This window comes from Thalia democratica, chromosome 8 (assembly GCF_965202585.1).
Source record: "Thalia democratica chromosome 8, ktThaDemo2.hap1.1, whole genome shotgun sequence".
In the NCBI taxonomy this organism is placed as follows: domain Eukaryota; kingdom Metazoa; phylum Chordata; class Thaliacea; order Salpida; family Salpidae; genus Thalia; species Thalia democratica.
In genome coordinates, this window is record NC_139172.1 from 13,901,388 (window position 1) to 14,023,283 (window position 121,896).

Sequence of the window (121,896 nt, forward strand, 5' to 3'; positions counted from 1 at the left end):
AGTTACATTTGTTTTCATATAAGCCCAAAAAAGTGTATTAAAATACTTAATTATTACAAAGCCTTGTATAATCTGTGATCAATCCTGTTTAGATATGAATTATTTTGAAACTAATGAAACTTTTAGGGTAGTGGTGGACAACTTTTGTAGTCAGCAATTCATATAAACAAAAAAATATTTTCTAGTTTCAACTAGTTAAAAAATGTATTATCGGGCTGCATAATTTAATAACACAACATATATGAAAATAAAAAAAACTCAAGCAAAATTGTAATAAAATGTTTTAGTATTATTGTGATCTAGGAAATACTATTGTGAACTGAAAACCAATTTGAAAGTGTATTTCAAAATACCAAGTTTCAAAAGACTAAATTTTATCTATTTGGCACAAGTAGTTTTCAAGTTACTTAGCGGGTCGAAATTTGACTGGATCATAACCGTACGTTACCAATCTGAAATCTTAACTTAAACCTGACAATATAATAATCTCTCATATAACGAACTTCGGACATCTAGAACTTATTATTTAAGCCGCACAAAATACTTAAATAATTTTATAGATAGGCATATTCTAAAATTAGTATACCAGAGATTAATAATCTATAAAACAAAGAACAGTTTATTTTACACATAATAAAATACATATTAAACATAATTTTTGATCTAGTTTGAGGAAGTTTGACCGACCTGTTAATTATCTCACATGAAAAGTGGATTCATCAACAGCTTCAGTTAATGCAGTAAAATTATTAATTTCAATGCTAAGATATTTTATAAGCAAGTTAGTTGTAAAGTTAAAAACTTAATTTTAAACTTTTTAAACTATATGTTTTGTAGTAGAATACCAATAAACAGTATTTGACTTGGAATAACCTTTAGGAAACTAAACCTTAATATTAACATTTTCTTTTTCTTAATTTAAATTTTTTTTAAATCAAAAGTTTTACAGTTAATTCTGTGAACAGAAAGTAATCGATAAAAAATTCTTTTAATTAGGTTAAAATTTTGTTTTGTAACTGTAGCAGTCTTTTTGATGGCTTATGTAATACTGTTTAAATTTATTTTTTCTCCAGTTATTAGCCTATAATAATTTACCAGAAGAAAATAGTGAAAAACTAAAAGCTAGTGTTAAGCTATTAAAATAAACAACACATTCTAATTGCTGATATATTAAAAATTAAGATTAAACAAAAAACAGTTGTATTAATAGTCTGAAATTCCTTAACATATAGATTTTTTAACAATAATAAATCAGATTAGAAAATAAAATTGAGTTTAAGAATCTTTTAAATGAAAAATTTGAAGTCATTTCAAATAGAGACCTCAAATCTATACTCTTTTAAAACCAAAAAAAAAAAATTGAAATAAAAACTTTAATGGTTATCAAGATTTTTTATTTAAACAGATTAAATAAGTAATAACAAAAGTATCTCAAATAAATTTTTTTCAAACAATACTTTAATCACTATGCTATAAAAACTTTTAGTGTAATGTAAAACGACAAATATAAGCTACAAAATTAACCAGGTCAAAATAAAACTATTAAAAGATTTAAAACATAAACCATTCAATAAATACAGTAGACTTCCCCTTGAGTTCGCACTTTGAACAAAATCAAAAAGTGCAAACTCAAAAATTATTATCATTTTTTTTAAAAATGATAAATTTAAACATGTTATGTGCAATAACGTTATGCATAATCATGAAATCAACTAAAACATAAAACAAACATTCATTAAAAAAATAAATCTATATAAGCTACCAAATACATATTATGAATTTTTTGTTTTATTATACTTAGTTAGTAATAGACTTAATTTGAGTTAAATTTTAGAAAATGAAAATTAGCACTTTTTTTCGAGTAAAAAGTGCGAACTCAAGAGGAAGTCTACCGTAATTAATATTTATTAGGCATTATGCAAACCTGTTGTAGAATAAATAACTTAATAAAAATTTTATTATAAAAAGACTACTTAAAAACAATACAAACCAGGTTAAATAAGAAGTATTTTAAAAGATCAAATAGAATTAAAAAACTTTCATAAAATAATATCTGCTACTGAAGTCTAATAAAATGTGAAGGATGAGGTTCATGACTGCTTGCAAGTTTTTCTAATCTGATTCTTAATCAGTAAAATAAAGCCTCCTTTACAAATATCTAAATTAGATCTTTTGCTCAAGATGTTGATAACTGAACTGAAAGCTTTCTTAACAACATAGCTAGAAGGAAAAACTATAAACAACAATGTAAATTCCTCTCAAATGATTGGATACTTTGCCCTTAGTTTTTGTTGAGTCCAAAAGCTTTCATATCGTTGTTTGGAAAAATTTACTTTAAGTTCAAGGTCAGTTTGTAAGTCTGTTTCCTGTAAGTAGTTTACGTCAAAAAGATCTGCGTCGAAGGGATCCATATTTTTATCTATATGATAGCTTTTTTGCGTCAGATCGAAATTTTACTACTTAATATGTTGAAATTGTTAAAAATTCCAGACTTTTTAAGTTTTTTTTTGCCTAAATTGATAAATTCCAGGTTTTTCGAGGTTTTAGGTAAATTGGCAACCCTGTATAGTTTTATTACTTAGGCTAACTTAGTGACTTTTCAAAAAACAATTGGAAATATCATGAGGTGATTTAACTATCACCTCATGATATTTCTAATAAAAATAAAAGTATACAGGGTTGCCAGTTAACCTAGAAATCTAATAATATATAACATATAAAACTCATTTATGATCCTAAATAACATGTATGTCAGGTTAGAAAATGGTGAGAGGGAATCCGATCGTCTATGATCTATGTAATTAAATAAGAAAATATATGAATGCAAATATGTAATTTACTTGAAAGTAGGAGTCATAAGTACTAGATTTTTTTCTCTGTATTTTACATAAAGAAAATAAACTTTTTTAGTTTAAGTTTTATCTCAGGGTCAAATAATTAATAGCAAGCTAAAATTAGTAAAATAGCTGTAAAAGATGTGAAAATTTTATGCCAGCCTAAAATTTTAAAATCGCCCCCTTTTCGCCCCCTTACTAGTTATCGCCCACCCTTTCGCCCCCCGATTTACTAAAATCGCCCCCAGGGGGGCGATATCGCCCACTTTGGGAAACCCTGATCTAGATTCTTGATGAAAACTCAAAACTGGTACGTTACTTCCGTATATTTTTTAAGTAAGGTGACATGAAATCTTGAAGTTTTGAACCTCTTCTGAGAAAATTGCTAAACAATCAAAAAAAAAAAAAAACGCTGCATACTTTGGTCGATAAGTTCAGAGAAAGATTTATACTCCTAACCATTGGCGACGCGTGGTATTTTTTAGGGGGTGCGGAAAATTTGCAAGTATTTAAAAAATCCAATATTTTGATACTTTTTAGAAATAATTTATTAAGATAAAAATACTACGATTACAACAAATCGTTTATTAACAAATGTCCAGAAAATAATAGTTTTAACACTTTTAAATTAAATAACTATTTACGTTTCAAAACTAATTAAAATAAATTGAAATCAAATTTTCACACAGTAAAAATAACATCATAAAAATTAAATGGTTATCACAAACATATGACTGTCTTATAGTGATACTTCATATAAGTATGACTGACCCGCGATAGAAGTGTCCGGCCCGCAATGTTCAATAATACAAAACTTTTATAAAAATTTGTACCATATTTTTACAAAACAAAACTGTAAGATTTCGACATGAAAACATGTTTGAAAATGGCTTTTAAAATTAATATCTACTGATAAAGAAAAACATTTTGTAATAACGTTTTGTGCTGTTCTAACTTAGTTAAAATTTATTTTTGTCAATTACCCAAATCAAATAGTTTGTTTAAATCTGATATTTTACATACCAACCTTTGTCAATTACCGTGGCAATTCTATTCGTAGACATTACATAAAAATCTGACATGTCTCAATCTACATCTTAAGTTCTCACGTTTGAGAAATTTTGTGAGTTACAGGACTCAGAAAAGTGATCAACCGTATCTATAAATTAAATTCTGACCAAATCCAAAACTTTTATTAAAGTTAGAATACCTTTTCAAGTTAGAATCCGGCCGGATCTGGATTTAAAAAGGCGAATACCGGATCTTGTAAATCACTAATTCGAAATGCTCCAGCCTGCCAAAGACAAAATTTTTCCGGATTCGTCCCGACTAAAAACGTTGCCCACCAGTATAAAACCTTCTTTCGCAAACCTCTCCTTTATTTTTGGCTAAAGTTTTACAAACACTTGGTAGTTCTTCTAAATTTTCATTGGTGTTAACAAACTTCGTCAGTGATATTGCATGCGGGATCACGCTTAAGAGCAATGCATTGTTTTTATTACACTCCTTTGTTACAAAAAAAAAAGGTTCGAGTAGTAGAATAATGTGATTAACCAGTTGTCATTCTTTAGCTATAATTATAGAATTTTGATCATTTTATAGTTAGCCACATAGTACTGTATACCTGATTTTAGCTTTTTCAGTCTCTCTTACATAAGATATGTTGAGTTCCACCTTGTATCCACATCTTGAACAAGAAGCAAAGCTTTTTTTTGTTAGTACTTTTTAATGTTTTTTGCATTGTCTCGCAAAAAAAAAAAACGTGAACATGATCCAAGGTAATATTCAAATTACTAAGCATATCATGAATGTAATTACAAATGTTTTGGCCAATGTGATCATCCCCCATTTCTCAGCAATAACAAACACGATGTGTAAACTCAAAATTTTTAATCAACTAATGAGCGATTAAAGATGTATATGATTTAAAGGTAAATAACAATTAAAAGTCTCCACTTATTGCTAAAGAGAATGATATATCTTCAGTTATTTTAAGATTTAGTTTTCATATCAATTTTACACTCCAAAAATTAGAACATCAAATATAAATATATATAAAAAATAATTAAGTTTTTGCTGTTAACATTTTCTTTAGAACATTGTTTTGAAAATGAAATATTAAAATGTTTGAAGTTATAACTTATATGCCATAAACAAAAATTATCAATTAAGTATGTAAAAAATATTAATATAAAAGTATACTGCTAAAAGTATGCAAGCATCTGCTCTAATGTTACATATTTAAGTTGTATTTTTTTCTTTATATAAATAATTGACCTTTATATGAAAAAAAAAACAACCTCATTATAACTGATATATTTAAACTAACAGGCTCTCCAAAAAAGATACAATAACATGATACAACTAAATAAATAATTAATAATATATAAATGGAGACTGAAAACCATAATAACTAAACAAAAGATACTTTAAATAATTACATGGTCTTCGTAAGCTAGACCTCTCTACTAAAAATTCTATTAATTTATCCACAAAATAAATGTTATAAGTTTTCAAAATAACTGTAAAAAAGATGTTTAAAAAATCTTGGTAAGGCCTGAGCTATGTAGATAAGATTTCAATGAACTGAGATGATCTGAGGAAAACCTTACTAAAATGAAATAAACTAAATCACCGACCAGTATATTTGTTTTTATATATTCTCGTAAGAGAAAAGCCAAAATGTTATTTGAACCGAAATAGGTTCACAAGCAAACACAAAAAACTAAATATATGATGAATAAGTGAGAGTGGTTATCTAAAAATCTGAGATTAAACGCCTTTACTATGTACATAATTTTATTTGAGAGTCTAACAAAAAAAAAATATTATAGTTTTTCAACTGTGTGCAAAACTCTAAATCAAAGTTTAGCAGACTTTAAAAGGGCGAACTGTTTTATCAACTCAAGCGTAAATCATTAATTAGCTTTACATTTCATTTGACAAAAGATTGAGTAAAATTCAAAAAGTTTAAAGTGGTCTACCGAATCCGAAATTTCGGATTCGGCCGACTATTATTTTGAAATTAGGATTCGGCCGAATCCGAATCTTAGATTAGGTAGATCACTACTATAAAATAAATTAGGATTTCGAGGAAAAAGTCCAGGTAGACGAAAAATGCTTGGTTATAGAAATAAATATATTTTAAATTTGCTTAGATAACGTTTGTGCACTTTAGAAACTTTTAACTTTGTTAGTTTTACTTAAAATCGCTTATTATTTTTATTAATTTTCTAATTATAACTTTTTAAATTTTTTCTAGTCATTTCCTAAGAAAGAAATTTTTAATACACCTGGCTAATAGTTTTTTATCATTTCTAGTAACTTTGCATAGCTTAAAAAGCTATAAAAGTTTTTTTTAGAAGTTTTTAAACAGCTTAGCAGTTTTTATCTATTTATAATAAACTTAAAAATTTCTGAATGCAATCCGCTAAAAAGAATTCAAGTAAAGGTTAATTTACTAAGTATAAATTATCTTAGTCTAATATTTACTAACAAATACCAGTACATCATTAACAGTTTTCTGTTTTAATTAGTTTGAATTGTTACTCATAAACTTATACCACGTAGTTTTCTTGCCGGATTTATATTTTTTTAAATTGACTATTGTTAACTAGAAGCAATAAAGATTAAATTATCATAATGTATATCTGTACCACTTTAATTTAAAGTTCATAAGTAAAAATTTTAGTAACCAAAAAATCTTAATAGTACACTTTTTTTATGATTTATTCTGTTTTTAGCAGATAAACTTGCATATAAATTTGTTTATTTTATTTTGTAGAAATGAATAGAAACTAAATATATGAGTTGGAAAAAGTTGTTAATTTTAAATAAGAAAATTGACAGAAATATTTAAATAAAAACGTTAAACTTAAAAAAAATTACTACAAAAATTTTAATGTAGTTTATAAAATCTTTAGAGGAAAAACAAACATAAAAATATATTGTACAAAACTTCATTTACATATTTAAAACAATTAAAACAAATGATTTAATGTTGTGTATCTCTACGAAAATGATTTAGTAGTACGGTTTTACAACAATAATAAATTTAGCTAAATTTAAACATACTGACTAAATAATTTAAAAAATGTCCTATATTAAGTGAAAAAAAAAGAAAATAAAGCTCATTTCAAATAAGTAAATGACAATAAAAAGTAAAATACTGCTGTGGTGACATTTAAAGTTTGATTTATTTTTAACAATAATTTATATTAGTTTTACTAATGGAACTTTTACATTTTGAACCTTATCTTCTACGTTGTAAAGCTTAGTACCAAATTTTCTAATTTTAAGAAAAAAATCTTAAGTAATTATAAACAGGACACAAATATTAAAAAATTGATAGCAAATTTTAGTTTTTAGTTACATGATATTAAAAAAGTTATGCAATAAAAGCTCATCAATGTAACTAAATCAAAATTAATAGCTTTAAGTGACAAAAAATAAATAAATTTGTTAGTACACCTAGAAAAATACATTGTAATGTTTTGCCTAAAAACTAAGAGTATATATCTACCTGATTTTTAACTGTTGATAAGCAATAGCCCTTTTAGTGACTCTACCTAACATACATCCAAATAATAAAATTGAAAGAAAAATTCCAGTTAGAACAACTATTATTTGAGTCGAATTTTTACTATTTTTTACATTTTCAAGTATATCTTTTAGTCCATCAAAATTCTGTAGGTTAAATTAGAATTAATTTACTGTAACATAAAGGTAAAACTTAAAAAATTAAAATAAATAAAAAAAAAGTTAATCATTTTAACCATATTTCAAGAAAAATTAATTTAATTATTCAAGTACTTGTAAAAACCATCGTAATTGTATCAATAATAAAAAAAGAAAGTTTTGACAAGAGCTTAGTACTAAAAAACTGTTGTATATTAAATTACTGTTAATAATATAGTTTTAATTTAAGATTTAAAGCTATAATTTGTTTTACTTTTAATTGAAAGTGTCATTTCAAGGTATTTATTAACAAATAAAAACAAAAGTTGGTGTGCACTCTTGGCTTAAAAATAGTATAACTATTGCATAAATTTTGAATTAGTTTTACTTAAATTTTAATACGATTTAGTTAAACAAAAATCGAACCGATGCAGCTTTCCACATATTTTGTCTCCTCAACAACTCATCTTTACATTGTGGCATAAGTAAGTCTGGAAATTTGTAATCCGCATCCAACAAGCACTTAATTTCTGTCAGTATATTTTTGATAAGGAACTAACAGTCAAACTTTAAAACATGCATTACAAACTATTCTAAAATATTAAAAGGAGAGAGTGAATGAAAATACTTAATTATTAGATCAAAGACGATTTAAAAACATTTATTAACGACTATTTTTTAAAAACTTTTAAAGTAATCAGTTTATTTTATTAATTGACAACAGCTTAATGCTTCAAATAGTATATTTAAAAGTTAAATTTCAAAAAAAAAAAAAACTAAACAACATTTACAATTAACTATTGATTTGCTAGTAAAAGTAAAGTACATAAGTGATCACATGGGAATTTAGACGTTTTACTTCAATAAAGTAATTATTTTGTTTGCTAATAATAAATTATATTATTGTTTATATTAATTATTGTCATTAAGAAAATTATTATTTATATTAATAATTTTATAAAATTAGAGCAGAAAATTGAGATCTTTTAAACGAATGAAGATGTTTTTCAATTTTAGTATATTAATAAACTTAGGTTACCGTATAAATTATGTGAAAATAGCAAAAAAATCTGATTATCCAGTATAGCTGAGCAGCTTTAAACATATAATTTGAAATTTTAATTAGAATAAAATATACTAAACTTCAATTCGAATCGTGTGTAAAGATTTTCAGGTAGTACCTGAATTTAAACTTTTCAAATTGATAAATACAGTTCTTTTAAAAGTTTAAAATTTTATATTTGATTTAATTATCGGTATTGAATTTCAAACTATTTTGTTAAACCAAGAAAATCTATTATGTTGCGTAAATAAGGCTAGATGAACAGATTCAGGTAAAAAGATCTCACTAAGAAACAATTTAAAATCTAAAAACGACATACTCCAAGAAAATATGATACTAAAATTCTTGCACTAGAAGATTGGTGAAATACAACTGCTTTATTAAGAATACACAATAGAAGTCTAATTTTGTAACTAACTTTTTCCTCCTCCTTGTGGAACACCACGGCAATAAATTTCAACATCAGCGGCACATTTCGCCAATAAAACAGGATCCGCATTGATGTCCGACTTACTTTCCATTATCAACTCGGCAACCTCCTGCATAGTTTGTTATATTGGAGACATTTAAAATCATTTTTAACTACAAGGTTAGCAAACAGCGATTAAATTTTTTTACTTATTCTAGTACTGTGGAAAATTGTATGAACTAAACAACTTTTACTTAAACTACTGACCAACTTCACTGAAAACTATATCGTAAATTTATAAACAGCAGAGTTCAAAAACTCAAAATTTAAAAGTTATTAATTGTAGCACATAAAAAAAAACCTTCATACAGTTTTTGTAGAACTTCAGCTTATCATCATAAAACAGCTTTTTTAAACATTCAACTTCATCTTGATCATTACAGTACATTTTGATCTGCGGAGCAAAATTTTTAATAGTAAAACTAAGTATTTTTAAGTTAAGTTATAGAAATAAATTAAATAAGAAATTCTAATTATTCTTTTTAAAAGTTCAAAAGAATATTTTAGAAAAAGAGATAAAACTAAGTTAATTTGATTTGCTAAAATTTTTTAAGACATAACAATAGTTAATTCAAGCAGAAGAACTATTATTGTATTAAATTTTGTAAATTACCTCTAAATTTATAATATATGATTTAGTTAAACTTAGTATAGTAAAAGCTTATATAACTAATCTTTAACAACATTTATCAAAACTAAAAGTATAAATAAAGGTTGTTAAAATTTTAATTTTAGTTATAGAAGATCTTATATATATCATACAACTGTAAAAATTCTTTTGAAAAATGTCTAAATACTTTTAATTTCTTCACTATCCGTTTATTAATAACACTAAGCTAAAAAAAACATTATGTCAGCTTACATAAAAGAAGTTTTGGCTTATAAATAAAAAAAATAAATAAATAACTGGCTACTTTATGTATGCCAGCCAGTTTTGTTACAGTACTGTAGCTTTATAACAGCTTAAAGTAATAAAACTATTCTGAAGCTATGTGATATATCAATTGTAACATAAAAACTATCATATAAACTAAATCAAAGTATACAATAAAAGTTTACAGCTAATTATCACTTTCTATAATATTATTAATCCTAATTTAAATGCTATGAAGTTATCACTTTATTTTCTATTTGTTATCAACACATCTAAACCGACCTGACACAGAATTTAATTTAAAATAGCAAAAACTAGCAACAATATATATATATTAATAATTTTATGTACTTCAGTGTTAAAGTTGTTAAAATTAGGTGATTTAGTAAAAACGTATTTACTAAAACTCAAAATCATAACAAAAAATTTTTAAAGAAAAAGTAGTGAACATGTTTGTCTAAAATGTGTAATTTTGTTGCTTAATAGTAGAAAAATTACAGGTGTTATGCAATAAAGCATAAGCTGGGGATCCATTTCATAGTTCTTTTCTTGTTCTTTAATTACGAATAAAACGTGCTTCTTACATTTATCTGACATGAGGTTTTTCTCCACCTTTAAAAGTAAAAATTTATATAATTGTTTTGAAACTAGTAGACTACTTAAATAGAAATTACATTAATAAATGAAATATAAACAATTATTTTAAACTTAAAAACACAATTACAAAACAACTTTGTTTTGCCTGGCAAACAGTTTTTTCAAGCAAGAATAGACAACGCCATGCGGGTCATTGCCATCTTCATGACTGTTTCTCAGCAGGATCAGTTCATCTGAACATTGCTTGTAAACTTCATCGTGACATGACTCCATCAACTGCCCATTTAAACTGACGTCATCAAACATTTCTACTTCTCGTTCAATGACAACTTTTCTGCAACTACACGAAAATAAACTCAATTTTGTTTTTAATTTTTTGATTTTAACAAATTTCAAAATTTATAATCATTTATTATTAGTGTATTCTAGATTTGTTTAGCTGAGTTTTTCTGAAATCTTAGTTTAATATGATATAACAAATCACATACTGTATATTTTAAGTACTTTTAAAATTTCCGTTTAAATTCAATTCTAATTTATGAAAATTCTGTTACTTATTATTAACTAACTTAATTGGACAATTAAAAAAAAAAGTTCTTAAATTGATTTATTTGTAACATTTTAAGAAACAAAGAAAGTTGCACGAAGATAAAATTGCACGAAGACACTTTTGCACGAAGGGTCACGAGGGGAAATTTTTTCACGAGCAGACAATTTTGCACGGAGATATTTTTATACGGGTTTATTTTTTTTAATTAACTTAAATTTCTTTTTTTTTTAATTTAATTTTTTTATTTTTTATTTTAATTTTTAATATCAATGTTGCCTCTAATCTTCAGTCAGTTACTTATTTTTTTCCCTTTTTTTATCAATTTATCATTAAGCTTTTTTTTTGTTTTTATTTTTTATACTTTTTTTTTACTCTCGTGCAGAAATGACCCTCTGTGCAAAATTGACCCTTGGTGCAAAATTGTCTTCGTGCAACTTAGTCCACTCCTGCAATTTAGTAACCTCATGCAATTTTGTCTTCGTGAAATTTTTACCCGCTCCCCCTTAAAGCATATTAAGGCTGTTCGCTGATTTATTTAAAGGGATAGTTTTGCAATTGATTAATTTATTATTTATGGGCTCTCTTTTTGTTTTATTGTTGGCAAACTGGTGTCTTAATGATGAGGGAAAATAATTACTAGGTGTAGATTGTAGCTCAATATATCGATTTTTTTTCAACAGTAATTATTTTTACAAGCTGTTCATTACATAAAACTAAATAAAAATATATTCTTCATGAACAATCGCAAATAGCTGAGTAACATGGTTATCATTAACTGCCCAATTTATGGTGGTTATTACTAAACATCGGACGAATCAAATGAAATTGTAAGTAGTCTTCTTAAAACAAAAAGCAATGTGCGTAATTGATCACCCGTTTCATTCAACCATTCAAGTGTTACAAATACAACACCGCTAATTCGATCAAGAGTTGAATAAGGGAATAAGTCAGGAGACTTGGTTGGAGTTTACCAGAAAGTGATAAGCGTTTAAGTTTGGGTCAAATGTACGCACTAATCGAAAAGTATTCAGCTATTCAAATGTTCGCAAGACAAGTTTAGTAATCTTGTGCTTACCATTGATTGTCGACTATTGACAAAATCTGAACTGCGTAGCTGAATTGATTAAACCAGTTGATGTACTCCAAGATCCAATCTTCAATATAGTAGGTCCGATTATTAACAAGTAAAATTCCAAATTTAGAAGATTTAATTGTCGATAAAAAAGATCAAACGTGCAATGTAAAATTTCTGAAGGCCAATAAAAAATATGACAGCAGCTTGTTATAAGAATACATTTAAATTCCCAATATTGGTCCTTAAACTGGTTATGTTGAAGGAGGTAAAAAGCAAATATATTTTCTATCTTATTGTATATGCGTTAAAGACTACATTTATTGTTAATTAAATCACGTCAAAAGTTATTAAAATTTTATGAAATCGGTCCGCATAAGAAAATGAATGGTTATCAACATTATGGACAGAAAGTAACTTTTGGACGTATAGGAGCGCAAAGAGGGCACGTCCTACTTATAAGGACCGGGTCTAGATGTATTATAATCTGGTATTCAATAAGAATCACAATAAAGTGACACACTTAAAAGAGTAACACGGAAAACTAAAGTTTCAGTGCAAAAACTGTAATAAATATATTCCTATAAATACTGCATTTATGTAGCAAGAACAAAGATGAATCAAAGAGCAACTTTTTAAATGCAAAACTTGCATTAGGTTGTTTGCAAAAAAGAAGTTGCTAGAAGACTAAAAGAGAAGGCACACCGAAGAAAGGCATTCAGAATAATTTAGATATTGCAGCGTCTAAACAACTAAAACCGTAGTTTCATCCCAAACTTGAACATATCAGAATTGCTGAAGATGCCATGGGCATAATGGATCAAAAAATTATTTATGACAAGAAATTACAGGTTCGATTAGTTTCTGGTGACAAAAAAAATAACTCATCAAATGAGAATAGATGAAAGGTCTATAAGCCGATGATACAGATAATTGCGTTAATTGCAATAAGACTGCAGATAATACATAGTTAAGTCACTACTAGTCCTCATCAAAGTCATTAAAGCAGGATTCGCAGATAACTTAACATTTATAAAATGATTCTAACAGCAGAATCCCAAGTTTATTCAAAATTTTGAAGGAAAGGGTACAATTACTCTCGGGCGTTCCATGGTAGCTATAGAAATATATCTAGCAATCAAAATCATGTTATTTTAAACGATGTTGGTGACCACTCCATTGGCACCATTATCGGTCAACCAATTAAAAGACTATTTGAATAAGAGCATATTCCTGTAGTGCTGATTCCAAGATTAAATTGTATGCAACTAGCCTAAGGTCCAAATGTACCAGGCATGCCTGAACGTAAAATAAACGGTGAGATATACAGGTGATGAATATTTCCGATTAAACTGGTTTGACTAAGCATGGACTTTATAATAACTTAATTTCTTTATGTGTGAATTTTATTGGTTTTCTAATATTGACTTGCTTTAAACTATTTAAGTTTAGCCTTCAATTACTCTAGTGTAGGGTTTTCCAAAGTGGGCAACATCGCATTAAACAGTATCTGTCAATATCCCATGTTAAGACAATCTTAGCAGAAACGTAGTAAAAATATTCAATGAGAAGGGAATAAAACTAAACACGACAATCTCACAACAAAATTTGGTAACTATTTCTCATTAAATATTCTATAAGTCAAAACTGCATAATCGGCATAGACTATAAGTTTACGTGTCCATGATATCTGGACAACAAATAAGTTGGTAAACCAAGCGGCAACTATTTTCTAGAATAAGATAACTAACTACTACTAAAATAGTACAGGTTTTCACCATGATAAAAACTAAAGTCTTTGTAAAAATTACAAAAAAATTTATAAATACTTAGAAATACTTAGAATAACTAAATTATATAACTAAATAAGGATACAGTTTGTCAATTAATTAGTTTGTCGAAACATTTTCAAAGCTGAAAAATGTTTTAATTGAAAACGGACTCTTAAGGTACAATAGCTTTAATTCATTTTGAAAATGTTTATAGTTCAACGTTGTACATTTATAAACACATACTCGCTCAAATTGCCTAAATTTATAACTGTTTTAATTTCTTCAAACAATATTTTAATGGCAATATTTTGAAATAAAAACGATATAGACTGAGTTAATAGGAAGAGTTAAAGTTAAACTATGTTGTAATAGACAAAAAACTAAAATATTTAGTGGTAATTGTGCATTAATAAAGCTAACATAGTTAAAATAAAACCTTAATTCGTAAAAAAAACTTAATTTTTGAAATAATATTAATTCTACGTTGTTATAAAAAAACCAAAGGTAAAAATTTGGTTAGTCTTAGTTTTAGTAATTAAAGTACAAACTAGCCTTAGCTAACTTGTGTATTCTTAAACTTAACTACTCTAAGTAAAGGAAAATTCTGTAGCTTTTGTTATTTTTAAAGACCAGTCACTTTGTGTTTTTCTGATACACATTTTCCTCTCATTAAAGAAAAAAGGTCTGCATGAGTAACATCAAACTAGCCTAGTTTGACAAGCGAAAAGTAAGTAAAAGCTAAAAACTGAAAAAGTTACTATTAAGTAAGCTTAGTAGTTGAATATTGATATCAATAAATAAACGACTAAATATTTAGAGAAGAAGTATAATTTGAAAAATGTTAAATCAAAAAAATAAACCTTAAAAAAACTATTTAGTCTTAGTTTTAAAAAAATGCAAACAGGCCTAAACCAGTCTGATTTTTTCAAACACCAGAAACATTTGAAATTAGCTTGAGCAAGCCTAAGTGTGTGGCAACACTATTATTATGTATTTTTCAGATTAACTTTAATTGCACACGAATCAATCTTCTATAGCTAAAAGAGAACATATAACAATTATGCATAATGAGAAACACGATTAGTACTTTATAGCATATTAATAACCATTTTATTTAAAATTTGATTAGGATATGTCTTTTACTACATTTGAAATACTGTTACAAGTGTAGTTTGAAATAATTAACAAGTTTTATTGAACGCTTACTTTCCGTGCAAGTTATCTTTGTTAAGTATAAGACATTCCATAGTTTCTACCTTGTTGTTTCTACGTAACTGATCCATGCATTTTTCTTTCAAGTCTTCTTTGCAAGTTCGCATTAACTGAAAGTCTAATTTTGGAACTTTGACTTCGTCCAACTAAAAAAGTTTTAAATGATAACTTTTTAGATCCTAAAGAATAATGTTTATAAAAATAAAAATTAATAAACAAACTTGTATTTTAAAAACATGTTTTCTGCATTTTTGAGTAAGTTTAGTCTTGCGCTTGCGTAAACATTCAAGAACTTCATCTTTTGACTTATCTTTACAGTAATATTGCACATCTTGCTCACAGTTGTGTTTCAGTTCAGGATTCAAATCAATATTTTCCAACTGTTGTTTTTAATTTACATAAGTTTAGTAGTATACTATCCATTTCTTTCCAAACGGTTTCATTCAAATTATACCTCAACCAAAAAAAATAAAATAAACAACATTGAATCACACATAAGTTACTTTATTTTACTAACGGTTTTAGTGTTATTTAAATAATTATTTTTTCAGATTTAATTAACAACTGACAATCTCTAGAGAACCTAGAATGAAGCATTTTTTGTTGTGATAACATGTTGAACAAAATGTTGGTACTTTTTTCCTTTGTATGTAGATAAACTGAAATCTTTTTATTGTGTAATTTATCAAACTAAGGATAAAAAATAATTTCGTTAGTGCATCAGTTAAACAAACGCTAACGAGTTTAAGGTTCTACTTTGTTTTTAAATTAAAAATATTGCTTGTTTCTCAGTAAAAACTCAGATTGAAATTAGTTGATAGAAACTAATTTGGTATTAAACTAATAGGATTGGAAACAATTTAAATTGGAGCTGAACGGATGAGAAATAAGTTAAGTTGGAAAGTTTTTCGACGATCGTTAATGGGAAGGGGTTAAAACTGGAGTGGGAATTGATGAGTAGAATTTCGCGTATTGGAAATGAATAGCTGTAAAATAAAATCAGCAGCTTAAAAATATACCTACCAAAAAAAAGCATTACTCCCTAGGATAGTTTTACTTAAAGCCAAAGTGATAGTGTAGTTTTGAGAATAGTTGGTGTTGTGGTAGGGGTGTTGTGTTAAGATTAAGATTGTAGAAACAATACTGCGGCCTGACTTGATTCTGCAACCGCTTTTTGGTGCGTAGAGATTTTGCTCGTTTTATGAGAAACATTTAAAAGTTTTCTCATTTCTTTTCACATACTGCTTTATTAACACTATCTCAAATATGCGCTTAAGTTAATATTTTTGCAAACATTACAAGCAAAAAGCTAAACAGCTTATAGTTGCGATAAAAGACGCAAAAATAATAACAAAAGTGTTTTAATAATTAAGAAAAGTTGTAATGTAATTATCTTTTTTTACATATTTCAAATCACTCTACATAAAACTCCTACAGACTTAAATAAAAACAAAAACAAATTCTATAAAATGCTAAAAATTAAAATTTATGTGAGATTGTTTTTGAGTTAATATTTATACAGGCTCGTACAAAAAATTACAACTATTTGCAAAACTCAAATGAAGAGGTTGCAAATTTAGTTTATTTATTTTTTCAGCCTATTTAGTAGCTGTAGAGTAGTTATAAATAGTTTTTACTTAATAAGACAGAACAAAGCTACTTAAAAAAAAAGTAATAACAATTCCTTTAAATATTTTCTAATTATAAATTGGAAGAAATATATACAAAGTTTGGTGCTTGTTTTTGAAAAAGTGATTTAAAAAAACTATATAATAAGCTAACAATTTCAAGTTTTTCAAAAGTTAGCTGTTCACGGCAATCAGAAGATATTTGTGACTCTTTTTCGGCAAGAATTGCATCTCTTATATTCTTGCTTAGACATTCTACTACATCTCCTCTAAAAATATTATTATTAATTGGCTTAGAAGTATCACGCAGTAAAAACCATAGGTATTTTTAATATAAAAATAAATAACGCATTCTAAATAAAAAATTGATTATAAGATAACTGTTGCAGATTATTTGTAAAAATAATGATTAGTTAAAATAGTAATAGTATTTTCGTAGAACCCTTTAAAGTTTAAAATGTTTTTACAATAGTATTAAGTTTTAATCTAAATTTACAACATAAAAAATACTTCAATAGTAGTTGGCAAAAAAAGACAACTACAATTAAACTACCCATTAAATGAAAGAAAATTTAAACGTAAAATTAAAAATTAATTTACATCAAAGTATTTATAACTAATACACGTTTTGATTAAACTTAATTAAATTTTCCAAAATGGAAAAGTCAAATACTTTCTTATCTTTTTTCCGAATAGAAAACCAACATTTTGCTTATTATGAGCTTTTGATAAATCATCTTCAGATAAATTATAGCAGTTAGTTCATCAAGTTAAATAAGCAAAAAACACTGTTGAACTTGTTTATATATTTTTAAACGGTAATTAACATTAAATTTGGAATTTATATAAGTGGTATCAAGTGTACGCAAAAATTTGTAAGATTATAAGAGACAAAAGTAATTACCTATTAAGCATTAAAATACCAAGTAACTTGATTTACTTTGCTTACATTAAAACAGCTTTTGTGAAAAAGTTTTTTAATAATATTACTATGACAATATTAATCTTATAACACACAAAAAAATAAAAAAATTGTAATTAGTAAATTTATATGAGCGTGCTATTACTTTGTTACAACTTTTTTCGATTGAAGATTGCAAAAACTTTCAACATCGTCTTTACACTTTTCTATAAACTTTTTATCAAAGTTGTAATCTTTCATTTCTATCTGTAAAATTAAACTTTTAAAGTGAAAGATGTTATAAATTCTTGATTATGAAATTAATATTGTTCTAATGTTTAATATACTAAAACGTAATTTATTAGTTTAACTTAAAACACGCTACAGTTTTAAGTTTATTGAGGTTTTAAGTGAAATTGAACAAGTTTGAAGTAAAATTAAGCACTTGTATTTTTATAAAATATATATTTTGACACTAGAAAATAAATTCAAGGTAAAAAAAAACATGTAATTAATTTAGAAATGTTTAGCACTATATTTGTAATAAATAGCAATTCATTAAAAGTATAAGCAACACGTTTACATTAGTTTGCTTGAGGCTAAACCACACATTTAATACGATGACCTTAAGTTTGATATGTACATATTTTTTTAGAAAATATTACAAATTTAAAGTTCTAAATTAACTAAAACTAACGACGTTTTTATATATTTAATTCTTAATATTTTTTTTGCATTCATTTTTTACTAAGCAACTTTTCGAAAATTTTGATTGACCCCGTTTAGTAACAAAATTCCCGTCTGTTCATTCTATGTATGTGATTTAACATGTACGCACAATCGAGTTGTTATATAAAAACAATTTGTGATGCTTATTTTGATATATAAGTTTTTTGTGTACATAAAAGCTCATTCGTGGGAAGTGTGAATATGGATGATTTATTATATTTATTTTTCATTTTATCCCAATATAACTTGTAGAAAACTGTGATTTAAAATTTCGAACAAATAAGAAAAATATCTCGCTTGATTTAAAAGCTTCGGTTAAAGTAAACTTGTTTCTTGCAAATAAGATAGGTTGTTAGAAATAAAGCAATACTGGACATAATAAACGTCTGTTTGTTTTAACTTCAAGTTCCATGCATGAATAGTTTTTATTAATCAAATGGATTACAGACAGTTACTCTTATGGGAAGGAGAGAGATATTGTTACTAAACAAAATCAATCAATATTCGCCAAAATTTTTGTAAGATTTGGATTACAAAAAAAATGATTAATGTAATTTGAACAAAAATTGACAATTCTAAATTTTTTTGAAAGTTATGACATAAATATTTTAATAATGTCAAACAGCACAATAATTAAAATTTAAGAAAATTAAAACCATTTTTTATCTTAAGTCTAAAACCTGATTTGTGTAAACAGAAAAAAAACACTAAACCTTTTTTTAAATTTAAATCTATGATTATTTTACTATTTTTCTTAATCGTACATAATTGTAATTCTAACCAAATCGTTCAAGTTTTTGCTGTTAAACATTAGTAGAGTTTTAGCTAAATTTTTGCATAGGTTCTTTTTTTTATCTTTGTTTAATATTAATACACATACAAATATAATGACAATCACTTAGCATAATACTTATATAAAACTTCCATCTAAATAAACTGAAAAACTGTATCATGTTATTGTCCTATACTCAAATGAATTAAGTATAACGTTTAACTAAGATACAACAAAATAAATAATTATTTTATGGTAGAGTTTTTATATACAAAATAGTGCAATAAAAGAAAAATCATTTAACTTTTTCAAAAAAAAAAACGTAAGTCTAACTTTTACAGAACATACCCGAAAAAAACTGTTTTAAAATAAAATGAGTTATGCTAAAAGTTAAAGAATAAACATTAAAATTAACTAACTAGCTGGAAATGCTCAATACCAGCAACACACTTGTGGCTTTCAGACTTCATCAAATGTTTGTTTCTAACAAGGCACTCCATCACTGTTTTCTCATTTCCATTATTTTCGAGTTCATCCTTAAAAACGATGAGATTCTTTAATTATTGTAAGCAAGCAAACCTTATGTTGTAAAAAAATATGTTTAACTCTTACAACTTTTAGAGCTTTTATACTATTATTAAACAAACTATTTAAAAAATTATATGTAACATTTAAATCGGGGTTTACCAAACTTTTTTTTTCTTAGAAGAAATTTAGAAAGCTATAGCCCCGCTTGATAAGGTTTCTCAAAAAACTACCCTTAAAAACACCTGAACATTTTTTAATGCTCTTCATCATGAAATCCAGAATATCTAGTGTGAGTTTCAATTTGTTGCGTTGTGGCCTTGTGGCTCCCCTCTTTTACAGCTTATAGCCCCTTAACTTTTGAAATTTTTCTATTACATTTTTTAAAAGTTTTAAAACTACCCTTATTACGCCTTAACCTTTTATTGTTTTTCATCTTCAACTCAAGAAAGTAAAAGTTTTAAATTAAGGCCTCATGGCCCCTTTGCAGCTTATGGCCCCCTAAACTTCTAAACATGGCCCGATTTCAGAAACCCTGATTTAGATAGTTGTCTATTATCTGCAATGAAAAAATTCTCGCGGGCCCCAGTTTGCCGATCACTGATATAAAACTGAACTAGAAACTATCCTTTATTAGGAGTTTTAATAGTGAATTAAGAAATGTCAAATTAAAAAAAAACAAATAAAGTAAAAGCTGCTTATTCATTTAAAAGCTACAACCTAAATGTGACACATTTATGTTTAAGTAAGTTATAGTAAAACTATTAAGTATAAAAACTCTAAAAGTTGTAGAAATAAAACCTTATTTAAATAAGAGAGCTTGCATTTGTCATTTAAAAGTAAAATATAGCAACAGAAAAAAGAACTTTGAGTCATCTATGTTTATAAAATTGATAATTAGGCTTAGTTTGATAAGACATGTGAACACGTCTAAACGTAACAAAATTATATAATTGACGTTTGTCATTGATAAGATTATAAAAGTATATTAATACACATCTATTATAACTAATTTGTATATATTAAAACATGTAAATTTAAGCCTAAGCTAAGACCTAACGTGATTAGTTTCTTCTAAAGAAATTTGATTTGTTTATCCTACCTTAGCTGTCCAAAAATTTATATATACATCACTAAAACATTTAAAGAATTTTTTTAGAAATTAAGAGTACGGGTAGGTGTCAAATGTGCACGAGGATACTTTTGCACGGTTTGAAATATTTTATACTTTATTATTTTTTATTTTTACGACTACTGTTACCCCTAACCCTTACCATTGGTCGGTAATTTTATTATTACCTTTTTTATTTTCTTACTTTCGTCAAAATTGACCTTTCGTGCAAAAGTGACTTTTCGTGCACACATTTAAGTAAATTATAAATTTTATGTGTGTTAATAATATTACAATTAATGTAATTCTTTAATATATACTTTTTAAAGTTAAAACTTCTGTCAATAAAATAAAAAATATATACTATGTAACATTCACAAAATAAATATACCAAACAACTGACTTGACAGTAAATAGACAGCATTCGTTCACATTCTTGTACTAGTATTTTATCAACATCCATGACATCCTCCCCCTGCATGCCTGTTAGCTTGCGTATTTCCAACTGACAAGGGCTTCCCACATCCAGCTTGTCGTAATTGCTTTGAAGGCATTTGAACTCCTACGTATAATTGACTCTATATTACTAATAGAAAATAATGAACAGCTTTTATATGAGAAAAAAATTAAGTGTTAAGTAATATAACATACGAAATAGTTCAAATAATTTAAGTTTGAATGTAAACAAAATACAAGTATAATTAACGATATAGATCAAAAAAGCTGTAAATTACCTAACATATTTCAAAGTTGATTATTAAAAGAGTTTTTAATAGTAAATTAATTTAAAATAATATCATTCACGTATTTACTAATTTAAGTAATATACTATGAAAGTTTGGGTAGAATTATAAGTTTGGGTTTATACATTTTAGTTAAGTTTGGGTAGAATCATTATTATTAGTCACTGTTTAAACATTATAGGTAATAAACTTAAGAATGACTTATTAAAAATTAAATAACCGTTTTAAAAGCTCTACAAATTATACACTTTACCACTATTGAAAACTAGTATAAAAAAGTTAATAAAATAACTGTCTGTATATATGTATATATACGGGTAGCTGGAAAAATTGCACGAGCGTAAAAATTGAACGAGGAGACAAAATTGCACGAGTGCACAAAATTGCACGAAGATACTTTTGAACGAAGACACTTTTTCACGAAGGGATAAAATTGCACGAAGATACTTTTGCACGAGCAGACAGTTTTGCACGGGTTAATTTTTTTTTTGTTGATTTTTATATTTTTTTATTAGTTTTATTATTTTTTTAGTTTATTTTATTTTTCTTTTATTTCTTACCATCACTGTTATTTCTAACCCTTAACCTCGGTTGGTAAGTTATTATTATTACCATTATTTTGTAACATACTAATTTGATTTTTTAATTTATTAATTATTATTATAAACTTTTTTACTATTACTGTTACCCCTAACCCTTACCCTTGCAATCGGTAGCTTTCTATTTTAATTATTTTTATTTTTACTATCACTGTTACTCCTAACCCTTACCCACGGTCAGTAACTTTTTTTTAAAACTATATTTTAGTTTTTTTTTCTTTTTATATTTTTTATTCATTTTCTTTCTGTACTTTTCTACTCTCGTGCAAAATTTAAGTTGTGCAAAGTTGACCCTTGGTACAAAATTTTGTGCCCTTGTGCAAATTTGGCTTCGAGGAAATTAGTGCACTCGTGCAACTTTGTTCTCGTGCAATTTAGACCTATTCCCATATATACATATATATGTAATAACTTACATCTCCCTTGCCTATAAGATCAAAATCAGAACAGTAAAGACCAAGTTGGCTTCTGCAAGCTGATTCAAGTTCTGGGTTTAGTTTGTATTCTAATGCTCTCACACGCAGTATGGAATGCACTTGCTGCTCACATTTCGGCTTTAGCTTTCTTCCCTTAAAAAAATAAAATAATTTTTACCGAACACTAAGAAGATTATAAAGCTACAGTAAGAATTATTTTTTTTACAAATAATAGTCAAATTAAAAGGTTTATATGGGAATTAAAAACTCATAAATCGGTAAAAGTATCAAAAAAATTATATACTTTAATAAATAAGGTACAATACACATTCAAGGTATTTATAAACTATACCAAAAAGTAGTTTGAACTTAAATTTATTAATTTGTAGAACAAGTTTAACATAAGGGCTAATCAAACCAATTCGATCATCAGACCACAAGCCATCGGTAGACTGATAACGGTTTCGTCCAGATTAGGACTCACCAGTCAGTTACAAGCGAAATATTTAAGTTGTCAATCTACAAACGATTTATATATGCAAGTATGAAGAAACCGTTTGCTGGTAATGATAAGTGACGTCAGCATTGTCTTTTGCCGTGCAATGTTCAATACATGGTTTGAGTCTACCGAAAGCCTGTGGTTTGAGGATCGAATTGGTATGATCAACTCTTTTGTTAAACTTAAGCTTGTTTCACGGCATACGAAAGTCCAGGCTTCTGCTCTGCAAACTTTCGCAGACATTTTTGTTTGACTTTGTAATACATGTATTAGTTGAAAGTAAGGTAAAATATGGAAAAATATAAAAATACAACTTTTTTTTACAAAACTATACTTTTAATTACAAATTTATTTTTAATCCTACTTTTAAATAAAAGTTTAGTACATTTAATTAGGCCAAATTTTAATTATTATTTTTATATAAAAAAAGTAATTAATTTAAATAGGTAAAGTTTGTTCAAAAAATATTTGTTGGAAATACCTTAGATTAGAGGTATTACTATTATGTACTAAGTATGAATTTATTTTTCTCAGACGAACATTTTTCAGCTAGCTGTGGTTTTGATACTAAACAAAGATCATGACACAACTAAGCAAAATTATAGCCTACCAAAAGATTAAACTACTTTATTAAAGCATTATTATTTATCTATTATTGCATAATAAGAATTAAACAAATCCAAACCTCGTTATGAACAGTAAACGCAGATACGTAACGGTACAAACAGCTTAGCACGAGTCCAAATGAAAAATTATTGTTTTCAGTTTGCTGCATGTTTTGTGAACTACCACAGAAAACATCAACATCTTCATTACAGCTATCACGAAAACTCTTATCAATCCTAAAATTTTTGATTTCTAATTTAAACCTTAACAAAAGTAAAAAATATGTTATGTAAAAAAAATGTGTCAAGACCTTGTATTGAAATGAAAAAATAAAATCTAATTACGCAGGGTACTTTAATTTAGAGGTGGGTAATTTTGACCAGATTTCCTAGAAAATTTTCTTACCGTCCCCAAAACTTTAAAAATATTATATTATAAAAACTTAAAAAACCTCTTTAAAAGCAAAAATCTAATAAAAAAATATATAAACAAAAAAAATATCTCGAAAAACTAGTTTAAGATCAAGTTAAAAATTAAGTATTACTAAAAGCACAAGTAGTATACATAAGTTGTTTTCAATCTAAAAATACGTTGCGGGACAGAGGTGTCTGCCCAATTTTACCAAAGTTTAAATAAATTCTTTCCACAACATTATACATCAACAAGCTCTAATCAGATCACTTCGTTTAATCCGTTCAAAGCTCTTGGTAGATTAAAACTATACAATCACTCGTTACCGAATAAAGATGAGTCGTCATTCTAAAAATAGTTATCTTAATTTAACACGAAGCCACTCATTAGCTGATACAATAAGTGAGGTTAGGTGGGCTAATTGCAGTGTCCACAAGTGAGAAAGCTGGTACGCTTGCTTGTGATAAAATCAAAATTAAGCATAGGCAAAAGTCATCACAGCTATAGTCTGGACTTGCCTGTCCCTTGAGACAAGTTAAAATGTTGTTAAACACAAATTAAAAGTTTGTTAACAACAAGTTTTAATCACATCACTTTTTACATCAGACCAAAGCTTTCGGAAGACCCAGGTTTGTTCTCTTTAAAACTTGTCAGTCAATCGTAAGCGAAGAAAGCTGTGTACGTAAATCTACAAATATATATCGTGTTTAACCAAAAAGCTATTATTTGTTGGTATGGTCAGTGACATCAGGTGGTCTAATTGCAGTGCAAAGTAAAACAAAAAATAGTATTAAATTTTGTGTTTGTTTTAGGATCATGACATTCCGATATTTGGCTCTAATGTTTATCTTCTATGTTTTCTTTTTAATCTTTTATTACTTCAAGATTATGTCGAATATAGCACATTACATTATCTTAAATAATCAATTAAAAGTTGAATTTAATTTTTGTTTTTGTAAATAAGATAGTTTAAAACTATTTGAAATTGTCAATCAATAATAAACCATTTAAAAAAATTTCAAAGTTTTATATTTTAAATGGTTACTTGATAAGTAAAAACTACTACTAGTATAAAAATGAAATCATTAGATAACATATCATCTTTTGGATGAGAGCAATCAATAATATCTAGCATATCATTAGAAATAACTCACAAGTTATTTAATAATATTTTAACAAACCTATCTTAAATAATAACTTTAAAAATATTTATCAAAAGTCAAAATTTAAACTTTTACCTACCTAATTAACTTTTAACATTAAAAACTGTAATAAATTTTAAACTGTATTAGTTTTCAAAAAGAGCATAATTTTAATTTCTGAACGTTTTGCTACCCTGTTAAAAGGATAACATAAAAATTTGAAAAAAAAAGTAAACTAACATAAAATCTCTCGAAAGGAAGTATTGTAAGTCAGTCATTTTGTTTTTACATTCATCATCCATTAGATTAGAGTTAAAGTTGTCCAAGAGACAGGACAATATACTGAATATATAACATTTTGTTACGATAATAATGATAGACAAAATTTTGTATGATTTATATAACAGGTATTTGTTTTTTTATTATTAATCAATATATACAACCGTAACTACTTGACTGTTTGTTTGTACAAACAACTTTTTTATAATACCTTATAAGAAAAAAGTTATACTCTGAAGAAGCATTTTAAAAACTTACCCTGCATCAGAAAAAGCGAACTTAGAACAAATTGTTTCGATAGATTTCTGGCAGCTTTTTGTCAAGGAATGGTCAATTTTAAAGTCATTAGCTACGTCTGAACCTCGTACTAAGTCCATCACCTGATTAAAAATAGGAACTTTAAAATGAAAAACTTTATATTGCACTCAAACTTAACAAAAATGCAGAATTTAAATTAATTAAAACTATTTAAAAGAATGAAATTCAATAAAAGTGCATTAGGTTGATATGGAGAGGCTTATAGAAATTTCACCTATTGTTTTTAAGATAAAGCACATTTAATTACTATTTCAAATATGAAAAAAAGAAGTTTAGAAAATTTAACCTATAAAAAAACTTTAGTGTTAAAAAAATACAACCTACCGCTTCTTGACACTCTTGGTGTTTGTCTGGATTTTGATGTACTGCGCTCATAATGCAGTGAATTGTAGTTCCTTCTTTATTTAACCCACCTTCACAATCATTTTGTATTATTGAAGCGCAGTTATGAACTATTTCACTAGAAATCTCATAATCCTCCATCAATTGTTTTCTAAAATTCTTAAGTGCTCCTTCACATTGATGGTTTAGTTCCTCTGTAATGTCAAAAATATTGCGTTTATTACAGATAAATATTCAAAATTTAAAGTTATATGTTTGCAGATAAAGATCTTAGCGTAACAAGTTGACTGGAATATATAATATTAACAAATTTAAACAGTATTCTTTCTTTTTTTAACTAACACCCATTCTACTTATTATGCGTTTAAAGTAATTGTAAAAAAAATTTTAACAAAAAAGCTCTTTTGCTTCTTTCTTAACATAGAGAATAAAATATCTATTTTGCAAATGAATGGTAAATGACTTTTTTTAACGTAATGTAGTAGAACATAACATTGTGACGTAATTAATAAACGTTTTTTCGTATGTTTAACGACGTTTTAATGTTATGAATCAATATTTCGATAACTTTCATGTGTGTGCTTTATATTTTGATTTGTTATTTTATTTAGTTTTTACTTTACTTTATCATAATTTAGATTTAATAATAACAAATACTATACAGTTTTATAACAGTCGTATTTAACATTATGTATCGTATCTATTAATATTCATTAATCTACAATAATCTATAGTACCTATTCTTATTTTTAACAAACAAATATACACACCTAGTTTAGCTTCTATTCTTCCTTACAGTTTTTATATTTTTATAGGGCTCCGTTGAAGTGTGTTAACTTGTTAACACACAGAAACATGTGTTAGTTATATAAAGAAAGAGTACTGTTTAAATTTGCTATTATAATGTTTATTACAGATATTTATAAAAACAGAAAGCAAATGAGATTTTCTAATGAAAGAAACAAATTCAAATAGAAATTTAACTCTATGTTTAAAAAACTGTCTACACTCAGTGTTTTATTTACAAAATTAAAATCAAATAATTTTACTCAAAGTTTATAAGTTGGTGTTATAAATGGAAAAATACAATGTTTGTCGCCGATTCAAACACCCTAAGATTTTCATTCGTAAAAAAAAGGAGGTGAATCTTTATTTACAAGTTTATTTTTATTGAATTGCTCATCTCACTAACTTCCATTTAATTTAACTTGCTCCAGACATAATGAAATAGAAGACAAGCCAATATGGTCGTTGTAATCATTGCTAGCTTTCTTAACTTTTTCAAGGCAATTGTTTTTTCTTATGTCATTCTCACACATTTCATTGACATAAAAATTAACCTATCAAATTTCATTAAACACTTTTAAATATGGAAATTATTTTATCTATTTTAACTTCAGTTTTTTTTTGTTATGTTTTTTATACTAAATAGTTGTACTTACTCTTTGTTCTTTATTAATAACTACTTATAATACTTTAATTAATAAAATATTTTTTTAAATAACTTTTTGATATATAGTATAAGTTTTTTTTAACTCGATGACAAAAAACTGTAATTTTTGTAAAAGCATAGTTTAGAATAAAATGTTTTATTTTTATTTTTAATCATCTTAAATTAGTTGTACATTTTACACATTCAAACCCTTATAACATGTAAAAGGAACAAATAAAATTAAATTATTTTTAAACATGTAGTATCATGCTTCTATTAGAAAGTATATATATTTGGAAATTCTTATAAAAAAACAAGAATCTTTACTTTGTAATCTTGGGAACTTATAACTTTTTGACGAAGAGTTATAGCCTTCCTACACTCAGAAGACATAGCAATGTCGAACTTATGCTTAAATAAGCATTCATAAACTGCCCCATTTTCAGCAACAACCTTTGAAAATATTGTTTTAAGTTTAGAAATAATAGTAATTGTAAAGCAAATATGTACAATATATGATATAATTAATCTACTTAATCAGTGATACTTAAAAGAAAAAAATTAAAAACTGAGTTTTAGGTTGAGAAACCAGTTCAAATTCATTAGGAATAAGCTTTTCATTAAAAAAAAATAGTGTGAGACTGTATTTAAAAAGAATGTACAATAAGTGTCTATTTTATTCAAAAATAAAACTAACTTTTATTTTTAACTCATAAATACTTTGCTACAAATTTATAGTTCCACAAATTTTAGTAAAAATAAAAATAAATTATTTTTTAAAGATTAAATAAAAATTCTACAACTTTTTTATTTAAAATTCTGTTTAACTTAACTATAAATAAAATAAATACATAGAAATAGTAAACAAAAATTACATTTTCACACAGAATTTCTTTGTCACGCTTACATTTATCGTACAGGTTTCTGTCCATGTTGTAAGCATCAGACTGTATTTCAGTTAACTTATAAATCTGTTCACTGCACTTTTCAGATATTTGAGATTGATTAGCAATCATTTTTTCTTCAAGGCAAGCGATTACTTTTCCTTGAAAATGAGCTCCTGGTGGTATAGACTGTTAAAAACAAGAGTGTTTACTTTTTTTTACATTTAGATTTCGTAGGTTGTATTAAATAAAATAAAAACTTTTAAATAACAACTGTTAGAAAATTTTTGTTTGAATTTATTACTTTTATACTAATCATATTTTACAAATAAAAAACTATGCTTATAATAGTTTTCAAAAAACATGATCTAAGTTTATCAGTAGTTTAGTGCAGTGCATTTTAATTAGAATGTTAAAAATCATTTAAATATAAATTGCTTTTTATAATATACCTGTTTAAAGATTTTTCAGAAAAATTAATAACTATATTTCGTATTTAAAAATAGACCTAAAAACTATTACTTTTGTTATTCTTTTAATACTGCTCTGTTACTATTTATTTCTATCAAAAAATTAAAACTAAAAATAATATTTCTATCAACACAACATAAAACTCTATACTTAACAAGTTATAGCTGATGGCTAAATCAAAACTATAAATAAGGTTCAAAATGTACTTTTCTATACAGTCATTACAACTAAAAAAGGCTATAAAGTATTTAAAATATTTACTCTACTTGTCTACAATTTTGGAGCTTAAGACTTTTGTTTTCTTCTTTTTATTAGCAAGATACAAAAATAAGACTTTTTATCACTTATTTTCCAAATACATATTTTTCTGTACAGCTATCAAAAATGATAAACCTATTAAGTAGAAATAAAAGTTACGAAAAAAAATCTTACATTTACAGACTTCAAAATGTTAGATATATTTATTCATTTATTTTGTTCAAGTATCTTTAAGCTCAAATTGGTAAACATAACAACCAACTATATTTGAAGCACTAAGCAGTCAAAATTATTTTGTATGACCTGAAAAACACCTGATTGAGTAGAAAATGAATCGTAACTTAAAAATTTTAATTATATAGTTATTTTATACACAATTTATACCTTACTTACTTTTTTAACTACGTAGTTAATTTATAAACAGCTGAAAATAACTAATATAACGATTGTAAAATTAGGACTAAAGGTTAGACCAACTTAGTTTCTAAGGCTTTGGTTAAACTTCCCAAATACAAGTTATAATTAAACTGCAAAAGCTGAACTGCATAAAAAATTGATATACAAAGGTAAAACAATGTTATCTGTTTTAGCAATACAGTGTCAGGTTTGCAACTCAAAGAAAAAAATCTAGCGAAATACCAAAAAGTAGCATATTTATCCGCGTGAATTAACAAAAAATAAAAATGATTATTACTATTATATTACAGAAGAAGTTGTATATTTATTTTAAAAAATACTTACTCCCCGTCTAAAAAATAAAAATTAAGAAATTTGGAAAAGATAAATACTTATGTGCGGAACTAATTTTGATAAAAAGCAACAACTTAAGAATGTTATATATTGAGATTTAAGCTCTAATATGTTATTATAATAGAATTTTTATTGGTCATGTTGTTTATGTTTTAATAATAATATAAGATATATTAACTCACATTTATTACTAAACTTTTAAATTTTTTTTAATGAGTAATATCCTAAGTCACAAAATTTTAAGTAAACTACGAGTTTGAAACAAAAAGCGAAACTTATATTTTAATAGTAATCAATAAAAAATTTTTTTACAAAACTTTAAATTACTCTGAAAGCTAGTGGCAACCCTCAAAGTGTCTATTTTATGGCAATATTTTATTATAAATACAAAAAATTAGAAAAGTTAACATTTAAAAAATAACAGCCGACTAGTTTATTTTAAATAAGAAAATGAAAATATTATTTAAGAGAATAGGGGGTAAAACACTATATTGAATTTAGTTTTATTTCTTACATAACAAATTAAATTACTTTTTACCGCTTGAGATATAAGCGTTCAAAGTCAGAGCATCGAATAGGTTCTTTAAGGGATGCCCAAACTAAAAGGGCAAAATAAGACTACTTCACTAAAAATCTATCTTTTCCTTTAGTTTTTGAGCGATTGTTTAAAATTTTTCTGAAAGTAATTTTAAACAAATTTTAAACAACTTGTAAGAAACAAATTTTTAAATTTCGCTAATATTTTTTTTTATTTAATCATTATTTTTTTTCATGTGTTAATTTTTTCAGATCTTCATACACCTTGTTTTTAAGTTAAAAAGTACATTTCATAAAAATTTGAACTAAACTGCTTTAAAAATGAAGGAAAGGGATAGATTTTTAGTTAGTTTTTAAAATTTCCAAGAAAATTGGCCTAAAAAAATTTTCAATTCCTATGTTGTATCGTTATTTTTTCTTACAAAACTGGTTATATTTCAAAAGTTAATTAATTTTGTTTTGTTCTATATAAATTATCTTATAGTTTTTACTCTAAACTTTGAAATAAGAGCCAACTTTAATATTTGTAAAAAAAAATGTTAGATCCCCATATGCCCTTAATAATTTTTTGACAGTTTTTAATACGAATACATAAATTTTAACTATATGTTTTATTTTAATTGTTTTAAATCTAATTAATAAAAATAATAAAAAAATAAAAAGACACATCCGTTTAAAAGGATGATTAAAATAGTTTAATTTTAATTAAAACAAAATCAAGAAAGAATATCACTTCAACATTCAATTATTTACCCTTATTACAGAAATATTCGTTCTGTCAATAGCTCCACAACTTTGGGCATTTATATCATCAACACAGTCTTCCAAAAAATTGCATACTAACCTGTCATCAAAAGAAAAAATTTTCTTAAAGTTTGTTCAATAATATAAAAAGCTATGTTTGAGTAAGGACTTGTATTTGCATCTTATAAGCTCCACTTCACATGTCAATTACAACTTAATTCAGTAAAATATTTTTTAAACTATCAAATAAATAATTCTTAATGCAAAGATACTAAAATGACAATTTTTATATAAAAGTAAAAACTAATAAGTTTCCAAACTTTAAAACTAATATGGCAAGTGGTCTAAATAATTTAAAACAATTGTTACCATTTCATTAGGCTAGGGATCGGCAAACTGCTGCCCGCGGGCCAAATGCAGCCCTTTAAGTCAAAATCTGCGGCCCGCGAGCTTATTTTTAGCCAAAAATATACAATTTAAAAACAGTTAAAATTAAAAATTTCGTAATAAAAACTTACTGTTAGGCTCTTAATTCAATAAACTATCTTTATTAGTGCCCTGATATTGCTTAAGGGCATAGGGGAGGGGGGTAAACACCCTTTTTTTGGTTTTTGATCTTATATTATATAGTTTTTACTAAGCTACAAGATGCTTTTTACAGATTTAAAAAGTTCACAATAATTTTTGAGATATAGCCGGTCAAAGTCGGAGCCAACAATAGGTTCCTTATGGGAGGCTTATACTAAAACGACAAAAATAGACTACTTTACTAAAAATCTATCTTCTCCTACGTTTTTTGAGATAACTACTTCAAACTTTCAGGAAATGTTCCTTGATATATTTAGAAAATTCTGTTGGAAGGAATTTTGCAAAAATAAAAAAATAAAAATTTTATATAAAAAATAAACAAAAATACAGTTTTTTTTTTGTTTTTTTGTTATAAAATTTTTATTTTTTAAAATTCTGTTCCGACAGAATTTTCTAAATACTGCAAGGAACATTTCCTGGAAATTTGAGGTAGTTATCTCAAAAAACGTAGGAGAAGATAGATTTTTAGTGATTTCTAGTTATTTGCCGTTTTAGTTTGCGCCTCCCATAAGGATCCTATTGTTGCCTTCGACTTTGACCGGCTATATCTCAAAAAATATTTTGAATTTTCAAATCTGTAAAGAGCATCTTGTAGCTTAGTAAAAACTATATAAAATAAGATCAAAAACAAAAAAAGGGTGTTTATCCCCCCCCCCCCCCTATGCCCTTAACTTATCGTATTTTTGGTCTTAAATAATATTTTTCTACCTATTATTAGAATTTTTGTTAAAAAAATGCGGCCCTCAAAGGTTTTTTTCTAAATAGTGCGGCCCGCGAGCTATTTTTTTCTAGGAAAATAGGCCCGCGAGTTACATAAGGCTGTCAACCCCTGCATTAGGCTATGTCAAATTCAAAATTTAATACTTTGAAGTGTGCTTTGAACTTTTAGATTAACCAAATTTTATAAATTATTACTGTTCAAGTTTAATCTACAGTTAGTTTAGCATAAAAAAAAACAAAAAACAAAACTGTTTCTTAGTTTAATGTTATCAATATATGTTTAATTTTTTAAAATTGTTTTTATAGACAAACCTGTAATCAGTAAAAATAATGCTTGCAAACTGTTTGATAAATTTAGAACACATAGTATCTTTCATCTCAGGTCTATCAAGTCGTTCTATCAAGCAGGGTATAATCTTACCACTCCCTTTAGCAGGCAAAAAGCATTCGTAGTTGTTTTCTTTCAGTTCTTTCTGTTCAGTTTATGAAGATAAAGCAAAGTATAAGTTCTGTATAATACTTATTTCACTCTTTCACTACCAGACAAAAATTAAAACCTTTTTTTAAATTTACACTCACAAATTCTAAACGAATCACAAGCTTGTGAAAAACGGATGTACGCTTTAAAAAAAACTTAACATAGTTAATAAACACCAAAACAAATTGACTATAGAACATAAAATAACTACCAACATAAGATCAAAACAATTAAAAGTAGTTTATTGTGCTTATATATGGTTTTTGTTAAAATAGTTTGTCTAGTAAACAAGTTTCAGGCTAAAAATATCTACGACAAAATAAAAAAATATAAGCAAAAAAAGTTATATACGTTTTGACTATATAAATAGTAAACTTATTAGTTTACAATTAACAACTAAAAAATATGTTACAACTGTAACTCATAAACTACTATAACAAATGTATTTATTCAAAAATGTAAACACCAATGACTAACATAAAAAGGTAGAGTAAGTTTTAGACGTGAACCAACCAAACGAACCTTTTTTTTTCAGGATTATGTGCATTTAAACACTTTTTTTAGAGGTCTTGACCTTGTAGTCAAGCAAGATAAACATACCCCTCAGTATAGGTGTATATTTTCTGATGAAACTCTTATTTTATTGCTTTAAAGCAGGGTTTTCTAAACTCATTTTCATAATCGCCCTCTTTTCAAAAAAATAATTGCCCTTTATTATTACAAACTCCATAAAACGTAGTTAGTGTGTTATTTGTTGCCGCCTTACTAGCTATCACCCCTGAGGGTTTGTATCGCCCCATCTTAAAACTCTTCATTACAAACCTCAGGTATATAGTTTCAATTCTCCTGTAAATTATCCCTAACATTTGTTTTCTATTCTTCATTACAAACCCCAAAACATCCAGTGTAAGCTTGAAAATTCAGCTTCAAGAATATCTAGGGTAAGTTTCAAATATCCATTAAATTTTACTTCAGTATTTTTATACTCTTCCTTACAAACTACATTATATCTAGTGTGAGTTAGTTGTTGCTACTTTATAAGTTTTCGCCCTGGGGTTTTTTCACACTTCCTTTTTTTACCCTTCATTACAAACCCCAGATGTCTATTTTTAGTTTCAATTCTCTTCTCAGTTATCCCTCAGACCTTTTTTTTACTCATTATAAACCAAATAATACCTAGTGCAAGTTAGTTGTAACTGCGTTACTAGTTATCGCTACCTTACTGCCCAAGATTTCAAAATTTTCCCTTTTTGCTTTCTTACTAGTTATTGCCTCGACTTACACTTTGTTCAAAACTTATTTATTGGTTCTTTTAGTTTTAATTTATTAAAATTTGATAAATTTTAGTTTTATTTCAAAATACAATAATTTTGTATTACTACTCCAAGGCTTTTTTTAATTTCAAAGTAAAACAAAACTTTGAACACAGCGTTTCTCAGCTAAAAATTGCGTACCTAGTTGGCAGGTTACTGTATTTCTTAAAAATTTTCTTCTAGGAGAAGTGTTTTTCTGATTTTTTTAAAACTTATCAAAATAAACTTTGTCTTCTAAGCTATTCCTGTTCTTGTTTTAGAGCAATATGTCAGGTTTGAATTTTCTTAGTAAACAATTTTATGTTGGTGAACTTTTATTCCTTGAGATGTTTTGAAAAGTTGATTTTGATTTTTAGAAACAGTTTACCTTAAGTTTGGAGTATATAAATTTATTTTGCTAGTTTTCTTATCTTACTTTATTTACTTCTGAAAGTATATAAAAATTTGTGATTAAACAACATCTGCAAAGTTTTGAAATAAATATTTAAGAAAATAGTAAAATAGAAAAACATTACAAGTCATTTTGGGATAATATAATATATTCAAAATCTGTGTAATAAGTAAAAAAAAAGAGATTGTAAAAAGTAGACCGTTTTCACTCTTTTGTACAAAAAAAGAAGATATAAATAAAATAAAAAATATCTGCTTTTATTTTGAAAAAACTAGCTAATTAAAGTATAAATATAAAAAACAACCTGGTTTAATTTGCATGACCAGGTAAAAAAACAAAAGCTTTTAACTGGGTCATGCAATTTAACCAGGTTGTTGTTTCTAAAAATCAAGTCAGTAGAATGAAGAATTGTTTTCAAGTTTAAAGATTCCTAATAATATAGAGTCTATCATAACTCAGATAAAAAAGAAGTTTCTTAAAAAAAAACGAATTTAATTAATAAATATAAGTTAAAAACCAAAGTAAATAGATGAACTATGGAGTATGCATCTATATTTTACTGATAATGATGAACTTTTCATTACAATCGTGATGATTAAAAAATTGTATTTGAAAAATGTTTAAATTAGAATATTACATAAACTTCTATAGACATTTTTTTGACATTTGCTTTACTTATTTGATTGCTTTTACCTAATTAAATTGTGTATGTGTTAAACAAATATTTAGTAAAATGTTTATGGTTTAAATTTTTTTCTGGCAAGAAGTTCATAAGTAAGAACTTATAATTTTTTTAACCTACTATTACGCAAATTTTGTAACCACGACTTTTTTCTAATTAAAAATTAAACGTGATATGTACACTTTTGAAACTTAGTTTTCTACAATCAGCAAACCAAAACATTAACTTTTCACTTACTGAAGTTGAGGAACAATACTCTTCTGCTTTTACATCAAATTTCACATGTTTTGTCAAATTTAATTTGAAATTCCACAATAACTGTTTAAAATATTAATTTAAATAATAATTAAAAAAATAATGAATTAAAACTCTTTTTTTTAAGTTAGATAATTTTTTTTTTATCAACAATTTGTATAAAAACTTTGTGCTTTCATTTTATAGTATCTATTTTACCATGTAGGTATATTTTAATAAGCTCGTGCTGTATCAATATGTATGTCAGTAAATACGCTGTACAACAAAAAAGATTTGTTCTAAAACATTAAGTTATAAAAATACAAGTATAGAACTATAGAACAACACACAGTTTGTTAATTTATTTTTCTTGAAAAGCGCTAAATTTAATAGAAATAGTTATTTAAATTAGAGCTGTATTTTTATTTCTTTGAAAATTATTCCCTAGTATAAACACACTTTGTAAAAGTTAAAACTTGATTTATGTATGATATTATTAAACTTGTTATTTTTAAGGAGTAAATACCTAGTATGAGAAACTATTTTCGTCTGCGTTTGGTTATGGATAACAGTTTTAAATGCCATAGAAAAATCTAAAACTAAAAATTAGGTTTTCTATACATACAGTACTATTTGTTCACAAAGCACAAATGGGCTGGCAAGCGCCCATTGACCATTTAGTGACTAAAAAGTTATACTAATAGCTTAATTCAACTGGATAGAGCTGGGCTTCTTTTTTTTAAAATTGGGTTTGGTTTTAATCTGCTTTAAGTATATAAAAAGTTATGTATGTCAAAACTATGACTTACAACAACTGCAAAAAATAGTTAAAAGCTTTTATACAAATATTATTTTAGGTTTTCTTTTTTTTTGATTTAGTCTCGATCAAAAAAGTCAAAATTTTTTGAACTAAAAAAAAAATTATATAATTTCTCATTTAACAAAAATGCTATCCTTTCCGAAAACACATTGAGGTATTTAGGGCAATATAGGATATTGTTAAACATAAATATCTCAATTGCCTATAGCAGAATTTTTTATTTATTTTAGAAAACATGACAACTTTACTATAAAATTTATCCATATGCTATTTGACTATTTTTGAGGTTTTTACAAGCCATATTTTGATCCCTTTTTACTTTTTTATTTTGAATTAAAGTATCAATAAAAATAACTCTTAAAACTTTTAGATTTTAATAACCTATCCTATTGTTTAATTTATATTATACCATTTTGAAGAAACAATGTAAAAAAAATTATTAATAAGTATTTTAGGTATTTTTCAGTAACTTTCTGCAAGCAAATTTCGAGAAGTTTTCACACCAAGTTTGTGACTAGACTTTTTTCAGTGGGTTTTTTTTTGTTCAATGATAAAATGTTTTGCGTAGTAAATTTTCATAACAACCTTTAGAAAATTATGCAACTTTCTACTACATAACTATCTAAATTTTCTTAGCTACATAAATATGTTTAAACTTTAAAAGATTTGAAAATACCAGTAAAACAGAATGCAAAATCTTATTAAGTAATCCAGTTCTTTAATTTTTCTTAAAATAATTTAAATATAAATCTAAGTCCTGCTTTTATTGTCCATGTGAAAATTTTGCTGTACATTGTGAAGCTAACATGAATAAATAATTATTTTAAACATAACAAACTAAAAACGAAGTACAGTCACCTCTCGCGAATCTACGCATATTGTGTTCACAGCAATAATGCATAACTAAACGAGAGAACGTAAATAAAGAGATATCAAATATACCTACTATATTTGGTGTTTTCCTATATTTTATTAACAAATATTATTTTGTATAATTGTAAATTGCTTTTCACTTTATTTTTTATGTTTTACTTGTTGTTTGCAATGTAAGGTCACGACTTGTTTTAGTTAAAAATAATTAAATCAAATGTTTATGTTATTCGAAAAGATAAATGAAAACATTTATTTTAATTTCTATAATTTGTTGCTAAGCTTACTTGCTTACTATAAAAAATAACGCAATGTAACATAGAATTTTTGCACTTAAATTATTATTATTGCAAGTTTATTGTCAATATGATGGACCTATGCATCAAAACCTGTGCCACTTAAACTTAAAGACACATAACAAAAAACATATTAAAAAAAACGCAAAAGGTTATTTTGTTTAAACAAAGAAAAAACATAATTTAATACAAAATTTATAGATCAACATAATTTAACCACAAACTTAAATTTGTTTACGCTTTGAACAAAAACATGAGTCAAAGTCTGCAGATAACTCAAGTTTACAAAAGGTTTGATCATATATATTCGATGTAAAAAAAAAACAGACCACAAGCTTCAGTAGAATGAAACCGGTTTCGTTGTCATGAGGACTCATCAGTTAGTCAAAACCGAAAAACTTGCAGTCTTCAAACTACAAACGGTTTATATAGCTTTTGCATGAAGCAACCGTTTGCTGGTATTGATCAGTGACGTCATTGTCAGTGATCGAATTGGTATGATCAACCCTTTTGTAAACTTGAGCTTGTCTCACGGCATACGAGAGTCCAAGCTTCTGCTCTGCAGACTTTCGCCGATGTTTTTGTTGATTGTATTTAATACGAGCGTACCAGATGTCTTGCCTAGTGGACAATGCATTGAACGTTGCACGGCAAAAGAGAATGCTGACGTCACTGATCAATACTAGCAAACGTTTGCTTCATGCGAAATCATGATAAACCGTTGGTAGGTTGTTAACAGCAAGTTTTTCGGTTGTGATTGACTGACGAATCCTCATGAGTCCGGAACCGGTCTCAGTCTACCAAAGCTTGTGGTCTGATGAACGAAGTGGTAAGATCAACCTTTTATTTGCGCTTAGATGTAGTCTTTTTGATCAACATCAAATATTTTAATGCATTGACTAACAACAAAAATAAAAACCTAAAGCCCCAAGCACATTAAAATAGACTGACCAGATAAATAACTTTTGAAAAAGGACTCATCATTAACAGAGGAAAGGCACTGTTGATAAAATTCAACTATGGACTAAGCCAAATATTAAAATTAAATCAACGGTTAATAAAAACTGACTATCAATTTAGCTAACAAACATTTTATTTATATAAAACTTTTTAACTTTAATCGAAATTCTTCAACTTTTTTGCAAGAAACTAGTTCATTTAAAAGTTTGTTCCATAGTTCAAATGATTGATAATTAAAAGAATTATGCCAAGCCTTATTAAGATGAGAGCTTTTATTTTATGTTAATACATAGTAAATATTTTTGTGCTTAGAAAAAATGAATAGTTCTTTTGAAATTATAAAATTGAACTACTTAATAAAGGATCAGTTTTATTAATAAATGCTTTGATTAAAACTCACTTTAGTAAATATTTGAAATATATAGCTTTATACACAAGCTAAAACTTTTCTAAATTAGGTATACTTTATAAGAAATACATATATTTTGCTTAATAGAGAAATTTTGCTGATTTTGCACCTATTTTAAAATACAAAATGTTTTTTTTTTTTTTTTAACTCTAAATTGCCTAACTAAAGGAGAGTGCATAAACAAATGAGTGCGTAGATTTGTGAGAGGTGTTTGTACTAATCAACTTGTCAAAAAAATAGAAAAACATATTCAAAAAATGTAATTAAATTACTTAGTCAAACAGTTAAAGTTAAAAAATTTTATCTAAAAATTTAATTTAAATAAAAACTAGATTATAATTTAAAAAACAAACTAATACCAGACAATAACTATTATTCAACAACTTGATGAAAAAAATTAATTATAAAACTGTGGTTTTTCTAATGTTGTAACACTAAAAACAATAGGTGACTTGGTCAAAAGTTTTCAAAATCAAAAATAAAATCCTTTGAGTTGTAAAATTATTCAAAAAAGTTTTTTAAATACTTCTGATTGTCTGAATTTCAAAAAAAAGTTTACTTTACTAAATTGTGAAACTATCGTAAATATAAAAATTTATATAGTTTATACATTTTATCTACAAAAAAACCATGCCATTTTTGAAGTAGTTCTTTAAAAAATATGAACTAAATTCTAGTATTTATAAAAGATAACATAAACATATGAATTTTTAGGAAAATATTAAAAAAAAAATCATTTCCAATCGCTTTTTTATAACATTTAATCTAGTTTATTTTTAGGGGTTGCACAGGAAACAAGAATCCAGTCAAAACACACCTTGTTTCACAATGTAAAGAGCAAAAATTGGTTTGATTTAAACTTAAACAACATCTTAAATACTTTAAGCAGAAAAGTAAGAATCTACTTTTGTAACAAAGAAATCAAGTTCTATCTAACTATGTTTAAGACTTAATTCAATTTCTATACAGCAAAATTACTTTTTTGTAGTCAATGGCCGCTTAAACCCTGATTTCAGCTCAACGTGGAAAGACTTTTTAATAGTTATAAAAGTGAAGAAACCTATTGGGTATAAGTATTAAATGTGTTCATAAAAATAGTTTTAGCTTTGATACTTAAAAAATTTTATATAGCTATAAGTTAAAAGAAACTAAAACTAAAATTTAAATGAGAAATTAATCTATAACAAGTTTCAACATACATATACAAATAAACTACTTTATTTTTTAAATAAACAAAATTTGTTTTACAAACACGCTTTACTACTACAGAATACTTGAAAACTTAAACAAAGTAACTTAAAACCATAATAATAAGTTGATAATTATAAATAAATCAAAAATTTTTTAAATGGTACAAAGAAAAATTTAAGTTAAAATAAGGATATAAAACCGATTTAAACAGGTTTAGTTATATAGAAAATATATATGAAACTTACATTGTGGCATTCATCTGATATAGAAGATGTCTGTAATAAATTATTTTTTTTACAATATTTATTGAATTTTTTTGTGTATCTTTGATAATTTTTTAAATATATTTATACTATAAATTTAAAAAGCATAGAAAGTTTTCATTATACTCTTCGTTTTTGGATTATAAGTTGGTCAAGTTAAAAGATTTAAATTTATTTATTTCGTAATAACTGTTTAGCTTAAAGATTTGTTTATCCTTCTAGGACAACTTAATTATCTATAACTTTAACTAAACAAAAAAACGTTATAAAATAAGTTACCAAAAATAAAATATATTATTGTTACTAAACTTAAAAAACGGTTATAATAAAAACTATTTTATATTTTCATTGATTAGTCTAACTAAAAATATACTTGAAAAATTGTATCAGTAAAAAACTAAAATTTACTATTAAAAAAAAAAAGTTTTTTACAAAAATTAAAGAGTCAATAACTTTTTTAAGCGATATAAATAAATGTTTTTACATATTGATGGAAAACTCTAAAATAATTTTGTTAATAAAACTATTAAATCTAAAAGATCAATTTTAGAAAACTAGAATAGATATATATTATAAACTTTATTATAAACTTTTTCTGAGAAATATTTTTAAATCATCTGAAACATAAGTTTTTTTATGGTAGCAAATTTAGTAATAAATTAAACAACATATAAAAAAAACCATACCTTTTCTCGTAAATTGATCAGAATTTTTTTAAACTACTTCAGACATGATTTGAAAATTATCTTTATACTAAATTATATTTTAAAAAAATATAGACTTAAGTGAGTGGTTTAAATATCTATAACAATGTAAGTTGTTTTAATTCATAGGTATGTTAATAGTATAGTTATAAGTATAATATTAAAAATGTTACAAAAAACAAACTTACAGAGACAGCATCATTTAAACAAGTGAGAACTTCAAGGTCATGCCTAGTTGATTGTGCAGAACACAATCTAGCAACATCTTGCGAGCATTGCTTTGAAGTTGCTAGCAGCTGATTAACTTGAACTAAAATAAATAAAAAATAATGATATATATTTAATTCAAGAATTTAACCCAAAATCTTTTTGTTGAGTTAATTGTATTTTGCTTTACATTTAAAACTTATAATGCAAACTACTTTACATAACAACAAACCAGTATTTTGATTATCCTCCTGCAAAACTTCAATTTGTTTATTTGTATGATTTGGAACTACATTTTTTCCAGCAAGCTTTACACTTTCATTCTGCAAAAAAATAACTGTTATAAAAATAAAATATTGTTTTAAAATAATATAATACTAATATAATAAGTAACCAAAGCATAACACTTTGTTCTAATTTTATTGTAACAAAAATATATAAAGTGTTAGATAAAAACCTGACTATGCTTGGCTAATATATATTTTTTTTGCATTGTTACCTTAGTTTGAAAAATAAACAAATTTTTTAAGTTATAACAAAGTGTTTTTACTAATTTTACTATTATGTATAAACAGATAGCTAAAAAACAAGCTTTGCTATAATATTTTCAACTGAAGTGAATATGAGTACAACTAGTAATAATATTAAACTACATGAAATCAACATGTTATTGCTAAAATAAGTAAGTACATACTTAATTTGAAACATATGAAGTTTTTTAATAATTTTTTAGTAAAAATTAATATATTTAAAAACAGCTAACTTTACAAAAATCACAGCAAAGTTTTAATAGTAAAAATTTCTGTAAATAGACTTACTTTCAGATTAGATAAGTGAGGTAAGGATTCAGAACAACTTAACTTTATTAAAAAGAAAAATATAAATAACTTATAAAAACTTATCATAGTAAAATCTAAAATAAATATAATAGTAAACAAATTTATACAAACACAGGTAAATAAGTATAATAGAGAAAGTTAAACATTTTAAATTAATAACTTCTTGATATTATAATAAATGGATATAAAAATAATTAACTCAATTTTTTTTTTAAAAGCTAATTGAGAAGGTTGATAAAAACTAAGTCAAATATTTAAGGATTTTTACTAATTTTTCAAAAAAATATGTTCAAAATTTCATGTTTAAAAAAAAATTGACAACTTCGAGGTTTTTTTTTACTATTCAAATTGCTACTCTGACTTAGTGCAGAAGCAGTAGTCTAGAAGATAAATATAATAGGTATCATACACCTTCCAAAATATCCCATGCTTTATAACTACATTTTTACAATAGTAAAATAACAACACTCTGAAAACATCAAAGCATGAAGTATTTACAAATGAAGTTAGTTAATTTTCTTTAATTTCTCTTTAAATTTTCTGTTATTTCAAATAAGACAAATAAGAATTTATTTAAAGCATGATTTTATATCTAATTCTAAATTAAATTTTATTATTACTCTAGCTTATAAATTACTTACAAAGTAACAATACATGTTTTAACTTTTTACACATTATGTACCATTTTTTTCATGCTTTATATTTATTAACCAATATTTATTTCAGACATCATAAACAAAGTTGAAATGTTTCCTGCATCAACAACAAATAATGAACCTCACCACAAGTCCAACAACAACAGCATCTAATACAACCTACACCAGTTTTGTCCTTATTAGGACTCGACTTAATTAAAACTGATCAAACGAGCACAGACTATAATTTCACACTAAGCTGACAATGTCTGAGGTGTTGGGATGTGAATGATTTAGCTGTGTCAATTTTTTCAATTTTGTCCACAAACCGTCGCTTCAGTACTTTGTACATAAGCCGTTTGGTATGATATCAACAGTTGTTTGTTTCTCACTACTTTGCATGCCTGATGAGTCCTAATAGGGACGAAACGGGTTGTAGGTTGTCTCGGATGCTGTTGTTGTCAGTCGTGTGGTAAAGTTCATTATTGTTATATTCTTTATATGTTATAAAATAAATACTTGTAAAATGTAATGAGAAAAGATCAAGTTTTAAAATATTATCTTTTTCATTTTTCAATTTTTAAGTTCAGTTTGAATTTCTACAAATGAAGAGTCCTAAATAAACTTGGTGTTATATTAAACTATTAAAAGAAACAAATCTTGTAAATTATCTCCTTGATTTTTTTTTTTTTTGATTTAAAAATTTTAACAGTTTTACTTTTAAACTTGTAATATTCTTATTAGTGTACTTCATTTAAACTAACTAAAAGAAATCATCTATTATAAAGCACAACTGTATATAAATTTAAAAATTGTTAAAACAGTAGGCAACAAATTAAATCAAGGAAAATCAAGTTTTTTTAAATATTTTTAATTTATTCAGTGTTTTTTCTCAAAGATTATTAAAGGTAATCCAATTAAGTAAGAGCTCAGTATTATTTAGTAAAAAAGTTTAATAAACTAATAAATTATTTTCATTGCACTTTTGTACATTAACATTAGTATATAAAAAAAAGTTACACTAGTTTAAACTAAACCAAAATATACATAAGTTTAAGGTTTAATGATTTTTATGTAAAAGCTAAAATACAAGTCTCATATATATGCTTTTTAATTTATGGGGGGAGGGGGATAAACCCTACACGTTGTGGTTTTATTGTTGAGATTTTAGTCTTGTGAGTCTTCTTATAAAAAAAACTGAAAAAGTTTAGTTTCTTTATTCAGTCATTACTCACAGTAAGAATATTTTAAGACTCTTTTTTAATCACTTCTTTTATGATACAACTGCTTTTCAGTCAAGTAACTTTTGATAAATGATTTTTTATACTTGGACACATTTCAAAACATCATTATTAGTTTTTAAGTCAGCTGTAGTTTTTTTCAAAATTTTGTCTAGCTTAGGTGCTTCCCAAAAATAAAAAGTTGTATTATGCGTTTTGAGTAAACGTTTCATAAATCAAATTAAAATATGGCAATTGTGAAAAAAAAATTTATTAACTTAATCATTATTTCAAAATAAAATCTTAATTTTTTTTAAATATAAAAAAGGTCAGTAAAAGCTACTATATACATAAAATATTTTATAACTCAAACAAAAACTTAGACTATAATTTAATTGTAAACTTATAATAATTGTTAATTAAGTTCTGATATGGCCATCTTATACAAGTAGTATTTTATATACATGTCATTAACTTAAAAATACATATTTTGTTTACTTAGTAAACTCTAATTACAGCAACTGTGTTGTGTAGTTAAGTTGCTGCAGTAAGTTGCTTTCTTAATTGTAATTTTAATTTTAGTCTTACATTATATTTTAAAAAGTTAAAAAGGATTTATAGTGTTACAAAAACTGTATTCAGTAAATCTGTAATCTGCAATATTTTTGTTTTAAACATTTCTCACTTATTTTAAGCAATATTCTATATATAATAGACTATGCGTATTATGCATAGAATAATAAGAATAAACTGTGTTTACAATTTAGTATTGGGATTAACAATTTATAAACACAGTAAACAAAACAAAAAAAAAACAAAAGTATAATGAAGTTTATTTGCTTGCTATTTTTTTGTCTTCTTCGGTTTCTCAAAGTATTGTTTCCTCTCTTTCAGTCATTTTAGAATAGTAGAAAGCCATTTGGCGCGGTCATTTCCAAGCAACTCTTACTCATCACTTCTCATGTTTAAGCTTGTTAGGTCGCGCTTGCATACGTCCTTAAACGTAGTTTTGGGCGACCTCGGTTGCGTTTGCCAACGACCAACTCGTTATAAAACAGAAACTTTGGGATTCGCTTGTTACCCATCCTTAAAAAATGACGAGTTTTCTTCGATTAGATGACGGCAAAATACAAGCCGCGAAACGGATTTAATCTATTAAGCAGAAATTTTTAACCTGCAACACATGGTTCGATTTGTAAAACTCATGCAAAATAATCTAGTTACTATTTATGAATAAAGTATTACTAGTGTGCTGTTAACTTAGCTGCTCGTAGAACATGGTTTACTATCATTTCTAACTCGCTATCATTTCTAACCCGATCATTTCTAACCCGATCACTTCTAACCCGATCATTTCTAACCCGATCATTTCTAACCCGATTATTTCTAACCCAATCACTTCTAACCCGATCATTTCTAACCCGATCACTTCTAACCCGATCACTTCTAACCCGATCATTTCTAACCCGATCACTTGTAACCCGATCACTTCTAACCCGATTACTTCTAACCTGATCATTTCTAACCCGATCACTTCTAACACGATCACTTCTAACCCGATCATTTCTAACCCGATCACTTCTAACCCGATCACTTCTAACACGATCACTTCTAACCCGATCAATTCTAACCCGATCACTTCTAACACGATCATTTCTAACCTGATCACTTCTAACCCGATTACTTCTAACCCGATTAAACACTATCATTTCTAACCTGATCATTTCTAACCCGATCATATCTAACCCGATCATTTCTAACCCGATCATTTCTAACTTGATCGTTTCTAACCCGACTATTATTTATTCGATCTGTATTAATATGTTTATGTATTATTGAAGTAAATTAAAGATTTGTTTTAAAAACAAAAAAATCTCAACAAAGTTGTTTTTTTTTTATCGAAATTTAGTATATTTTGTTTAAAGTAAAACTTAATGTTTAGATAGCTTTATAAAAATTCAATTTTTTGATATTTATTGTTATTGGAAGTTTATTTTTTCCTACGCTAGACCCACACACAATAATCTGGGCAGCTTAAACTAAATAGCACATAACAAAGAGACAAAAATTTATATATCTTAAAACCAAAAACTACAGTTTTTTTTTTAACAGTAAAAAATAAAATCAACACTTAGTATAAGACTAATTAAGTTACTTATGATTCGAAGAAAAAATTTTTTAACAAACTCAGTGTTTATTTTATAATAAGCAACTTAAATATCAACTCTTTCAACGATCAGTAAGTTGCAATAAAACAAAACACAGCTGCTTAACCTTTCTTTTTAGAATTAACTTTAATTTCTTTTCAACAGACAACCTTCTCTGCAAAATTCAGCAATACATATTGAGACAATTTAGCAAATTTCTTCTATGAATTTAGTTCAGAAATCAGCAAAATAGTCTTAATCAAGCACTTCTACATTGAAATAAGGTTCAGTATTACTTTTATGAAATTCATTTAGAATATACTATAGTGTCAGAATTTAAACAAACTACAAAAACTTATGAATAAAACTTCTTCTAGTTTATACATCTACCAGATTTTCACATCCTAACTTTTAGAGTTAGACTCTGCTCATTTGTGCAACCGTTTGGTATTTCATTGTTTTTTTATCATTTTTTGTAGCTTTGCCAAAGCTGAATCGAAAAATTTAAATACATTGACTAACCACTAAATTTAAAACCTTAAGTCCAAAGCACATTAATAATACAGTTTAAATAAACATTTATCGGAAACATTAGAAAATAATTTATTATTTACATAGGAAAGGCAATTACAATAAAATCAAACTATAGAATGAACAAAATCCTACATATTAAATCAATGGTTCATAAGTACAAAATTTGTTAAATTACTGATAGTTTCTAATGTAAATTATCTATTTTAATCAAATTTGTTCAACTTTATGTAAAGATTAGTTTTGTTTAAAAGCTAAGTCCACATTTAAACTGAAAAATATTTATGACTTTGTGGTAATTTTCGTGGTAATTAATTACTTTAATAGAGTTCAAAAATTGATTATAAATTAACTGTAGTTTTTAGTTTTAAAAGCATTAGAAAAAGTAGAAGTATTCTGAATTCTAAAGATTAAATATTAAGTTTTGATAGTCGTCAATGTAAGAAATATAATGAGCATTGCAGTGGTTAAAGACTATTCTTTACTTTTTCTTGAAGAGATTCTATATGGTTAGTATAAATTTTAAATATGGAGACCAGACTGGCAAGTTGCATTCAAATTTAGGGCAAATTTAAACGAAATACCATTTTTTAAGAGTATTAGTATGAGTATATATGAAACTTAAAATAATACAGTTAAAAAAATTTAGTAATAATAATTAGTATGGTAATTTAATTAAAAATTATTATCATTAAATCATAAGTTCTTAAAACGAAAGTGTATACTGTATAGCACAAAGTAAAAAGTAGAGGTAAACGTTTTTTTGTTTATAAATAGACCCTGTCATTTACTAGAACTTAAATTAGATTTTCTTTCTTTTAGCCAATGGTAAATTATATCTAAAGATTAAATAAGAAATATTATATAATAAACTTAAACATAAAAGTTAAGTGTCGAAAACTTAATATTTTGATTTTTTCATATTTCTTTAAAAATATGTTGTATATAGAGCAAAATAAATTTACATTTTTAATAAAAATTTAAAAGTTTTAGAAATTTAAAATTGCAAAAATAATTTTACACGATTAATAGTAAAAACTTCTTTAATATTTTTTTTGATATGTCTTAAAAAGTATTATTTTACAGATTTACAAAAACACAAAAACTTTATATTATTTAGCGATCATTATGTATGAATTATAAATATAAGTTAATAGATTCGTTTATACAACTCAAAAGATGAGGTAAACAAAATAAATTAATATTATGTTAATATACGTTAAGTTAATACTAAAATAAAAAATTATACAAAAATTATTTTTTACATAACAAATTAAATCATTATATTATAAAAATATAAAAATTGAATATTTTTTCATTGGTTTAATTACTTTATTAAGATTTGTTGGTTTTTGCATTAAATCCTTAATACAAAGAAATGTAAATAAACAAGTAAAATAGGTTAGAAACGATCGGACTAGAAACGATAAGGCTAGAAGTTATCAGGTTAGAAGTGATCGGGTTAGAAGTGATCGGGTTAGAAATGATCGGGTTAGAAGTGATCGGGTTAGAAATGATCGGGTTAGAAGTGATCGTGTTAGTAGTGATCGGGTTAGAAATGATCGGGTTAGAAGTGATCGGGTTAGAAATGATCGGGTTAGAAATGATCGGGTTAGAAATGATCGGGTTAGAAGTGATCGGGTTAGAAATGATAGCGGGTTAGAAATGATCGGCTCCCGTAGAACATAGTTATTTCTTCAAAACTTTCTTCTAATTTCATAAATTAAATTTAGTCTAATGACTTACAAAAAATTTGTTTACTAAATCCTATCCGTCATTTAAAAAAAAACCCAAACTTTGGTACAGATAAACTTTGAAAAATAGTTCACATTTATTTAGAAAAGAACAAACATAATTCTACAGTTTGCTAAAAAAGTTTCATGTTTTTAACATGCGTTATAAAGTGACAGAATATTAGTCTAGCACTATAATAGTTATTTTACACGGATGACATGTTTTTAAGTTTTTGAAGGTTATATTTTAAATCTAAAATATTATTGGTTCGAAGACAAAAAGTATACGTCTCACAAAAATATTTTGAGAAAAATAAGTTTAGTCAATCACGAATTAAATTGTTACATCCTCATTAAAAAATAAGTTAGATGATTACGAAAATATTTATTTAATATTCTTATAATGAAGCACAAAATTACAAAAAATTGTTACTTTTACATAAGTATTTATGCCGTTTAAGTTTTTCGATGACTTAAATTTATATATCTTAGTTCATGACGACGACTATAAGTTGAAAGGTATATTTAGTTAGTAAGTTAGTATCCTTTTATACAAGCAAAATTTAGAAATTTTTTTTTAGAAAAACAGTCTGTAATCAAGCTTAAAAAACATTATTGTTTTATAAGTGCTTGCTAACCTTTAACCAAAGTTTTCAAATAAAGAAAAAGTCAATTTGTATCAAACTAATAAATAAAATAGGCACTACTTAAGGTATTATTTATTTAAGAGACATTTTATTTATTTAAAACCTGCCAACAACAAGGTGTTTTTCTACCTTAAAATTAGTTAAAATAAAGTTGTTGAGACTTAGTTATTAAGTTTTAAAAACTACCAGTATTAAACTTGTGATGAAGCTTTGAGCACCTTTTTAACAGTTTTTTTTTTTCTTATAGAGGTGTTTATAACACGACAAACTTTGTTAAGTACACCAGTAAAAGGAAATATTAATTAAGTAGTTAGGATCTAACTTAAAAAAGAAACCAAACTTATAAAATAAACAACTTAATTCTATTCTACAACAGTTTATATTACTAATATTTTTTGTTTCAAATCTATACTTTGGTAATAATATTTTAACCACTAATCAATAATATAAATATTAAATGCTAATAAATAAAGTCACCGATTAGAAGTAGTCATAAATAACTCTTAAATTTAGTAAAGATTTATCTATTATATCACCGCTCTTTCAATTTTTTATTTATCAATTATTTAATATAATCTAAATTTAAAGTCATTTTATACAAAACTGAGCTATTCTATTATAAAGAACTTTAAAATTTATTTTGTAAGCCTGTTTAAAATACGCTAAAACTTTGATCAGAATAGTTAAAAAGTAAAAAAATAAGGCTAGTTGTTACTGTAGTGAACTTGAACATTTTTTAAACCTGTTTTTTTTTATAAAAGCGACAGTTTTTGTTATGCTTAATATAGTGTTAACGTTTTTTTAGTGGTTTGATAAGTTTTAAATTAACAAACAGTTTAACACACATTTTTAAATGTACTTACACAAATTATTATCGTGATTAGAAATTCAAAATTACAATCAAAGTAGTTTTATAAAGTTTGCTGGTAGAATAAAATACTTTATATAGGAAGTTTTCTTTCAAAACTAAACTAACGTTGTGAAACGTGTTTTTGTAGATATTTTGAAATTTCTACATAATTTGTGCTTTTTTAACACCAGAAAAAGTAAAATCCAGTGTGTATTGTTATCTTTTTATTTTATTTACAAATTTAAGTTAAAAAATTCTAGCAAAATAAAATACATATAAGCTCGATGCGTAAAAATGTACTGTGAACTTCACAGTGTGAAGTATATGTCTCGGATGATTTATTTTCTTAAATATGTACAAATCGCCTGCGTAAAATAAATTATTGATAAAAATTTTAATGTTTTAGTTTAACAAAATTGTCTACAAAAATGTATAAAAAAAACAATAAGCTTACATTTAAGCAGAGCCATAATTTTATTTGGAAATTTGAAACTTTTATTGTGTTTAAAAGATGTATACAGTCATACAAAAATTATAAGATTATTTATTTACACTATTTTAAGCTGCTTTTCTAAGTATTAAGCTAGTAATTATAGAAAACTTGAATAACAAACAGTAAATCAACTTAAAGAATGATAAAAATCTTTAAAATCTTAAATAATCTTAATTTCGTAAAAAGTAAAGTTTTAAATATCAGAAAAAAAAACTTAAAATGTAAAAGAACTAAATTTAAAAAAAAATTGTGAAGAAAATTACACACTTGTAATCTTTCTTAAGAAGCCAAGTTGTGAAGTTGAAGAACTCTTTTTTAAATTTAACTACTATTTAAAACCTGTCTGCATAGCTTAGCTTCTAGCAAAAATACTGTTAACTTTTCACTAAAAAAGTTTATTTATCGATTTAAGTTGTCTTCAAAAGTCAACCTCAAGAAAAAATATTTTTTAATAACACGTAAGTCTTAGTTTTGTAAAATTAAAAACGCAGAAGCCATGTTTAACAAATTAAGAGTTCTTATTTATAAGTACAAAATCAATAGAATGAACGAGAGAAGAGATTTGTAGTATTTAAGCCTTGTTCTATTCTTTATGCTTTAACGCATTTCTAGATACATCTTAAAAACCTTTTACATTTTTAATAAACATTTAAATAACCAATTTTTTTTTAGGAATGTATTTTGATTATCTGTTTAACAGTTGTCAAAATCAAAACAGCTATAGCTACCAACTGTATGTATAAATAGAAAATACAAATATTTTTTAAGAGAAGTATAAGAACTGTGCAAAATTACTGTTATAGTTGTTAATCATTAGAAAATATTAAAGTTACAGCAAATCAGTTTTTTTTTTCTAATAACACAAATTCTATAAAAAAATTAAACATATATAATAATAAAATCAAACCATTTATAAAATAGATTACAAGTCAAAAATTAAACTTATTTAAAAAGCTTTTTTATCTTAGTTAAATTAGTTTTACGATCGTCTTATAAAGTTCTAGAAAATAGTTTCTTGAAGTTTAATTAATAAGTTCTTCTAAAAACAAACAAGCAAAGGAAATAAAAATTGGTACTGACTATTTATTTAGTTTAAAACGCTAGTCGTCATTGCTAAATAAGTTCAGAGTATCTAAAAGTACAATATTTATTAGACAGAGTATTTCAAGTATATTAGTTTTACAAAGCTTATAGATATAAATATTGAAGTATTATTTTATTTTTTTACAATAATTTAAAAAATTATATGAAAATTTTTTGTTATTAAAACAATCAGTTTTATTTTAGTGGTATAAAAAGGTTATTAGTTTTTTATAAAACAACAATATAATTTTTCATTTAAAAGCAACATTTGTCATAACTATTTGCTGACTTAGTTATTAGGACTTACTATTTAAATTTTACTGATAAAAATTAAGAAAATAAGTAAGTTGGGTTTTGTCGTGTGTCTTTTATATTTCTAGACAGTTTACAATAGTTTGAAAAAAGAGCAGTAAGGTAGAGGTACTTTAAAGTTGTTTAGTTGCATAACTATTACGACTATTAAACAAGCTAAGTTATTGAAAAAAAAAATTGTTTTTAACGTTCGTTTTTAACAACAACCTGAAAAATGTATTAAGCTTTTGAAAATTAGTAAATATTTGAAAATTTAGCTAAATATTAATTTCAAAAGAATGTATAATTATGTATAATATTTTAAGTATCGTAACAGTATTTTTTAAATATCAAACATTTTCAAATAAATTCTTGTTATAAATATCTTAAATTTATAAATGGCTACCTTAACTATATATAATACTTAGTGATTCTATTATTAGGCTTAAAATAAATAAAAATAATAAAAAAATTGTTGAAAAGTACAAGTTATAGGCATAACATGTTAAGTGTTAACCAATAATAAACCGAAAATTGTAACATCACGATAAAAAGCATCAAAATTACTCAGAACTATTTTTGAAAATAGGTCAGTAAGGTAAAAATAATAACAATTGTAAAGTAAGTTAAAGCAATTTTTGTTTTTAGAATAAAAAAGATCATTAATCATGCAAAGAAAAAAAAATTCTAGTCTAGAACTAGAAACGTTCAGTTTTTTTAATTTTAAACGTTACAAATTAGTTGTCGAAATGAAATCGAAATTAATAAAGTTTAAATTGTTTAAAGCATTAAAATTGAGTTTTATTTGGTCTTGCTGTTCGAAACTAATTTTGTATACCCATTAAACATTTTTTATTTACTACTAAATTTATAACATTAAAAATTTTCATTACTAAACAAAAACTCTTACAAATTGAAACATATTTTTTATCTTTGTTTGTGGTTAAATTTTTATATCATTTTTAGTCACTTTTTTCCATTGGGTTATCTAGTTTTTCTTTTACTTTTTGAGGTTTCATTTTGAATTAACATATATTAAACTGAGCTTTAATTGTCATTAAACATAAGCTTAATTTTTAAAAAGAGAAACGTCTGCCTTTTTCTGTTCAACCTGTAAGATTTTGTAAACATCTTCTAAATAATATATATGTGTTTTAAATCATAAACAACTATTTAGTTACAGAAACTTGTAAAAAATATGGTATTGTTCTACTTCAATTGTAGGTTCACTGGTGAATAAAAATAAGTTTGTTTTATCGTAAAGATTTACATAGTTCTATACAGTTGTGTTATTTTTTCTTCATGATAACATATGATTATATTTTAACATGTTTTAATTTTTTAACTCTTATTTAAGTTATTAAAGGTAACTATTTAACATTTGTTATACAGTTATGTGATTTATTTATAAACTAAAATAGTTTTTAAAAAAACTTAAAATATTTACTATATATGCATAAAGTTTATGTTTAAATAATCTAAAATCTAGATATTTAGTAGTAGTTGTTTACTAAAGCTACAAAGCTTGTTTACTTTGTTTTTATTTATTAATTTCTGAATCTATATTGTAAATTATAAATAATCTTTTAATATATATATTTAAAATATTGGTTTACTGACAAACTTAAAGGTTAAATTAGATTTTATGTTTTCTTATACTCTAATAAAATTTAGTTTTATCAAGAGTTATATAAAACAAGATAACCACAAGTAAGAGTTATCTTTTGTGTCAAAAATATAGTTTTCTAAAAAACGAGCAATAATAAAATTTTCTAAAGCTATCAAAAAAACTAAATAGTGAAGGTTTTTAGTTTTTGCTAACAATAACGACATAAAGTGTAATTCTTTAAAAAATACTTACAACGTAACATTTTTCGCAACAGAAAAAAAAAAGTATTAAACGAAATCGAATAAAGTAACACTCTCTTCTTTTTTAGACAGTTTGTTTTTAATGAAATCACAAGATTTTGAAAATTTTGATCGGGGCTACTTCACTGGAGGGCGCCCTTCGACATGCACTCCACCTCTGTCTCAAAAAAGTGAAATTTATACCACTGGTACCTCCACATCGAGTCTTCCATCGTTGAACACGCAAAAGACCAAAAGTACTCAAAATAATCGCAACTCGCTCAAGTCAACGCGACATAATGACGTCTTGGTAACAGATACTTCTTTCACGAGCGCTGACAAGCTCCTGCACATCGTAACTTCCTTTCTCTCACCTACAGTCAGTTTAACTTAAAGCCTAGCTAAAAAGTTTAAAAAAAAAACTTGGAAAATTTTAAACAGGTTAAGTATTTAATCAAGTTAGTTATTAAAAGTATTTTCTTTAAACGTAACATAATCAGTAAGTTCACTAAAACTTATTTTTAAAGGTACAAAAGCATGTACCTTACTTGAGAAATCTACAGTATTTTTGGCATTTACTGGTTAAAAGTCCTAGAACATTTATTTATAAAACTACATTAACAAGTTACAAAACCATAATTAGTAAAGGGGCCTACAAACTGTTTTCAGTTTTACTAAGAATTATTATTTTTATCATATATCTGAATTTAAGTTAATTTATACTAAACAATTTATCATAGTAACGAAGTATTAGCATTTAAAAAAAGATTTTATACTAAATTAGGTACTAATTTTTATGTAGTTATAAACTTTTTTTGAAAACACACTCATAGTTTTAGATCTAGTTAAGTATATGACGAGACTTATTTAAATAAACATATTTAAAAGCATATAAAATAGTATACATGAAAATATTGAAAAATAAACAGTAAAATATATATAGTCATTTTAACGGTTTTTATAAAACATCCTTTAAATTTATTTTTTGTTAGCATTTTTTTTTTGTTTATTAAATTACATAAGGGTAAAACAGAAAAGCATATCATTGTTTAACAAAAATTACATTTAAAACACACAACAAACTTATTCAACCACAGCCTTTTTTAAGCAAAAATGAATAGTTGAATTGTATTAATTTTTTGCTTTTTTAATGAATAAAAATTCTATTGAGTCTTTAAATTTACTTAATACAGAAAAAAACTATAAAAAAATCCATTCTAGCTATCCATCTGCTGCTTTATATTTTAAGTGCACCGAATTTATTCATCTTTGTATTTTAGATAGCTTCTTTCGGTCAATACATAGCATTTATTGATTTTTAACTATAGTTTGTAAACAAACTTGGCTCGTATAAAATCTTTAGCATTACAAATTTACAGGTAATCTCAATGTTAAGCTTAAAATTATACAAATATTTTTAATAACTTTTTTTTTATTGTTTATTGTTTAGTTTTGTAGACAATAAAAAAAGACAGTAATATAAAAAAAGCATATGAAATAATTTTAACTTCTATACTAAACTTTTAGTTCATTAAAGTTGAATATTTTCTAATGATTTTTTGTCATCATGTAATACATGTTATAACTTTTATAATCCACATTTATGTCACATAGAGTTCGTAATCTGCTGGAATTTTTGTTTTCAAACTATAATAAAAGTCAGTGTAAAACCGGTCTTATCTTTTTCTAAAACATCTATGTATAAGCTTATACAACTACTAATTAATAGTTTAGACCTTAATTTTATTTTAATTGAAGCAATTTGATCTCAAATTAATTTTATAAATATTCAAAAATAAATCTTTAAGTAGCAACAAAACCTATAATAGAGTTTAAACATTTTTAGTGTAAGTAATGACTTAATTAAAAATATAACTAGTTATTTTTAAAAACTTACTTAATATCTATTGAAATAATTATTTTTATAAACTAGTTATTTTTAAAAACTAACTTAAAGTTTATTAAAATATTTTTTTTTTTTTTTAGTTTTCATTTATAAAATCAACTACAAAATAAAATAATGTTTTCTCTAAAAGTAAAGCTAATTTTTTTCTAGGATAACTTTATGACATCATGTTTCGATAACCTAATAGATGCCCAGTGTTACCCTAACCAAACAGAAGCTTTGAGGTATGTTATCAAGACTAATTTTGTTGCTTTAAAATGTTTAAAGTAAAGTGATTTAGGTGACCTTAACATCATTATCAATTTTAGTATAAATAGCTTTAAAGATATAAATAAAGATATTTTAAACTATAGAAAAGTGTTTTTATTTATACCTTAAGCGTACTTCAACTATTAAGAGAAAAAAGTCTATTTAATACTTTAAGTTGCTAAAAAAGCAAGCTTTTACAAAAAATTCGATCAGCATGCGAGTAAATTAATAATAGAAAAACTAATTAAAAAATTATTATAACAAAGATTTATGATATCAGATAATACTCATCTTAATTTACTAATAATTTTACATAAAAATCTATTAACTAATATTTAGCTTATGTCAAAAAAGGCTGTAGAGCTTATGTAAAGTTAAACTTATCTGATCAGCTCTTGTTGTTATTCAGTTTTTCCGTTTATAAGAATTTTTTTTTATATTATAACAAATAAAAACATGAAACAAACTAAAAAACAAGACAGTAGAGCCATGTAAAATCGTGTCAAAATATAGTCACAAACGTAAAATCACGTTTAATCTAATACACTTGATTATGTAAAACCGATTTTATAATCAATATTAGTATTCTTGAAATAGGAAATAAGGTAAGTATGATTGTAAAAATCAGCAAATGTTGTTATAGATAGTTTAATTTTGTAAATATAGAAAAAAAACTTTCTAGCCTGTTTATAATAAAGATTCTAACTTCTTACATTAAAAACAGTTTTTAAAACATAAAAATAAAATTTTAAAGCTAATTTTCAACTATATTGTTTAAGTTTACAGCTAGTTTTATACATAAGAAGTAAGTTACTTTAAAAAACGAAAATAAAAGGTAAAAACATATGATTTAAAAATATATATTACAACTGAAAACTTTATACATAAAAATAATCTTTTAAAATTACTACTTAACAAAACCATCGGCGAAAGTCTACAGAGCCTAAGCCTGAAATTTCGTATGCCGTGCGACAAGCTCAAGTTTAAATAATGTTTGATCATCAGACCATAGTCCTTCGGTAGATTGAGACCGGCATTGTAACCGTTTGTATGTTGATGACTGCAGTTTTATCGGTTGTGACTGACTGATGAGTCCTAAAAAGGTCGAAACTAGTCTCAATATACCGAAGGCTTGTGGTTTGATAATAGAATTGGTATGATCAAACCATATGCTAAAAAAATTTTTAATAGAACAAAAGCACAAAAATAATTGTCAAGTAAGATGTGACAATAGTACTCATACAAAACAACTAAATAAAAGATCCAAAGTGCAGTTTTTGTTAAAAAAAGTTATAACAATGTTATTTCATGTGTTTTATATTAATTTCAATCATATTTGTTTTTTTTTCCTGATATTTAATTATTGTAGAGTATTCAATGTTATTACTAAACATTTAATATAATACTAAATTTTTGAAACTTAAAACTTAAACATTAAGTTCATCGAAAGTAGTCTTTCGGCTTATATTTTTAAAGTTTTTGAGTTTGATCTATAAAAAAGTTTCTCAAAGTGTGAACCTATGCACAATAGTGTACATAATTTTTTAAAAACTAAACACAAAAATTTTGGCTATTTATCTTGTTATTTTAAAAATCATTTCAGCATTATTTATTACTTTAAAAGCTACTTCTGATATTCATCAACAAGTTTTAATCCAAAATACACCAACAAAAGCAATTAAAATGTATATAAAAAACTTTTCGACTAACGTTTGAACTTTGTAAACTTATTAAACGAGTATGCACTTACTGTGAGCAGCTTTTGAAGTTTTTCAAAGGCAATTAATTGTAAGTTAGTTATAAAATATCAAAATGTTTAAAAGTTAGGTTAAGTAGGCTTTAATTTGAAAATAGCACGTGAATTTTTCACATTCTAAACAGGTAAAACCATTCAAAACTCATTAAAAAGTAAAAATGGTTTTTCATATTAAAAAAAAGCTCAACTTTTATATCTTGATGATAACCTTTTTATATTTTTATGAAGATACACTATAAAAGCAAAGTTAAAAAATAGGTTATTACAAAAAACATGTATTAAAGTAAAGCTTTTTATGCTGTAAAAGTATAACGTGCTTATAAAAAGATAAATAAAATGCTTAACTTTATTTCGAAAATTATTTTATTTAACGTACTATTTTTTTAACGATTTCACAAAAATTTCAATGTTAGTATGTAGTTTTTAATTTCTTTCTAAAAAAGAGGTATTTACAAAAAATTTAAATCTATCTAAAGTACTTTAGATTAAAAAAATCTATACGAAAAATTTCAGAAGAAACTTTTTAAATATCACAATAGTTAAGTTTTCACACGTTCAAATATGATAAACAAAAAATCTTAAATAAAATTTTCAGTTTACAGAAGTAGATGACCGGTTAAAAATTAGGTTTTGACTTTATGTAAAGAAAAACATTTACTTGATTTTAAATACCAATTAACTGCAAATAACAAGGCTTTTTCCATAACAAGTTTATTGAGCAATGATTTCAGAATTTAACTAATTTCCTTTTCAAAGCAAAATAAATACTCACTACTAAGCTAATCAATTAAGTAAAATATGATTAAACTAAAAAACAGTCAATAGAAAAATAATCAAGGCACTAATAAAAACTAAAAAAGCTAATTAGAAAAAAAAAACGGGCTATTTAAAAACGTTGGGTGTAATTCTAGATTCTTCATAAGAAAAAAGTTGATAACTAAGTTGTGGTTTGTATTTTTTATAGTATTTGCCTCGACTGCTAATAAGTTACTTCATTATTTACAAAACTTAATTGCATCAAATCATTTAAAATAGTTTTGTAAATTTGAAAAAATTTACATTGTTCAATATGAGAAAATACTGCACTGCTTGTTGACATAGTGTGTTCTTTAACTCTAACAAACAGTTGTCGCCTCGTTTATCCAATATATGGGTATCCAGGTCACCAGGAAATTGAAACTTGTAAACAAGACAACTTCTCTAAAATTTGTTGACTCGATCTTTCAATTAAAAATAGTTTCCAACTTTGGTTGTTCTGAAAGCTACTTTAATATCAATACCAGTTTTCTCAAATGTTTGTGTTAAATTTCTGCTTTTTTTTTTAATCTTTATTATGTAAGGTACTGTTTAATACTGTTGGTTTTTAATGATTGGTTTAGATCTAACTTCAAATTTTTGTATTTTTTCAATTTCTTTATCTATAGAAACATTATTGGATAATTGTTTTTACAGAGAAGATCCTTTATTCTGTTTATTCTTTGTTCTTAATTTTTTTTTGATAATAGTCTTTTGTTTCTGACGAGTAAATATATTATCAAAAATGTATTCCATGATTGCGGGGTACATGAGTTCTGGTTCATCTATTCTCAAAAGATCTATTTCTAACTTACTAACAAACCAATTAGCTTAAAGGAGAGCCAGTGTAACCCATGGATAGTCCATCCACTTTTACAAAGTTTCACTTGTTGCACCCCGCGATCACAGAAAAAAAGTCTAAATTGCACGAAGGGTAAATATTGCACGAAGACAATTTTGTACCGAGGGTCAATTTTGCACGAGTTAAAATTTTGCACGGAGGGTCATTTTTGCACGAGAGTAAAAAAATATAAATATATATAAAAACAGAAAAAACACTAAACTAATAAAATACAAAAATAAAAAAAAGTTAGTGACCGAGGGTAAGGGTTAGGGGTAACAGTGATAGTGAAAAAAGAAGAAAAAATTTAAATTAACAAAAAAAATGAAAAACAAAACAAACAAAATATTCAACCCGTACAAAAATGTCTGCTCAAGCAAAAATGTCCCCTCATGAAAAAGTTTTTTCGGGAAAAAGTGACTCTTGGTACAAAAGTGACCATTCGTGCAAAAGTGTCCTAGTGTAATTTTGTCTTCGTGCAATTTAGTCACCTTGAGCAAAAGTGTTATCGTGCAAAAGTATCTTCGTGCAGTTTTGTTCTTTTGTGCAAATTTGAAACCTACCCAGTTAATTAAGTACCGAATTTTCAAAAAAAAAAAAAAAAAACAAACTTAAAAAATTTAGACAATTTTAAATAATTTTAAACATATTATTTTTTGTATTAATTTTTTTTTTACAATCAAAGCTTTGTTTTACTCAAATTCAAAATATAAAATCTGATTTCAATCCAACAGTTTATATCAACCGATTTATATTTAATTTAATAAACTTTATTAAAGTACTTTTACTATAAATTTATTTTTAAAATATCTAAAATACATTTAAAGTATATTTTACTAATACCTTTTTTATCAAAAGGGTCCTTAAAAGATACTCATCAAAATTTGATTCAAATTTTCAATCATCAGAAGAAATATCGTTGTTAAAGAGTACACACAACAAATGCTTCAACCAAAAAAAATTGTTAGAGAAAATAAGAAATTATTCGATTTTATCTGGTAAGAACACTACTTTAAGTTAGCTAACCAAAAAATTGATAAATTATACTAAAGATAGGAATAATAATTAAAAAAGATTAAAAAACTGGAGAATAAATATTCAAGATTTTATGTCGTATAGCTGTTTGCATCTAAAATAAGTATGACTTTAACAGGTGTACAACATTTAAACTTTGATAAACCTTAGTGATTGAAAACTATATCTTTTTTACATCATAATATTTATTGATTATGTTTTATGTTATGTTAATAATATTTTTTAAGATATGTCCCCTTGTAAAATTTATAAAGTATATTATACTATCAAAAGTATGAATTTTAATGAATGCTAATCTAGCACTTTTTTTTACTTTTGAGGTACCTTGACAAGTGAAGTTTTTTTAAAATTGATATTTTTAAATCTTGGGAAAGTTTGTCTAGTTTCATGTCTAAAGTCTTTGATAGTATACGTAAGTACACATAAACGTATCAACAATTTTGTTTCTGTCAGTCTTTCCTATTGATTAAATTTAATAACATCTCTAAAAAAAAGCATGTAATAAAACCTATCTAAATTTAGAAGTAAAAAAAAAAAATGCTGAAGTAAAACTTAAGTGAGCATCTTGAATTAAAAATATTTTAAATATTAATTTCAGTAAATGATCTATATTAGGGACCTGTCTAGGCTTTTTTTAGTGGGGTTGTACAGCTTTTTTGTTCAATAGTAGAGTTTTTTGTGTAGAAGCTACTTATAATATACATTGATTATGGTATAATATCTGCTATCTACATAAAAATGTTAAAAATTCAAAAAACTAGAAAATACCAGTGAAACATTATACAAGATCTTAATATGAAATCCTATTCTTTAACTTTTAATATACTAAAACTTAAATATAAACCTAATTCCTGTTTTTATTGACAGTGTGAAAGTTTTACCTTACATTGTGAAGCTAACTTGAAAAACAAAATATTTTATACATAAGAAACTTAAAACAAAGTACTAATCAAAACAAGTAATTAACTTTTCTTAATAAAAGAAAAACATGTTCAATGATATGTAAAAAACACTTAGTTAAACAGTTTCAGTTAAAATAGTTTAGCTAAAAACTCAATTTAAACCAAAAACAAATTATATTTTTAAAAACAAACTAACAGCAGACGTGTACCATTATTTTACAACTTGATGAATTTTTTTTTCATAAAACTACGGTTTTTTTCATGTTCTAAAAATGAAAACAACGTGTGATTTCGCCAAAAATTTCTGAAGTTAAAAAGGAAAACCTTCGAGTTGTATAATCATTCAACAATACTTTTTTAAACACGTTTGATTAGTCAATTTATGATTAAAAGTTTAGTTTTTCAAACTAACCAGGGGTCGGCAAACTGCGGCCCGCGAAGGGTAAATCTACGGCCCGCGAGAACGCTTTTTCTTTTAACGAAATTCGCAAAAGAAAAATATGTGGCTCGCGAACATGTAAATGTGGCCCGCTGAACAAAAATGAATTTTAGGTTGATTTTTTTTCGGTGATTAGTTGTAATTTGATTAATTTAGTATTACGTCCTTGCATAACATTCTGCTTAGGTTTAAAACTGTGAAAAAAAAACAGATTAGCTTTCAAGATATGTTTTTTTTCTGTTTAGATAATAACTTAATTCTTACAATAGCAATTGGTTAACTAAAACAATATTTTTAAGTACTTAGAAAAAGTTAGTTATGTAATATATACTTATTAAATAGTAAACTGAGTGCAAATGTATTCCATTGTGTAAAAAAGTTATGTACAGTAGTTAACTAACATATCATTTCTTTGCAAATTAATTATTTTGTTTGAAATGTAGTTTTTACCTAAGTTTCTCGTATAGACGTTTTATAACTATATATTTTATTTGAGTGTGAACAAAACCATTTGAAATAACAAAAAAATAAGACATAAGGTATATTAGTGTATTTAAATTTGGTTTGATACATTTTGTTAGTTTTCATAATATTTCTGTGCACTTTAAATTCAATCCTATGCACACCAATTTACACAAAAGCTAATTTTTTGAACTTTTTTTTACTAACACTTAATTTTTTAAAAGTGTAACATAGCATAGTTTACATCAGTTATAATTATTTTTCACCTTACTTATATTTAAGTGTGTACAGACACAATTCAAACAAAATAAAAACATGACATAGAATAAAACAGTTTTTGTTCAGAACACATTTTCACTTTAAAAAAGTAAATTTACTGTGCACTTTAGTTTAGTTTCTATGCACACCAATATACATATATGCTCACTTTCACGTTTTTAACTTTTACTTAGTTTAGGTTAAATGTAGGATTAAATGGCATAGTTTTCTATTATAAATGATTTTTCACTTTTGTTTTATTTAAGTGTGTACAGACACAATTCAAACAAAGTAAGAAAAATTACATTAAGTAAACAATTTTTTGGTTCAGAATACATTTTTATATTTAAACTTTCTACACTAAATTAATTTCTATGCACACTAATGTACACAAATGCTTGTTATGTTGAAGGTATCACATAATATTTTATACAAAGTAAGAAAAATTACATAAGGTAAAACTTTGTTTTATTCAGAATACATCTTTTATTTTTAAAGTTAAACTTTCAGTGCATATAAATTAATTTATAAGCATGTTAATGTACGTTCACTGTTGCTAGTATTTGAAAACAATTTTTTAATTAACACCATGGTTGCTACACATTTAAGAAACTCAGAATATTTTCAAATTTTTAAAAATATAAGGGTGGCTCAGGATATTACGAACATCAATAAAAAACTTAGATTGACCCAGACCAGTTTGATTTTTTACAAATTGCTTAGGATATTTTTAAGATTTCCAAATATCTCAGACAAGTTGTTTTCTCGATTTTTTTTTTCTTAAATCAGTTTCGTTTAAGAATCTGATTTTATTGATAATGTAAAGTAAAAAAAAAAAATCAAGATGACTTAGGTCACTTAGAATAGTTTTTATGACTCAAAGAGTAGCAACCCTGTAATACTTAAGTTAGATTAAGTATAATTTAAGCAAATTTTTTTATTACAGTTGTTTCTATATATTTAAGTAGGTATAAAAAAAATTATGACATTAGTTAAAATAGTTTTTTGTTCAATATACATTTTGGGTGCACGAATATTCAAAACCAACCAATTCAAATTCTGACAACTCAAATTCTTAAAAATTGTTTTAAAGGGCCACAACTAAAAAAGTAATGTATATACAGATGACAGTTCAAAAAACGTATGTAGGTCTTATTATTATCTACAATCTATCTTTTTCGTTTCGCAAAGTATCTATTATTTAATAATAACAAATTATACAGTATCCTTTAATTATTACACTAACACATGTTTCTATGTGTTAAAGGATTAACACATTTTAACGGAGCTCTGTAAAAAAATAAACACTGTAAGGAAAGAATAGAAGCTAAGGTAGGTAATTTTGTTCCGTTAGGATCTTTTGTTAACAAACGCTAAAATTTACACTTTTAAAATATATATTGCATTTTAATTGTGATCTCTTAAAACTTTATTAAGAATTTGTATTGTCGGAATTTGAACTTTCTGAATTTGTTGAGTCATCTTACCATACATTTTCTTTTTTTCAAATGTTTTTTCTTTACAAACTAATTTAATTCCTACGCATTGGACATTAACTTACTCAGATGCTCTTTTTTTGAACTACTTTTTAATGTATACTTGATTTAGGTATGTTAAATTTAATAAGTCTGTAAATTGTTAATTAAAATAGTTTACACTTATTATTTTATAAATAAAAGATATAGTAATGAAGAGTTGTCATAGCTCTTAAAAAATTTACTTTATTAAAGGTTTAGTAATTTTTATAGTTAAAAAATAATGATATAAAAAACTTATCTGTCCTTTCAAAGCTAACTTACAACACTTATGATAAATAAACTTTTGTGACTTCGCTGTATATATTTATTTAACTGATAAATTTCGTTAGTACTTTACTGTGTGAATTTCAAGTCACTTTAAAAAACTTAAGTGCTTGTGAAATTTCTATTAACACTACTTTGAATGGGAGCCGATCATTTCTAACCCGCTATCATTTCTAACCCGATCACTTCTAACCCGATCATTTCTAACCCGATCATTTCTAACCCGATCACTTCTAACCCGATCACTTCTAACCCGATCACTTCTAAAACGATCACTTCTAACCCGATCATTTCTAACCCGATCACTTCTAACCCGATCACTTCTAACCCGATCACTTCTAACACGATCATTTCTAACCCGATTATTTCTAACCCGATCACTTCTAACCCGATCACTATTAACACGATCATTTCTAACCCGATCACTTCTAACCCGATCATTTCTAACAAGATCACTTCTAACCCGATCATTTCTAACCTGATCATTTCTAACCCGATCACTTCTAACCTGATCACTTCTAACACGATCATTTCTAGCCTGATTGTTTCTAGTCCGATCGTTTCTAACCTATTTTACTTTTTTATTTACATTTATTTGTTTTAAGGATTTAATGCAAAAACCAACAAATCTTAATAAAGTAATTAAACTAACTAGAAACATTTTTCAATTGTTAGTTTTTTTATTTGATTTAGTTATGAGATTATTTGATTTAATGTGTTACGTAAAAATTATTTTTTGTATAATTTTTTATTTTAGTATTAACTTAACATAACATTTATTTACTTTGTTTACCTCAATTTTTGAGTTGTATAAACGATTCTATTAACTTATATTTATAATTCATACATAATGATCGCTAAATAATCTAAAGTTTTACTGTTTTTGGAAATCTGTAAAATAATAACTTTTAAAAGATATCAAGAAAAATATTAAAGAATTTTTTACTATTAATCGTGTAAAATCATTTTTGCAATTTTAAATTTTCAAAATTTTCAAATTTTTATTAAAAATGTAAATTTATTTTGCTGTGTATACAACATATTTTTAAAGAAATATGAAAAAATCAAAATAATAAGTTTTCGACACTTAGCTTTTATATTTAAGTTTATTATATAATATTTCTTATTTAATCTTAAGATATATCTTACCATTGGTTAAAAGAAATAAGGTCTAATTTAAGTTCTAGTAAATGACAGGGTCTATTTATAAAAAAAATAAACGTTTACCTCTACCTTTTACTTTGTGCTAAACAGTATACTCTTTCGTTTTAAGAACTTATAATTTAATGATGATAATTTTAAATTAAATCACCATACTAATTACGATTACTTAATTTTATTAAATGTTAAATTTTAAGTTTCATATACTCATACTAGTACTCTTAAAAAATGGTATTTCGTTTAAATTTGCCCTAAATTTGCATGTAACTTGCCAATCTGGTCTCCATACTTAAAATTTATAGTAACCATATAGAATATCTTCAAGAAAATGTAAAGAATAGTCTTTAACCGCTGCAATGCTTATTATATTTCTTACATTGACGACTATCAAAACTTAATATTTAATCTTTACAATTCAAAAGACTTATACTTTTCCTAATGCTTTTAAAACTAAAAACTACAGTTAATTTATAATCAATTTTTGAACCCTATTAAAATAATTAATTACCAAGAAAATAAATCGAAAAATGCATGCAGTCATAAATATCTTTCAGTTTAAGTGTGAACTTAGCTTTTAAACAAAACTAATCTTTACATAAAGTTAAACAAATTTTATTAAAGCTTACTTGATTAAAATAAGATAATTTATAATAGAAACTATCAGTAATTTAACAAATTTTATACTTATGAACCATTAATTTAATATGTAGGATTTTGTTCATTCTATAGTTTTATTTAATTATAATTGCCTTTCCTGTGTAAATAATAAATCATTTTCTAATGTTTTCGATAAATGTTTATTTGACCTGTATTATTAATGTGCTTTGGACTTAAGGTTTTAAACTTAGTGGTTAGTCAATGTATTTAACTTTTTTGATTATGCTTTGGCAAAGCTACAAAAAAAATTATAAATAAACAATGAAATACCAAACGGTTGCACAAATGTGCAGAACCTAACTCTAAAAGTTAGGATTGAAAATCTGGTAAATGTATAAACAAGAAGAAGTTTTATTCATAAGTTTTTGTAGTTTGTTTGAATTCCGACACTGTAGTACATTCTAAATGAATTTCATAAAAGTAATACAGAACCTTATTTTAATGTAGAAGTGTGTAATTCAGACTATTTTTCTGATTGCTCAACTAAAATCATAGAAGAAATTTACTAAAATGTCTCAATATGTGTTGCTGAATTTTGCAGAGAAGATTGTTTGTTGAAAAGAAATTGAAGTTTATTCTAAAATAAAAGATTGTGCAGCTGTGTTTTGTTTTATTGGAAGTTACTGATCGTTGGAAGAGTTGATATTTAAGTTGCTTATTATAAAATTAAAACTAAGTTTGTTAAAAATTTTCTCCTTCTAATCATAAATAAGTTAATTAGTCTTATACTAAGTGTTGATTTATTTTTTTCTGTTAATCTAAAAAAAAAAAAAAACTGTAGTTTTTGATTTTAAGATATATAAGTTTTTGTCTCTTTGTTATGTGCAATTTAGTTTAAGCTGCCAAGATTTTTATGTGTGGGTCTAGCGTAGGAAAAAAAAAACTTCTAATAACAATAAACATCAAAAATTGAATTTTATTAAAGCTATCTAAACATTAAGTTTTATTTTAAACAAAATAAACTAAATTGAAAACAACTTTGTTGAGATTATTTTGTTTTTAAAACAAATCTTTACTTTATTACAATAATATATAAACATATTAATATAGATCGAATTAATAATAGTCGGGTTAAAAACGATCAAGTTAGAAATGATTGGGTTAGAAATGATCAGGTTAGATATGATCAGGTAAGAAATGATCGGGTTAGAAGTGATTGGGTTAGAAATAATCGGGTTAGAAATGATCGGGTTAGAAATGATCGGGTTAGAAGTGATTGGGTAAGAAATGATCGGGTTAGAAATGATAGTAAACCACTTTGAATAAATCTTCGAATTCTCAAAATATTAAAAAAAAACTTTAGTTTATCAACTGCAGTTTTTTTTTCAGTTCAGCTACATACTATGTAACTTTTTACGACAATCGTTTTTTAGGTGTTTAAGCTTGGTTAACAGAAAGTCTTCCAGTTTTCGAATTTTTCAAGTTTTAATAAATTTAGGCTTGCTTGATGTAACTCAGGCATTTTTTAAGACAACCACGTGTAAGACTATATTGATAATTAATAAAATATTTTACTAAAGTATTTGACATTATTTAGGTTAAAAATAAAGTTTTTTATAATACAAACAGGTATAAATTTATTTTGTTTAACTAGCTAAAAGATTTCCGAATTTTCAAAGAGAGCAAGTTATTTAGTTCGCAAATATTATTTTCAATAACTAATATTAGATAAAACATACGAAAAAATGGTCGTTTACATGAAGAAACTATAAAAGTGACCAATAAATGTTTAAACTCGGTATTTATTGAAAGTTAGGTGGTAACAAAAAATTAAAAAATTAAAATAAAGTTATCAACTTTTTTCATAGTAGACAATTTATTAAGACTAAAGTATACTATAGTATTAAATTTTAGTCCAATAAATATGTACAACTTTAGTTAGCCCTTTATTTGTAGCTAGAAAAATTAATTTTGTAAAGTTGATAAAAGTAAAACTTTTTTTGTGTGTGACAAAAACTAAAACCAATAGATTATTTAAATGTCACCAATACTAAAACTGTAGCCCACGAAGATTCTAAAAATTTTTAAGTTTGGCCTGCGAGCACCAACTGCTTACCGACTCTTAAATCTAATTTATTAATAATAAAAATAAACTATATTGATACAAATTTAAAGCAAAAAAAAAATTTAATCGCTTTTTCATAACTTTTTTTCAAAATTTATACGGGGTGCACAGGAAACAGGAAACCAGTCAAAACACGTCCCTGGTCTACATTAATTTTATTTACTATTTATGTTATTTAATTTAGTCATTCTATATAAAGGTAAAAGTACAAAAAAAAGTATACTAATTGGGTATTATTAGCAAAATTTATAAATATATTATGTTTAACAAAACAGTAACTATAGTTGTAATACAACATATTTTTAATTTAAAAATTATTAAACAACATTAGCTTTACTTTTTTACTAACGATGCATTTGTTAATATTCAATAATGAATTTAAAACAAAAGTCTGTTAATTTATTTGAACCTACAGGTAATAAAACTGGTTTAAAAAACCATATGAAAAAACTGTCTCAATTCTTTTACAAAAACAAAAAACAACAGATACCAGATCTTTCGTTCATTATATAAACATTTTCAATGCTTATTCAAATAGGATTCTATTTTAGTAAGCACTGAAAAAGTTTATATTTTAAACGAAAGATATTTGTATCCGTTTTTTTTTGTAGAAGAATTAAGACAGTTTTTTCATATGGTTTATTAAACCAGTTTCATTACCTGTAGATTACAATTTTCAAAACTGTCCAATCTCAACTATAAAAAGGCAGACTACCTCTAAACAATTCATTTTAGACTTATTTAAAGATTAATTTTTTATATATAGAAAGTATATTAATCAACTTTTTCAAATTTGGTCTGAAACAATTTTTTAAGTAATTTTACAGAAAAAGACTTCGCAGCAGTAGTTGAAAGCTTTGGAAAGCAAATAGCTTTTTCGGTAATTGAGACAAACCTAGTAGAGTTGAAGTCTGTTGCCTCAAATTTACAAGACTTTATAAATGCATTAGATGGTATTACTTAACTATAAATTGTAGAATAAAACTTTAGAACTTTAATACTTTAATACACCTTACTGAAAAAGATATCTTACTCAGTCTTATACTAGTTTGCTTTCATAAAAATTTAAATAGTGTCGCAAAACTTTAATGCATCTTATATTATTTTTTTTTACTAATTAATACTGTTTAAATTTTTACAGGGTTCTCCTCACTGATTAAGAACTCTGAGATGTTTGATAAACAAAGTTCGATACGTTTTAACATTTTCAAAGCTACAGAGTGTAAAAGAACTTTAAAAGAACCAGCTAGCCTTAAAGTAACGCTTAAAACACCTGAAAATGGAAGTCTTTATGGTTTTTTATTTCCTCATTTAATTAAAGAGGTCATAAATGAAGTGTACAGTATACATTCTTCTATTAAAGCTTTGAACCCTGTAGCTTCTGAAAAGCTTAGTATTTTAAACCAAACTGAATTTAAGAAAATATGTTTAGTTCAACAGCAGTTTGTTTACAAAATAAACTTCCTGAGTTCAAAAAACACTTGTGAAGAAAAGTTGTGTTCAAAGTTTAAATTCCGTCTTAAGAATCCTCCGAAACGGTTTCACATTCTAAGTAATCAAAGACACGATATTTTAAATGGAAAATCACGAGGAAGCTACCCTGGTTGTTTTACTACTTTAAAAAATTTCCCAGTGATGCAGAGTCGAAAAAAAGAAACTTTTTCTAATCGGTATACAAGTATGAACACTATAAAAAATAGAATATGCAGGACTTTTAGCAATTTAGAAAACGAAGATAAAAGTTGTACAAAAGAGAAATACCCGAAGACGCTTAAGAATAATTTTTTATCAATGGATTTTAACGAGCTTTTTTCTACTTTAGGCAATAAAAAACTATCAATTTCACTTTCTTCTTCAAATTCAAATAACAGCGACCAATCAGGATACAGTCCGTACAAAGTTATCAAGCTACCGCAAGAATTTAAAACAACTTTAATAAGCAATCAAAAAATAACCACATCTATCTTTTGCAAAATTAATCCCTATCACATAGTTTTTGATCGAAGTATGATAGTATTGCAAATTGGGGCAGCTATTTTTAAGGTATTTTTTTCTTTGCTAAAAAACTTATTATAAAGGTTTTCCTTTGTTCTCTTAATGATATACCTTGTCATTGATTTTTACTTTAGCTGAAACTAAAACGCTAGACTATTAAAAATTAAGACAGTTCTTATATCAAATATTTTAATAAGAGGCTTTAATAACTTAATTCAAGTAGTATCCTTAAACCTAGAGTAATACAACAACTCGCCGCGTAGTGATAATGTCCGACCCCGAAAGCCAAAGAAAAATATTTTTTATCCGAACAGTCAAAACTGTTTGTATATGCATTATTATTAAAAAGTATACTACTTAATTACTATATATTTTAACATTAAAGTTAATTAAATATCTAAAATTTCTAACCACGGAAATAATTAAATTAAAATACAATTCAAACTTAACCTATAATCTCAGGCTAATTATTTAGTTAGTGTTTGGCAATTCTGTCTCTGGAAGTCATAGATGCTTGGGAAGACAACTATGATGGCATTTATATTATAAAAAGCGAGTTTATTTTCTTAAACATTAACAAAATATACGATTTTAACTGCTAATATGAAAAGACACTAATTTATCATATAAAAGTTGTAAAGTTAGCTGAATTTACGCAAGTATGTAAACCAGATACTTTTGTTTACTATAATATCATCTACTTTTTTAAGCATTTCTTTAAATTAAAAGTTACATATTTGATGAAAACATGTAATTTTATTACGGTATAGTTGTTTTGTCGGTCATGATGCCATTACCCATAGTTTTATGTGTTTTAAACCAAAAAATCTTAACTTATGCAAGTTTCAAAAATGTAAATAGTAATGCCAAGAAAAAATTTGATATAAAATCAGTTTTATAAAACATTAAAGTCGAGCTAGTATTTTACTTGTTTGATCTTTAAAAAGTAAGTGCGTTTTTCCTCTTGCCAATTACGCTTACTATTCTTTAAGATAAAACTGAGTTGCTGATACAACAAAAATACACTTTACCTTAAAGAAGAGATAAGTAGTAGTTTACAAATAAAATCTATAAAAGTATATATTTCAATATAAACGAATGCAGTGAGCCACAGAACAAAAAAGGAACATTGTATTCTTATGTTTTTTTAAATTTAGGTCACACATTATTAGAGGCTGCTTGTAAGTAAAGATAGTCTAGCACAAATATATATATAGTTAATATTAAAGATGCATTACTTAAGGTGTTTAAGAATGTATTTAAACTTGTTGATTACAAGTAAAGTAGGCCAAATTTATAAATTGATAAAAGCCTCCGCTACGCTTAAGTAAAGCTTTTTATATCTTGTATTTCTAATTACAAAGTTTTTATTAATGTTATAACAAGGTTTATTCAATATAAAAGCGTAGATCGATTTCAGGGATGTAAAATGAGTATTTTTTATTTTAAGTAGAGTGTCTAAGAATTACATAGCACAACGAGACTTTTAAGATGTTTTTTTTTTTAGTAGGATTTAGAAGCTAAACAAAAACATACTATCTTTGTTAATGAATAAACTATTGAAAACCTGATTGTAAAAATTTTAGTACTTAAAACTTAATAAATAGTTTTTTTATAAAGTCTAAATTGATTGATGATTACAAATAAAACTAAAACTTTTTAAATAAGATAAAATTAGAAACTTGACTGAATGATAAATAATAATAAAATTTCGTTTTTTTTATTTAAAACTAACTTCTTTTTAGAAGTATAATTTTGACTTTTTTACACTTTTATGTACATAGAACTCATTATAACATTAAACTAATTTTTAAAGTCTACTAGTATTAAATTATGTTTTTTTCGTTCAATCTTAATTTAATTGTTGAGATTCAAATTAGTGACATTTTAAAGTTGGGAAACGGTTATATTGCAATTGTGCGTGCATGGATTAAAAATGAACGGTTTCCATTTAAGCTTAAGTAATATTAGTTTAAGAAAGTATGTACTGTATTTTGTTTAATAAGTTTGGACAAAAGTTTAGATGGATACATGCGAGTTTTTTTTTTTGGTTTTTGCATCACATAAAAACTTTTTCAACAAAAGTCTATTTGTTTGGGTCTACAAACATTTAAAAGAGATTCAATCTTAAACATTCTCAAAAGTAAGCTACCTTTAAATAAAAAAAAATTTCACCTGAAGTCTTTATGGAGAATTTTGTAAATCAAATATACAGCTAGGTTTTAAACAGTTTGTTAACAATTTTTACCAAAAGTATTATTTCATGTGAAAAACACATTATTTATTTTTTGTCGCTATAATTTATAAAATATTATAAAATTTTGTAACTAAAAAAATATTTATTGACTATATTATAACACAAAACACGTATTTAGATAAATTATTTATATTCACTCTATATAATATTGAGTTGTGTAGTGTAATTATGTGATTAATAAGTTTAAATATTGAATAATAGTTATGCTATGATCTGGCCGTAATTAATAGATTTCCCAAATCTAGCCCACTGATGGAAAAAATTTTCCTGCTACTGTAATTTATATTTTTAATACATTTAATTATTATAAAAATTGTCTTATGAAAGAATTTTTATAATAACTGATTATTCTATACAACGAAAAAACTAAAACATTTAAGTCTCTTGGAGCTACGCATGGTTTTAGCATACTGCAAAAAAAAGAAAATGGGGTCAGTCCACACTTTGACCAGCTATTCACTGTCACGCAGCCAGAAATGAAAAAAATTACGTTTGATACTATCAAATCAAACTTAAATGACCATTTTTCTATAATTACTAACGATTGTCGTAATTCAACCACTGCCTGTAGTTCACGAAGTGATATTGTTAGTTTATTTCTAGTATAGACATATTTTAAGTAGTTTTAAAATAGTTTTTGAACTTAAGTAGATTTACTATTACTTTTTTTAAAATTTAATTAAATTTATTTGAGTATTTATTTCGTTGTTTTTTTAATTATTAACTGTTACAGAATATAATATTTTAAAATGTCTTAAGTAATAATTAGAAATAACAAAAAACCCTGTAAGGTAAAATTGATCACATAAAAAGCTGATGCTTTTTTTCTCAGAAAACATATACACTTCTTTTCTTCGGTTATTTTTTACTATATTAGTTTTATCTATCACATAAGTTAGTTGGTAAAATAAAATAAAAATAAAAACCAAGAATAGATAAAAAAAAGGATTGGTTTTGATAAACATATTTAAAATTTTACTGTTTTTTTGTTCTCTGCATTTCGTTTGAAAAATTAAAACAATTTTATTTACTTTCAATGTCATGCGTTTAAATTATACTTAATAGTTAACATAAATTCAATTGTTTTGTTGAAGATAAATAAACCTTATCACACATTTTTTATCAGCCAAAAAACAATTAGTACTGTATATCTGTTAAACATTTCGTGCTGCTTTTTGTTGCTATTTAATAAGTTTAAATTTAACTTACAATAAACAAATTAATTATACAACTAAACATGTTTATAATAATTAATTAATCCTAAAATCATAAGCATTGTTTGATAATAAGCTTAATAAAAATTATATATAAACTGAGTATATAGAAGTTAAATATATCCTGATTTTGTTTTGTGGTTTTGTAGTCGAGGTAGGCTAGTCGACAGGTTAGGTTTACTAGAAAAGATTTTTTGGGCAAAACGTGTAAAAAAGTGTACAAGGAATATTAAAAAAAATCTTTAATTTCAAAACAGTAAATTTTAAAAAACACTAGTATGTACATAAAACAAAACTTTTACAATTTTTAAGAATACTTGTTGTCAATAAACTCGATGTTATTTGACTTCATCAAGATATTTTTTAGCTATAAAGTACGTTGCTTGCCAAAGAGTTATGTTAGCCGGACCGTATGTTGCAAACCCAAATTTTGTAGTTTTCATTTTTAATTGAAGTTAAGCGCTAGCAAAATATTACTGAAAACATATCTCATAACTATTTTAGTATTAAAAATAAAAAGTATTTTATAACAAAAACAACAAAACTTATTAAAGTTCTTCATAGGTAAAATATTTACTATAAATATGTAAAGCTTAGTTTTACTTTCTTAATTTATTTAAATACGGGGCACTTACATTATTTGATGTGTAGTAATTAACATTAAAATACCGCTAAATAATCTAAAAGCAGTAATTATATTAGTTTTTGCTGTAAATATTTATTTTAACATAGCTATTTACTTTTAAGACTATGGAAATTAAAGGACAGATGATTTTGATGAAGCAAGATGTCATGATATTCTTTGGGAGACCAAACTTTCAACGACTAGATGATTTGAGTGGTAGTGGAAGTTACATCTCAGATATGGCTATTCATGATGCAACACGTGATGTCATACTGACTGGCGAGCAATCAAAAGCACAAGAGGGACTTAAAAGAAGAATGCGAAAGCTTAGGTAAATGTTTTAAAGTAAAAACTTTTTTTATGTAAAGGTAAATTTAAGTTTTTTTATTTAGATTACTTTTAATCAAGTTTTATAAGCAGTTTTTTTTCAAATACACAAGTTTGTAATTTTAAAACAGAGAAAATTTAGAAGAAAACAATATGGCTCTTGAACAAGAAAAAAATTTGAATGTTGACCTTTTATATTCTATGTTCCCGTCTGATATAGCAAAAGTTCTACTTACTGGTAAAAAGATTCAAGCCAGAAAAGTTAAGGTAAAATAAATCTGTCAAAACATTATGATTATTGTTTATTTTATGTTATTTTACGCTTTAATTACATAAAAACTAAATTTTAATAGAATGAATATGGGCTTTTAATGTTATAATTAATTTTTCAGTGTATACAAGTAGTGTTTAAGATATCAAGAGTGTATTTATTGGTTGTTTATTTGTAATGAAATAGTTTTTGTTTATAAAAAATAAAGTTTGTTACTAACTAAAATTAACAGATCTATTTTTAAAACAATTTGTTCTACTATTTAAATTAATAAAGAAAAAATAAGATTATTTCATTGAATTAAATTACAAGTATTGCTTTTTTGCCTTAAAATTGAAGATTTAAACGTTTCAAACTTTTTAACCAAATATTTGTACTAATTCAAGTAGCGCACAATAGTAATGTTAAGTGTAATAATGATTAATATATATGTTTTTCTGAAAAGTAGTAAAACTAAAAAAACTATATTGAACCAAAATATATTGAGGACTAATGCAAACTTAAAAAAGCTTAGCTAGTTTTGTTTATAAAACAAACCAAACTAAACTGTGAAAAATAAAAAAAATAAATAGTAACTAAATTTTACAGGTAAAATTCTTTGTTAATTATGTTTACATCGATAAAACCTTTCAAAAGTATTTTAAAATAGGCTTATAAGTAATATAGCTTTTGATTTTTGTATGGTATATTTTATTGAACTATAAAAAGAAAGCGCTCGAAAAGTTTGGTCTAAAACAGCGGTTCTTTTTTTCATGTTTTACCCCTTTTTGGAAGATTAATACCAAGTTTACCCCTTTTTGAAAGATAATTACTAAATAACTGATTAAAGTACTAATTAGACTATTAAAAAAAAACTCAAAATACCCTACTTAATTTATGAAAAAAGAAATGAAGTACTTTGGAGTATAAATATTCATGAAGGCATCTTTCTGACGGCTATTTTTTAATTTTTTTGACATTAAAAAGTTGAAACTATGCAAAAATCCTTTGAATCGTCTCGCGCGTTAGTGGAATAACTTCTATTATAAAAAAACAGTATTCATCAAGTTATAAATAAATAGACTACATATAATAAACAAACTTTAGTACTAGTTTACTTTATTGTGTATTTATAAACTGTAACGCTTTGTTTTTTGTTTTACTTAATTTTTATTTCATGAAATCTTTCAGCTACATTAAAATGACATTTAAAAACTGTTAAAAATTTTCATAGCAAAATATTACCAAAAAAGTTACGAAAAAACAAGGTTATAAACTTTTTCTAAATAAGCATGTTTCAAAGCTTTAAGTTTTTTTTTCTTTTTCCAAAATATTGTTTGAATGGCTTAGTATTACTTTAAGCTCGCTTAAGATTAATCTCGCTAATCTAAATCACAGGACGTTACTATGTTGTACTCTGACATTGTAGGTTTTACCTCTATATGTTCGACTTGTTCAGCAATGGAAGTAATCAAAATGTTACGAAACTTATACGTGGATTTTGACAGAAAATGCAACATTTTTGACGTATACAAAGTGCGTATAAGTAAATAAAAAAATATGATACAGAGTTTTGCATTTTTCTTCATTTATAGTATTTAATTTTCAATTTTTTACCTGAAATAGCAATCGTTGTAATCTTTTGACAATATGCTTCAATTATATCTTTGTACAAACTATTAGGTGGAGACGATTGGAGACGCATACTGCGTTGCTGGAGGTCTACACGCAAAATCAAGCACTCATGCGCAACAAACAGCATGGATGGCACTTTTTATGTTGGAAAAAAGCAAAAATACCACGACACCAGCCGGAAATCCTATTACGGTTTAGATATCTTTTTAATTTAATAGACAAAGTCAATCTTGTACATATTGTAAAAATATTTTTAGCCTTACTTTTTTGTCTTAAAAGAAGTATTGCCTCTTAAACATTTATCAAAACAGATAAACAACGATTTAACTTAAAACAATTTAAAAGTTAAGCAAATGTTTAATTAGTTTGTTTAAAACTCTCGGAGAAAATTGAAAAATAATAAGTTACACTTTTTAAGTTAGTTACACTAACTTCAATTTAGTTTTTTTAACCTTAATACGCTTTATTTAAAAAATAACATTTAAAGTTTGTAATTGTTATTACAAACTTATTTATATTACTATTCTTTTTTACCTTACTAATTTTACTTATTTAACCTTCCATAAACTGTGAACTCTGTATAAACAAAAAATAATTAAGATGAGATTGGGATTACACACGGGATCAGTGGTTAGTGGAGTTTTAGGGACGCGAAAGCAGCGATATTGCCTATTTGGAAATAACGTTACGATTGCAAACAAGTTTGAGAGTTGTAGCGAGCCTGGTAAAATTTTCATTAGCCCAACAACATATCAGTTAGTTTTAGTAGTTGTATTTTCAATGTATTTGAAAAATTATTTTTTAATCTTAGCAATAATAAAACTTTGGGTACTTAAAATAAAACGTCTTCTTGAAAATAATTTTTACTCTTCTGGCAAAGTTTAGTTAACTCAGCTTATTTTCTTTAAGAAAAGAAAGTTAGGTTGTAAATAGTACTTATTTATCTTAGTAATGTAAAAAAAAAGACTTATCTAAGCCCAAATTTGTTAGTATGATGATAATAAATAAACTAAAAACTATAAAACTATTATCTACAACTTTCCTGTTAAACTCAAGTGGTAATGAGTCATTTAATCACTTAAATAAACAGACGGCTTACGCAGTGTTTCCCAGGCTTTAAAAAGTTGTGTGCACGGTATTTTACTAAAGAAAATTGTACTGTGCACAGTAGATCAATAGATATTTATTTACTCTAACAAAAGTTACCATGATTATAGTTTAAATTGACTTTACTGATACTAAATACGCTAAAAACTGTTACAAACAATTTAAAATAAATTTATGTAAATTGTTAAAGATTAAAAAACAATTTACTATCTTATTTTATACAAATTTTCTGTGAAACATGTACCTGCTATGTACTACACAGCAAGGGCGTGTTTTAACTAGTTTTCTCGAGCCTTTGCGACCTCTGAAAAAATATAACTAAAATATAACACTAAAAACACCTTTTAAGAATAAACTTAACATAATTCAATAGATTTGCTTGTGATTCTTTAGTATGTCTATTAAAAATGAATTTTGGTTTCACAATCATTTGAAAACATTAGAGTTTCATCATTTGCTAATGCTCAACTGTAATAGACTTCTAATTGAAATTTCATTAAAGTGTCACAATCAAATTAAACCTTTTGAGAGCCTATTCGTAAAAGGAAACTTTTAGTAAGTTGAACTAACTTTCTATTGAAAATTCTATCAAAAGTATACAAATGATGATTATGCAGTATTTTTTTAGTCCAAACTGCAATTTATTTTAAAAACTGTACTATTTTAATTACTAAAGTTTAGTATTTGTAGAACAAAGAAGACAACTTTTATCCATTATTACATAAATTTTAGGCAAATAAAATTAGGATATTCTAAAACAGATTCCTGCACAACTTTTTCTATAATATTTTTGTGTTAACATTTGACTTCTTTTTAGTTTTTCAAGTTTTGATTTATTCAGTTTACTAAAAACAGACTTAAAACTGACTGCTAAAAAGTATTTAGATAAATACCATTTAGAAAATTGCTGAAGTTTCACTACACAAATGTCATGGTCGAGTAGTTGAAATGACATGTTATCATTAGAAAAGAAAAATATTAGTACTCTTTTTAAGATTTGAATTATTTAAAGTTGTAAGGTTGATAACAAGTATTTAAAGGTAAAGTACTTAAAACCAATAGTTGTCATTAAAAATACTTTTAAATAAAATAATAATTCTACTTTTATATATTCCTAAAAGGTAAATATATATTATTTAAATTAAGTTCATGGCTTTCAAAAATTTATAAATAGACACACTTTGCGTAAAAACAAAATATAAGACTTTTTAAATTGTTGCTTAACAATATTATTTTATTGTAAATTATGCATGTCATATATGAATTTTACTGACTTGTTTATAAACTTCAAAATTTTTATACAATCACTAGATTACATGCGTTTTAAACTTTTAATAACGTTCGTTTGCTTTTGACAGGTTTTCTCTTTTATACTTTGAACAGTAAACTTATTTTATAAAAATCCAATGAACTATAATTAACAAAATTTTATAGCACTAATACTAGATTCTATTGCTTTTTGTATGTTTAGAAATTGATTAAATAAGCTATAAAACGATTCTTTCCTTTTTAAATATTTCGATTTTTAAATTTAAAACTAAATAGTAAAACTATTAGACTAGTTGTTTAAGTTTTTACTCTCATGTACGAATGATTCCTTAAAGTTTGTGAATTAAAAAAAAAATTACAAAACTTTTAGGTGCTTACAATCAACACCCGGATTTAAATTCACTGCTAGACCACGATCTGCTCTTCCTGATGGGTTTCCTGAATCGATACCTGGTGTAGGATACTTTCTTGAAGAGTACAAACCTTTGTTAAATGTTAAGTCTATAGCAAAAGATGAAACTAGATTTAATACAAAAGAAACTGCTATATAAAAAATGTAGATTATTAAAGACTTACAAATTAAAAACAGTTATGTTTATCAGATTTTTTTTCTTAGGTAAAATTAAAGTTATTTCATTAATAAAGACTTAAGTATTGAAACTAGAGTTTTTTAAAGGTTTATAACTTATAAGTACTATACTTGTAGTACTTAAGCCAACAAAAAAAAAAAAATTCAAGTATAAAACTGTTGGACATAAAAGTAAAGAATTAAAAAAACACTTATAAAAAGCATAATTTCTTTTTTCCTAAATCAGATTGTTTAAATTTAATTTAGTTTAATTAAAGTTAAGTTTTTGATTTCTAATACAAATGTATTTTTATCTTATAGCTGTTTTGATTTAATTTTGTTTACTTAGATTTATTATTTAAGGTTTTTAATACTTTTTTTGCACTTATAAAATAGTTGTTTTGCTGCTTTTTTAATAAACAGTTTTACCATTATTAGAGAATAAAAGTTTTTATTTTGTATTTTTTAACTAGTATTTTTATTTTGTTTGAGTACATTTCTTCTTAAATCAATATTGGTTCAAGGCTGTAGAGTTCGCTCTGCTTAGATCGTTTCAAATTATAAAACTCTTGTACAATGTCAAATTTTGACAGTGTGTGCAACTAAATAGGTGGTCGAACATTTTGCTCTTTTTGTCTGTTTATCACTAGTCTGCAATCCGTCGAAAAACTTGTCTCGATGTCTCTCCAGTATAGGGAATGCTCTGCTCTGCAGTACAGGTGTATTTATAAATGAAATTCGTGTCAATTTGTTTCCGAGAATTTAACTTTAATGCTAAAGTAGACAGTAAAAATTTGTTATTAAGTATGTTTAAACATTAAAGTTTATTGCAAACAAAATACAAAATAGAAGTACTTTTCGGACACGCTCTTCAGTATTTTTTCGTGTCAAAACAAGCTGGAGTAATGATTTACTAATAAAAACTAATAAAACTAAGTATTTAAGAAAACAAATTAAATTTAACACAATAGTAATAATTAACAAATTAAGGCAATCGTTTAATCAGAAATAATATAAATGTAACACAACTTTACTAATCAACTAATTTAAGTTCAACGAATTAAACAAAATGGTCGAATAAACAAATTTCTTTTGTTTACAGAGATCTGGCTTTAAGCTTAAAATGTATATAGCTTCTAAAGTTTTTAGGTTAAATTCATTACGAGCAACTGATATTATTTTGAAGTTATCCACTTTATAGTTTTCGACACACTTAGGATTAGTAATCAGGTGTTGGCCAATCGCTGAACTACTATTTAGTTTTTTTAAATCATCAAATTTCTTTTCCTCGTTACATGACTTTATCTTGTTTAAAAGGTTTTTTGGTATGTGTTGGTTAATTCTTGCAATCAAATTGTTACTCGTTCTACCCACGTATGTTTTTTTACATAAACATACAAATTTATAAATTACATTGCTGGTGTTTAGGGTGGGTAATTTATCTTTGTTTTTAATCTGAAACAGTTTATTGGTTGAGTATACTATTCGTAAATTAACAGATCTATAGCCATTTTCTACTATTTTCTTCAAATTATTATGCAAAACTGTATTCTGATTGTATGGCAACTTAAGGTATACCGGACACTTTTTTGGACCAAATTTTATTGACTCAAACCTTGTCTTTGTTTTTTGTATTGTGTTCTTTATTCTGTCTAGAGGGTAACCTAAAGTCGCAAAGATTCTTTCCACATTTGATAATTCTGTTTCTAAATATTTTTCAGAACAAATTTTCATTGCTCTATATGTAAGGCAACTGATTAGATTTAGTTTTTGTCTCATTGGACTGTATGAGTTATAAGGGACATAGTCCCCACTGAAGGTACTTTTTCTAAAAATGTTCGTATAGAACATTTGATTCTCCCTATTGACCATAACATCTAAGAATGCTAAATTGTTTTCAGTTGCTGTTTCCATAGTAAATTCGAGGTTTGCATGCATGCTATTCAGTTTTAATAGAAATTCGTCTCTGTCTTTATCGTCTGTAAAGATGGCAAACGTGTCATCTACATAACGTTTGTAATAAATGGGAGAGATATCTTTTATGAGTTGTTGTTCATGGAAACCAACAAAAATGTTTGAGAGAATAGGACCAAGTGGCGACCCCATTGATATACCGTCAATTTGCTTATACATATGATTATTAAAGCTAAATTCTACTCCACAACATGCTAATATTAATAATTCTTTGAAGACTTCTGGTTTTAGGTATTTTGGAGCTAATCTGTATTTAAATAGTTCATTCACAACTAAATTAATGCACTCCTTGATCGGTAAGCTGGTAAAAAGAGACTTGATATCGAAGGAACACATACTAATGTTTTCCTGACTAATTTTTAACTGTCTAATATCATCAGCAAAACTGAATGAGTCTTTAATACAATAGATCGAGTATACTGATTCTAATGGTTTCAACATTTCCACACACCATTTAGCAATCTTATGTTGCGGTGAATTAATTATTGAAAGGACTGGTCTCAGAGGTACTTTTGCTTTGTGTGTTTTTGGCAACCCATACAGTCTGGGTCTGCATGACCCGGATGGGCGTATAGCGTCATAAACGCTTGCAGTGATTTTATTATTATTTTTCAAAGATAGTAATCTTCGTTGAGTTGCACTTTCTATTTTTTGGGTATTATCACAATTATTCGCTGGACCCAATTTTACAAATTTATTGGTGTCCAGTAGGATATCATTCATTTTTGCCAGGTATTTATCTTTTTGGAGTAACACTACTCCACTGCCTTTGTCGGGCTTGGAAATAAACAAATTTGGATTATTGACTAACTGTTTTGCAGTTTTACTGAATTCGTTGTAAAAGTTGTCCAATTGAGTTGAAGTTTTGTTCTTATCTTTGTAGTTTAGCGCTATTGCCACCAATTTTGCATTTAACGTCTTTTTTGTTAATTCATTCAGTGGTTTGTGATGATTAAGTTGGCCGGCCAGAACTTCAAATTCACTGCAAATATCTTCAAATTTCAGTTTTTTGCTAGGTATGCAGAATTTTAAACCCAAATTTAATACAGTTTTTTCTTTATCTGTTAAAATATGTTCCGACAAATTAATTATGTTATTTATCTTTTCTGTACTCCAAACTTTTTCTTTTTTAAGAGTTCCACTATATTACTATATTTTTTCCTTTGAGAAGCATTAACATCAGAAACTTTCCTTTCTACATTATTCAAAATCAAAACCAAATCTTTACTGTCAATGTTGCTAAGAATATCCATTACGTTGTTTAAAATTAATTTAGTTCTACTCAGCTGGGACTCCATTTTTCTTATATCGTCATTACAAAATACTCTTTCTATAGTCGTTGAACTTTTTAGTTTCGATTTTTTGATTCTAAACTGAATATATTTTGGTACAATGTGTTGAAAAAAATATATTCAGTTTAGAATCAAAAAATCGAAACTAAAAAGTTCAACGACTATAGAAAGAGTATTTTGTAATGACGATATAAGAAAAATGGAGTCCCAGCTGAGTAGAACTAAATTAATTTTAAACAACGTAATGGATATTCTTAGCAACATTGACAGTAAAGATTTGGTTTTGATTTTGAATAATGTAGAAAGGAAAGTTTCTGATGTTAATGCTTCTCAAAGGAAAAAATATAGTAATATAGTGGAACTCTTAAAAAAGAAAAAGTTTGGAGTACAGAAAAGATAAATAACATAATTAATTTGTCGGAACATATTTTAACAGATAAAGAAAAAACTGTATTAAATTTGGGTTTAAAATTCTGCATACCTAGCAAAAAACTGAAATTTGAAGATATTTGCAGTGAATTTGAAGTTCTGGCCGGCCAACTTAATCATCACAAACCACTGAATGAATTAACAAAAAAGACGTTAAATGCAAAATTGGTGGCAATAGCGCTAAACTACAAAGATAAGAACAAAACTTCAACTCAATTGGACAACTTTTACAACGAATTCAGTAAAACTGCAAAACAGTTAGTCAATAATCCAAATTTGTTTATTTCCAAGCCCGACAAAGGCAGTGGAGTAGTGTTACTCCAAAAAGATAAATACCTGGCAAAAATGAATGATATCCTACTGGACACCAATAAATTTGTAAAATTGGGTCCAGCGAATAATTGTGATAATACCCAAAAAATAGAAAGTGCAACTCAACGAAGATTACTATCTTTGAAAAATAATAATAAAATCACTGCAAGCGTTTATGACGCTATACGCCCATCCGGGTCATGCAGACCCAGACTGTATGGGTTGCCAAAAACACACAAAGCAAAAGTACCTCTGAGACCAGTCCTTTCAATGATTAATTCACCGCAACATAAGATTGCTAAATGGTGTGTGGAAATGTTGAAACCATTAGAATCAGTATACTCGATCTATTGTATTAAAGACTCATTCAGTTTTGCTGATGATATTAGACAGTTAAAAATTAGTCAGGAAAACATTAGTATGTGTTCCTTCGATATCAAGTCTCTTTTTACCAGCTTACCGATCAAGGAGTGCATTAATTTAGTTGTGAATGAACTATTTAAATACAGATTAGCTCCAAAATACCTAAAACCAGAAGTCTTCAAAGAATTATTAATATTAGCATGTTGTGGAGTAGAATTTAGCTTTAATAATCATATGTATAAGCAAATTGACGGTATATCAATGGGGTCGCCACTTGGTCCTATTCTCTCAAACATTTTTGTTGGTTTCCATGAACAACAACTCATAAAAGATATCTCTCCCATTTATTACAAACGTTATGTAGATGACACGTTTGCCATCTTTACAGACGATAAAGACAGAGACGAATTTCTATTAAAACTGAATAGCATGCATGCAAACCTCGAATTTACTATGGAAACAGCAACTGAAAACAATTTAGCATTCTTAGATGTTATGGTCAATAGGGAGAATCAAATGTTCTATACGAACATTTTTAGAAAAAGTACCTTCAGTGGGGACTATGTCCCTTATAACTCATACAGTCCAATGAGACAAAAACTAAATCTAATCAGTTGCCTTACATATAGAGCAATGAAAATTTGTTCTGAAAAATATTTAGAAACAGAATTATCAAATGTGGAAAGAATCTTTGCGACTTTAGGTTACCCTCTAGACAGAATAAAGAACACAATACAAAAAACAAAGACAAGGTTTGAGTCAATAAAATTTGGTCCAAAAAAGTGTCCGGTATACCTTAAGTTGCCATACAATCAGAATACAGTTTTGCATAATAATTTGAAGAAAATAGTAGAAAATGGCTATAGATCTGTTAATTTACGAATAGTATACTCAACCAATAAACTGTTTCAGATTAAAAACAAAGATAAATTACCCACCCTAAACACCAGCAATGTAATTTATAAATTTGTATGTTTATGTAAAAAAACATACGTGGGTAGAACGAGTAACAATTTGATTGCAAGAATTAACCAACACATACCAAAAAACCTTTTAAACAAGATAAAGTCATGTAACGAGGAAAAGAAATTTGATGATTTAAAAAAACTAAATAGTAGTTCAGCGATTGGCCAACACCTGATTACTAATCCTAAGTGTGTCGAAAACTATAAAGTGGATAACTTCAAAATAATATCAGTTGCTCGTAATGAATTTCACCTAAAAACTTTAGAAGCTATATACATTTTAAGCTTAAAGCCAGATCTCTGTAAACAAAAGAAATTTGTTTATTCGACCATTTTGTTTAATTCGTTGAACTTAAATTAGTTGATTAGTAAAGTTGTGTTACATTTATATTATTTCTGATTAAACGATTGCCTTAATTTGTTAATTATTACTATTGTGTTAAATTTAATTTGTTTTCTTAAATACTTAGTTTTATTAGTTTTTATTAGTAAATCATTACTCCAGCTTGTTTTGACACGAAAAAGTACTGAAGAGCGTGTCCGAAAAGTACTTCTATTTTGTATTTTGTTTGCAATAAACTTTAATGTATAAAAATTGTGATTTTTATAATGGAAAAACCATTATTTCAACAAGTATGTTTAAGTAGTTGCTACAATCAAGACTGAGTTTATTTCATTAATATACAATCAACGTATTCAGTAAGTACTGACATTAAGTACAAATAATTGTTAGCATATGAAAGTGATTACCCCACGAAACTTACTTGTACTTAACTTAATTATTCGTTAAATGTCTTTTAGATAATCTGAAACCTAAGGTAATGAAGTTTAACTTTTAAATCACTTTACATTTCAGTCCGCAGTCTAATGCCCTAATAAACTAATGATTTTTGTCCATCATTATTATTGGATTGTGCTAATATGTAGCTTATTTTAAAAGACGTTGTTAAATGGCTATGAATTTAATGTATTTTTGTAATAACGTTTATAACTTAAGTGTAAAAAGTAATTTTTGAATTTATACGTATATTTGGTGACCTAATGGATCCGGCTACTTTTTGATTGGGTCCGAAACCGGCCGGTTCCTAGTTTTAAAAACATTTCCAGATCTGGTCGGATCCTAGCTGAGATTTAGTCGGATCGGAATCCAGTTAATTGGAAAGACTTCGATTTCCGCGATCAGCTTCTTTTACTTATAGACTCAAACTTTTGTGTTTTTGTTTAAAAAACTATTTTTTTATAGAAATCTTTACTGCTTTTTAGCACCTTTTAAATTTCTAACAAATAAATTGAGATTTTTCAGTTTCAGAGTTAGTTACTTATAAGCATTTATCTTAAAGAAGAATGCATATATGAAATAAAATTATATTTCAAAGACTCGCGTTAATAAAAAAGGAACAAATAGCATTAAGCGTATTATTGAAATTAAGAACTGTGAAATTTTGTAAAAAAAAATCAACTATTGATTTTTCTAAAAAGAAAACAAAAAAGAAAATGTTTTTAACATTTAAGTATATAATTTAAAAATTGAATTTTGCCTAAAAGTTTTGGCTTTATTAAGCTAGAAAAATAATTAAAAAAAAGTCCAATTCTACGTGGTTAACAATAAATTTTTATCAAGTTATATTATATTCTTAAAGCTTAAGAATGGCAACTTGCTAGCCGCATTATTTTATTGCTTGAACCTTTTTACTTAGTAAAGCAGCAGTGTAGAAGAAACAAGGCATTGCTGTCAATTGTATTTCCGCATGCATAAGTACTAAAACTTAATTTTAATTTTAAAGCGAATAGTTTACCAGCCCAAAATAGTTCCACAACCTTAGCAACCTTGGCAGAAAATATAAAAGAAGCTTTCGAAAGAAGGTTATATACTACAAATAGCAGCTCACACTTGGTTCTTCATGATAACAGCTTATTGTTAGTCACAACAGCTGTTGGTCCAAGGTATCGACTTTACTTTTTTTCTCCTAATCTCAAACAGGAAAATAAAAGGTTGTTGAAATTAGAAGAAAAAGTATATTTGTCGTGAGACTGGTCAAAGTAGTCACTTTTCTCTAGTACCGTCTAATAATCCTAAAACTCAACTATTTACAAATGATATTACCAATGACTTTTTATCGTTCTACTCCACGTTAGAAACAGAAACCAATACAGCCACTTCAAAAGCGAGCAACAAGATTCATTTAATCAAGAGATTGAGTCAGAAATTAAGGTTTTTTTGTAAAGAAATTTGACTTTAATTAATTAAAGAGTATCGTTGATATTAGTAAATGTTGATAACTAGATTACTTACTTTTATATATACAAACAAATGCCAAAAAAGTTAATCTTCATCTTTTAATTGAGACTTTCGTACACAAAAGTTTGATTTAAGTTAATCACAAAAAAAATCGCTCTAGTTCGTTATTTTTAAGAATTTTAACATTTAATTTATTGTTCTTTTGCATCATACAAGGTAAAAAAATCAAATTTAATCGTACAGTAGTAGATTAAAATTTAAACTGAGATTTTGTAAAGATAGAATATTTTTGTTTTGTTTGTACGACGTTTATCCATTTTTTGATAAATTTCATAACAAAAAGTTTAAGAGTAACATTGTGTTTTTTTTAAGATACATGATTAAATATTTTTTATTAAATTAGCGGTACTTTAATAATAAGCTTTTTCAACTTTGTTCTCTATTAACACTACAAATAGCTTAAGATATTAAGGATCCGGATACGACCGGATATTAAATTTTGAAAAATATCAGAATCTTGCAGGATCCTAACTAGTGAATCCGGTAGGTCACTAGTTATATTTCAAAAGTTTTCGATTTCTAATATTATTTACTTTGTTTTTAGTTATATTACACATTTATTCTTTTTTTTTATAAATACATCTTAGTGCTTTGTTTATAAGGAGTTTATTGAGTCTAATTTTATTTGTTTTGCCCTCAACAAAAAAAAATTTTTAACGTAACTCACAAAGAGTTAATCAATCAATTGTTACAAAGATTTTTTTAAAGTACGTTGTTCTATCAAAAACTGATAATTTAACTTTTAATGTTTTATCACGTTTCCAGTTAAAGTTACTTCCTCTTGTAATAACAACATAACTGTTTTCTAATCATTTGTTTTACCTATCTTGATATTATTTTTTTTACATTTTTATTGAGTTTTAGATGATTAGTTTTATCAGTATTAAATTTAAGCCTCATTACAATAAACTAGTCTGAGACTAGCTAAAATTCAAACCTCGAGTTAATACTACTACCTTATAAATATGAGTTTTATTTAAATGCTGTTTGTAACAACGTGTCATCTACAAAATTAAGAGCCCTTAAACTTGTTTTTTTTTGCAAATCATTAATGTATACAACAGCAATAAAGGTCCTCCGATTAAGCTTTATGACACTCTAACATATATGTTTTTACAGATTGATTCATATTTCCGAAACTAACAAATTGCTTCATTTCGGTTAGATATGACCTTAAGCTTTTTTTTCTATTATACAATATTATCTACTTTTTTAGTTCTCATTTACAGTATTTGAAGATTTACTTGTAACTTTAAAAACTGGACTTGCTACTTTTGGTTTGTTAAATATAGACAGAGTTCTTTAAACAATTTTAGAAAAAGTTAAAGCGGTATGATGGTCTATCTAAAAGCGAATTGGGAATCGTTTATAATATTTAAGTGTTTAAAAATAAAATTTACATATTTAAATAGATTTGTCTGTTCATTTTTAATAAATTTCTAAACAATTAAAATTTAATTTGAAATATTATGAATTACTAATGTTTTATTGTCTGCTGGTGCTTAACTAGTAATCATCTGTAAGAGATTTTTAATTGTAGTTTTAAATGCTAGGATAAGTAAATAAATAATGATTATGAAGTGTTTTTAAACATCAATAATTTTACTTCAAAGTTGTTCAATGTTAATTACTAAGGTTTAATTGCACTTAGTTACTTATAGTTAATAGATTTATGAAAAGCAAGCCTTTATCTATTGTAAAATAAGACAATCAAAAATTAAGATATATTAAAGAAAATTCCTGCAAATATTTTACTACTATTTTTTAGTTTGATGTTTAATATAATTAAAAAAAAAGTGTTTTGATTTATATAGCTTACTAGAAATTGACAATGTAATTAAATTTAATATAGTAACATTTAAATATATTTTTAATGGTATATAACTAAAAATTTTAGACGTTTCTTAATATTAAAAAGAAGGAAAGTTTTATGCTAGCAGTTTTTTTTTAATGACTTTCTAAATTTTATTATTTAAATTAAAACATTAAAAATCAAACAATTTAGTCAACTAAAGATATATAAATGTTAAAAAATAAAAATTCAATTTAAAAAAATACATACATAAAAGACACAAAACTAATTTATTAATTATCAATAGTTCGAACTTAAATTATAAACAATTAATATGTTTTTTTAGTTAAATTGCTAACTTTTGACAAAATAAGTTAGTTATCATAATGTCTGTATCAATTGCAGAAATTAAAAATATTTGCCTTTTAAATGTTCAACTTGAAAAACGAAATCTAATAAATGTAAGAGGAAGGGCAATTTCAAATGCTTTATTGTTAGTTTTAGAAAAGCAATCTTTTATTTTTATTATAGTTTACAAATGCTACAACATAATAACTGCAATTTATTTCATTTTCTAAAGTATTTTTTTTAAGTTACTATAGAAAACATTTTATGAATGTTCAGAAAAAAAATGTTGCATCTTCACATAAAAAATCCAAGAAACACCCGTGGTGTGATATATAGTTTTTAACTTTACAAACATTCTTGTCCTGGAACTACCATAGAATGTTTCCAAGTGGTGTGCGATTCGATAAACGAAAAGTTTTTTCGTGTATTCGGTCCAACGACCGAATATTTTGAGCTCTTTTATTTTTGTCGTTCAATAAACAATGTATATACAACACTTCTTATTTAGAACTTTGTATATTAGTAGAAAAATGTTTACTTATTTAGTTTTTAAACAATTATCAAGGGTGGCAATTTTTTTAAATTTTGATCAAAAAGCAAACTTTATAAAAAACACATTAAGACAAAATGAATAAAATTGATAAACTCTTGTACAAACACACTTGTACCTTAAAGTTGTTTTATATATTTAGTTGCTTTTAATACTTTTTGTCCAAAACTTTAAATTTCAAAATATACACTGAATTCATTTTCTTTTACTTTTATTGAAAATGATTTATAATATTAATGTTTTTAATATGGATTTCTCACGGTCTTTTTAAACTTGTAATAGTAAAAAACATAACGCCGAATTTATTAGTTTCTAATCATCAAAACTAATCCAATATATATCAGATGATTAAAGTTTAGTAAAATGGAAAATGTTTTTAATTTTTAAGCTTAAAGTGTTTTTAAAATACTTTTTACTTTAAAATTATAATTTTTTAATCTTATAAAACACTGTTTTAGTTAGTATAAAAAAAATTCAAAGTTTAATAATTTTAGTAGTTAAAGAAGATAGTATACATAAGTACAACTTAAAAACATTTACAAAAACAAGTTTTGTTTTTCAAACGAGTTTTTATTTTTGATATAAAATATCTTCAAAGTTTGAAAAAGTTTTAAAATACAAAATAGAGAACGAACAGTGAGAACGAACAGTAAGAAAAAGTACATTGTTCAAAGTAAGCGAAGCGTAAAAAAAAGGTCAGTGCTGTTTATCAGCTCAGTTTGAAGTAGTAGAACAAAATAAGACAAACTTTTCGATATAAGGATTTTTTTTATTTTGTTTGAATTTAGATTTCCATAAAAAAGAACTTTTGAAATTTCGAAAACGTCAAAAGGACAATGAAAGTCCTACTAATAAGTATACTTATTTTGACCTTATCACAAATAGTGTGTGGTCAGGGTAGCAATTATGTGCGAGATTCCGTTTTGTTAATCACACCAGAAAACAGTAAAGTGTTGTCACCGCCTTATTTTAATATAGCAACTGGTTTGTTTTGTTTGTCTAAAATAACTTGTAGATTTATTTTTCATTTATTAGACTATACACTTTTTGAGTTCAAAACATTTTTACAATAAGGTTTAAACTTATTCTTACATAACACACTGAAGTTAAGTTTTTTAAAATATTTTTCTATACTTACTGTTATTTTGTTTAAAAAATAAATATATATATACATAATTTACTTGTGTAACTAAACTACCGCAGCTTATTTTTAGCTATATTATTTGACAATCTTTATTATCAGTTCGAAGCAATAAAATGTTTTTATTTTTTAAAACTTTTTAAACTCAAAAACCGATAAAAATTAAAATTATATTTTAAAATATTTTTAGTTTCCTATAGAAATTTTGTTTTTAAGTTTGGTTTTATATTATTAGTAAACAAGTTTTGTCCTTTGAAATTTCAAATGACTTAAAAATATATTCAAGTAAATCAATTAATTTTTTCTAATTTTCTTATTTAAGTACTAATGACTTCATAAAAAAAGAATGACTTTACTAAGCACCTTTTATTAAAAAATATATACGATCAAAAAATTAAAAAACTGTTGTTTGTATTTTCATCGACAACAAACGTTATGGCTAATTTATAGAGCTTATGTTTTTATTGCAATAGTAAAATTCAGGTTAAAAAAAAACACATACCAACATAATTTTCAAGTTAATAAAAAAAGATTACAATTTTATATATTTTTAGGAAAACGAATTTCTGCAACTGCCACCTGTGGAAACGACGGTGCTGAAAGGTTTTGCAAGTTGACGGGAGGAACCAACTACGAGTTCCACGACAACCTCCATCAAGGACAAGTATGCGACATTTGTGACGCAAGCGATCCTGTAAAATCCCACCCAATCGAAAATGCCATCGACGGAACAGAAAGATGGTGGCAGTCACCGCCCTTGTCTCGTGGTAATCAGTACAACAAAATCAACATTACTATCGATCTTGGACAAGTAAATACTTTTTTGTTTAGAATTTTTATGTATAATTTAAGTAAAGTTTTAGTTCAAATTTTTTACAAGAAAGTATTGTATAGAAACATCATAATAAATAAAAACTAAAACCAACTTATTGATATGTTTTCTATTGTAACTTACTTTAATCAATTTTAACTAATCAATGTATAAGTACTTATAAACATTTAAAAGAACTTAAAACTGTTATATGTTTATTTACAACTTTTTTTTCTCATACAACAAGTGTTAAGACAAAAATTATATAAAAAGTCTAAATTATTTCTTGCTCTGAAATATATTTTTTAATATTATCCTTGATAAAAATAATTAAATTGATCCAATATAAAAAACGTCACTAAAAACAAGGTTTTAAGTGCGTCTAGCTTTAAAAATTAAAATTTTATTTACCTTCCATAATTGAAAAATATATATAAGAGAACTGTTGAAAATTATCTAATAGTTTTTTTACCGCCTGAAGACAATGACTACAAAAAAAATATTTATCAAGCTGCATTACAACTCTCTTGGGCGGGGTAAAATTTCAAAAACTACGATTAAGTTTAAACTAGACGATCGGTTTCCTATTCTGTCTCATTCGCATTTTATTTAAATCATTCACATATTACGTCACGACTGTTTTCGACACGCCTCAGTTAAGCCGTGCCGCTTTAGTTATCTTTATGGCCTACTTCAAGTTCTAATGTTTAACTTCTTCAAGTTTAAAATTGTTCAAACAAATTTTGTAAATTGTTTTTACTCAAGTATATAAAACATCAACGAAGTTATTATTTGTAAACACAAAGTAACTGGAACATAAAACTATATTTATATTATTTTAAATAAGTAATTAATAAAAATGAAATTAATTATAACTGGTTACTACTCTATTACAATTATCAAACAACTATATTTAAAAACAACCTAAATTCTATTTTTAATAAGTTCAATTAATTATTGTTTTATAGCAACTTAAATCTTTGAATTAATTAATTAACTCTTTAAAGTTTTACTAAAAACAGCCAAAAAAAATCATAGTTTTATTTAAACTTAAAAGTTACTAAAACAAATATTGGTTTTTTGGAGCAAAAATTACTTCGGTTTATAAGATCACTAAATGTTGTTATTTAGTTCACCCGATAACAGTTAGCTTAGCAAGTAGAGATTAAAATATTATTGATGATATATCACAGTACATTCTTATAAACACTTCACTTTGACAACATTTTGAAATAAAAACTTTTTAAAACTTTCTTACAATTTTTTATGCTTAAATAATAGCTAAAAAGCCAGTTCTTCGTGTTGTACTTTATTAAGTAAAAAAGTTTAAACAATTTAACATGTTTGTTAAATAAAGATAAAATTTCTAGGTTTTTCATGTCGCTTACGTGCTGATTAAGTTTGCCAACTCACCACGAGCTGGAACATGGGTTTTGGAGAGGTCGTCGGACGGTGGAAAGACTTTCCAGCCATGGCAATACTTTGCAAATACTGTGTCGGACTGCTACAATTTTTTTGGAGAGGAAAGTGAGGAAGAAATCACGAGAGATGACTCCGTAATTTGTACAGAAAAATATTCAACAGTGGTTCCATTAGAAAATGGCGAGGTTCTTAAAATACATAATAAAACTAGAACATTAGTTACTTGTTAGAAATTTAAACTAAAGTTTTGTGAATTTCAGAAGCTTATAACTAACTTCTAGGTTTTTAATGAAGCTTTTTATAAGTGATATCTAATTTTTGATGGTATTTTACAACTTATATTTAGTGTACTTTAGTTTTGAGCATGTATTTTTTATTAAAAAAAAAAGCTTTTAAAACATTTAGAGGTGCAAAAATAAATAAACTGTATTACTTTTGTACTTTACATTTTACTTAAAAAGCATATATTTCAAACAGTTTAGGTTTAATGTAATAATTGTTTATTCAAAACACAGTAAATTTAATAAAAACCTGTATAATATAATATAAATGTTGTTGCTTAAAAAAGTTTTAAGTTTTAATGCAGTCAGAATAACACAAGCTGTTACAATGTGAACAAAAAAATAAGATCAATAACAACATCTTAGGTTATAATACCGCTGGTGAAAGGTCGTCCAGGTGACCATAACTTCAGCTACGCAACGGTATTGCAGGAGTGGAGCAAAGCAACAACGGTTCGAGTCAGGCTACTTAGGACAAAAACTCTTCTCGGTCATCTTATGGCTGTTTCTCAGGAAGATCCAACTGTCACCAGAAGGGTAATTATTTGTTTACAAAAAAAGATACATAATAGTTTTAGTTTTATGTAAGCTAGTGTGAGCTTTGATTGATCATTTTAATCTTAGTTTTAATCAAACTTTTAACTTGTGTTATAACTTTTCAGTACTACTACAGTATCAAAGACATTAGTATTGGAGGTAGATGTGTTTGCAATGGTCATGCAAATAGATGCTCTTCGGACCCGTCTGATCGCTACAAGTAATTTCTGTTATAGTGATACAAATAGTATTTTATTTTGAATAATTTAATCGCAGTACTGATTTTACAAAATACTTCATACAAAAAAAAATAAGTTAGTACTTTTTAAGCTCAAGGTTTTCAAACTGCTATAGAACCTTTTTTTTTAAACAAAGCAGTACATTATAGTTATAGTTTAAATGTTTTTTTAGTCATTATTTATTAAATGTTATAAAAAATCTCTGATAAGTAAGTTATCTTTAAAACAAATAAAAAACCATCTAAAGGTACACTTTAAACTTGTTTCACTAATTTGAAAAACTCCTACAGGCTAAAATGTGCATGTCAACACAACACTTGTGGTGATAGTTGTGAAATGTGCTGTCCTGGTTTCGTTCAGAAAAAATGGAGAGCGGCAGTTCCTGAATCCACTAACGAATGTGAAGGTTTTTATATTTATAAATTTACTTAAATTTTGGTAAACTAATAAATTGCTTTACTTGACTTAAGTTTTCTAGTAGCTAACAAGGGTAACTGAATAAAAAAATTGCCTACTAGCAGCATCAACAATTTATTTGGGTATCAAAAATCACACTTCGAAAACTGTCTTAACAAAATTTATTTTATTCTATACTTATTCAGAATGCAACTGTCATGGACACTCTAATGAATGTGTTTACGACGAAGAAATCGCAGAAAGAAGGTTGTCACTCGACAAGTACGGAAAGTACGAAGGCGGTGGAAGGTGCTTGAACTGTGAACACAACACTGCTGGTGTCAACTGCGAAATGTGTGCTGAGGGATACTGGAGACCTGATGACATAGATGCAAGATCGCCCTATGGATGCAGACGTTATTACTTTTTAGTTTTTTACTTTAGAATTTTCAAAAAGCTGATAATTTGTATACTATTAAAAACGTATGTACTTTTTTTTTGCAGTTTACGAACTTATTTAAAATATAGTTAAAAGTATAGTTTGTTTAAAAATAATTATTTTGTAAAGTTACTTTAGATAGGTTACCTATTTAAAATCATGTCGCGATTAAATTTCAAACAAATGGTCTTAATTCAAACAGCCTGCGAATGTGACAGCGAGTTCACAGTAGGAACGTGCGAGCCCACCACTGGAAGGTGTTATTGCAAACCACAGTACGCAGGTGACAGATGTGATCAGTGTGCCCCTGGCTACTACGACTTTCCTACGTGCAAGCGTTAGTTTTGGGATTCTTAGTTTTGTAGCATTTTAAGTAAACTTTATTGTTTGTTATATAAATAGATGTCTGATTAGTTGTGGTTCCGAGTTATAGTTTTTGAGTACAATTTTACAATGTAAAAATGGTATTCATTTTGCAGTATATTTTATTTTTTTGTTAACTAAAAATTTTTCAATCTACCCTTTTCAATAGTTTTTGTAGATAACTAAATAGATTTTTTAGACAAAAATTGAATTGTTGTCTCAAATTTTTTTTATAAAGTTAGTACCGAAAAGAAATTATTTAGTAAAAATGATATTGTTTACCAATATATTGAATCTTTTTTAAACATGTTTATTTTAGATTAATAGAAAACAACTAGAAATCTGTGAACTAATGTCTATTTTTTTAAAGTAAAGTTTTTTATGAAAGAGGCAATTCAACAACTTTTTTCATTATGGTTTTGTTCTTACTTTAAATTAAATTTTGCTAATATTTTTCAACTATGAGTACTGTAAGTTTACGAACTTAAAAAAATCTACTTTATTTCAGTTTGATAACAAAAAAACAATAAGAGAGTAATACTATTGACTTATAAAGGAAGCTCAAGTGGTTTTTTTATAGCTTGTTTATGTGCGTAAATAAGATCAAAAACAACTTAGTTCAATTGCTTTCAATTTTAAAATTTACTTTCTTGAAAAGCTAGTAGATGTTTGTTTTGAAAACACATTGTTTTAATTTACCTTGTTGGTTGAAATATTTTACAAGAATGATCTGCAAATCACTCACTAAGTAAGTTTTAAAGTATGTGTTAGATAATAATTTGTAATAAACCATCAAACAGAATGCGATTGTTACTACAATGGAACATTAAATGACAATTGCCTTCCAGTCGAAGATGCTTGCCCTTGTAAATATAACTTTGCAGGCATGTATTGTGATATGTGCGCACCTACATTTTACGACTTCCCAACTTGCAAGCGTAAGTTATTTTAAAGCATACTGTGTTAACGATGAGAAATATAACATTTGTTTGTAGACAAATTAGTTTGATATTTATCATACCTTTATCGAAAAATGTCAGTCAGTTTTATGAATTTAGTAGCTTTAATGTTTATGAGTGTGAAATAAAAACCTAGTGTACATCCGTTATAGCTGATCAGTATTGTTTTTATGACTTAATAATTTACATTCATTTTTATTAACAAATTTAAGTATTATATACATTCGTTTTAAATTATTGATTTAAGCTGTATTGTGCATGTTTGCAATCATCTGTTGAATACAGATCTAATTAAAACTATTAAGTTTGTTTAAACTTTCAATGAAAATTAACATAAAACTCTTTGTGGAATAAAACCGTTAAAAACTACTTTTTTTTCATTTCCCATTTTAATCAAATTCAAGATTCTGCAATACTAAAAATTATTAAAACCGTTAAGTCTTATTCAAAAAAATAATGCTGTTATAACCAACAATGTTGTTAGTTACTCTTTTAAGTTCTATATTCTTAATTGACAAACACCAGTTGTGACAGCTTTAAAAAATAATTCTAATGTGTGAGTCAAAGTCGACGTTTAAACAATCTTCAAATCTGTATTAGTTCCGTTTAGTTTAAAAGTAAAAAAAGTATCTATCAAATAAAGTGCTATAAAGTATCTTTAATTTGATATTTTTGGTGAGCTGTTGTTTAAAATTAAAACTATAATGGTATAATTTACTTTCTTTTATATACTGACATTAGATGGTTGTTCATTTGCTGACTAAAAACAGTTTAACATTCAAAATAACTTATGTTTTAGAACAACTACAGAAAAACCCTTTATGACTAAAGTTATACAATTTTTTAGCCAGTTTAATTTTATCTCATACATTAATTTTACAATAAATAAAATCATAAAGCTTTAATCACAAGAAATTGTTTTTTTGTTTTTGTGTTGTCTTTAACAGATACAACTAATTAATAAATTTTAGATTTCAAAAGTGTTTCGCGTATCAAAACAGTAAAAGTTATCTGGTTAATTCATTAATTTCTAAACTATAATTTTAAAATTTGAAAGTATTTATTTCTTAACACATAAAAAACAGCAGAAAAAAGATACTTTTAATATTTACTGACATTTATTTTCTGTTTTTTGATGGTATCAAAACGACATACTCTGTTGATGACTGTACGCAATAACGTTAACATGTTGTCAATACCATCAACTCATAATTCTTTAATTTCTAATCATGAATTTTAGAAAGTGCTCAAACTAATTATACTCATGTATTTTTCAGCATGTGATTGTGAAGGAGAGGGTGTCGCGTCAAATGTATGCGACCAAGAAACAGGAAACTGCCAGTGTCAGCAAGGTTTCACCGGACCAAATTGTCGTCAGTGCGCCCCTGGTTTTTACAATTACCCCTTCTGTGCTAGGTGTGCATGCAGTGCTGTTGGTACCACTGAAGATGTTAGTGTGACTTAATATTTTCGTAAAAAATTCATTTATTCTGTGATGCTGTTTTTTTTAAATCCGTTCTGAAAACTTTGGTTTTATTAAATTAGTTTATAAATAAAACTCTCTAAATTACTTTAAAGATTTAATGCAAAAATATGTAGAATAAACTAGTAAGTGCAATATTGTAGGTTTGTAACTCAGAGACAGGGGAGTGCTACTGTCAAGACAGGTATGAAGGAAATACTTGTGATGTTTGCAAAGACGGATACTACGGATTTCCTAAGTGCCAGAGTAAGTTGTTTATTTCAAAAAAACCTTTAGTAAGTTTTATGATGACTTATATTTGCTATTTAATTTCACAAAAAATTAAACCATAAAGTATTAAATTGTTTACTTTTAATAGCTTGTAAATGCACATCACCTGGAAGTGAGAACAACAGCTGTGATAAGGGAAGTGGAAAGTGTACTTGCAAGCCGAACTACAGCGGAGACAACTGTGAACAATGTTCAGCTAATCATTACGGGTTGGTTTTGTTCTACTGCATAGCAATTGTTTATTTTAAGAAGGGTTGCAAATTGGGATTTTTTCAAGAGTGTGTATAAATGAACTCATACTTTTGCCAATTCGACAACGATCTTTTAGAAAGCTCATATTTTATTATTTATAAGCGTTAATAAATTTATTGAAATTATTTTAATAGCTAACCATTGTTTAAAAAAATTAGGTCTAAAAAGTTCTAAGAATATTAATAAATATAATGATATTTAAGCATGTTAATAAAAACAAATACACAAAACTTTAAAAGTTGCAAAACCTGCTATCTTTATTTCGTACAATTTTTTTTTTAACTTATGTGATTAAAACTTGCTTTTTAGAGCTAATATTTTAGCAATTGTTTAATTTTTATTATACATTTGTGGCTATCAAATCTAATACAAACTATTTTTTCAGTTACCCAGAATGCAAGCAGTGCAAATGTAACGCAGACGGCAGCACAGGTGAAGGATGCAACCCAGTCACCGGACAATGTGTTTGTAAAGAAAATGTCAGCGGCAGAAGCTGCAATGAATGTGTAAAAGAATTTTTCAACCATCCAACTTGCGAAGAGTGCTCTTGCAACAAAAATGGCATTAAGGAGTCCAGCCCTGATGTTTGCCTCGCTTTTACTGTCGGTCAATGCGACTGCAAAGACAATGTGCAAGGAAAAAATTGTGACGAGTGCAAACCGTTGTTTTACGATATTTCAAACGGTTGCGTAAACTGCAACTGTTTTGTGCAAGGTACACTTGATGGAGTCGCTGAATGTGACAAAGCTGACGGTCAATGCTTTTGTAAGCCTTACACTTGCACTCAAAGGTGCAGCCAGTGTGAGGAAGGTTTTTGGGGCTTGGACGAACGCAACTATTTTGGATGCAAGTCGTGTAAGTGCGATGTAGGAGGCGCAACTAGTGAGAAGTGTGATATGAATAACGGAAAATGCCAATGTAGAAAAAATGTGAGCGGCAGAAGATGTAATAGACCAAAGAAGCTTCATTACTTTGCAAGCCTCCACAACATTAAAGAAGAGTTTGAAAACGGTTACGGACCAGACAGAAGCCAAGTAAGGTTTGGTTTCGACGAATCTGTGTTTCCTGAGTTTTCGTACAAAGGCTACACTGAGTTCACCAACGTACAAAAGGCAATAATAGTCGAAGTAAACGTGGAAGAAGCGGGACTGTATAGGCTTCTGTTTAGATATCAAAACAACAGACAAGTGAAACTGTCTAGCCGCGTCACCCTAATGCCACTTGAACGTGATCTAGAAGATGGCACTGAGCAGACATACAATGTAGAATTCCCTGTAAACGTAGGAATGAACAAGACCTCCGCCTCTACGATGTACTTTGTTCCCGTTCCGTTTGTTCTGAACAAGGGCACTTGGAAAGTTATCGTTGAAGCTGATAACGGTCTGATACTTGATTACTTTGTGCTTCTTCCCTCGGATTATTACGAGCCAAACATCCTAGAGCAGTCGGTACACCAACCGTGCAAGCCATCCGAATTCAATGGTGGAAGTAATGGGGAATGCTTGATGTTCACTCATCCTGAGCTAACTTCATACAATCACGTATACATTAACGACCTTGTTGATGAAAGCAGATTGAGGAAGCCGACCAGCGCTCATCCAAACATGACGTACGTGAGTGGAAATTCTGGCGATGAAACAGCAAACCAGATGACTTTTGATATTAGAGTTTCTAACTTTGGTGCATATGTAATAGTAATGGAATATGCTTCCTTATCTAAAGAAATGCAACACGTGGAAATAAACTTTAAGTCCGCAAAAGAAGAAAAAACGGCATACTTAAAGTTTTTCTCCTGTGAATATTCTTTCAATTGTCGACAGGTTGCTCTCGACGTCCTTGATGGTGTTCAAGCGTTTGATTTTAACATGATGGAAGCCGAGATTACCGTAAAAGCTAATGCTGGTCAGTCGTTTTACATTCTCAGAGCTTATGCAATACCTGTAGAAGAATGGAACTTGCAAATGGTAGAGCCTAAAGCAAAATGTGTAACTAAGCGTGGCCCATCTTTTGAAAAATGCATGGAATCGTTGTACCCGATTCCCCCAAACGCTTTAAAGTTTGATATTTCTTCACAAGCAGACAAAGTTCTCCTAAATGGACACTCAATGAGACCAGAAACTATTTTCGACGAAAATGTTCCGCTTGTAATGCTTGATGGATCGGACATTAACAACGAGCACAGCAGAGAAAGTCTTACAGTATCAAGAGACAGCTTGGAATTTGACAAGTATGTGTTTATGCTTCATTACTACAATCCACGCCACACTAGCTTTAAAAGTGAAGCAACAATCAATAGCAGCATATCTCAGACAGGAACTTTTGATGTTAAATTTTGTCCACACGCACAGGGCTGCAGGGCTGTTTTCACTACCTCTGAAGGAAATGTTGTTATAGATAACTTAGAAAACTCCCCTGTATCAGTTCAAATTAGTGTTCCTGAAAATAAGTCATTTTGGGTGGAATACATAATGGCAGTTCCAGAGAGCAGCTATAACCCCAGCTTATTTGATGTTGATGCAATTGACAAATCTCCGGAATTCCTTAGACTTTGCAACATAAATGAACAACAAAATGGTAAATCATCAGATTTCTGCGAAAAATCTTCCTTTTCTCTATCAGTCAAGTACAACGATGGAGCAAAGCCGTGTGGTTGCTCTGATGCTGGAACTGAAGGAGGCGCTAAAGCTCAATGTGAACTTAATGGCGGCCAGTGTCCATGTAAAGATAACGTTATTGGAAGACAGTGTACAGAATGTAAAGTTGGATTTTATGATTATCCTAACTGCAAGCCTTGTAATTGCGGTGGACTCGTTTGCGAAAATGATGGTACATGTATCTGTCCTACAAACACAAATGAACCGGACTGTCTCGAGTGTAAACCAGAATTCCACTCATGGGATGTCATTCAAGGATGTCTAGAATGTTCTTGTAACCCTGATGGTGTAAAAAATGCTACTGAAGACATGTCTTGCAACAAAGAAACTGGACAATGTAACTGTCAAGATAACGTAACAGGACAAAAATGTGACAAATGTGCTCCAGGCTACTATGGCTTTCCAAATTGTCAAAAATGTACTTGCGACGACAGGGGTTCAAATTCAGAAGGCTGCGATCCACAAACTGGACAATGTTCTTGCAAAAATAACGTTGAAGGTCTAAGGTGTGATCGTTGCAAAGAGGGATCCTTCCATCTTCATGAAGACAACGAAGATGGATGCATAGAGTGCTTTTGCTCTGGTAAATCAACTCAATGTCATTTTTCTAACTTCCCTGCAACAACAATTGATGAAATGAACGGATGGAATGTTGTCGGTCTAAAAACAAAAGATCCTAGTTTGTTTTTGGAATCAGATGGAGGAAAGGTGACATTAAGAATAGCTAAAGATGACGATTACTTTGATAATACTAAACCACAAAATGGATTGTACTGGGAAGCTCCTGAAAGCTACAGAAACGACAAAATAGCTTCGTACGGTGGACAACTTAAATTTGTCCGACAGTGGTCTAGACCTTCTTCCGGAAGAGGTGATAGTCCGAGCTCAACTACTATTATTGATTTAACCGGCAGTGGGCAGGAAGTCAAACTTCCCGATATCATACTGAAAAATAACGACTACGAAGTCGGATATTTTACACCAAATCGTCACATGGAAGGAGAGATGCAGATTCAGCTGAGCGAGCGAAACTTCAAGCATCTTACAACGATGCAACCAGTAACCAGACCTGAAATGATGAGGTTGTTAAATGGGTTGAGCAAGTTGAGAATACTTGCCTCACCAATAAACAACAACTCACCAATTGTTTCACTAAGAGATGTTTCAATGGAGACAACTGACTATTCTTTAAAACCTAACCCAAGTGAAGCAATTCCCGGAGTAGAAGAATGCATATGCCCCGAAGGCTACAGTGGGCATTCTTGTGAACAGTGTTCACTTAAATACTATGCAGACTACTCAGCTGGAGCAGATGTCGTCTGTAGGAGGTGCGAGTGTTACCCGAATTGTGATGTTTGTGACGATAATGGACAATTGCGTGGTCATGAAGATTGTCTTCACAACACAGGTGGAGAAAACTGCAAAGAGTGTAAGGTTGGTTATTATGGCAACAGTACAACAGATGGAGTAGTAACCAACTGTATGCCATGTTCTTGTCCTTTCCCTGATGCCGAAGGAAACTTTGCTGATTCTTGCTCAGAAATTGATGGTGAGCTAATGTGCATCTGTGATGATGGATACGCAGGTGCCACTTGCAATATGTGTGCTGAAGGATTTTACGGAAACCCAGCGGTACTAGGAGGAACTTGCAAACCATGCAACTGTAACGGAAATCTTGACTCCAACTTGTTGATTGAAGCATGCGACACTCTTACAGGTGAATGTAAAAACTGTATGTTTAACACGGGTGGAAAGAACTGCGAAAAGTGTGCTGATGGTTACTACGGTGATGCTATTGATGCAAGAGATTGTCGCAAATGTGATTGTGACGAATGTGGTACAGAAGAGTGTAACCATGCGAACGGAGCCTGTACATGCAAGAATAACGTTGAAGGTTACCATTGCGACAGGTTGAAACTTTTTTCGAGTAAAAACATTTATTTTTTAAATTATTTTTAATTTAACTTTGCTAAAAATAGGTGTGAAGTAGGATATTGGGGTTTTGAATCTTGTAATGGGTGCAAGGCTTGCGACTGCGGTGAAGCTTCTGTGGGCAGCCTTTGTGACGTAATAAGTGGACAGTGCGTATGCCAGCCGAACGTCGTTGGTCAAAAGTGCGATAAATGTGCTCCGGGTTTCTGGAACTATGGCCCAGAAGGCTGCAAGCGTAAGTACAAAGCAGTTACTTCTAACTTTAGTAAAAAGAATAAAATATTCACTAAAACATCAACAAGGTTTTACTAACTTTAAAAAAAACTTCGATAACTGTTTTTAGATAATATTTATGTGGTTTTTTATTTAATTTTTCATTTTAATTAGCATGTAACTGCCGTAACGGAGGCAACTGCAACCCAGTTAATGGTGAATGTGAATGTCCCCCAGGAATCACTGGTGATCAATGTGACGAGTGCGAAGAAGAAAGATTTGTTCTCCACCCGGGACAGTCTTCATGCGAACGTAAGTAAATAAACAATCTTTTATTATTAGAAAAAGCTACTCTTAATATATGTTTTTTTTTTAAGTAAATTTTAAAACAAGAAGTAAAGCTTAATAAACATAAACTTAGGTTGTGGAAAATGCACTGATGACCTTCTAGACAACGTTGAGGAAATGACAGTTGATTTAAAAAAAGACTATGAAAAGTTGAAAAATGTGTCTGTTGGCGTTTTTGCCCATCAAAGACTTTCAGACCTTAGCAATAAAGTTAACAACTACTCAGTTAGTTTTGTCTTGTATTTTAAAATATTTCATTTTTAAATTCAAAAAACCTGAAACAACTAAATAAGAAATAAGTTATTAGCAAAAGTAACGTGTTTCACTTTCTAGTTTTTTTTTTACTTGAATGTAATAATTTCTAATAAAGCTTATTTATAATTATAATCATAATCATTGCAACAGTTACATCAATAAGGTTCGCACTTTAAAATGAGGCAAAAGTGAGTAGCTTACCTTAAATAAGTACCTTACAGTTTCGAGATAAGTTATTTCTTTTACAAACACAATAATAGCTAATGTCTACTATTTTTTAAAAAATACGGCTTTTATTCAAAAAACATTTGAATCATCTTAGAACTTATAATATTAAGATCATGTTTTCATTTTTGTTTTACTTTATTCGTTTAAAAAAGCCCATTAAACTTTTTTTTTAAGTTTTTTAATTCACTTACTTTGCAGGTTTAGTCACCTTGCGCGGGTGCGTACCTTATCGATTTGTCTAATCTAACTTACATAATAAGTATTAAAATGAAATACAAATTTAATAAAACTTATTAATAGTTACTAGTAAACTTCTAAAAATAAATTGGTTGACACTTTAACAGAGTCATGTTGGTGAAACTCAAGATATGCTTGAAAACGCTTTTGAGCTTGTTAACGACGTTGGAACTGATCAACGAATCAAGAATCTCGACTTTGATGTTTCAGGATCCGGAATTGAGGTTAAAAACTTAAAACTTTATGTCTGACTTGAATTTACAAACTGTGTGTACAAATTCAAATTTAAAATACAATTATGATTTCATTTAAATCACTTAGTTAGTTTTTGATAGTTTAGATTAATTTTATAGGTGATTTCAAAAAAAAATGCTTGCACCCTAGTTGAATTTTAGTTTTTATTTAAAGTACTACTGCTTCAAAATGGTGATAAAGAAATAAATCAAAAATTATGATTTTTTTAAAAAGGATGTCACGTGAAAACTTTCAACAAGATTTAGTTTAAAATGTTTGAATTTTTATACGAAATTATTTTCATACGTTTTTTTATCACTGTTTAAGCTAGTAAGTTAATTTTTTTTACAAATATGATTTTGCACTAATTTGCTCATACAAATCACTAATTCACAAAAATTGATTTTGCTCACTTTTACACGCTCACTCTTAAACTTACGACGAAAACTTCTGTTGCGCTCTACTTCACAACAAAGCAGGATGAGGAAACAGATGGGTCTGGTTTTAGCGAGACGACAACTTTGTTTATCCCTGAAGGCGGTCTGACAGACATGCCAGAACCTGACACTATGTTGAGCGAGTTTGTATCTAGACTTTCTGTTGTTGACGACCCAGTAAGTTTGAGCAAACATAAAATCAACTTTAATTATTATGGTTTTACCAAATAGATGATTTTGCTTTATAAATTATAGTTTAAGCTTGAAACAAAGCTACCTTTGCAGTTGTATTAGGTGCTACATAGCTTTTAAGAGACAAAATTTCGAAAAAAGTTATTACTGAAATTAAATTTGCTGAACCACTGTGTTCTTAAAGGTTCTTGTGTTTTAATTTAACAAAAAAAAATTAAGTAGACTTTTTTAATCATAGAAAGTTTTTTTATAAATTTATAGTTTCTTCGCTATAATACTAAGTTGTATAATATTCAATCAATAACTAACAATCAAACAGAAAAACGAAAAATTTAAGAGAAAATAAATCTAGTTCTTTTAACTTTTACAGCCGCTAACAGTTTATAAATTTTGAAATATAAAAATAAAAGTTTAAGTTTTTTAAGTATCTCGTGAAAATACTCAATTTATTGTAACTTTATAAGGTAAATAGAACTAATTATTTTTTATTCATATATATTATTGCAGGTATCGAAAATGTGCGAAAAGGTGGGTAATATGACCATGGAAGTTCAACTGACTATGGATGATGTCTTTTTACTTTCTGAAGACGCAATGGATTTAGAAGACTTAGCAGATAATTTCGCTAATACTTCTGTTCAACTTCTTGACTCAGTAGTTTATTAAGTTGTTTTTAAACTAAATTAAATCAGTGAAAGTAGCTCAATATTTTTCATGTAGCTGATTAACATTTTAAAATGTTAAAAAAGAATCTAAAGTTTAAATACTTTAATTATATATTCAAATAATTTTTTTGTTTATAGCCACTTTCAAAATTAAGTCAAAACTTATTTGAAGTAATTTTTTTAATGTTCCATTTTTAACCTTTTTTTTAAATATAAGAAGGTAGACCTATTAAATCTAATTTTAAACTTGATCGTACAGTAGTATTTTAAAACTCAGAGCGGAATAATTGCAATTTTATGTGCAGCAGTTATTGTTGTAAAACTATCAAGTAATATACTACTGCTTTTTTAGAAAGTATACAAATTTACAATCTATAAAAACTAGATTCAAATGGATATTAGTAGCAATTCAGAAGAACTAAACAAAAACTTAGAAAAAGCGAAAATTCTTGTTAATGAAATAAGGTTAATGAACCTAACAACTCAAAACGATGTTGCTCTCCAAGAACTTCAACTCTCACAAGCACGTTAGTAGACTTTATCGCACAAATAGACATTGCTATATATTTATAGATGCTTATTTTCAACAATATAGACCCTTTTTACAACTAAAGTAGTTTGTTGTAACATGTTAAATACGTTTTACCAAAAGTTGTTCATCTATAGATAAGTATATGTTTGTTAAGTTAGCGCTTCTTTTATAAAAATGTCATATTTTAAAGTTTTGAACGACATTGAACTCAATTTTACGGATCCTTCGGCTTCTATGGAAATGGAGATTAATGATGTAATGAAAGACTTAGAAATGAGACACGAAAAACTTAGAGATCTTAGAAACAAACTTAATGACGCACAAGAAACTACCAACGTAGCTAGGGACGCAAACTCTGTAAATAGCAAGAATTTGACTGAACTAACTGATGTCATTAATGGTTAGATATTTTTTATACTGTTTTACGTTTTTCTTTTAAAATATTAAGAACATACTTTTTAGTTTAGTTTTAATTTAAAAACTGATATTTTGAATTAAATATCAAGGGATTAATATGGATTTAAATATGGCTGGTTCGGACCTTAACGTCGCAGAAGACCAAGTAAAACTTGCTGTTTTGTCAATCTCTAAAACTGATCAGATGGTCAGTACTGAGCTTGACCTTATCAACGAAAATTTAGAAGAAAATCTCAACAATATGACAATTGTACATGACGATCTAAATAAACAGGTTTTTTTGTAGTAGCTTTTCAAAAGTTATTTAAAAATAGTTATATTTCAAAACCCTATAACTATAAGTTACTTTATTCTTATTAATTTTAAATTTTGTTAAAATCTATTTCATTTGTATTACTGAAAATACTTTTAAGCGATACTTACTGACTAAGTTTCTTATTTTAAATAAAATTCCCTTGATTTCAACGATCTAATAACCTTAATTAAACTCTGCCTTTTAAAATGAAACTGTTATTTTTCAGATGAAGTCTTTGAACGATTCTTTGTACGCAGCTATTGACCACGCTGTAGATTTACAAGAAAAAGCAAAGTCCCTGCAGTCTATTGAAATGAAAGAAAGTAAACCAACTGAAGTTGCTAACAGATGGAATAACATTGCTAAAGCAGTAGAGAAAGCTGAACAAGCAGCAAACCAAGCATTAAATGTTAGATTATTTCTATATTCGAATAGGATATACTTATCTTACTGTCTAAATTATAATACATAATTTTTTGAAACAATAGGCTTCAAAAAATGCAGCAGCTAATGCAGCAGAAAAAAATTTGGAAACAGCAGCTAAAGAATCTCAAAACGCTGCTTCAGAATTGTTAGCAGATATTACAAGTGTTAAAGACAATGACCTAAAGAATATACAGGATTCTGAAAATGTCAGTAAAATTCTGCTTTTATTAATATAAAGTTATAAGGAAAGCACCTTCTTTGACACTAATTTTTAAGTTAAAAGTTCGGTTTTAGTTTGATAAGTTGCTTACTTTTAAGTTTAAATTGTTGAGTGCTTCAAAAATATTTAATAGCTTTTTTATAATTTTTTATTCGTTTTAGATAGTTTTAAAACTTTTATAATTTTGCATTTTTTTTAAATTAAAAAACTTATATTAAGGCTGCTGCAGAAACTATTAAGTCTTTAGAAGATTCAAGAGACGAATTAATGAAAAAACTTAATAAACTAAGTTCAGAGGCCGAAGGAGTTGGTAGCGGATGTAAGCTTATTTTATGATTAAAGTATCTGTTTTGTAAACTTTATAACATCTTTTTTCCGGTGCATAACTTAATTTAAAAAGATAACAAAACATTCTTTCTATAAATTTATTTGAGATATTTCGTAGTAAGTCTTATCAAAACTTATATCTTACTAGATTAAACTGAATTGAATTGAAATAAGAATACACTGTAGTTAAAAGTTTTAAAATATAAAATGACGTAATAATCGTATGCAAAAACTAACTAAATACTTATACTGTACTAGTACAACAAAGTTCTACAGTATAAGCATTTGGTTAGTTTTTGCATTCGATTATTACGTCATTTTATATTTTAAGACTTTATTCTACAGTATATTCTTATTTTAATTTCAATTCAGTTTAGTTTAGGAAGATATAACTTTTGAAAAGACTTACTACGAAAGATCTCAAATAATTTTAAATGAAAAAAGATATATGTGTTTTGTTATATTTTTTAAATAAAATTTATAAGTAGAATCATATATATCCGTAAAGAGTTGTTTTAAAAAAAAGTTTTTTTTTTAAATTGTCTTATGTAAAAAATATTTTTCCTACAATTAAAGTTTATCATAACACAAAACATAATGTTCTTTAAGTTCTTATAATATGCAATTTAAAAGTAAATATTTTTGGCAGCTAAATTTAATGAAACACTAAACGACGTCCTTCTCTTTTCGCAACAAACGAAGTCTACAAGCCAAACTGTTTCAGACGATGCAGATACACTTGACGAAGTTCTTGATAGGGTGGATGACGTCATCACTGATATTCCTTTAGAAATGAACGACCTTAAAACCAAAGGTAAAACTACCTGCATGTATCTTTTGTTGTACAAAATATATTTTTAAGTTTCTCTCATAAACTTTATATATTCATAAAACTGTTTGTCTTATCTCGTATTTTGAATTTTAACCCACTTGTTTATTTTAATAATTTAACTTCATACATTTATAAAAACATTGCTTAATAATTATTTTTTTAAGTTACTAGCTTTTAGTTAAATTTAAATATGAAAATAAATTAATCAACATTTTCACAAAATAATTGAATTGAAGTAAATAAAAATTTTAGAAACCTAAAACTCGTTAAAACAGTTAAATTGTGCAAAAAATAAAAAAATAACCACAAAGTATTTACGCCATTACGTTTAGTAATTTTTTATAGTGTATGATATATATAAGATGTAACGTTAAAAGGCGTTAAATCCTAGAGATCCTGATAAGCTAAGCTTATCGGAATATATAATACAGATGTTTTTGTGTCAAAACTTTATTCCGACTAACGGCGTTTCACTGCTCTCGAATAAATTTAAGAACAGATCTACGGAGTCTAAAAATATTAACACACATTAGAAAAAAGCATGTATAATCATATGGGATTATACATGCTTTTTCGGAATAAAGTTTTGACACAAAAACACCTGTGGTTTAATATATATATAGATATATTGCAATAACGTTCGACAAATTAAGTATTAAAAAAATTACATATTGAATTATAAAGTATTTAATAACACAGTTGCCAGTGTAAAAGGATCATTGGAATCTAATAAAGCTGCGTGGGTAAATGCAGCAAATGCTAAGAATAAGGTAGTTGAAAAACTAGCTGAGCTAAAACTTGGTGGGAAAATTGAAGAGCTAAAGAAAAAAATTCAATTGACTAGAAATAAAGCTAACCTAGTTAGTTGAACAATTTTACTAATACATGTAGGGTGTTTTTATTTAAAAACACGTTTAAATTAAAGTTATTGGTCATAATTATAAATAACCATATATTTTTTTTACTTCTAATCGATATAATACTAAATTTAATTCATTTATATATCCAAGAGTAGTACACATGCTTTTTATTTTTATAAAATAATAGGTTTTAAACCATTTAAGCACTGTTTTGCAAGTATTTTTAATCATATACCTGATGAGTCTTTTATCTCATAAAATACTCGTTAATTTACATGGTCTTGTCAAACTTACAGGTGAAAGCTAACATGAAGTTTGACGCAGTAAAACCTCACCAAAGCGAACTGAGAGTTCCAACGGTAATGACGAATCCAGCTCACTCTATTGAAATGACAGCTCAACTTCGTGTGAGCTCAGGAGCAATCAACAACAATGTCATTATGCTGAAAGACACCAGAGTTAGTTTTTTTTTTGTTTTCATAAGTGTTGCAGCATTAAAATAGCAGATTCAGTATCGCTAGAAAACAGAATAAGATAAATGGTAAAAAAATTGTTAGTTTTTTTGAAGAATTGTATAAATAAAAAACTGAAATCTTTGAAACCCTAAATAATTAATTATTTTTACTAAAATCATTATTAAATAAATATAGACTGATGGTGACTATGTAAGTCTTACAACAAAAGACGGAAATGCAGTTTTCACATGCCAAGTAGGAGGAGGTACGGCTGAGATTACATCAACACAACCTATTAATGATGACGGATGGAGAAAAATTGTTATGAAAACGTAAGCCTACTTATACTTAATAGAAAAGTAGTTTGATATTTTCTTGGTTATGTTTTTAGTTAATTAAAATATTAAGTTAGGGGTAGGCAACTTACGACTCATAGGTTAAATCCGTCCTGCTAAAACAAGTTTTTTTTTTCCCGCAACGATATTTTTGCTAAAGAACAACTTGTGCAAAACAAATGAAAATTGGGCTTTAAAAAGATAAGTGTGCTCTTAACTTGATCTTGAGTCCACATTAGTGCATACTAAGTAATCATTTCATTACGACTTTACTTTAAAAGATTTTTTTTTGTGTAATTTTTTTAAATATTTAAAATTATTTCAGGCAAATCTGGTCCGCCTACTAAAAAATTTATCTACTTTTTATTAAATGATATAAAGGTTTAAAAATTAACAGTGATATAAAAAAAAAGTTTTTAATTCAAAAAAAAAATAATACACCAACTACTACTATTTAAGCAGTAAACAGATTAAAATAAGTTTTACGTCTATAGTAAGTTCGACAAGTGTTCTCAGTATTAACATGTTCTATTTAACGTATATTTACCTTAGTGCTAAGATATAAATCGTTTATATTATATATTATTCTTACTTTTATTGACCAAAATTCACTATAAAATGCCAGAGCATAGTTTAATATAAGTATACTTTTTTTAAGTCCTATGCCAAATCAGGTTAAAAAAATAATTATTTTTTTTAAGAAACGGAAACGTAGTTAACATGAAAATAAGCAAGTTACAAGATGGCGGTACGTTTGTTGAACAGGAAAATTTAGAAAAAACAACAACTAGTGATGATCTTGTGGCTAAAATCTCTCAGGCATCTATGCAAATACTTCTTGGTAGATGGGAGGGTGCTGTAAGTTTACACGCTGATAGAGACTAAAACATATTCTAAACACAGACATATTGAAATATCTATAAGCTGAAATAGTTAATTTTATTTAATGTAGTGTTTAAAACTCGCAACCTTAATAAAAAAACACTTCACTGTAATGTTGTCTAAATGATAATTTTTTTTGATAAAACAAGCGATTGGTAAAAGTAAACAAGCAGGTTTTTTAAAATACAAATTTCTATATAGAATTCTGCAACCGGAAACACTGCAGATTCTAGCTTCTGTATCTCAAGCTTAACTCTTGGTAGTGGTGAAAAGGCTGGTTTGTACAACTATATAGGCTACAACGGTACACAACCTGCTAAACAGTGTAAAGAAAGGTTTCTATAATAAATTACATATGTTTTTATTATCACATTTATTTATAAATAATGTTTTAATTAACTAACCATTTTTATGTAAACTACATTATGAAAAATAAATTGACTTTTGAAAAGTTTTTTCTTCTATTAACATATGCGTTTTAATTTCTATACTGACCAAAAAATACTTTATAGGTCGTATAAATACAAAAAGCTCTTAAACACATACACTTAAAGTTTAAACTTTCATGTTAAAATATTAAACTGTTTGTAAATATCATAAAATCAGATTTTTACAATCCTTAACAAACTATCCTCTAAACTGTTAGTTTTTTTTTTATCATGCATCGCATTTTACGTTTACTTTGATATAAAATTTAAAAACAGTTTGAAAGCTAACGGATTGCCCTCATCACAATCATGGAGATTTTCAGGAGTCAACTCATACTTGAAATACGAACTTAAAAATGCGTTTAAAGCCTCGGCTTCTCCCGGAAAACCACAGTTTATTGGTTTTACTATGCTCTCGTCAAAATCCGATGGACTTTTGTTTGTAATTGGAAACGATGTTGTAAGTTTTTTGAAGTGTTAAGTTACAAAATAAATAATCTTGAAAAAAATTATATAAAAAACATAGAAACTGTCTCGTTCAAACATTTATAAATTATTTGTTTAAGAAATTTTCATAGCGATATATGTTTAAAGACTTATAAACTGAAAATAGTTTAATACTTCTGGTTTGTAACTGAATAAACTAGTTTAAATTTTTTAATGCCACATTTTTTGACTACAAAGTAGCTCTTCTTTGTTTTTTACAAAATATTACGATCAAAATTCAAAAAATTATAACCGATAATACCCTAAAAACGTACAATGTTGCTTAAGACCCAACATTTATATCTTAACATTTTGAAAATTACATTTAGAAAAAAATTAGTAGTTTTTTTTTAAACAACTTGTTACTAAGTTTAAGCTAAATGTTAATTAGAACTGTTAAGTTTAAGAAAAATAAATCCAATTTGTACTATTTTTTTTTACAAAAATAATAAGTAAAATCAAGTTAAGTTAGTCTTCTTCTTAAAGTTTTTGACTGACATTTAAAGGCCATAAAACTAGAAAGCGTAGAGTAAATTTTTGTTACTTTTTTATCGTACCTTTCAATAATTTTTTTATATTATAAACCAACTGAAAACACTTTCATTAGATATTTTAAATTTAGAAAAAGTATATTTGTGTTATTTCGAAACTAGTTACTAATGTGATAAAAACCTCGCAAAGAATTATATTAATTATAGAAGACTATATTAGATACTACAATAACACAGTAATCCAATAACACAATAAATTCTAAAACTAAAGTAAAAATGAATAAACAGAAACAATTCTTGGCAATGGAAGTGGTTGCAGGTAAAATTCAAATAGTTTTTAACTTTGGATTCAAGACACCCATATCAGAACCACTTGGGGGAAAGCTTCTTGTTCAAGAAGCAGGTAAAATGGTTATAAGGGCTGGGTACATTACCAGCATCAGAACTGTTGCTGTAACAATAAATGGCGGGTAAGTTATGGTTTTCTAACAATTTATTCAGTAGTTTATACGATTTCGTTAAAAACCCTAAGTTTTTTTTCAATGTTTATAAACAAAACATTTTTTTGAGCTTTTCCTGGAGCATTATTACTTTTGTTACATCGTAAAGAAATTTAATTGAAATTATAGTTTAAAGGTTGAAATTTTACGAAGCTTTGCCATTAAATTGAAAAATGTTAGAAAAATAAGCTTTCAGTGTTTTGAAATTCTTAAAACTCAACAGTTATAAGAGAAGCAATAAATATTTACCTCTCTTATCTTTTTGTGTTTATACATAATTAAGGCTTGGATTTTTTAATTGTTGTGTTTCATTGACCAATTAAGGCTTTATTTTACTTTCTATAAAAATCTAGATACTTATTTAGGAATCAAAGTTTAAAAAAGATAAAATTAATAAAAAGACAACTATTCATTTACTAGTTGATTTGAACAGATTAGTTATAAAATATGTATTTAGTTCAAAAATAACATAATTTACTAATATCTTATTTTTTTTTAGTTTTAAGAATAAATTAATGCTAAACTTGTTTTTCAGAAACCCGCTCAGGGTGAAATGGAGTGAGGATGACTGCGAGGAGTCTGGATGCAAACCACAATTAAACAGCAACATTTGGGTTGGTGGAAGTTGGTGTGACGACGTTCCTGACGCGTAAGTTTTTTGTTTTTTAAATATTTTTAGACCATTTTATTTTAGCGTTTTGTTCTGTATAGAGTTTTAAACAAATTACTAACAGTTGAAAACTTTTAAAAGTAAGTCAAAAAAACATTTTATCGGAATTAACGTCTTCTTGAAGTGCAAACGTATTTTTTTCTTCTGATTAAACGATGTATAGTTTCCATATTAATATAACATAAACAGAAAAACCCGAAAGATAATTATTACGAGTTACTTTATTAAACTTTTATTGGTTTCGATTGAACTTTACTTATGCTGTGATAAAAAAGTTTAATTTCAAATTATAAAATTTTTGATCCGGAAATAAAGCAACTATGTATACAATAAAATACATTAAAACTAGTTACTGTAAACTATCTTTTAACAGAAGGTATTTAGTTTTAAAACTACTTTAAAGCAGGTACTTAAGTTTAACTGAGTATATTGCCATAATCTTATAAACGGTAACCTATAATATATTTTTTTTATTTAAAAACTATTTACCTAGGTTTAAATATTAACACTTCTTATAAGTTCATTTCTATCTTTTATATAAAAATAAAACTTCTTCAACTTTAAAGCTTGGAAAAATACGTTGTGAATTTGAGGACACATTACAGAGGATGTATCAGTCAACTGCAGTTTAACGGAAGGGCTACTTTACTCAAACAAGCAGCTGAGAACATTGGTGTTTCCATAGGATGCTCTGAAGAGGTTTGTTTAGTGTACAGTTGTTAAACTCACAACCTGTCTACTTTGTTATCTAGTTCTTTTTTTTTAAACAGTGTCTTTTAAATCCAGTGTTCCTTCGTTATATGAAAACAAACTAGACGTTTATTTAATATACATTAAATATGTGACTAACTATATATAAGTACATGTTTAAATGCAAACTATATTTTCTTAGTATTTATTAACATTATTTATGAATCAGTTTAGTTTTAAAGCTAATGTTAGTTTACTCATTATTAAATCATACTTTACTAATTTAAGTCACCGAGCCGTATCCAAAATATAATTAATTTTATACCCCTTCAATATCGTTTTGAAAATATTATATATTTAAAAGACAATCAAAAACATCGAACTGGACGGTAGCAGCTACTTAGCATTGACTTCCTCTTCAAGCGACGCCGCTAGTGGAAGTGGGGGAGTGAGCTTCTGCTCTGCTGAATCAAGCGGAGGAATAATTACAGTTTTTGATGACCAGGTATGAGTTACTTATGAGAATTAAAAGTAAAATAAGTTACTTATGAGAATTAGAAAATAGTTGTTTAGCTTCCAATAAAAAAACTAAGCACTAAAAGTTCAAACTAACACTTGCTTATAATTTGCTGCATGTTAACACTAAATCGATCAAAAAAGCTTACATTTGTAACTAAAAACTTTGATAGTAGATTCAAGAGGTTATTAGTTGTAGAAATTTAGCTTCATCAAAGATAAATTATTGGCAGCTGCTTCAAAACAGCTTAATAGTTTAAATTAAAAATAGGTAGCATGGTTCAAGTTATATAAAATCATTAAAAAAATTAAAATCGTTACATCAATAAAGTAAAACTGTTGCATCTTTAAATAAGTGATATAAAGTTTTATAAACTAGCTAAATATTAACTTTTACAAACTGAAGTAGAACATTTTTTTTATCAAAAAATTTAATGATGAAATTTTTCAAAAGTAAAAATAAAAATACTTTAAAAATCTAACATAATAAAAAGGGTTATAAAGTTAGAAAAAAAAACTTAAATTAACATTTTTATTTAATGCTACAGTTGTTTTTAGTACTTTTAATGATTTAATACAAAACAGAGATGATTAAAATGTTTTTTTATGCAGTATTGTATTTAAGTAACTTTTTTTTAAGTAGTTACAATTGATAATAATGTTAATAATAATGATAATGGCTGAACTATACTATATATTAAAAAAATTTCCATGTATAGCCTTCCTCTTGATTTATTTTGGTGTACTAATTTTTAAGGTAGTTTTAACGACTATATTCTCAAAATCATTGAAAAAAATTATCTGATTTTTCTGCTTGCCCACCATATTTTTTTTTGTTTTTGCATTGTTGATAAGTTTGATTAATGCACTTAGTTTTACACACTTAAAACATTATTTTTTAATCAAAGTTTCATTAAGCGTAAACTGCTTATACAAAATTATGAAAAGATTAATCTGTGACAAAAATATAATAAAGTAAAAGTTAGTATTAAGTACAATAAAATAGCAACGCATTCTTAAATTTAAATGATCTGAAAAGATTGAAACCAATAATATAGACAAAAATTTGCGCGTTGCAACAAAATTTCAGCAATCAGTAATCTACATCTGCAGTTCAAGTTGATAATTAATTTTTACTTATACAAAAATAAATAAATGGAGTTTCAATTAGTGTGTAATGTTAATAACTTCGCTAGTTTTTTAATAATTATTGTTTAAAGTAAAAGCTTATGTAGTATGATAATTTTTCAAAAGTTTAAAATTATTTAAAATTATTTCGTACAATTTTATTTGTGTTAAAGTGTCATTAAAATCAATAACTCAAGCACAATTTTTAAAGATACTGTTATAATTTATTTGTACGGTCATTCTATGTTTTCTATGTGACTAAAATTATTAAAAGATGCAGAAAAACGTTATTTTTTCTACAGATTGATTTAAATATTTTCAAAATTTTTAAAGTTTCTTTTCAACAATTTTTTTTACCCAAAAAATAAATTTAAACCATGATCGAAACAAAGTTTTGCCAACAAGGACTTAAAAACTAGTTGTATGTTTTTTGTATAATAAGTTACTTTGTACTTGACTAAATAGCTAATAACTTTTTAAATATGTAAAATTATGTGCAAAAAAATTTTTTAACTTTTGTCTTAAATAAGACTAGTTTTCAACTAACTTAAAAAAAACTCGTTAAGAAATCAATTATTCTAAACATAGAGGTAGTGTAATACTTTTAGGTTTGTAGTGCTACTAATAAATAATATTTTTTCACTAAATCCTTGACCTTATGCGCTTTAATTTAGTTTCTTGCTTTTCAAACCTGCTGTTTTGCTTTGCACTGACTTTTTTGCTTTGAAAATTGGTGATTCAATATTAATTTTGTTGTTTTCTGAGAAGCATAAACACTTTATTAGGAAAAGGCATTAATAAGTACTGAAGAAGTCGAAGCAGAAGATGATGCAGATTCTGACGTAGGAAATTTAGGAGAAGTTTCAGATGTTGTTATTTCAGATGTTAGGCCTGTAACTGAAGCATCTGTAAAAGAAACAGAGGCTACTACAACAAAGAAAGTTCCACCGGCACCAAAAAAAACAACAGAATACGATGAATACGGCTTTGGAGGAAATGATACACCAATTGAAGACGCCCGTCAAGTTGCTCCTAAATCAGCAGACTCTGATGTCAATAATAATGGAACGAGCGCTGGAAGTTTAACAATTGTTGTTGCGGTTATCGCTGCTGTTGTCCTTATTTCCCTTCTGGCCGCAGTTGTCTCTGCTTTCCGTAGTCCACCGACTTCTCTACCAGGTCCAAGTCCGGCTGCTGCTGCTGAAAGTGTTCCTTTGCAACAGCAGCAAGCTGCTCAGATGGACTGGTAGTCTCTTAATTGGAAGTTGTAAATATCTTAACATCCGCATTACCTCTTATCAACGAGGCACACTAAATTTTTTAATCTCTTGACTTTGACAATACTTTATCTCGATCACTATGAAATATTTAATGTAATCAACAGTCAAAGCTTAATCTTGTAGCCTCTTTTCAGCATAGAGTTATTAACTCGTTTTTCTTAACTTTTATTCAACTAGTTTAAATTTTTTACAAAGGTACAGTACCAAGCATTTGTTTTTTTTTTTTTTTTGTAGTTTCTCCTAAAACATAAACTTTTAATAACATTGTACATATGAAAATTAATATTTTTTATTATAATTTTCAAGCTATACGCCCTGTTTTAATTTAATATACACTGATAATAACAACTTAGTTGTTATAAAGTTGATGATATTTTAAATTTATTTAAAACAGCGTAATAAAATTGTAAATAGATTTCAAATTTTGTGTTTATTTCATTAGTTACTACTTTCTTTAGAGTTTTGAAAGTATTTAATTCCAGAAACTTATACATGTTTTATAATCAAAGTTCATATGAAAAACATTTGCTATTTCATAGTAAGGATTTACTAAGTTTTTTAATAAGTAACACCTAACATAAATCACAAAATCTATAGCGAGTACAATAAAATTGTTGGTTTCTATACTTTTCAAAATTAAAAAGAAATACTTTTTTTTATTCAAAAAGTGGTTTACTTGCGTAAAATGCTTAAAAAAACTGTGATAAACGATTTTTAACACTCACAACAACAAAGACCACAAGTGAGAGCTAATTATTTGGGCAGACAAAATTACTAAAAATAAATTTTAAAGCTTTTTAAGTGTAAAACTTCATTAAAATCGAGACTATTTAAACAGGCTTATCCTGATTGTTTAAGAAAATAAAATTTAATTGTTGCCTAATATAAATACCGTTAGCTGTAATATAATGATAAAACAGTTTTTTTTTTAATTTATAAATAGAGCAGAAAATTATGAAGCATTTGTATATGTTAAAACTAAGGTAACTAAATTGGAATAATTGTCTAACGAAATAAGTTTCAATATTTAAAAAAAGCTAATCATAAAAGCCCTAATTACTACGCAACACATATATTTTGATATATTACGCTAGTAATCTTGCTACCTTAAAAAACTAATTCATTCATGTAAATATGTCTTAGTTAGTCTAGCTGTAAAACTTTTTTTTTATCAGTTACTTTGTATTCAAAATACTTCATTATTTGTCAAATCATAAAGTTAATTATTTTTTTAACATCATTGTATCATAAAGTTATCTAAATATCCAGTAAGTAATGTTATAAATCTTGGTATTACTACTTTTTAATAATAACTAATTTTGTAAGTTTTCATTAAATTGTATAAAAAAAAGTGAGTTATCATAAATTAACAAGTAAGATAACAGTGTGATAGCTTTTAAATTTTATTTTTACTACTTAAATACTTAAATTGTATTTGTTTAATTATTTATTACCTTCTAATATCGAAGTTAAAAGATCCTGTCCTGATTACTTTATCAAGCTTAAAAATGTGTTCGAAAAAATTTTCAAACAAACCGTTTCGTAATAACTTATATTTTTATACAACAGTACTCTAGATTTATAAAGGTTAACATAAAATAATACATAAGACTTTTATCAAAACACTTTTAGTGATAGTGAACGAAATTGTTTAATTATAAGAACAAAAAGTGTTTAAAAAAGAGTTTTAAATAGAGAGTTTGGAACAAATAAATAAGACACAGTAATCTATCCACTAATAGGAGATTGATAATTAATAATTTATTATTTTTGAGAATAAACAATTACTCAGTTTCACCGCAGAGCGGATTTTCAAATTGTAAATCTGTAGTAAAATAATAATATTAAAAATGACAAATATTTAAAAATTGGTTTAAGTTAAGCTTATATAAAAAAAAAAATTAAAAAAAAAAAAAAAAAATTAAGAATTATATTAATTTAAGACAACCTTTAATTTTAAAACTATCAAATTATAGTCTACAAACAATACAATTAAACCATAGCATACTGTGGGGTATTGATATCTAATGGGTTTTAAGAGATAAAAACTTTTACAGAGTTAGAAGTTATGGAGTAGTATATACATATTATTAAGCACACAGTTCTAATAATAAATTAATAATGTAATAATGTTCAAAATAAAACCAGGGAGTAAGCATTAGAAATTTTTTTAAAAGCATTGTTGTTGTTATTGTTAACACAGTTGTATTATGATGACAAAGTATAAAATGGCTTTTTGTGAGAAATTTTAGATAAGCGAAAAATAGAATGAGGGTTAGATTTTAGATGTTAAATTTAAAAAATAAGATAAAAATTGAATATATTTAGTTGAGAGATAATCAAAGAGAGTATAAACTACTAATCATTCAACTCAAGAAAAAAAAAAAATTTATATATAAAATAATAATAATATATATACTAATTCTCCAATAATTATGATTTACAACTGGGAATGGGTATATTATAATGTATGCACAATTTATCTTATATCTTAATGGAATATATTTAACTAATCAACAGACTTGAAAAAATTAAAATAAATAGTTTTAACAGTTTAAGACTGAGGATGGGAATAGTATTATAATACATGCACAAATAATAAAATATTTTAATATAATTGATACCTAGGTGAGATATAAATTATAAATATTCATTTAAGTAATGTGGGCATTGGGTTATCAGTTCGTTTCTCTTGTTTAAGGCTTTTCTTTTGTCTGCTAGGGCTATATGTAGCCTTTCTAGGTTACATAAAGTGCACATGTTAGTATGGTTTGTGTTAGATTTTACTGATTCTACTATTTTCCATTCAATTGAGTATTTTATTTGGTTACTGTATAGATCCCATAGGTGATTTGCAAGTTGGGTACAATTTTTGGGTTTGCTTTTAAAAGGTTTTGGGAAAGAGGTTTTGTGTTCATTATATCTAGACTTAAATGTTCTTTTGGTTGAACCAATATAAATTTTGTGGTCATTTACGGATGTGGAGACTTTAGCTTGATATATTACATTACTTAGGCAACACTTGTTATCAACGGGGCAGTTTGTTTTTATTCTACAATTACAAAGTTTTTCGTTTTTATCTGATTTTTTGTGAGTTTTTTGTTGTGGGAATTTATAAGGGCCATAATATTTGGTGTGCAGCAGTATGATAATTTTATAGAATTTCTGTTGATTATTTTGTGATAGATGGTGTCTTTTTTACGGATGTGGAGACTTTAGCTTGATATATTTACGGATGTGGAGACTTTAGCTTGATATAAAGACACCATCTATCACAAAATAATCAACAGAAATTCTATAAAATTATCATACTGCTGCACACCAAATATTATGGCCCTTATAAATTCCCACAACAAAAAACTCACAAAAAAATCAGATAAAAACGAAAAACTTTGTAATTGTAGAATAAAAACAAACTGCCCCGTTGATAACAAGTGTTGCCTAAGTAATGTAATATATCAAGCTAAAGTCTCCACATCCGTAAATGACCACAAAATTTATATTGGTTCAACCAAAAGAACATTTAAGTCTAGATATAATGAACACAAAACCTCTTTCCCAAAACCTTTTAAAAGCAAACCCAAAAATTGTACCCAACTTGCAAATCACCTATGGGATCTATACAGTAACCAAATAAAATACTCAATTGAATGGAAAATAGTAGAATCAGTAAAATCTAACACAAACCATACTAACATGTGCACTTTATGTAACCTAGAAAGGCTACATATAGCCCTAGCAGACAAAAGAAAAGCCTTAAACAAGAGAAACGAACTGATAACCCAATGCCCACATTACTTAAATGAATATTTATAATTTATATCTCACCTAGGTATCAATTATATTAAAATATTTTATTATTTGTGCATGTATTATAATACTATTCCCATCCTCAGTCTTAAACTGTTAAAACTATTTTATTTTAATTTTTTCAAGTCTGTTGATTAGTTAAATATATTCCATTAAGATATAAGATAAATTGTGCATACATTATAATATACCCATTCCCAGTTGTAAATCATAATTATTGGAGAATTAGTATATATATTATTATTATTTTATATATAAATTTTTTTTTTCTTGAGTTGAATGATTAGTAGTTTATACTCTCTTTGATTATCTCTCAACTAAATATATTCAATTTTTATCTTATTTTTTAAATTTAACATCTAAAATCTAACCCTCATTCTATTTTTCGCTTATCTAAAATTTCTCACAAAAATCCATTTTATACTTTGTCATCATAATACAACTGTGTTAACAATAACAACAACAATGCTTTTAAAAAAATTTCTAATGCTTACTCCCTGGTTTTATTTTGAACATTATTACATTATTAATTTATTATTAGAACTGTGTGCTTAATAATATGTATATACTACTCCATAACTTCTAACTCTGTAAAAGTTTTTATCTCTTAAAATCCATTAGATATCAATACCCCACAGTATGCTATGGTTTAATTGTATTGTTTGTAGACTATAATTTGATAGTTTTAAAATTAAAGGTTGTCTTAAATTAATATAATTCTTAATTTTTTTTTTTTTTTTTTTTTAATTTTTTTTTTTATATAAGCTTA

General features: G+C 26.4%; 3 protein-coding genes and 1 long non-coding RNA gene across 6 annotated transcripts; 3 read left to right on the top strand and 1 right to left on the bottom strand.

Moving 5' to 3' along the window:
• Positions 1 to 6,813: 6,813 nt before the first annotated feature.
• On the bottom strand, positions 6,814 to 42,250 carry LOC145841974 (Golgi apparatus protein 1-like). Its single transcript, XM_082949294.1, has 27 exons — positions 42,162 to 42,250; positions 41,576 to 41,666; positions 41,325 to 41,446; positions 40,415 to 40,444; positions 35,627 to 35,707; positions 32,838 to 32,998; positions 31,227 to 31,317; positions 28,449 to 28,646; positions 27,901 to 28,026; positions 27,334 to 27,481; positions 26,124 to 26,335; positions 25,740 to 25,861; positions 25,443 to 25,544; positions 23,729 to 23,885; positions 22,545 to 22,697; positions 21,190 to 21,348; positions 19,570 to 19,686; positions 17,816 to 17,916; positions 16,903 to 17,017; positions 15,342 to 15,500; positions 15,115 to 15,266; positions 10,650 to 10,854; positions 10,416 to 10,529; positions 9,345 to 9,437; positions 8,993 to 9,113; positions 7,938 to 8,041; positions 6,814 to 7,520 (listed from the first exon to the last, which is right to left on the bottom strand). The coding sequence occupies exons 1-27, from the start codon at positions 42,246 to 42,248 to the stop codon at positions 7,353 to 7,355; spliced, it is 3,489 nt and encodes a 1,162-aa protein (XP_082805420.1). The 5' UTR covers positions 42,249 to 42,250; the 3' UTR covers positions 6,814 to 7,352.
• A 13,479-nt stretch (positions 42,251 to 55,729) lies between these two features.
• LOC145842189 (uncharacterized) lies at positions 55,730 to 68,917 on the top strand. The gene is made up of 3 exons (XR_014370191.1): positions 55,730 to 55,790; positions 60,066 to 60,205; positions 68,816 to 68,917. It is a non-coding gene; the product is annotated as an uncharacterized LOC145842189 (long non-coding RNA).
• A 785-nt stretch (positions 68,918 to 69,702) lies between these two features.
• LOC145842188 (guanylate cyclase soluble subunit alpha-1-like) lies at positions 69,703 to 79,279 on the top strand. The gene is made up of 8 exons (XM_082949587.1): positions 69,703 to 70,031; positions 72,621 to 72,827; positions 74,202 to 74,410; positions 74,538 to 74,673; positions 76,055 to 76,192; positions 76,340 to 76,483; positions 76,892 to 77,046; positions 79,038 to 79,279. Exons 1-8 carry the CDS (start codon positions 69,780 to 69,782, stop codon positions 79,216 to 79,218), a joined length of 1,422 nt encoding a protein of 473 aa, XP_082805713.1. The 5' UTR covers positions 69,703 to 69,779; the 3' UTR covers positions 79,219 to 79,279.
• Positions 79,280 to 90,308: 11,029 nt separating this feature from the next.
• On the top strand, positions 90,309 to 117,732 carry LOC145842087 (laminin subunit alpha-5-like). 3 transcript variants are annotated; one of them, XM_082949466.1, is made up of 37 exons: positions 90,309 to 90,543; positions 91,255 to 91,511; positions 92,882 to 93,118; positions 93,581 to 93,751; positions 93,877 to 93,971; positions 94,281 to 94,396; positions 94,593 to 94,802; positions 95,028 to 95,162; positions 95,989 to 96,126; positions 97,425 to 97,597; positions 97,774 to 97,876; positions 97,989 to 98,109; positions 98,538 to 102,716; positions 102,786 to 102,973; positions 103,126 to 103,263; positions 103,373 to 103,524; positions 104,127 to 104,243; positions 104,730 to 104,867; positions 105,390 to 105,536; positions 105,933 to 106,074; positions 106,270 to 106,479; positions 106,586 to 106,770; positions 107,018 to 107,200; positions 107,280 to 107,423; positions 107,657 to 107,756; positions 108,414 to 108,578; positions 109,296 to 109,456; positions 109,753 to 109,914; positions 110,107 to 110,243; positions 110,948 to 111,104; positions 111,330 to 111,463; positions 111,833 to 112,016; positions 112,822 to 113,003; positions 113,569 to 113,682; positions 114,270 to 114,402; positions 114,758 to 114,898; positions 116,823 to 117,732. In XM_082949466.1, exons 1-37 carry the CDS (start codon positions 90,396 to 90,398, stop codon positions 117,285 to 117,287), a joined length of 10,062 nt encoding a protein of 3,353 aa, XP_082805592.1. In that variant the 5' UTR covers positions 90,309 to 90,395; the 3' UTR covers positions 117,288 to 117,732. The 3 variants fall into 3 exon arrangements, with proteins under 3 accessions (XP_082805592.1, XP_082805593.1, XP_082805594.1); XM_082949467.1 differs by having other exon boundaries at positions 104,733 to 104,867; XM_082949468.1 differs by lacking the exon at positions 104,730 to 104,867.
• The last annotated feature ends 4,164 nt before the right edge of the window (positions 117,733 to 121,896 follow it).

What these genes read in the sequence shown, in the direction of transcription:
- LOC145842087 (XM_082949466.1), top strand. Translation starts at nt 90,396, where the DNA reads ATGAAAGTCCTACTAATAAGTATACTTATTTTGACCTTATCACAAATA. An exon ending in CAGCAAACCAAGCATTAAAT is followed by an intron (nt 107,201 to 107,279) that starts GTTAGATTATTT and finishes TTGAAACAATAG; the next exon opens with GCTTCAAAAAATGCAGCAGC. An exon ending in TTGTAATTGGAAACGATGTT is followed by an intron (nt 112,017 to 112,821) that starts GTAAGTTTTTTG and finishes ATGAATAAACAG; the next exon opens with AAACAATTCTTGGCAATGGA.
- LOC145841974 (XM_082949294.1), bottom strand. Translation starts at nt 42,248, where the DNA reads ATGATAAGTTTTTATAAGTTATTTATATTTTTCTTTTTAATAAAGTTA. An exon ending in CGTTTACTGTTCATAACGAG is followed by an intron (nt 22,698 to 23,728) that starts GTTTGGATTTGT and finishes TATTTTTTTAAG; the next exon opens with GGAAGAAAGCTAAAGCCGAA. An exon ending in AACATGTTTTTAAAATACAA is followed by an intron (nt 15,267 to 15,341) that starts GTTTGTTTATTA and finishes AAACTTTTTTAG; the next exon opens with TTGGACGAAGTCAAAGTTCC.
- LOC145842188 (XM_082949587.1), top strand. Translation starts at nt 69,780, where the DNA reads ATGGATTTTAACGAGCTTTTTTCTACTTTAGGCAATAAAAAACTATCA. An exon ending in ACATTTTTGACGTATACAAA is followed by an intron (nt 76,193 to 76,339) that starts GTGCGTATAAGT and finishes ACAAACTATTAG; the next exon opens with GTGGAGACGATTGGAGACGC. An exon ending in ATTAGCCCAACAACATATCA is followed by an intron (nt 77,047 to 79,037) that starts GTTAGTTTTAGT and finishes CAAAACTTTTAG; the next exon opens with GTGCTTACAATCAACACCCG.